This window comes from Oncorhynchus clarkii, chromosome 20, assembly GCF_045791955.1.
Source record: "Oncorhynchus clarkii lewisi isolate Uvic-CL-2024 chromosome 20, UVic_Ocla_1.0, whole genome shotgun sequence".
Lineage (NCBI taxonomy): Eukaryota > Metazoa > Chordata > Actinopteri > Salmoniformes > Salmonidae > Oncorhynchus > Oncorhynchus clarkii.
Window position 1 is genome coordinate 7,488,744 of NC_092166.1, and position 144,179 is coordinate 7,632,922.

General features: G+C 41.4%; 7 protein-coding genes across 10 annotated transcripts; 4 read left to right on the top strand and 3 right to left on the bottom strand.

The window, feature by feature from the left end:
• The first annotated feature begins 35,667 nt into the window (after positions 1 to 35,667).
• On the top strand, positions 35,668 to 42,900 carry LOC139375820 (zinc finger protein 2-like). Its single transcript, XM_071117714.1, has 2 exons — positions 35,668 to 35,930; positions 41,412 to 42,900. Exons 1-2 carry the CDS (start codon positions 35,765 to 35,767, stop codon positions 42,731 to 42,733), a joined length of 1,488 nt encoding a protein of 495 aa, XP_070973815.1. The 5' UTR covers positions 35,668 to 35,764; the 3' UTR covers positions 42,734 to 42,900.
• Positions 42,901 to 45,951: 3,051 nt separating this feature from the next.
• Positions 45,952 to 53,884, top strand: LOC139375818 (dnaJ homolog subfamily C member 1-like). Its single transcript, XM_071117709.1, has 12 exons — positions 45,952 to 46,260; positions 47,433 to 47,534; positions 48,721 to 48,767; positions 49,169 to 49,334; positions 49,961 to 50,058; positions 50,355 to 50,448; positions 50,663 to 50,762; positions 51,246 to 51,409; positions 51,804 to 51,923; positions 52,103 to 52,151; positions 52,554 to 53,041; positions 53,351 to 53,884. Exons 1-12 carry the CDS (start codon positions 46,105 to 46,107, stop codon positions 53,417 to 53,419), a joined length of 1,653 nt encoding a protein of 550 aa, XP_070973810.1. The 5' UTR covers positions 45,952 to 46,104; the 3' UTR covers positions 53,420 to 53,884.
• A 4,458-nt stretch (positions 53,885 to 58,342) lies between these two features.
• Positions 58,343 to 71,055, bottom strand: LOC139375817 (RIO kinase 1 (yeast)). Its single transcript, XM_071117708.1, has 17 exons — positions 70,902 to 71,055; positions 69,739 to 69,952; positions 69,401 to 69,491; positions 68,549 to 68,618; positions 68,392 to 68,434; positions 65,768 to 65,860; positions 65,298 to 65,410; positions 64,761 to 64,841; positions 62,177 to 62,263; positions 61,569 to 61,706; positions 61,171 to 61,274; positions 60,555 to 60,661; positions 60,261 to 60,326; positions 60,015 to 60,134; positions 59,738 to 59,791; positions 59,328 to 59,447; positions 58,343 to 58,979 (listed from the first exon to the last, which is right to left on the bottom strand). The coding sequence occupies exons 1-17, from the start codon at positions 70,955 to 70,957 to the stop codon at positions 58,869 to 58,871; spliced, it is 1,668 nt and encodes a 555-aa protein (XP_070973809.1). The 5' UTR covers positions 70,958 to 71,055; the 3' UTR covers positions 58,343 to 58,868.
• A 4,959-nt stretch (positions 71,056 to 76,014) lies between these two features.
• Positions 76,015 to 77,751, top strand: LOC139375824 (LYR motif containing 4). The gene is made up of 3 exons (XM_071117722.1): positions 76,015 to 76,131; positions 76,855 to 76,975; positions 77,380 to 77,751. Exons 1-3 carry the CDS (start codon positions 76,046 to 76,048, stop codon positions 77,449 to 77,451), a joined length of 279 nt encoding a protein of 92 aa, XP_070973823.1. The 5' UTR covers positions 76,015 to 76,045; the 3' UTR covers positions 77,452 to 77,751.
• Positions 77,752 to 80,848: 3,097 nt separating this feature from the next.
• Positions 80,849 to 89,376, top strand: LOC139375821 (ribonuclease P/MRP 40 subunit). 3 transcript variants are annotated; one of them, XM_071117716.1, is made up of 8 exons: positions 80,849 to 81,092; positions 81,330 to 81,474; positions 81,598 to 81,666; positions 83,485 to 83,580; positions 83,741 to 83,866; positions 84,077 to 84,284; positions 88,753 to 88,887; positions 88,992 to 89,376. In XM_071117716.1, the coding sequence occupies exons 1-8, from the start codon at positions 80,976 to 80,978 to the stop codon at positions 89,188 to 89,190; spliced, it is 1,095 nt and encodes a 364-aa protein (XP_070973817.1). In that variant the 5' UTR covers positions 80,849 to 80,975; the 3' UTR covers positions 89,191 to 89,376. The 3 variants fall into 3 exon arrangements, with proteins under 3 accessions (XP_070973817.1, XP_070973818.1, XP_070973816.1); XM_071117717.1 differs by having other exon boundaries at positions 84,086 to 84,284; XM_071117715.1 differs by having other exon boundaries at positions 80,865 to 81,092; positions 83,729 to 83,866.
• Positions 89,377 to 100,595: 11,219 nt separating this feature from the next.
• On the bottom strand, positions 100,596 to 111,031 carry LOC139375816 (chromodomain Y-like protein). 2 transcript variants are annotated; one of them, XM_071117707.1, is made up of 7 exons: positions 110,837 to 111,031; positions 105,207 to 106,026; positions 104,294 to 104,559; positions 103,741 to 103,913; positions 103,146 to 103,356; positions 101,607 to 101,750; positions 100,596 to 101,084 (listed from the first exon to the last, which is right to left on the bottom strand). In XM_071117707.1, exons 1-7 carry the CDS (start codon positions 110,858 to 110,860, stop codon positions 100,926 to 100,928), a joined length of 1,797 nt encoding a protein of 598 aa, XP_070973808.1. In that variant the 5' UTR covers positions 110,861 to 111,031; the 3' UTR covers positions 100,596 to 100,925. The 2 variants fall into 2 exon arrangements, with proteins under 2 accessions (XP_070973808.1, XP_070973807.1); XM_071117706.1 differs by having other exon boundaries at positions 100,596 to 101,750.
• A 10,678-nt stretch (positions 111,032 to 121,709) lies between these two features.
• On the bottom strand, positions 121,710 to 123,409 carry LOC139375823 (B-type lectin plumieribetin-like). The gene is made up of 3 exons (XM_071117721.1): positions 123,362 to 123,409; positions 122,368 to 122,461; positions 121,710 to 122,221 (listed from the first exon to the last, which is right to left on the bottom strand). Exons 2-3 carry the CDS (start codon positions 122,455 to 122,457, stop codon positions 121,955 to 121,957), a joined length of 357 nt encoding a protein of 118 aa, XP_070973822.1. The 5' UTR covers positions 122,458 to 122,461; positions 123,362 to 123,409; the 3' UTR covers positions 121,710 to 121,954.
• Between the last annotated feature and the right edge of the window lie 20,770 nt (positions 123,410 to 144,179).

The window sequence follows — 144,179 nt, forward strand, 5'->3', positions numbered from 1 at the left end:
TCTTCTTTGTCTGCTTCGAACAAAACACAACTATGTTTTACCAAGGTGTATTGCCCACTTAGTTTCAATGAAGAAACATACTGTAGTATTAATAACTAGCTTCTGCTGAGGCATGCATTATCGACCTCACATTATGAGACCTGGCTAGTTGTTTGTTTACATGTAGTAAAGCTAGACTATAATACAAATGCTAGTGCTGACACCTTGTAGTGATAATGTTGAACTGCATATCAATTACATCAGGAGGATAAATAACATGAAGCAAACAAATTGTAACTTTATTTCAATTTATATATACATATATCTTTAATTAATGCTTTCATCATACCCTCATGATCTCTCCTGTGCATGTCATGCTTAAGGCCTACCTTCATTACAAGGCTAGGGCTTGCACTAATCCATTTTAGAGGTCGACCGATTAATCGGAATGACCGATTAATTCGGGCCGATTTTAAGTTTTCAATCGGAAATCTGTGTTTTTGGACAACGATTTACACCTTTATTTGACTAGGCAAGTCAGTTAAGAACACATTCTTATTTTCAATGACGGCCTAGGTACGTTGGGTTAACTGCCTTGTTTAGGAGCAGAACGACAGATTTTTACCTTGTCAGCTCGGGGGATTCAATCTTGCAACCTTACAGTTAACTAGTCCAACGCTCTAACCACCTGATTACATTGCACTCCACGAGGAGACTGCCTGTTACGCGAATGCAGTGGAAGCCAAGGTAAGTTGCTAGCTATCATTAAACTTATCTTATAAAAAACAATCAATCATAATCACTAGTTAACTACACATGGTTGATGATATTACTAGTTTATCTAGCGTGTCCATGCAACATATAATCGACGCGGTGCGTATCGTTGCTCCAATGTGTATCTAACCATAAACATCAATGCCTTTCTTAAAATCAGTACACAGAAGTTTATATTTTTAAACCTGCATATTTAGCTAAAAGAAATCCAGGTTAGCAGGCATTATTAACCGGGCGAAATTGTGTCACTTCTCTTGCGTTCATTGCACGCAGAGTCAGTGTATATGCAACAGTTTGAGCTGCCTAATTTGACAGAATTTTACGTAATTGTGACATAACATTGAGGGTTGTGCAATGTAACAGGAATATTTAAACTTAGGGATGTCACCCGTTAGATAAAATACGGAACGGTTCCATATTTCACTGAAAGAATAACCGTCTTGTTTTCGAGATGATATTTTCCGGATTCGACCATATTAATGACCTAAAGCTCGTATTTCTGTGTGTTATTATGTTATAACTAAGTCTATGATTTGATAGAGCAGTCTGACGGAGCAATGGTAGGCACCAGCAGGCTCGTAAGCATTCATTCAAACAGCACTTTCGTGCGTTTTGCCAGCAGCTCTTCGTTGTGCTTCAAGCATTACGCTGTTTATGACTTCAAGCGTATCAACTCCCGAGATTAGGCTGATGTAACCGATGTGAAATGGCTAGCTAGTTAGTGGGGTGCACGCTAATAGCGTTTCAAACATCACCCGCTCTGAGAGTTGGAGTGGTTGTTCCCCTTGCTCTGCATGGGTAAGAGATTAGGCTGGTGTAACTGATGTGAAATGGCTAGCTAGTTAGCGAGGTGCGCGCTAATAGCGTTTCAAACATCACTCGCTCTGAGACTTGGAGTGGTTGTTCCCCTTGCTCTGCATGGGTAACGCTGCTTCGAGGGTGGCTGCTGTCAATGTGTTCCTGGTTCGAGCCCAGGTAGGAGCGAGGAGAGGAGACGGAAGCTATACTGTTACACTGGCAATACTAAAGTGCCTATAAGAACATCCAATAGTCAAAGGTATATGAAATACAAATGGTATAGAGAGAAATAGTCCTATAATTCCTATAATAACTACAACCTAAAACTTCTTACCTGGGAATATTGAAGACTCATGTTAAAAGGAACCACCAGCTTTCATATGTTCTCATGTTCTGAGCAAGGAACTTAAACTTTAGCTTTCTTACATGGCACATATTGCACTTTTACTTTCTTCTCCAACACTTTGTTTTTGCATTATTTAAACCAAATTGAACATGTTTCATTATTTATTTGAAGCTAAATTGATTTTATTGATGTATTATATTAAGTTAAAATAAGTGTTCATTCGGTATTGTTGTAATTGTCATTATTACAAATGTTTTTTTTTTAATCGTCCTATTAATCGGTGTCTACTTTTTTTTGTTCCTCCAATAATCGGTATCGGCGTTGAAAAATCATAATCGGTCGACCTCTAAGTCTAATCTGGTATCCTTCAACACGGTTAGCCTCATTGTCTAATGAAAAAGAAAAACCCACACTGATCTGGCCATGATCAGCCTTTTGTTTTCTTTCCTAGTTATTATCAAATGATTCCCACACATGAGTTATTTCTGACATGTGAATGTTTTTCCTATTACTAATAGTATAAGAGCACAGGGCTTGACCCAGATACAGGAGGCAGATGGTTCGAGTTTCTGATATTTATTAGTATCCAAGGGGTAGGCAAGAGAATAGTTGTGGACAGGCAAAAGATCATAACAAGGTCAGAGTCCAGGAGGTACAGAGTAGCAGGCAGGCTCACGGTCAGGGCAGGCAGTATGGTCAGGCAGACTCGAGGTCAGGGCAGGCAAGGGTCAAAACCGGGAGGACTAGCAAAAAAACTGAGCAAAAACAAGCGCATGGAGTAACATGTTTTGTCAAGTCAACCAGCAAGACAAACTGGCACAGACAGACTGAAAACACAGGTATAAATACCCAGGGGATAATGGGGAAGATGGGTGACACTTGGAGGGGGTGGAAACAAGCACAAGGACAGGTGAAACAGATCAGGGTGTAGTATCATTTCATTTCAAATGGAGAAAACATCTCAACAAAATATAAACAATGTGTGAGGAATTGATAATCGTGTTTCAGTACATTCTTAGAAAAAAAGGTACAAAAAAAAGTTTCTTTGCAGAGGGATAGGATTCTACCAAGAACCGTTTTGATCTGAAAAATCCCTTTTGGAAGACAAGGGTTCTTTATAAGGCATAGGGTTCTACCTAGAACCTTTAACATCATAGGAATCGGTTTTGGAAGAAAGGGTTCTTTGATGATTCTTTGGAAGGCATGAAGGGTTCTTTGGAAGGAAAGAAGGGTTCTACACAGAACAGTATCATATTTCCCAGCATGCTCTATTGGAGGGTGATTTTTCAGAATGTTTTGTTTTAATATATGTTTTGCATCTATACATTGATTGGTTGATACATTTTATGCTACACAAAGATAAATAGCATACATTTTTCTAAACTAATTCAATCTGTTAGTAGATGGACTTATTTGTACCCATAACAGAGATGGTTGTTCCAGTTTAACTGATTGAGATAGCCTCAATACTTAACCTCCTCTACCCTGGCAGTCATTATGAATGCAGGTTGCAGGTGATTAAGAAATCCACTTGTTGGAAATCTTAACTGGATTCCAATCTGCGTTAAACATCACTTTGCAAGCCAGCATAATGTAACTTGCAGGCCTGCTGTGTGTCTTAGACCCTCAAAGAAAGGCCTTATGATATACACTACCTGTCACAAGTTTTAGAACACAGACTCAAGGGTTTTTTCTTTATTTTTACTATTTTCTACATTGTAGAAAAATAGTGAAGACATCAAAACTATAAATACATATTACATTTATTTAACTAGGCAAGTCAGTTAAGAACAAATTCTTATTTACAATGACGGCCGACACCAACCAAACCCAAACGATCCTGGGCGCAAAACCTATGGGACTCCCAATCATGGCCAGTTGTGCTACAGCCTGGATTTGAACCAGGGTGTCTGTAGTGATGCCGCTAGCACTGGGATGCAGTGCCTTAGACCACTGCGCCACTCTGGAGCCCAAGTATGGAATCATGTAGTAACCAAAAAAGTGTTACACAAATCAAAATATATTTGAGATTCTTCAAAGTAGCCACCCTTTGCCTTGATGACAGCTTTGCACACGCTTGGCAATCTCTCAACCAACTTCACCTGGAATGCTTTTCAAACAGTCTTGAAGGAGTTCCCACATATGCTGAGCACTTGTTGACTGCTTTTCCTTCACTCTGCGGTCCAACTCATCCCAAACCGTCTTGAGGTCAGGTGGTTGTGGAGGCCAGGTCATCTGATGCAGCACTCCGTCACTCTCCTTCTTGGTCAAATAGCCCTTACGCAAGCCTGAAGGTCTTTTGGGTCATTGTTTTGTTGAAAAAAAAATGATAGTCCCACTAATGTCAAGAGTGTGCAAAGCTGTTATCAAGGCAAAGGGTGGCTACTTTGAAGAATCTCAAATATAAAATATATTTTGATTTGTTTAACACTTTTTTGGTTACTACAAATGTTTATTCCATATGTGTTATTTCATAGTTTTGATGTCTTCACTATTTGACTAGTACTGTAGTTCAATATCTTTTCTGCATGCTTTCTATCTGTTTTTAGTCGTTTAAGTTGACACTGAAACTGTTTTTCCATCCTGAAAATTACCACTTAGACTGCCCGCCTAAGAATTTTCTATACAGAAAAAACCCTGTAATTAGCTCCAATGACTGTAATTTCCTCCATATTAAAGGGATAGTTCGAGATTTTGGCTATGAAGCCCTTTCTCGACTTGCCCAGAGTCAGATGAACATGAACAGATAGAATGCTAACTGATGCCGTAGACTGGAAGTTAAAAGTCCCGTAGACTTTTAATTACGGACACACTGCAGTACCTCTGCAGACCCCAGTTTGAAAACCCCTACACTGTAGGATAAACACTTACCAAAGCCATGGCTTGTGGTGAACCACTCAAATATTTATTTGCCTTCCCATACAGGAACAGCAATCACAACCTGGCCCAAAGGATGTGGACATTTAGTGAACCGATAGTGTTTAACTAACGTCAACAATTGGGGAGGGGAAAGAAACAATACAATTAAATAAATTAGAGGCTGAGCCAAACAAAACCACAAGCCAAAAATGGGTTTTACCCAGCCAGCTGTATTTCTTACTGTGCCTTTTATGCTCTAAAATGGACATCCTGTTATTTGGGCCCTAAAATGCCATTTGCCATGCCAAGTGAACCATTCCACTTATTCATAAGGCTGCACAGAGATGTACTAGGCAAATCAATTAGAGGTAGTTCAATTTTGTGAGCATACATTGCCAACTTGCGATGTTTGTTTTGTGTGTTAGTTAGTGTTAGGGTACATGTTGACTGAGTTTGTTGGGGGTAAGGGGTTCAGTAAATCAAATCCTGTATTTCACTAAATCAGAAGTAAGTCTCCCTTTGTGAAAACTCCTATATTATGGGCTTTGCTGTTGTCTTGAGTTACAGGTTTCATAGACCTCTCATGCCACTCAAGGGCAAAGCAAGGACCACACTTGGAGCAAAAACAATACTAAACCTTGCAACTCTCATGGCATGTAATGGTAACATCATTTGAAACACATAAGCAGTAACTTCATGTTTTTGTGTGTGTTTCTTTTTGTTTGTTTCGTAACACATGTAAATTGTGTTCTGCTTCAACCTAGCCCCTGCTGCATAAACCAGCATATGCTCGTGCCTTCAGAAAGTATTCACACCCCTTGACTTTTTCCATATTTTGTGTTACAGCCTGAATTTAACATAGATTCAATTGCATCATCTTTTTTGTCACTGGCCTACACACAATACCCCATAATGTCAAACTGGAATTATGTTTTTTAATTTTAAACAAATTCATTAAAAATGAAAAGCTGAAATGGCTTGAGTCAAAAAGTATTCAAACCCTTTGTTATGGAAAGCCAAAATAAATTCAGGAGTAAAAATGTGCTTAACAACTTACATAATAAATTGCATCGACTATGTTTTCAATAATAGTGTTTAACATGATTTTTGAATGACTACCTCATCTCTGTACGGTTGCAATCCAGTATCTCATTAATTATGGACAAATTAGCACAATGTTTTTATGTACTAATAGCACAAACTCTTGGCGCATGGAACTCCATCAATGCCACGGCCCTTCTGAATCCCTTAACTTCTCTAGGCTAGGGGGCGGTATTTTCACGTCCGGATGAAAAGTGTGCCCAAAGTAAACTGCCTGCTACTCAGGCCCAGAAGCTAGGATATGCATATTATTAGTAGATTTAGATAGAAAACACTCTGAAGTTTCTAAAGCTGTTTGAATGATGTCTGTGAGTATAAAATAACATAACTTATTTGGCAGGCAAAACCCAGAGGACAAACCATCCAGGATTTTTTTTTGGAGGTCACTCTCTTTTCAATGGGATTTCTATGTGGATCTAGATTTTTAAGGCACATGCTTGCAGTTCCTCTCGCTTCCACTGGATGTCAACAGTCTTTAGAAATTGGTTGATGTTTTTCCTTTGAGAAATGAAGAAGTAGGGCTGTTCAGAACAAGGGTCGAGTCTAGTGTAATGTTTGTTAGGGGTGCGCGACCTGAAAGCTCGCTCCACTTTGTTTTTATTTTATTATTTATTTATTTATTGAACGCAGTTTATCCCGTCTTATATTTACGTAATAAAATATCTAAAGTTGTATTAGGAAAGTTGTTTGAAATGTTTGGACAAGGATTACAGGTAATTTATTAGATATTTTGTAGTCGTATTGCGCGAGTTGGAACCAGTGTTTTTCTGGATCAAACACGCCATATAAATGGACATTTTGGAGATATAACGGCGGAATTAATCTAACAAAAGGACCATTTGTGATGTTTATGGAACATATTGGACTGCCAACAGAAGACGCTCTTCAAAGGTAAGGCATGAATTATATCGTTATTTCTGAGTTTTGTGTCGCGCCTGGCTGGATGAAATATGATTGTCTGTGTTTGTTTGATGGGGTGCTGTCCTCAGTTAATCACATGGTTTGCTTTCTGACACCGTGGCTGGATTAATAAGAAGTTAAGCTTTATTTTGACATATTGCATGTGTATTTTCAAGAATGTTACATTTTTACAATTCTGTAGTTTGAATTTGGCGTCCTGCACTTTCACTTGATGTTGGTCAGGTAGGACGGTAGTGTCCCATCTAGCCTAGAGAGGCTAACAGGTGTTTGAAATTCTCCACGTATGAGCTCGCTGGTATTTAACTCGATGCTCTCTGAGTTTGTGCTATTAGTACAAATAAACATAACTGCTTATTTGGATGTAGCTAGTTATTTTAAAGTGAAAGCGAGGTAAAATATCGGATAAGAAATGACCAATAATCTAGTAGTTTCTGTATTTCGGCCCGCAGAATTCAAGGCTATTATTTTATTTTTATGTGTATTACTTTATCATCTTGAATACTGGAAGTGATCTTTATTCGCTCTGGCCAACATTGTTGTTGTAACCTAACTAACTTTATGTTACTAACTTTAACTCGCAGAGCACGTGATGCCGCGGAGCTGAGCAGATGTTGACAAACCGAGCTATTCAAAGTTATTCCATTATTACCAAAATAACAACGTTGAAACAATATTCTAACATCGGCTGATAAATTGTCAAGTACTTACCTTCCCAAAGAGCCATGGACCTCCGGCCCAGAGGCAAGAAGGACGACCAAAACGTTGTTGATTCCCAAGATAACATTAACGCTACAGCTAGCAAGATTAGCATTAGTGCTCATAACTCAGACGACAGTTCCAGACTGTTGCTCTCGGCAGCCTCTTGCAAGCCTGTCGACATGTTTGCTACTGTCCTCCAGGAAATTCAGGACGGTGACAAAGGTCTTTCTCTGAAAATTGACAAGAAATCGTCTGAACTCCATTCTTCCATTGATGACCTGAAATCCTCCATGAAGTATCTCCTTTTGAGAACGACTGAGGCTGAGTTGCACATTAGCACAGTTGAAGATACCATCGCTAGACATGACCAGGTTCTGATACAACTGCAAAAGGACAATGCCTACCTCAAAAACAAGGTAGACCAGATGGAGAACCAGAACAGACGTAGCAATATCAGTGCGCTGGGATTAAAAGAGGACAGCGAGGGCCGTGACCCGGTCCGTTTCTTCACTCAATGGATCCCGGACGTCCTAGGCATAATCAACTTCACCAAGCCGTTGGAAATTGAACACACCCACAGAACATCAGCACCGAAACCCAGGCCAGATGAGCCTCCAGGGGCCGTGCTGATTAGGTTCCTCTGTTTCCAGGATAGAGAGAAGATACTGCAACTCGCAAGAGCCAAAGGGGACATCACCATTGATGGCAAGAGGGTCAGCCTTTTCCCGGATATGAGCTCGGATCTCGCCAGACTTCGCAAGCAGTTCAGGCCAAAGCACTGAAGGAGAAGAACATCACCAGCTACCTCATCCACCCTGCGCACATGAAAGTTCAGTACAAAGGCCGAAGTCGTCTCTTCAACACACCGGGAGAAGTGTTCACTTTTCTCAAAGAACTGAATCGCGTCTGAACCAGGATGGTCTCTCTGGGTGATAAGATGCATTTTGTTTGTTTTTTCTTATCCGTGCTGTCCTGGGACTGAACTCTTCTTGGAATTTGGATGCGTTTACCCCGCTATCCAGTCGCTATAATTGATTTGTACATTTTCAACTAACCTTTTTTTTCCCAGGGAGAGTTGTATTACATTTACAGGAGAGTATATTTTGGTTTAGTCAATATGCACTGGGCAAAGCAAATTAGTGGGCTTAGGCCCACTGCTCCCCCCTATTTATGTTTCTCCTCTCCTGAAAAGAGACTTAAGCAGCCCTTACTGTGGGCAGTAGATATTCAGCCATAAATGTCTATTCACAACTTTTGTTTTCAACTTAGAGAGTTCACAGGTTTTAGTTTACGCAAAGGTTTAGCTAGTAAGAGCAAGATGGAAAGCGAGCAACAACGTATCTCTACAAGTGTATTCATGTTTGATTGTTGGGATTGTGGTTTTAGTCTGACAATCGGGGTGGGTGGGGTTTCTGTTTTTTTTTTTTTTCTTAAGAAATTAAATGCTGACTTTGTGTTTTTACAAGAAACACATCTTACAGCCAGTGGAACACAAGGAATTGAAGAGGGAATGGGTAGGACAAGTTTTTGCGTCCTCATTTAACTCCAAAGCAAGAGGAACTGCAATTTTGATAAGTAGACACATCCCCTTCTGTGTCAACAACACCATCTCTGATCCCTCGGGCAGGTTTGTTTGGTGCAGGGGCATATGTTTTCAGAGTCTTGGACCCTATTGAACATTTATGCTCCTAACTTCGATGACCATATGTTTATTCAGAATGTCTTCCTTCAGGTCGCTCAAGCACCACCAGGATGGCTATTGGCTGGAGGAGATTTACATTTTTGTTTAGATAGAGTTCTTGATAGGTCCTCTGATAAACCCTCACTTCTTACCAAAGCCGGCAAGCTCACCATGTCATTCATGAAATATCTTAATTTGCTACACATCTGGAGACAGTTGCACCCACAGGATAGGGACTACTCTTTTTATTCACACCCACACAACACACACACACGCATAGATCACTTTTTTACTATCAACCCAGTGTTAGATATCGAGTATCTCCCCAGATTGCTTAGTGACCATTCTCCTCTGGTATTATCAATCTTCATTCCTACCAAGGTAAATGGAGCATATAGATAGAGACTAAATTCCACACTCCTGAAGCAACCTGAATTTTGTGCATTCATCAAAGAGCAGATGAATATTTTTACTTTGACAAACAAACCCTCCGCTCCTGACAGTTTCATTCTTTGGGACATATTGAAAGCCTTCCTGAGGGGACAGATCATTTCCTATACTAAAGGGTTGTAGAGAAAACACGGTGCAGAACTGAATGTCCTTCAATCTGAAATCTCTGAGCTAGAGAGAACCTACCAAAGAGACCCGACTAAAGATCTATACAGGCTTTTGGTAAATAAAAAACTGAAATATAATACTCTGAACAAATATCAAGCTGAGAGGGCCATCACTAAATCAAAACAGCTTTACTACGAGCTTGGAGAGAAAGCACACAAAGTATTGGCATGGCAACTGAAAGCAGAGGGAGGTAAGAGGACAATTAATGCCATAGAAACTCTTTCTAATGAGATATCTTTCGACCCTACTGAAATTAATTTGAAACTTTTAAGAAATATTACAAAGACCTCTACACTTCCCAATCAAGTGGTGATCTATCAGAGATTGACTCCTTTCTCTCCTCTCTCAACCTCCCATGCCTGTCAAAGGAAGACAGAGAGCGCCTGATTGAACAGTTCTCAGTTCCTGAATTTTTGGAGGCCATTAAATCCTTACCTTCTAATAAATCTCCTGGGGACGATGGCTTCCCTCCAGAGTTCTATAAAGAATTTAAGGAGCGTTGATACCCTACCTTATGGAGGTACTTAAAAAAGCCAGGGAGGACAACTGCTTTCCAGAGTCTTTCTCTCAAGCAGTGATTACTGTAATTCACAAGAAAGGGAAAAACCCGCTAAAGTGCGCCTCCTATAGACCAATCTCTCTCCTTAACACAGATTTTAAACTGGTCACCAAGAAGCTATCTAAGAGACTGGAGTCATGTCTTCCCCTGTTGGTCAACCCAGATCATAATTAATAGATTGTCCTCTAATAATCTCAGAAGGTTCTTTGATATAATTCACCTTGCTAACAAAAACAAAATACCTAGTGTCGCAGTCTCCCTCGACGCTGAAAAGGCCTTTGATAGGGTTGAATGGCCATACCTCTTTCGCATCTTGGAAAAGTTTGGTTTAGGTACCGTGTTTGTAAATTTGGTAAAATCACTCTACAAATCTCCTAAAGCTAGGATTGCTACCAATTGGATTACTTCCTCCTCTTTCCCTCTCTATAGGGGGAACAGACAAGGTTGCCCAATTAGCCCCCACCTCTTTGCCCTCGCTATCGAACCTTTGGCTGAGGCTATTAGAACGTGCCCTGACATACATGCCAGCAGCATACCACCCTGCATACCACTGTTGGCTTGCTTCTGAAGCTAAGCAGGGTTGGTCCTGGTCAGTCCCTGGATGGGAGACCAGATGCTGCTGGAAGTGGTGTTGGAGGGCCAGTAGGAGGCACTCTTTCCTCTGGACTAAAAAAAATATCCCAATGCTCCAGGTCAGTGATTGGGGACACTACCCTGTGTAGGGTGCCGTCTTCGGTGTGTCCTGACTCTCTCAGGTCCTTAAAGATCCAATGGCACTTATTGTAAGAGTAGCGGTGTTAACCCTGGTGTCCTAGCTAAATTCCCAATCTGACCCTCAAACCATCACAGTCTCCTAATCATCCCCAGTTTACAATTGGTTCATTAATCCCCTGTAACTATTCCCCAGGTTGTTGCTGTGAATGAGAATGTGTTCTCTGTCAACTTACCTGGTAAGATAATAAATAAAATACATGGCTTTGAGGTGGGCCTCCATAAGTTATCACTCTTTGCGGATGACCTTATCTTATTTTTAACGAGCCCAGAACATTCCCTCTCTCACTTGCAGATAGTTCTTTCTCTGGATATAAGGTCTATTTTGATAAAAGTGAAATCTTACCGTTGTCTGTCTATGACCACCATACCATCAAGCACCTTTTAGATGGTCGCCTATGGGCTTCACATATTTGGGCATAATGGTGGATGGTAACCTGAACAACCTCTATAAACTCAATCTGGCCAGTTTGTGTAGAATCAATGTAATTCAAATGAATGTCCTGCCCAGATTTCTATATTTGTTTCAATCTCTCCCTATCCCTGCGCCCGCAGCATTCTTTTCCTCTCTCGAGAAGCTGACCAGACGGTTTATCTGGCACGGCAAAACCTCTAGGGTTGGCCTGGATAAACTGACCCTTGATTACGGTCAAGGGTGCTTAAACCTCCCCAATTTTAGAATGTACTACTGGGTTGCACTGTCTAGGTTTCTGGCTCAGAGGTTTGACAATGGTCCCTCTCCCAACATCCCAACATTCAACTCAACATTGAAAAGTTTGAGGTAAATGATGACACTGGGGCAGAATTGTTTTACAAATGGGACAGAAAATCTATAAAAACCATCACAGACAACCCTTTAATCATACATTCTGTCCTGGCATGGTGCAAACTGTATGAGCTGTTCAGACGAGGGGTATTTCTTTCCCCTAAAACCCCTTTATGGAACAACAGATTGATTACTATGTTGATAATATATTGATTCCGATAGATTGATTCCAATAGATTGATTCCTATGTTTTTCCAGAATAGTAACTTTAGACCATGGTCTGCTAAGGGGATCACTCTTCTGGAACATTGTTACGAGGAGGGAGTTCTTATGTCTTTTGATCAGCTGAAACAGAAATACCACTTGCCTAACAGGGACTTCTTTAGCTACCTACAACTACAAAACTTTATTAGGGTGACTCTCAAGATGGAGCCTACCTAAGATGTCACCTATTGAACAACTCTGCCAAGCAGACCAACCACTGTTCAAGACCATTTCCCGTGTATACGATGCTCTAATGTCAGGACTAACACTGCCTGGGCTAGATAAAACAAACCATTCATTTCAATCGTGTAAGCACATGGAAATACATTTTAGCTCACTTATTTATTTATTTCAGACAGATTTAAGTGGTGGGCTGTGAGTGACGGACTGTGAAACTCAATCTCCCATGATTCCGTACTACCGTAATTGACCATATAATTTATGTATAATTTATGTTGTATTCCGCACACAAACTTAAAAAATGTTTTTACTCTGCATGTAATATATAATAATAGAAGAAACACTTGTATTTTACATTTGAATTAGATCTGTGATAGTGTAGCTAGTTTATTTATAGACCTGCATGTGTCCAATAGAATAAAAAATGGGTATGTCCTGTCTGCACAACCATTAAAATGATCAGAGAGGAAAAAAATGAGAAAATCCTCTTGAGCCTTAGTAGTTACTCAGTGAAACATTGTTGACAGGATATTGAGATGTTTATTCACAGTACACTCTGCTTTGGGACACCATTTATGCTGTCATCAAGGCAGAATGTGGCTATTTGAAGAATCTTAAATATAAGTATATTTAGATTTGTTTAACACTTTTGTGGTTACTACATGATTCCATAGGTGTTATTTCATAGTTTTGATGTCTTCACTATTATTCTATAATGTAGAAAATAGTAAAAATAAAGAAAAAACCTTGAATGAGTAGGTGTTCTAAAATTTTTGACCGGTATTGTATGTGTGAATAAGGTGTAAGCAATACACATCTACACGTGCATTGCTTGCTGTTTGGGGTTTTAGGCTGGGTTTCTGTACAGCACTTTGAGATATCAGCTGATGTACGAAGGGCTATATAAAATAAATTTGATTTGATTCAATATGGTGTAAGCTTCACCACTTTCCTGATTATATCTATCCAGACCATTCAGAACAATCTAAGGGTTAGGTCAGGGCCAAAGAGGAGGGGTAGGGAGTGAATTTGGACAAGCAAATATTAGCCTATATGTATTTGAATCTATAGCTACACCTAGCCTAAATGTATTTGAAGCTATAGCTACACCTAGCCTATTATAGACCTATATGTATTATAATCTATATCTACACCTAGCCTATTATAGACCTATATGTATTATAATCTATATCTACACCTAGCCTATTATAGACCTATATGTATTATAATCTATATCTACACCTAGCCTATTATAGGCCTATATGTATTATAATCTATAGCTACACCTAGCCTATTATAGACCTATATGTATTATAATCCTATAGCCTATTATAGACCTATATGTATTATAATCTATATCTACACCTATGTATATGTATTATATCTATATCTCCACCTAGCCTATTATAGACCTATATGTATTATAATCTATAGCTACACCTAGCCTATTATGGCCTATATATAGGTGTATAGGTGGCTATATGGAGTATAAAATGGACCTATGCCTAACACTAAATGTACATAAACACACAAACATGGGTACCTATACAACAATCACACTACACTGACAATAAAACAATCTCTGACAAAGACATATTATAACAACAGGTAATGAATGGGATTGAAAACAGGTGTGTGGATGGAAAATGAAAAAAAGATCAATGATGGCACCGGTGAGCCTATTATATGTATTATAATCTATATCTACACCTAGCCTATGTATGTATTAATCTATAGCTATTATAGACATGTATTATAATCTATATATACACCTAGCCTATTATAGACCTGTATGTATTATAATCTATATCTACACCTAGCCTATTATAGACCTGTATGTATTATAATCTATAGCTACACCTAGCCTATTATAGGCCTATATGTATTATAATCTATATCTACACCTAGCCTATTATAGGCCTATATGTATTATAATCTATAGCTACACCTAGCCTATTATAGACCTGTATGTATTATAATCTATATCTACACCTAGCCTATTATAGGCCTATATGTATTATAATCTATAGCTACACCTAGCCTATTATAGACCTATAATAAACTCCTCTATGAAGATGCACTTATTGTTGCATATAGCCCTATATTAACCCTATATTAACTATTTGAAGGTTAGTTGGACATATAATAAGCTATAATAAGTTTTTCCCTTGTACAAATGGCAAGAGGAGCCCTGCGTGGCCTAAATAGTGTAACTCTGTATCATCCCCTTCAAAACACCCTAATTCTTCATAACACCACTCACGCATGTCCACTGATGTGGGAATTTGCCTACGTATTCAATCTAAGTATTTGATATTCCCATCACTTTTGCTGATTTTCTCATTCCTCACAATAAAATCACTAGACCTATATGTATTATAATCTATATCTCCACCTAGCCTATTATAGACCTGCTCAGTATGTCAATCAGCATTGTGCTGCCAGGTGCCTATCTTAGTATGCTATAGTTACGGAATTTTTATAATGTAAAATTCTATATATTTTTTTATACCATGAATATATCAATTGACATCAATTAATTTTGTTAAAACAACTATTAAATCATATGCTGTTGTAAATAGGCATACTATGTTATTATCCTTCATCAGGTAGGCCATCATTGTAAATTAGATTTTGTTATTTTACCTTTATTTAACTAGGCAAGTCAGTTAAGAACAAATTCTTATTTTCAATGACGGCCTAGGAACAGTGGGTAGGGGCAGAACGACAGAACGACAGATTTGTACCTTGTCAGCTCGGGGGGGGTTTGAACTTGAACTTGCAACCTTCCGGTTACTAGTCCAACAGCTCTAACCACTAGGCTATCCTGCTGCCCCGAGTCTTAACTGACTTGCCTAGTTAAATAAAGGTTAAATTAAATTAGCCAGTAAGCTTTAACAGGACACATGTCGTACCATTTGAAAGTATGGTGTAGGGTACAATGCCCTGCTGAAATATATAGGTTGGGAAACAGCACATTCCCCTCAACCACATTAGAAAGATGATGTTGTACTTACAATGTTGCAAGGGAAACTTTTTATTACATAAAAATAAGTAATTCAGACTATGTAATCGATTGAAACACACACACACTCAGAGCTGTTACTGCTTAACGCATTTAGTTAGTGAGAGCTTTATTTATTTAAGCAGTCCCCTTGAGACCAAGGAAGGACTCTTTCGCAACTCACTCAATTACAACGAGCAAAAGGAAATCCCAATCATGACATCATAGACAACACTTGAAGAAAATACAACAAAAAAACAATGATGAAGAACAAAACACATTCCTCGGTAAAGATGTCTTCAAGCAACAGTCTGAGTTGCTGATGACTTCGGACCGGAAAGAAACAGAGGAGCGGTGAGGGGAAGAAACATGGCAACAAATGCGCTGAAAAAGACACATTCCTTCTCCACTAGCGCGTCATCGGGCAAATTACATTTCCTTGGATGGGTTCAGAAGGTGAGGGGGTCAGGGGTCAACGTCAGGAGACCAGGCTGCTCCCAAGGGAGGTGGTGGCGACCTTCTCCCTCTCCTGCGGGAAACAGCGAGACCAAGAGAAAGAGGCAGGAGTGTTGTATGATTTCAGAAAGCATAGCAGAAGTCATCTGATCTCTCAGCAATAGGACTTCTATCTTCATCTGAGTTCTTGTCTTCATCAGAGTCATAAAAAAATATCCCCTCATCCCAGAATCAGCTTGTGGTAGGTGTTCCTGGTGTTGACTTGGTCTTGTGTCAGTTCACTCAATCTTCTCTTCAGGTGGCAGAGAAGGCCATTCCTTTCTCCCTCTGACAACTCCACTGAATTGCCTAAATGTCACATGTAAAGCAGTAAATTATTTACCCTTCCATTAAACAAAATAGTGTGGAGGGTATTTGTAAAGCAAGACAAAAAGTTCAGTCCAAAAACAGTATAAACCTCAACATACTCTGGTCTTGCAGCTGTAGGGACAGTACCTCCTGTAGGGACAGTACCTCCTGTAGGGACAGTACCTCCTGCGTTCCCGATGCTCTTTGTAGGCTCCCCCCAGTGCCTCTTCATCTCCTTCACCAGGATCCACTCTTCCTCCTGTAGTCTGTTCACCAACATCAGTCTGTCCAAGATTGCCTTTTTTGATGACAAGATGGCTGTTGCCTGTGTGATGTAAACTCACAGAGGTATATAACAGAACGGCAGCAATGATTGCAGCCTACGCTGAAGGTAAACATTCAATCCCAATAGATACCTTCTGCAGTCATGTTTCTTACTGGTGCCAAGTCTCTCCCATGGCCACACAAAGCTGTCAGTGTTGTGCAGCTCGTCCACTGTGGGGAGCCTAAACTCTGCCTTGCTGTTGGTGAAGTTGAACAATGGCAGCTGTCAAGGCCGCTTTGTCCTCAACCATTTTTCTCTGAATCCGATGTCTCCTTTTGTTGCCGTCTGAACAAAAAGGGGTGATTAGACAGACTGTATGTTCAGATATATTACATGACTATAAGTTACAGAACTACTGTAGAGGCACGAACAAAGAGAGAACAAAGAGAGAACAAAGAGAGAACAAAGAGAGAACAAAGAGAGAACAAAGAGAGAACAAAGAGAGAACAAAGCAATCAACTCATTTCTAAAGCATTTGCTGCCATGCGGTTATAACATTATACAAGGCCTACAGAGTTGTAGCTCACTCTGCTGTTTATGGTCATGCAATTTCTCAGTTTAATGAAATGTTTTGCATGAGATCAATTTAAAACATAGGTCATGGATACATTTTTTATCATAAACATGGACTGATGTGTATGACTAATGCATTTTATTTCACAAATCCGTTTCACTGCTTGATTAAAAAGGTGTTTGAGGTCATATTGTTGTTGGGGCTTACTTGTCTAATGGTAGAGGTAGTGTTTCCTCTGTTTCACACTGAGGTAAAGCCCCTCAGTCTTCTTCTGGAGATGCCCCGTCTACCCTGTTTGACTATCCTGAAGTGTGGAGATCAAACATTAGGGCAAGTTACAAACATGACTCCACTGACATCAATGCAATTATGAAGTTGAGAGACAGAGAAACATTCACTTTTCTACCTGTTGGATTCTGCCTTGAAATATACTTATTCCTGTCATCATATTAGAATGTATTGATTACTTTATATGTATAAGAAATGTACAGTACCAGTCAAAAGTGTTAAACAAATCAAAATATATGTTATGTTTTGAGTGCTGCATCAGATGACCTAGCCTCCACAATCACTCGAGCTCAACCCAATTGAGATAGTTTGGGTGAGTTGGACCGCTGAGTGAAGGAAAAGCAGCCAACAAGTGCTCAGCATGTGGGAACTCCTTCAAGACTGTTGGAAAAGCATTCCAGGTGAAGCTGGTTGAGAGAATGCCAAGAGTGTGCAAAGCTCTCATCAAGGCAAAGGGTGGCTACTTTGAAGAATATAAAATAGATTTGTTTAACACTTTTTTTGGTTACTACATATCTGTTATTTCATAGTTCTGATGTCTTCACTATTATTTTACAATTGAGAAAATAGTAAAAATAAAGAAAAACCCTGGAATGAGTATGTGTGTCCAAACTTTTGACAGGTAATGTATATGTTAGGGGTCAATGAAGGGTGTATAGGAACTTTGGGTATGGAAAGTTACTGAGTGAGACAAGGGGAATTGCAGAAAGTTCATATTCTGATCAAACATGTTATTGCTGAATATGAATATTTCTAAGAAAGGAGGCAAAGGCTAGCAGTTTAGTTTCAGTTCCTGATAAGGCAGGCAAGCTGCTGAGGAACCAGGACAATGAGGGATGTGGAACTCAACTCCAGAAAAGGTCAGTAGTTGAAGAGAGAAGACACTGCTGGGAGGGGGGCCATAGGGGCCCATCCCGAAGACCATCTGACTACAGACCTATCCCATACACGCACTGCTGGGAGGGGGCCATAGGGGCCCACCCTGAAAACCATCTCACTACAGTCCTATCCCATACACACACTGCTGGGAGGGGGGTAATAGGGGCCCACCCTGAAAACCGTCTGACTACAGTCCTATCTAATACACACACACTTCCACACCCGTGAGGGTTCTAGACTTAGGCAGGCCATGACAATACCAGTGAGAGGAACCTATTATGTTTCTGCCTAACAACAGATGAGTGTTTATCTTAGACATGCAAGGTGGCAACTCCACCTAGTCAGAAGGCTTGTGGGTAGAATAAACTTAGTTTGAGCTTTTTCTGATTGTCTGTTTCAGTTTCTGCTCTATTTGTTCAGAACCTGACATACCTTCAGGCCACTGCTGGACCTCAGAAACCCACTCCTGAAGCACAGAGTCGTTGATGTCCAGCTCTGCCCGCTTTTCTTCAAGGAGTCTGGTCTCCCCCTTCAGTCTTTTGACATTCTGAAAAAAATACAATTAAATTTAAGGAATAACATAGGTGAATGTTTTTCAAGTGAATCACACTAAAATATTTTACTTTAATGGAAACAGTCCTCTTGATGTTTTCCTACAAGTGTGCTGGAGCTGAAATATAAAGGACCATGTTGCAATCCTAAACCTTCTTCAGCATTAGTCATGACATCATAATACACTTACCAGCCTTGGACATGTGCTTTGTTGTGACAGCAGCTCTGGATATAAAATTATTCACCTGTTCGACTTCCTCTCTGGTTATGTTGCCGGCACCAGGCTGATTGCGGCCTCCCCATTTGAACTTTAATGCCTTAATGAACAAATACAACAAAAATGTAATAATGTATTATGGAACGATTATTTAACATTACAATATCCTTTCTTCATAACATTTAATTTAAATAAACAGTCAAGAAGGAAAACAATTACCTCACAAGACCATTCATGTGCCTTCGCATGAATAACAGAGAAGGAGAGGGTGCATTTTTAAGAAACTACTCCAACTCTGGGCACGCCTGCACAACTTTCTGACAATATGGACAGTATTTACATGCAACATCGTGCCAGCAGAAGACAGCTCCTTCTGCAAGTGCATTGTATAGGCATATATCTCTCCTCTGTACATGTTGAGGGCCTTGAGGAGTCCATTGCATAGGCATATATCTCTCCTCTGTACATGTGGTGTCAGCACTGTAGCCTTCCTCATCTACTTTGGCAGATCATTTTCCAGACGTCTCCTTGGCCGCTGTCCACTCTGACGTGCCACGCACTCCTTTGCCTGGCGTCTACAACATGAATATCACAGGGAAGTGCAGAGATGAACTTAAAATAAACAAGTTCTAAACTAGGTGACATTAAGTTATGTTATAGAAACTGTGAGAATAATTACATGATTGGTCTTTGTACGAACATGTTTGACGAAACATGACATATCGTTTGTCTTTTGCCAGGACGACACCATCACAGAAGCCCTTCTCAACACTAAATAGAAAGTCAGACTGCAAGATTACATCACAAAATTATCCATAAAACCAAACCGCCAAGGTGTGGCATGTAGCCTAGAGTGGTGGGTTGCTGGTTCAAATCCCAGACATCTGACAGTGTTGCTCCAACCTCTCTGTGTGTGCGTGTGTCTGAGTGTCTCTGTGTGTGTGTGTGTCTGTGTGTGTGTGTGTCTGTGTGTGTGTCTGTGTCTCTGTGTGTGTGTCTCTGTGTGTGTGTCTCTGTGTGTCTCTGTGTGTCTCTGTGTGTGTCTGTGTGTCTCTGTGTGTCTCTGTGTGTCTCTGTGTGTCTCTGTGTGTCTCTGTGTGTCTCTGTGTTTCTGTGTGTCTCTGTGTGTCTCTGTGTCTCTGTGTCTCTGTGTTTCTGTGTGTTTCTGTGTGTCTCTGTGTGTTTCTGTGTGTCTCTGTGTCTCTCTGTGTCTCTGTGTCTCTGTGTCTCTGTGTCTCTGTGTGTCTCTGTGTGTCTCTGTGTGTCTCTGTGTTTCTGTGTGTCTCTGTGTGTGTCTCTGTGTGTCTCTGTGTGTCTCTGTGTCTCTGTGTCTCTGTGTGTCTCTGTGTGTCTCTGTGTCTCTGTGTGTCTCTGTGTCTCTGTGTGTCTCTGTGTGTCTCTGTGTGTCTCTGTGTGTCTCTGTGTTTCTCTGTGTCTCTGTGTGTCTCTGTGTGTCTCTGTGTGTCTCAGAGGGATTTGGATGAAGCAAAAAGACAAATCCCTGTCCAACAATTGTTCTTCCTGGAAAAATGACCTTTGGTTGGTAATTAATCTTCTTCTAAAAGGAAAACCAACTGCAATGTACACAGCTACACAGCTACACAGCTGCACAGCTACACAGCTACACAGCTACACAGCTGTGGCACAGCTACACAGCTACACAGCTACACAGCTGTGGCACAGCTACACAGCTACACAGCTGTGGCACAGCTGTGGCACAGCTACACAGCTACACAGCTACACATCTGTGGCACAGCTACACAGCTACACAGCTACACAGCTGTGGCACAGCTACACAGCTACACAGCTGTGGCACAGCTACACAGCTACACAGCTACACAGCTGTGGCACAGCTACACAGCTACACAGCTGTGGCACAGCTGTGGCACAGCTACACAGCTACACAGCTACACAGCTGTGGCACAGCTACACAGCTACACAGCTACACAGCTACACAGCTCCACAGCTACACAGCTACACAGCTACACAGCTACACAGCTACACAGCTGCACAGCTACACAGCTACACAGCTACACAGCTACACAGCTGTGGCACAGCTACACAGCTACACAGCTACACAGCTGTGGCACAGCTACACAGCTACACAGCTACACAGCTACACAGCTACACAGCTACACAGCTACACAGCTGTGGCACAGCTACACAGCTACACAGCTACACAGCTGCACAGCTGTGGCACAGCTACACAGCTACACAGCTACACAGCTACACAGCTACACAGCTACACAGCTGTGGCACAGCTACACAGCTACACAGCTACACAGCTGTGGCACAGCTACACAGCTACACAGCTACACAGCTACACAGCTGTGGCACAGCTACACAGCTACACAGCTACACAGCTACACAGCTACACAGCTACACAGCTGTGGCACAGCTACACAGCTACACAGCTACACAGCTACACAGCTACACAGCTGTGGCACAGCTACACAGCTACACAGCTACACAGCTACACAGCTACACAGCTGTGGCACAGCTACACAGCTACACAGCTACACAGCTACACAGCCATGGGCAAAAGACAAACTAGAAACCAAAATGTGACACCAAAGTATCACAAATAAATTGTTCTATATATTTGGATTGTAAATACTGATGCATTGAAAATAGTGCAGCATGACTAAAAAAGTGTGTATTGCAGGAGGTGCTATCAGATTTAATTTGAAACACATAAACAATAAACACACAACTTTCTCCTGGAAGGTAAGGGATGGTTGGGGGACAATAAATAATATAAATCCCTTCAAACAGAGACTCCCTGTTATGCAAAACCTTGGTGCTATGGGTGGCTTTGTCACATGTGGCACAGAGAATATGCCTGGGCAGGCAATCTGCACTGCACAACAGCATCCTCACTGTTGCAATACTGACACTGTCCCAACACAGTACCTTCAGCAGCGAGCATGCTGTCCACCATTGCCTCTCCCCCTTTTGTGCACACAAGGCCTGCCACTCTGCCCAAGTCACCTTTGGGGTTACATGACAATCTGGCCCTGTGAAACTCCTCATCAGCTCCTGTAGGTACTGCATCAGGGAGTCTTGTGGAGATTAAAAAAACAAAAACATGACAGGATTCATGAAAAGAATAGCTGCTTGGCTATATTAAGAAATGTTAAGGTTGGCATGGTATTTGTTTGGCATTCTAGCATACTGTACCTTTATCTTGTGGGGATAGGTGCAGGAGCATGGGTACCGCAGGAGGATGGATACTGCAGGAGGATGGGTACTGCAGGAGGATGGGTACTGCAGGAGGATAGGTACTACAGGAGGATGGGTACTGCAGGAGGATGGGTACCGCAGGAGGATGGGTACTGCATGAGGATGGGTACCGCAGGAGGATGGGTACCGCAGGAGGATGGGTACCGCAGGAGGATGGGTACCGCAAGAGGATGGGTACTGCAGGAGGATGGGTACTGCAGGAGGATGGTACCCAGGAGGATGGTACCGCAGGAGGATGGGTACCGCAGGCGGATGGGTACTGCAGGAGGATGGGTACTGCAGGAGGATGGGTACCATAGGAGGATGGGTACCACAGGAGGATGGTACCACAGGAGGATAGTGGAGAGGGTTGAGAAACCCTGTTTAAGGGTCAGATGCCCCAGGGTCAAGCTCTATTTCAGTCAGTACTCACCCCCGCCATTAGCTGCTATATGGCCACCTGTTCCGGTAAGGTCCATGTCCTCCGCTCTGACTTTTGATGACAATATTATACAATTAACGTGAGGCAGCCAGGACTGGCATATGTTATCTATTCAGAAAAAAAAATGGCTACACTTTACATGCGTAAACAAACACACAACTAAATAGGTACATAACACTTACCATGTCTTTGAAGCCTTCTTAGACCTTTGAATCCAGGTCTTTTGTAAATGTTGTTTACCTCTGCTTCCCCTCTCTGTCCATTGGACAGGGGCAAGGCTAGTGGCAGGAGCAGGTGACTGTTGCTTTGCAGCTCGCTCCTTCTGATCCTAAAGTATTTATTCAAATCAAACAGAATTGGAATCTGTCTGTGATTTAAAATTACAACACAACAACATTGTGGTATGTACCCACAATTCAACTGCCCTAAAAATATACTGTGGAAATGGGAAGAAATGTCCCTTACATGCGATAGCTTTCTCAAATGCCACATGCTGCTCTTTGGCTCATTTCTCTACTTGGTTGAACATAAACATTATTGTATGTTAAAGTAGAAAGAAAAGCACTCAAATGTGTGATCATATACTGTGAGACACAGTCAAATATATATAGTAGATTCACACATGATAGCAGTAAATTGGTATACAATTGTGAATGGTTGATTTTCATTATTCGTGGGAACTGTGTTATATTGTGCAAAAAGCAAAGCCTCCACAGTTAATTAACAGTCCATGCTTTAATTCATTAACAGTCCATGCTTTAATTCATTAACAGTCCATGCTTTAATTCATTAACAGTCCATGCTTTAATTCATTAACAGTTCAGCTGCGAACAAAGCTGGTTATTATTATTTATGAGCTAGATTTGTGTATTCATATTTACACAATTGGTATACAGACAGCAAAAAGAGAGTTACAGTTTACAGTTTAAAATATGCAGACACCTGTGTCGCTATGTAATCATATTTCCATGGGACACACACAGGCCATAAATAAACTAGCTATGCCATCGAAGATCTAATGAAAAGGATAAATCATTTCTTCTGTTATATGTTATGTATTCTGTGCAGAGTAATTGTTTATTTTAGGTTGGATCTGGTGTTCAACACAACCATCGGTATAATAAGAACAAACACAACGGTCAGTACCTGGGTTCAAATGATAAAACATCCTATCTGGTAATACGTGAATCATGGGAGATTTGAGTTTTCACAGTCCGTAACTCACTGCCAGACACTATTAAATAATTAAATAAATTCATAAAAAAAGATATATAGAAATATATTTTTATGTACTTACACGATTTATATTATTGATTGTCTTTTTACATAATTAATCATGGAGAGCAGCGAGCTAAATAGACCCAATGTTCACTGGGTTTGCAACCGCCGGGAACCAAAAAGCTAACATTAGCATTCAAGATACTGTTGGCCAGAGCGAATAAATAGAACTTCCCGTCTACAAGATGAACCAATATACCTAACTGATTGAAATAAAAAAAAGTTTAGAACTATGCCGGCCGAAATACTGAAAATACTAGATTATATGTAATTTCTTGTCCAATAACTTACCTCGTTCTCACTATAAAATAGCTAGCTAGCTTCAACCAAATAAGCAGTTATGTTTATTTGTACTAACAGGACAAACTCAGGGCGCATCGAGTTTAAAGAGATTCAGCAGGGGCATCAGAGGTATCTGGTGTTATTGAGTTCGATGCCCCATAAATTTGTGTTATTAGCACATAAAAACATTGTGCTTATGTGTACATATAGTACATTCCTAATGAGAGACTGGGTTGTCTGTACAGCACATATACAATTATCTGTAAGGTCCCTCGGTCGAGCAGTGAATTTCAAACACAGATTCAACCACAAAGATCGGGGAGGTTTTCCAAAGCCTCGTAAAGACGGGCAACTATTGGTAGATGTGTAAAAAAAAATAAGAAAAGCAAACATTGAATATCCCTTTGAGCATGATAAAGTTATTAATTACACTTTGGATGGTGTACAAATACACCCAGTCACTACAAAGATACAGGCGTCCTTCCTAACTCAGTTGCCAGAGAGGAAGAAAACCGCCATGAGGCCAATGGTGACTTTAAAACAGTTACAGCGTTTTAATGGCTGTGATAGAAAACTGAGGATGGATCAACTACATTTGAGTTACTCCACTACTAACCTAATTTACAGAGTGAAAAGAAGGAACCCTGTACAGAATACAAATACTCCAAAACATGCATCCTGTTTGCATCAGTGCACTTAAGTAATACTGCAAAGCAATTCACTTTTTTGTCCTGAATACAAAGTGTTATGTTTAGGGCAAATCCAATCCAATACATGACTTAGTACCACTCTATATATTCAAGCATATTGGTGGCTGCATCTCGTTATGGGTATGCTTGTAGTCATTAAGGACTGGGGAGTTTTTCAGGATAAAAAAGAAACGTAATGGAGAAAAGCAGAATCCTAGATGAAAACCTGGTACAGTCTGCTTTCCACCAGACACTGGGAGATGAATTCACCTTTCAGCAGGACAATAACCTAAAACACAAGGCCAAATCTACACTGGAGTTGCTTACCAAGAAGACAGTGAATGTTTCTGAGTGGCCTAGTTACAGTTTTGACTTAAATCAACTTGAAAATCTATGGCAAGACCTGAAAACTGTTGTCTAGCAATGATCAACAACCAACTTGACAGAGCTTGAAGAATAATGTGCAAATGTTGCACAATCCAGGTGTGGAAAGCTGTTAGAGATTTACCCAGAAAGACTCACAGCTGTAATTGGTGCCAAAGGTGCTTCTACAAAGTATTGACTCAGGGGTGTGAATACTTATGTAAATAAGTATTCAAATAATCAATACATTTGAAAACATTTTTAAAAAACATGTTTTTTACTTTGTCATTGTTGGGTATTGTGTGTAGATGGGTGAAAAAAATATATATTTAATTCATTTTAAATTCAGGCTGTAACACAACAAAATGGGGAATAAGTCAAGGGGTTAGTTTCTGAAGCAGCTGTACTATTTGATGCTGGTGACCAGTTTATGATGGTGATGCTGGTGACCAGTTTATGATGGTGATGCTGGTGACCAGTTTATGATGGTGATGCTGGTGACCACCTCATGCTGGTGACACTGGTGACCAGTTTATGATGGTGATGCTGGTGACCAGTTTATGATGGTGATACTGGTGACCAGTTTATGATGGTGATGCTGGTGACCAGTTTATGATGGTGATACTGGTGACCAGTTTATGATGGTGATACTGGTGACCAGTTTATGATGGTGATGCTGGTGACCAGTTTATGATGGTGATACTGGTGACCAGTTTATGATGGTGATGCTGGTGACCAGTTTATGATGGTGACACTGGTGACCAGTTTATGATGGTGATGCTGGTGACCAGTTTATGATGGTGATGCTGGTGACCAGTTTATGATGGTGATACTGGTGACCAGTTTATGATGGTGATGCTGGTGACCAGTTTATGATGGTGATACTGGTGACCAGTTTATGATGGTGATACTGGTGACCAGTTTATGATGGTGATGCTGGTGACCACCTCATGCTGGTGACACTGGTGACCAGTTTATGATGGAGATGTTGGTGACCAGTTTATGATGGTGATGCTGGTGACCAGTTTATGATGGTGACACTGGTGACCAGTTTATGATGGTGATGCTGGTGACCAGCTCATGCTGGTGACACTGGTGACCAGATTATGATGGTGATGCTGGTGACCAGTTTATGATGGTGATGCTGGTGACCAGTTTATGATGGTGATGCTGGTGACCAGTTTATGATGGTGATGCTGGTGACCAGTTTATGATGGTGATGCTGGTGACCAGCTCATGCTGGTGACACTGGTGTGAAAAGTCATGTTTAATCCCTATTGGAATCTATCCAGAGTAGGGAGATCCCAACATGTTTACATTTATTCACCCACAACCTGCATTCAGAATGATTTCCAGGGTTGGAAAGATATATGAGACGACCTAAACCCTCTAAAAGGCAACAACCATTTCAGTCCAACTAACTCATTAATCAATGTACATGCGAAAATACAGATGTTGAAACAAACGATGCTAAAAAGTCGCTGTTTTCGAATACCTGAGCCGACAAGGTGAAAAATCTGTCTGCGCCTTTGAGCAAGGCACGTATTTATTTTATAAACAATTTACTTTAACCTTTATTTAACGAGGTCAGTTAAGATCAAATTCTTATTCCACAATGACGGCCTACCACGGCCAAACCAGGACGACGCTAGGCCAATTGTGCGCCGCCCAATAACCATCATTTTCTTCAGGGGTGTTCAGGGGTGTTGTACTACTATGGTTGACCCTGTAAAACAACACTTATCATACTACTATGGCTGACCCTGTAAAACAACACCGATCATACTACTATGGCTGACCCTGTAGAACAACACCTATCATACTACTATGACTGACCCTGTAAAACAACACCTATCATACTACTATGGCTGACCCTGTAAAACAACACCTATCATACTACTATGACTGACCCTGTAAAACAACACCTATCATACTACTATGACTGACCCTGTAAAACAACACCTATCATACTACTATGGCTGACCCTGTAAAACAACACCTATCATACTACTATGGCTGACCCTGTAAAACAACACCTATCATACTACTATGACTGACCCTGTAGAACAACACCTATCATACTACTATGACTGACCCTGTAAAACAACACCTATCATACTACTATGACTGACCCTGTACAACAACACCTATCATACTACTATGACTGACCCTGTAAAACAACACATTACACTGCACCTATCAGGTATATGTGACCAAAAAAACATATTAACTACTTATTAGTTTTGTATTTAATGTTGTGAATCGTGGTGAAAAGCCTTTAATCTCTGCTCTAACTCCTCTGCAGGATACAGTTGTGGCTACAACGCCAACACGTATCACCACTTACATCAGATCAATACACAGATGGAAATTCAATGCAAGGATTAAGAAACTTAAAGACCACCTGCCATAAATGAACAAAGACCAATTCATTATTTTCCTTTAACAACCCCCCCCCCCCCCCCTCCATATTTACCCAAACTTTTTTTTGTACATTTTATTCTCCACAGCATGTATCCCCACTTGTATCGAGTTAACACAGGTGGCAGAACAATTGGCAGAAAAAAAAGGATAACAACACTCGGATAAAGAAGCTCAAACACCACCTGCGCTTTAAAAAAATAAGTAAAGGAGCCATTTGGAAATGCAAACAGACAAAGTGCTAGTTAGGCATAAATATTGTTGCTTTCACCACCCCACCCCACCCCAACCCACCCCACCCCAACCCAACCCAACCCACCCCACCCCACCCCACCACACCCCAACCCAACCCAACCCAACCCACCCCACCCCACCCCACCCCACCCCAACCCATGCCATGCGAATAGTCAACAAAAGTGACTTCACCCTCTGCAATGAATGCACCTGGTCATAATTCAAAACAACCTAGTTTGACACTGCCATCTTGTGTTATTTTCTGGAACAGCATCTGAGCTCCCATGTATACAAAAAAAATTACCTAAATGGAAAGTGGTTTAGCAGTATGTACTGTATGAGACAAAGCAGGCAACAAATAAAGAGTTACATAATAAGAAAGTTGAATTCAAAAAACAAACATGATATAATAAGTTAAAAGTAATCTTGGGAGACGTTGCTCAAACACTTGCCATGTAAACATATCAACAAGGCTTAAAAGAGGAATCATAATGCACATTTACACTACAGCCATGCAGGTAACATTATCTTCTTTACATTACCATGAATAAATACAAATCTGTAAACATTCTGACATTGACATGTGGGAACCAAAACGACTCAAATTTCTTTCACTGCAAATACCTGAGTGCGGACCCTCGTCATTTTCTTCTTTATAATGGATCACTTTTTTTGGGTCGACGCATCACAATATGAAAATCTACAATTAGATGTCAGCTGTGTTTTCTTTTTTTGGAATATTTCCATTTCCATAGGCATCTCAGACTGAATTTACACTGAGAAGAGTTTTAGAGAGAATATCTGCTTCTACACATACTTCTAGGTCGTTCCTATGCTCCCTCAGTACCCACTGTGGAAAGGTCTTGTAAATTAAATTGAGGCTACACAAAGCATTTATAACCCTGTCATGCATCTTGTCAGAGCATTGCAATGCCAGGATAGTGGGTTCGATTCCTGGGACCACCCATTGTAAAAATATATTCACGTATGACTGTAACTTTGGATAAAAGTGTCTTAAAATGTTATATATAATATTATAAACTGGGTGGTTTGAGCCTTGAATGCTGATTGGCTGACAGCCGTGGTATAGCAGACCGTATACAACAGGTATGACAACAAAAACAAATTTACTGCCCTAATTTCGTTGGAAATCACTTTATAATAGCAATAAGGCACCTCGGGGGGTTTGTGATATATGGTGAATATACCACGGCTAAGGGCTGTATCCAGGCACTCTGGGTTGTGTCGTGCTTAAGAACAGCCCTTAGACGTGGTATATAGGCCATATACCACACCACCTCAGGCCTTATTGCTTAATTATATTACTCTAAAACATTTCTAGGATGGTCCAACCTCTTTCATTCTTGAGTGCATATTCAATATTAGTCCTGACCACAACCTTCCACAAAATGCTGACCTGCAGGATGACACACACACGCTAAAGTGCAGTCATGCACTGCAAAAAAACATTGGCAGAGCCTTTTACAAAAAATAATCTTCTGGAGTTTTTTCCGCCCAAATCGTGTTTTCTCTGTTTTTTGTTTTTTTCAGGTATTCATGAATATTCATCAATTTTCTTCTGGTTTTCCTCCAGTTTTTTCACACTTTGTTGTTTGGTTTGTTGTGTTTACAACAATGTTTAAACTACATCAGGGGATGACTATGGAACTTTTAATTTACAGTGATTCGCATTGGGGTCATTCACTTGACCTTAGAGCATGTTATAAAACCCAAATGTCTCTTAAATATCAACAAATATGAATAATTGTTAATGTTTAGACAATTATTTTTCATATATACACTGAACTAAAATATAAACGCAACATGAAAACAATTTCAAAGATTTCAGTTCATATGAGGAAACCAGTCAATTGAAATAAATAAATTAGGCCCTAATCTATGAATGCACCTGGTCATAATTCAAGTATTCACATGACTGGGAATACAGATATGCATCTGTTGGTCAAGTAGGGGTGTGGATCTGGTGTGACTACTGTTGGGTACTGAGAATATGACATATACTTATTCATGTCACTGAGGGAGAGAGGGTAATGTATAACGTTTACATTATGTTAGGATATGTTATCATCAGGGACCAGGCACAATGACAGCCTTGTGTTGAGTGCAGGGAAGCGGACACATGTGGCAGGCATTGATAAGGGGAGAGAGCCATGGATTAGCGATGAAGGGGGGGTCAAGATCAGGTCAATTAAGGGATTAAGGGAGAAATAAAAGTTTATGGCCCGTATCACTTAGCGTCCTGCCTAGCAGTAAAGAACAATGTTTGTACAGATGTATAGGAGGAGACTCAGCCTAGGAGGAACAGTTAAACATCAGTGCTAGTGTGAAAATGTATTTGTCTAATGCAGCTGTATTGATCCTCTGGGATGAATAAACTTGGTTTAAGCTTTCATGGTGTCCGTAGAGTTTTTTACTCTGATAATTAGAACCCAATACTACCATTTGCCTCATGCAGTGCGACACATATCCTTTGCGTAGAGTTGATCAGGCTGTTGATTGTGGCCTGTGGAATGTTGTCCCACTCCTCTTCAATGGCTGTGAGAAGTTGCTGGATATTGGCTGGAACTGGAACACGCGTACATGTCGATCCAGAGCATCCCAAACATGCTCAATGGCTGACATGTCTGGTGAGTATGCAGGCCATGGAATAACTGGGACATTTTCAGCTTCCAGAAATTGTGTACAGATAGATCCTTACGACATGGGGATTTGCATTATCATGAATGGCACTATGATGGGCCTCAAGATCTTGTCACAGTATCTCTGTGCATTCAAATTGCCATTCTTAAAATGTAATTGTGTTCGTTGTCCGTGCTTATGCCTGCCCATACCATAACCCCACCGCCACCATTGGGCACTCTGTTCACAACGTTGACGTCAGCAAACCACTCACCCACACGACACCATTCACATGGTCTGCGGTTGTGAGGTCGGTTGAATGTACTGCCAAAGTCTCTAAAACTACGCTGAAGGCGGCTTATGGTAGAGAAATTAACATTCAAATCTCTGGCAACAGCTCTGGTGGACATTCCTTAGTCAGCAGGCCAATTGCACGCTCCCTCAAAACTTGAGACATCTGTGGCATTGTGTTGTGTGACAAAACTGCACATTTTAGAGTGGCCTTTTATTGTCCCCAGCACAAGGTGCACCTGTGCAATGATTATGCTGCTAAATCAGCTTCTTGATATGCCACACCTGTCAGGTGGATGGATTATCTTGGCAAAGGAGAAATAAGATTTTGTGCATCTGGAACATTTCTGAGATCTTTTATTTCAGCTCATGAAACATGGGAACAACACTTTACATTATGTGTTTAATATTTTTGTTCAGTGTATCATGAATAAATACAGGTTATTGACACTTTTCTACTATTATGTAGGTGTCACTACTTCCACCGAAGTCGGTACCTCTCCTTGTTCGGGCGGCGTTCGGCGGTCGGTGTCACCGGTCTTCTAGCGACCACCGATCCACTTTTCATTTCCCATTTGTTCTGTCTTTGTCTTATCACACCTGGCTTCACTTAATCAATGACTTGTTTGTATGTTTGTATGTAAATAGGGTATTTCTGTTTTCAATTTTTTTTAAATGTGCCAACATTTCTAAAAACCTGTTTTTACTTTGTCATTATGGGGTATTGTGTGAAGATGAGGTGAAAAATTATCATATTTTTTAGTATTTAAAAAAAATGTTGTTTTTTTTACCCCTTTTCGTGGTATCCAATTGGTAGTTGCAGTCTTGTCCCATCGCTGCAACTCCCGTACGGAGAGAGGTGAAGGTCGAGAGCCGTGCGTCTTCCGAAACACAACCCAGCCTAGCCGCACTGCTTCTTGACACAATGCCCGCTTAACCCGGAAGCCAGCCGCACCAATGTGTTGGAGGAAACACCTGGCGACTGTGTCAGCGTGTCAGCGTGCATTGAACTTTTGAACTCCAAGAACAAAATCTCTCCTAGAAGTAAATTGTTCTGGAATGCATATACAATGCATTTGGGAAGTATTCAGACCCCTTGACTTTTTCCGCATTTTGTTATGTTACAGCCTTATTCTAAAAGTGATTAAATTATTTTCCCCTATCATCAATCTACACACAATGACAAAGCGAAAACAGGTTTTTCAAAAATGTTGTATGCATCTGAATACTTTCCGAATGCACTGTATTACTGACATTTAATGGAAGAAAGCTTGGTTGCTCCCCACAAATTCTGTATATCAAATAAAGTAAAATCTTGCACAAAATATACCCAATAACTTGTTGTCTAAATTCATGGACTTAGAGGTCGTATGCCTTTTCTGTGATAAAGAAGGGGAAACAGAGTGTGACTCTGAAGTTATTTTGGAGCGAGTTAAGTAATTACGTTTTTAATTTCATTAAGACCCATGTATTTACAATGAAATATGTAATATGTTATTATTCAAATGAAAACAAAACTACTGAATTAGTCATTAATTTCTTCATTCTCTTTGGTAAATTTAATATACACGAGAAAACAAATATTTGAAATCTGTCCCCAAATACAATTAATTTTTTACTTGTATTCTAACAACTCTATCATACAAAAGTCATTTACAACATTAACAATGTATACACATATTTCGGATCAATTTGATGTTATTTTAATGGACAAAAAAAATAGCTTTTCTCTCAAAAACAAGGACATTTCTAAGTGACCCCAAACTTTTGAACGGTAGTGTATATATTTTGTATATTTTTATTTGTTATTTTATGTTTCTTCAGAGAAAATATGTTTTTTTTGTTATTGTAATTTGAAATGTAATATATATATATATATATATACAGTACCAGTCAAAAGTTTGGCCACACCTACTCATTCTTTATTTGTACTATTTTATATACTATAGAATAATAGTGATGACATCAAAACTATGGAATAACACATATGGAATCATGCAGTAACCAAAAACAGTGTTATATTTTAGATTCTTCAAAGTAGCCACCCTTTGCCTTGACAGCTTTGCGCACTCTTGGCATTCTCTAAACCAGCTTCACCTGGAACCAGGGATTTGTCCCAAATACAATGCTTTTAGTTTTAGAAATATTTAGGGCTAACTTATTCCTTGCCACTCACCCTGAAACTAACTGCAAATCTTTGTTAAGTGTTGCAGTAATTTCAGTCAGCGTAGTAGTTGACTAGTGTATAGTGTTGAGTCATCCGCATTCATAGACACTCTGCCTTTACTCAAAGTCAGTGGCATGTCATTAGTAAAGATTGTAAAAAGCAAGGGGCCTAAACAGCTACCCTGGGAAATTCCTGATTATTACAGGTAACTCTTTATCCACATTATAGCAGGGGGTGTAAAGCCATAACACATGTTTTTCCAGCAGCAGACTATGATCGATAATGTCAAAAGCTGCACTGAAGTCTAACAAGACAGCTGTGAAATTGTTAGATATTACTTGTTAGATATTACTGCACTGTCGCAGCTAGAAACTTTCGCTAACTCCCGCAGTAATATCTGCTAAACACGTGTATGTGACCAATAAAATGTGATTTGATTTGAACACCTTTTTATTGGTGCTTTGGTCTGAAAATCACAACTCTCCACTTCAGATCCTAATCATTTAGAGCCAGGAAATCAAAACAAAACCACTCCTTGTCACTCTGACTCTACATTTCCTAATGCCTCAACTATCTTTGTGACCACTAATAGATCTCCCAGAAATACATAATTGTCGATGAATCTCTCTTACAAGAAACTGATGTTCGTTTACAACTTTCGCTCTTTTGGCTCCATTTCCCTTTTGTCAGTGTCTTCCATTCATTCTCACCAACTTCACTCAACCGCACGCCATCAACCAGCACTTTCACGTCCGACATCTCCCTCCTCCACCATGCTGCTATTGTTGCCAGCTAGCCAGCATAAACTAGCTTGCTGGGAAATGGGAAAGGCTCATCAGAGATGACTGACTGAACCAAATTTATTAGTCTCCACTTGACTCTGATCTGCGCGGCTAACGACACAACGTGACACAACGAAAATACGCCACCTGCTGGAGGGAGACAGATTTTCCCCCGAGTTGGGCCTCTCTTCCTCTCATTTCGCTGTGATATTCTCCGATTTAGAGCTCACAATATGGAAAAAAAAACTAAATCACTTTGTGTGTAAAGCTGAAGTTGTAAGGAGTCTGCAGACATTCGAATGGTGTCTCAGAATTGCTCAGAGAAGATTTGGCAGAAAATGGTCTTTTGTCAGTTATATTAAATGGGGCCAAATTTGTACTGTCATTAAATATAATCATTTTTATTTTACAGTTATAAGAAAGGTGAAGTCTTATAGTAAGTCGTTTATTTTATTGTAACTATATTTAGAAAGCATTAATATTATTATATTTGTATTATGTACTTGAGTTTGTGTCCTCAAAAGTGAGTACACCTCAGAAATGAATTCCTTCTTTTTTTTACCAGAAAGGTGCCTTCCAGACCTTTCTAGAACTATGCAGCATTACTAGTTATGGTTCTTGGCCATCTCATAAAAAATGATTACTTTTGGGTATGGCTATTTATGCGTAAAACTACATTTTGCCATGAAGTTACTAATAAGTTTAATAAAGTAGTTTTAGATTACTTTCTTGCCGAGTCCATTTCAAGTAAAAAATCAAACTCAAAAGTCAACAATCAGCGTTCAAAATATCTCAACATCCCAGGGATACATTTGTAAACATTTTTATAAAATGTAACTAGGCAAGTCACTTATTAAAAGAACAAATTCTTATTTACAATGATGGCCTACCCCAGACAATGCTGTGTCAATTGTGCACCCCCACCCTATGGGACTGTCAATCATAGCCAGATGTGAAACAGCCTGGATTTGAAACCAGGGTCTGTAGTGACAACTCTAGCACTGAAGTTCAGTGCCTTAGACTGCTGCACCACTCAGGAGCCATGCATATTATGGGCAGGTTATTAAAAACAATCAAACTTGAGCACCAAGCTGTGGAAACGTGGATATTGTATTTGCGCATTACAAATATATTTTATTTCGAAAACTGCTTTTCACTTATGTTAAATACATGTGATATGAACGTGTTTTGAATGGTACTGCAAACACTCATAATTAATAAGGTGATACTGTTATTAATGCCTCGTGTTATATACCCTTTGGAGTGAAAAGATGGCAGATTGTACTGAGAAAAACAATTTCAAATAATCCATCCTGTTTGAAACTAGGGACATAAATAAATAATAATAATAATAAACTGGCATGTTACAGCAGTGTGTAGAAGGGAGATCCCACAATGTGAGAAATTTGCAGGGGGGCACAGTTAGAGGGAGCGTCGAGTTGGGATAGAGAAGGCATCTTGTGTCAACTGGGGATCCGAAGTGCCCTGTGAGGAAGCGACAGGTTGAAATTGCGAGAGTTCGAGAGGGGCAGAAGGTTTAATATGCTGAGGCAGTGAAGAGAGTTTAAGATAGCCCAAGGGTGAGTGATTCGCCTGGGAGCCCCCCATTGAGTAGGCCTGAAGAGAGACCTACAGGGAGGATACGTTTTTAGTAAGGTTGAATTTCTTGCGTTTATAGCCATAACGATTAACTTTACTGCACTAATGGAGCGGAAATCACAGAAGAAAGCTTTGTTAGTTGCAGCAGCAGAAATATTTGGGTGTGAGAGATTTTAGTGCAGAACATCTACAGGGACTTTTGAGAAAAGGAATTCCAAAGTAGTTGGATGATGGGGTTAGATGTGCAATTTAAGATTTTCCCAATTTTTGTGACCAAATACTTCATCCGTACTCCAACCAACGAAAGGCAGCACCGGGTCTAAATCTGCCGGAAAAATCACACAAAGAAGAAGACAAACACAGGATTGTGGGAAATTTCGCACCTTGCGAAATGTAGGCTACATGCACAATTTGAAAGGATTATTACATATTTATCGACTTTCATTTCGATCAAAATGTCTAAACTGCAGTTGTTCAATGCGTATCTGACTGAACGATTAACAGCAGCTGCTGCAGAGATATCAGTGGCAGTAGAGAGAACGATAACAGATTACCAGGAAGAGAACGAACGTCTGCGACGACTACTTGATTTGTTAACCAAACCAAAGTTTCATAGAGCAGGTCTGTATTGTGTCAATGGGAGAGCTAACCAAGTGTGGCATCATAACATTTTAAATAAGGCACACTGCCTAGGTAAGCTAACGTTAGCTAGCTAGACCCAATGATGCGTATTAACCCTGGATTGTTGATGCTATGTATTGGACAATGACGGGCTTTGAAGGGTCATGGCTAGAAGGGATCCAGGTTTTGTTGAAGGGTCGCGGCTAGAAGGGTTACAGGTTTTGTTAAATTAACGTCAGATTTTCGTACCAGGTTAGGATAATTGGGTTAAGGTTAGCGATAGCCAAAATGCAAAAAATAATTCCACGTTTGACCTTAAATGGTCAAAAGCTGGATCCCTTCTAGCAAGCCATGCTGCTGGCTAGAAGGCCGTCCCTGCTGTTGTTATCCCAGAAGGAGCAGTTCTCGAATGAATGGAATTCTACAGTATATCAATAAATACATTACATGTTTTTAAGTATTTATTTGTTGTAGTGGGGACAGTAACATTACTACTCAAAAAAAATGTTTTAAAGAATAGGTATATAAATAAAACAAAACATTTTAATGTTTACTTCAATTAGGGCTCAGACACAACAATAGCATTTGCTGGCCGAAAGTACCTCGCACCTCTGAACGTAACTTGCGAACCGAGTGCACACTGATTTGACATCGTGTGGAAAATGTCGGCAGTCAGACATCTACATAGGCAGTCAGACATCTACATAGCCGGTGGTCCCTAAAACACAGCGCGCTGAACGATCAGCAGACGCCAGAATCACATTCGGTGCTATGTGTACTAGCCTTTAAAGGCGCCCACCAGAGGGCACAGCTCAAATCAAATGTTATTTGTCACATGCGCCGAATACAACAGGTGTTGGTTGACCTTACCGCGAAATGCTTACTTACAATCCCTTAACCAACAATGCAGTTTTAAGAAAAGTACAACCAAATAAAAGTCACCGATAATTAAAGAGCAGCAGTAAAATAACAATAACGAAGCTATATACAGGGGGTACCGGTACCATGTGGAGGCTATATACAGGGGGTACCGGTAGAGAGTCAACGTGGAGGCTATATTCAGGGGGTACCAGTACAGAGTCAATGTGGAGGCTATATACAGGGGGTACCGGGAGGCTACAGTCAATGTGGAGGCTATATGTGGAGGCTATATACAGGGTGTTACGGTACAGAGTCAACGTGCACCGGTTAGTCGAGGTAATTGAGAGAATAATATGTACATGTAGGTAGAGTTATTAAAGTGACTGCATAGATAATAAGAGTAGCAGCAGCAGTGTGAAGGGGGGGGGGGGGGCAATGCAAATAGTATGGGGGTAACTATTTGATTGGAGTCTTATGGCTTGGGGGTAGAAGCTGTATAGAAGCCTCTTGGACCTAGACTTGGTGCTCCGGTACCGCTTGCCGTGCGGTAGCAGAGAGAACAGTCTGACTAGGGTGGCTGGAGTTTGACAATTTTCAGGGCTTTCCTCTGCCTGGTATAGAGGTCCTGAATGGCTGGAAGCTTGACCCCAGTGATGTACTGGGCTGTACGCACTACCCTCTATAGCGCCTTGCTTGGAAGTGTACTTTGCCAGACTGCCAAGAACCTTGCCCTCATCCATGCCTTGTTGATCTCTGCACCAGACAGGATACTCTTGCCAGCGTACTTGGGGTCTAACATGTACGCTGCGGCGTGTATGGGCTTCAGGCAGAAGTCTTCACGCTTTTTGATGTATTTCAGAACTGCAGTTTCCTCTGCTTGTAGCAACAGGGAAGTGGGCAGGGCAGTACAGATTTATTCTCTTACATCTGCAAGCAGAGTCTGAACATCAGACTGGATGGCATTGTCTCCCTCAATCCGGGCAATGGCTACTTCTATAGGTTTCAGGCTGCTTACCACGCTCTCCTAAAATACATCTAGGAGGATCCTCTAGATGGGGCTGTAATATGCCCATTTCTTGGAGAAACTCCTTCCCCTCCAGGAGACTGTCAAACATGATGGCAACACCACCCCAACTGGTGTTGCTGGGCAGCTTCAATGTGGTGCTCTTATTCTTCTCACTTTGCTTAGTGAGGTAGATCGCTGCTATAACTTGATGACCCTTCACATACCTAACCATTTCCTTGGCTCTCTTGTAGAGTGCATCCATTGTTTTCAGTGCCATGATGTCCTTGAGGAGCAGATTCAATGCATGAGCAGCACAGCCAATGGGTGTGATGTGAGGGTAGGACTCCTCCACTTTAGACCAAGCAGCCTTCATGTTCCCAGCATTGTCTGTCACCAGTGCAAATACCTTCTGTGGTCCAAGGTCATTGATGACTGCCTTCAGCTCATCTGCAATGTAGACACCGGTGTGTCTGTTGTCCCTTGTGTCAGTGCTCTTGTAGAATACTAGTTGAGGGGTGGAGATGTAGTTAATTATTCCTTGCCCACGAACATTCAACCACCCATCAGAGATGATTGCAATACAGTTTGCTTTCTCTATGATTTGCTTGACCTTCACTTGAACTCTGTTGAACTCTGCATATAGCAAATTAGTAAATAAAGCATTCTGGTTGGAGGGGTGTATGCTGGGCGAAGAACATTCAGAAATCTCTTCCAATACACATTACCTGTGAGCATCAGAGGTGAACCAGTTGCATACACAGCTCGAGCAAGACATTCATCAGCATTTCTCTGACTACGTTCCTCCATTGAGTCAAAAAAACTTCTGATTCCAGAAGTTGCTATCGATAAGGTGTCTGATTCACCTCGAATAGAAGTGAGAGGGACTTTTGTCAGAGGTTGCTTGTTGTGAGCGATGAGGGAACTTTATGCACTTAGCCAGATGATTCTGAATCTTTGTTGCATTCTTCACATATGATTTTTGTCACAGTATTTGCAAATGTACACAGCTTTTCCTTCTACATGTGAAATGCAGTGAAATGTCTCCATACGTCAGATAGTGCCCGGGGCATTTTCCCGTAAAGATTAGAGAAAAAAACACAATTCCATGTACAGATAAATAGTTAAGCTTTTAGATTAAACAACTCCTTTGTAAGAAATGTTTTAAAATGAAACATGTATAGAAACGGGTGAATTAACACTCCTCAGTTAGCAGGCTCAAGCAAGCTAAAAACCCACATGGTAGCAAAAACTAACTAGCAGAAATTCTTAACAAGTTAGAAATGATTTAAACACACCTTGCTGTAGGCTACTAGTTACTAGTTAACAAAAAACAAAAATGTATGTTATATAAAATATATTCACCCCACCCATTATTGTAATCAAAACTTACCAGAAAACATGTAGTCCTTGCCTCAGACAGTGTAGAAGTGTGGGCTCAATAGCATCTCATTCCTGTGCAAGATCTTGAGAATCAGCTGCACATTTGGTGGAAGAATGCACTGCACATGCAGAGGGTTGAGCAATTCCATTGAATTGGGGATAGTTTAACCAAAATATGCCACAAGACCTAGAATTGCTTTATGTGTATCCCACACACAAAAAAGGTTCACTATTATAAGCTCTTTTGTTTTTAATGAATTTAAGCAAAATTCCCCAAATTCCCGGGCTTAACTTCCCATGGAAAAATTCTGGTAATTTACCGGAAAGTTTCGGAACCTTTGCAACCTTAGCTATGATCTCTTATTGATGTTACCTGTTAAATTCACTTCAAATCAGTGTATATGAAGGGGAGGAGACAGGTTAACCTCTTTGGGCTGAGATCCCGCGAACGGCATCGATATGACAACAGCCAGTGAAAGTGCAGGGCGCCAAATTCAAACAACAGAAATCTCATAATTAAAATACCTCAAACATACAAGTATTTTACACCATTTTAATGATACACTTCTTGTTAATCCCACCACAGTGTTCGATTTCAAAAAGGCTTTACAGCGAAAGCACACCAAACGATTATGTTAGCTCAGCACCTAGTCACAGAAAAACAGCCATTTTTCCAGCCAAAGAGAGGAGTCACGAAAAGCAGAAATAAAGAAATGAATCACTAACCTTTGATCTTCATTAGATGACACTCATAGGACTTCATGTTACACAATACATGTATGTTTTGTTCGATAAAGTTCATGTTCATTAGAGGTCGACCGATTTAATCGAAATGGCCAATTAATTAGGGACGATTTCAAGTTTTCATAACAATCGGAAATCGGTATTTTTGGGCGCCGATTTGCCGATATATATTTTTTTATTTTAAACGTTTTACACCTTTATTTAATCTTTATTTGACCTTTATTTAACTAGGCAAGACAGTTAAGAACACATTCTTATTTTCAATTACGGCCTCGTAACAGTGGGTTAACTGCCTTGTTCAGGGGCAGAACGACAGATTTTCACCTTGTCAGCTCGGGGGATCCAATCTTGCAACCTTAACTAGTCCAACGCAATAACGACCTGCTTCTTTCTCGTTGCACTCCACAAGGAGGCTGCCTGTTATGTGAATGCAGTAAGCCAAGGTAAGTTGCTAGCTAGCATTAAACTTATCTTATAAAAAACAATCAATCATCACTAGTTAACTACACCTGGTTGATGATATTACTATATATTATCTAGCGTGTCCTGCGTTGCATATAATCTGACTGAGCATACAAGTATCTGACTGAGCGGTGGTAGACAGAAGCAGGCGCGTAAACATTCATTCAAACCGCAGTTCCTTGCGTTTTGCCAGCAGCTCTTCGTTGTGCGTCAGGCATTGCACTGTTTATGACTTCAAGCCTATCAACTCCAGAGATGAGGCTTGTGTAACCGAAGTGAAATGACTAGCTAGTTAGCGCGCGCTAATTGTCGTTGTGTTGCTGGTTCGAGCCCAGGGAGGAGCGAGGAGAGGGACGGAAGCTATACTGTTACACTGGCAATACTAAAGTGCCTATAAGAACATCCAATAGTCAAAGGTTAATGAAATACAAATGGTATAGAGGGAAATAGTCCTATAATTCCTATAATAACTACAACCTAAAACTTCTTACCTGGGAATATTGAAGACTCATGTTAAAAGGAACCACCAGCTTTCATATGTTCTCATGTTCTGAGTAAGGAACTGAAATGTTAGCTTTCTTACATGGCACATATTTTACATGGAACACATTGCACTTTTACTTTCTTCTCCAACACTTTGTTTTTGCATTATTTAAACCAAATTGAACACGTTTCATTATTTACTTGAGGCTAAATTGATTTTATTGATGTATTATATTAAGTTAAAATAAGTGTTCATGCATTTTCAATAGCTTCCAAAATCTTTTTTTTTTTTTTACAATTGAGTACCTAAACAAATTATGAAAATGTATGCATTCAGTACTGCTAAATGAAATGGCTGCGAAATGATGGCTGTCAGGTTAACACATAGCATTGGCTACACAACTAGCTAGCTACAGCTAGCTACAGACTGTAGTGATGGCAGTAGTACATTTCGTCTGCAGGGCATAAGGAAACTGGATGATACACTTATTATATTTTAAAATGTGAAATTATACAGCAATATTTACCGTCTGTTTTCTTTTCAGACCCCCAGCAACTCACGCTCCTTGTATCTGAAGAGGAGGAACACTGTGAGCAGGAGTGGAGCCCAAGTCTGGGGCAGGAGGACCCGGAGGACCCAGAGCCCCCACACATTAAAGAGGAACACGAGGAGTTCAGGACCAGTCAGGAGGAAGAGCAGCTTCAAGGGCTGGAGTCTAACACCAAAGACTCAACATTCACTCCTGCTTGTGTGAAAAGTGACTGCAATGATCAGGGCCCACCTCAGCTCTCACATCTTTACCAAACTCAAACTGTGGAGAACAAGGAGAAGCACTCTATACCCACCAACACAATTGAAGAGATCAAAACAGAACCTAATGGACAGGACTATGGAGTACCAGAACCAACTAGTGACTCTCATCCCCTCTGTGCAGTAAATCCTGGTTGTTCTACAGCTCAGAGTGAAGACAATGGGATGGAAAGTGTAGAAACACTGCCAGGATCTACACTACTCGAATCAACTAGAACATGGGTAAAACAAGGACAAAGCTCCCATACTAGTACTGATGACAAGACAGCCAAACAGTTGCCCCAATTTAAATCCCCCAGTCAAAGAAATTCTGTTCCTTTTTCATGCAAGGTGTGTGGAGAGACTTTTGTTTTCATGGGCCATTTTGTCCATCATGTGCGAGAAACACACACAAAGAACCAAGACTACATGTGTGGTGTGTGTGGAGAAGACTTTGAGTCCACAGAATGTATGATCGATCACCTGCAAACTCACACTACAGAAATATATTATTGTGATGTTTGTAGCAAACGTTTCTCCTTTGAGTCTCATCTGAAACAACATATGTTGGTTCACACTGGGGAGAGGCAGTATCAATGCAAAGAATGTGGCAAATGCTTCATTCATAGTGGACAGCTGAATACGCATATGAAGATTCACACACGGGAGAAATTGTATCAGTGCAAAGAATGTGAAAAATGTTTCCCCAGTAAGCATAACTTGGACAGGCATATGGTGATTCACATATATTCTAATCTGAAAATGCACAAGACTCACACAGGAGAGAAACGATATCAGTGCAAAGAATGTGGGAAATGCTTCCTTCATAAGGGACACCTGAATACCCATATAAGAATTCACACAGGAGAGAAACCATACCAATGCAACGAATGTGAGAAATGTTTTGGCCGGAAGGAAAACCTAACTGCACATATGAGGGTTCACACAGGGGAGAAACCATACAAGTGCCCAGTGTGTGGAAAATGCTATAGCACTGCACAAGTTCTAAAATTGCATCAACTTCAAAGTCACTATCTAGGTTTCCATCCAATTGGTGATGGATTTTCATGCGAATAGTCCACATAGAAAGAACATGGCCATTTTATCATCAGGGGTGTGTTTCCAACAAACTGAATTTTTAGCAGATAAAATGCTGTGTGTGATGTAGTTAACTTAAGCGCAAAAGTGCTTTTATGTTTTCATATACCAAATAAATGTTTCCATTGCATTTTCAATTCTACAAATGGTTTTGTCACACACTGTTTGCGATAAATGGTATTACTTGCCCAATCTGGTTTTGGCACATGCTCTATAAACAACAAGTCTGCTGATAAAGTGGACGAGGTAGGTTATATGATGAGATATGGATAAAATCAATAGCCTTTTTAAAAATGTGTTATAATTGGCAGCTATCAAGTCAAAAGTCATTGGACATTTGCATGAAACTCATCACCGTGCACTTAACCACCATCACTTATTCCGTCTGCCAATAAACGGAATGCTTTTTTCCATGTCGCGGTGGTAGGCTACAACGTCATTGTGTGACTCGGAAGTTTAATGCGCGACATGGTGTTTTTTTTCACCGCAATTGTTGCGTGATATATTTTAATCGACCAACAAAAAAAAATCCCACCTTGTCTAGCGTATTTAGTTGACATTAAAACCTCTTACTTCTACCCCCTCCTTTTTTGAAAATTCTGTTAAAAATCGCGCAACTTTTCAGCGTCCTGCTACTCATGCCAGGAATATAGTATATGCATATGATTAGTATGTGTGGATAGAAAACACTCTGAAGTTTATAAAACTGGTTAAATCACGGCTGTGACTATAACAGATCGTGTGTTTCATTGAAAAACGCAAGAAAAACTGCTCTCTGAAAGCAAAAAATAATTTCCATAAGTCACTTCCACCAGTTGTTAAAAGAGAACAGAATTTAATGGGAATCTGCCTGCAATTCATACAAATTCCGCACGATGGCGCCATTGTCCTAATTTTCAATTGAATTAATTGTTGGAAAATCCTTCTGTCTGACCTCCATTTTCCCAGTCTTCACCCGGATGCAGTTGAGGGAGAGATCAGACGGCATTGTTTTTGAAGTGAAGACCTATTGAAGAGACATCGCCCTGTAATCATTTTGATAGATTATAAACGTTTACTAATACCTAAAGTTGGATTACAAAAGGATTTCGAAGTGTTTTGTGAAAGTTTATCGTCGACTTTTTTAATTTAAAAAAATTACGCAGCGTTTAAAAACAATGATTTTTTCTGAATGACACAACTTCCATACAAAGCTATTTTGGGTATATATGGACCGATTTAAACGAAAAAAAGACCCAATAGTGATGTTTATGGGGCATATAGGAGTGCCAAGAAAGAAGCTCGTCTAAGGTAATGAATGTTTTATATTTTATTTCTGCGTTTTGGGTAGCGCCGGCTATCGCAAAATCTGTTGTTTACGTGTCGAGCTGGCATTTTGGGGGGTGCATGCTATCAGATAATAGCTTCTGATGCTTTCGCCGAAAAGCATTTTAAAAATCTGACTTGCTGGCTAGGTTCACAACGAGTGTAGCTTTAATTCAATACCCTGCTTGTGAATTTTGATCAAAGATTGAGTTGTAACGAGTACATTTAGCATTTAGCGTAGCGCATTTGCATTTCCAGGGGCATACTTGGGACGTCTGCGTGTCAAGTATTCTCAAGAAGTTAAGAAGTTTTACAGACACATTAGCGGTTTTCAAAAGGCCTGTCGTGACTTTTTTTTTAAATGTATGCGTCAGGTCATGTCCTGTAGATCACTTCATTATTCCTTTTTGTTTACAAAGCTCTACTGTACGAGTTTCTGACTTACCCAACTTTTCTGTTTTAAAATATAAAAACATGAGAAACCAAACCTGTTCACAAGGTTGGTTAACTCTTGAGGTTCCTCGGGTCTCCACCGAACTAGGTGAATACGCTTTTAGTTATAAAGCACCTCGTTGCCCGAACCAACTACAAAATACATTACAATTGGATGTTCACTTATTGAGGAATGTAATGTTTTTTTTATTGAATATTTGTGTTGTGCTGTATTTTACTGGTTTTATATTGTATTTGATTTGTCTTATAAATTGTATATGCAGGGCTCCCTTTGGAAAAGAGACCCTGGTCTCAATGGTGACTCCCTGCTTAAATAAAGGTAAATAAGATTAATCTGCATGAAATGGTTGGATGAAACCTGGTTACTGTGAAGAGATGTTCACGTTCGTATGTAGTAGGACTGACTACACATACTAGTGCCTTTCTGAGTAGTGCTTTCATCCCAAATGGTGACAATCTAAAACCATCACACTTTTCCGGCCTTGTGGTTGGGAAGTGTTTTTCTTCGGTGGTGCTAAGCACATACAATCTATAATCTAAAAATGATATAGTCAATGTGGGGGGAGGGGGGCACTTCATGTATTAATTCGTGTTGCTTTATAGCAAAAAGTGACCGGCCCAAATGTTACGTCATGGTCCGTTCTTTAGCTTGGAGGCTGCTGAGGTGAGGCGGCTCATAATAATGGCTGCAATGGAGTGGATGAAATGGCACCAAACGCATGAAAATGTATTTGATACCATTCCACTGATTCCGCTTCAACCATTACCATGAGCCCACCCTCTCCAATTAAGGTGCCACCAACCTCCCGTGTTGTTGGAGTGTTTTTTCAATCAGAAGGAATGAATGGCCTTTTCCAAATGGACGCATCAGAAATGTGTCGATTCCTGTATATTTCATTTTTCCATAAGGACCTACTCTAGGTTTACTCCAAAGTAGATATTTTGAGGAGATACAAATAAAATCCATTATTCTTGTCATTACTTAAATGTCCCTCTGTTTTCCATAAGCCATCAAGATCCAGTATAACAGAATCACAGAAGTTCACATTCAAAAATTGAGTTTGAAGTGTTGCCTTTCTCTGGTTGCAAACTTCCTGGTTATTTAACAAAGTTCCACGATTTTTTTCATAAACTATGTTAATTAATGCGTACATTTGGGGAATTTATCATTTAATTATTACTTTATAAAAAAATATATATTTTTCAGATTATTTATATCTGTGTCTGGTGTTGTCCATGAGCTCTAGTGGACAGACCACATGGTTCCTGAGAAAATAGCCTATTATAAAAACATCTAATCAACAAAGTAATTTCACTGAGTTCAAATCGAGGATACGCTGGCTTGAAATCGGACTCGGGGGGGATATCATGCGCATCAATTGGTGCTTTTATGTTGAAGGCAAGAACTCTACAAACCGGTGTGACACGTGTGGAAACCGGAAGAGGTGACAAACAGGATTGTGGGAAATGTAGCAAATCTTTAGCGCAAGCAGCCTGCTGTAAGGGTAGTAGCCGCGCTAGGTGTATATCAGCAGGATTTTAAAAAAAAAATCGCGGTACAATATTACCGCCAACATTATCAAAGCCTGATAATGACCTCAGCTTCATGGAGCCTCTCGTTTATTGCCGCCGTCAGTATTCTTATTGCCTGCCCAAGACCCTCTCATTCCTGGGATTCAGACATTGAGCTCTACGATCTAGTGGAGGAAATTCAACAAAACTTTTACGAATTCCTGTCTGTTGAGCAGGTAAGTCATAACTCGTTTTTATTTTTTTATTTTTTTACCTGTAAACGTTTACTAACTAGCATTTTCTTTTTGAAGTCCTAAATAGAGATCTGTTCCCATGATGAGGCCTGTTGTAGTTTTTTTTTTTTTTACTAGCTACGTGTACCTAGACTACCGGGAGACGAGCAAACCATGACGTGTCAGGTTGCTTCCCGTTATTTTGTATTATAACCCCTGATGAAAGTTAAGGTAGGTAGTTAAATATCGTTAGCTAGTTCTTCATCTTGCAAGGAACACTGTTGCTTCACCAGCCAAAGTTTACTGGTCTGGGGCAGGCTTTTGCTCCAGCTCTACTCTAACACATACGATTTTTACTCATCTGATTCAGCAACGCATCAGGACCATGAGCAGCTGAATGAGGTGTGTTGAAATAGGGCTGGAACAAAAGCCTGCACGCCCGTCAGCTCTCCAGGAGGAGGGTTGGCCACCATATGGACAAACTGAGTACAGGATAGTGTTGAATACTGTGTTGTCCTGCAATGGAGTCATCAGAGTTAGTGTTGAATACTGTGTTGTCCTGGAATGGAGTCATCAGAGTTAGTGTTGAATACAGTGCCGTCCTGGAATGGAGTCATCAGAGTTAGTGTTGAATACAGTGCCGTCCTGGAATGGAGTCATCAGAGTTAGTGTTGAATACAGTGCCGTCCTGGAATGGAGTCATCAGAGTTAGTGTTGAATACAATGCCGTCCTGGAATGGAGTCATCCGAGTGCCATGTCTTTGTAGGACTCCGTTAACCTTGGAGGTGATTACTGTCCTCTGGATAGGATGGGGAACCATAGGCCCCGATTCCCTTGGTTTAGTTACTGTCCTCTGGATAGGATGGGGAACCATAGGCCCCGATTCCCTTGGGGTAGTTACTGTCCTCTGGATAGGATGGGAAAGCATAGGCCCCGATACCCTTGGGGTGGTTACTGTCCTCTGGATAGGATGGGAAAGCGTAGGCCCCCAAAACTGTGGGACATGTCAGGTAGAATGAGAGCGTACAGACTGATTTAGTGCCAGAGACTAGTTATTATGCTTGTGATAAACCATGTGTGTGATATCACCACACACAATACCCTCTGAAATGTGTCATGTACATGTCGTTTTCCTGCTCACCTCTCTCTCTCTCTCTCTCTCTCCTGAGTGCAGGATGCCTCGTCGACGGACATCAGAAAGGCCTATCGCAGGCTGTCGCTCACGCTGCATCCTGACAAGAACAAAGATGCAAATGCTGAAACACAATTCAGACAGGTCAGCCCACTCACTTTACATTTTGTATTTATTATGGATCCCCATTAGCTGCTGCCAACGCAGCAGCTACTCTTCCTGGGGTCCAGCAAAATGTATACAATTTTAAAACATTACAATACATTCACAGATTTCACAACACACTGTGCCCTCAGGCCCCTACTCCACCACTACCACATGTCTACAGTACTAAATACATGTGTGTGTGCATGTTTCTGCCAATGTGTGTGTTGCTTCACAGTCCCCGCTGTTCCATAAGGTGTTTTTTTAATCTGTTTAAAAATGATTTTTTAAATCAAATTTTACTGCATGCGTCAGTTACTTGATGTGGAATAGAATTCCATGTAGTCATGTCTCTATGTAGTACTGTGTGCCTACCATAGTCTGTTATGGACTTGGGGACTGTGAAGAGACCTCTTGTGGCATGTCTTGTGGGGTATGCATGGGTGTCAGGAGCTGTGTGCCAGTAGTTTAGACAGACAGCTCATTGCATTCAACATCTCATAAACATCTCATAAATAAAAGTAGTGATGAAGTCAATCTCTCCTCCACTTTCAGCCAGGAGAGATTGACATGCATTAATATTAGCTCTCTGTGTCCATCCAAGGGCCAGCCGTGCTGCCCTGTTCTGAGCCAATTGCAATTTTTCGAAGTCCTTTTTTGTGAAAACTGAGCACGACAGTAGTCAAGGTGCGACAAAGCTAGGGCCTGTAGGACCTGCCTTGTTGATAGTTTTAAGAAGGCAGAGCATCACTTTATTATAGACAGACTTCTCCCCATCTTAGCTACTACTGCATCAATATGTTTTGACCATGACAATCTAGTGTTACTCCAAGCAGTTTAGTCATCTCAATTTGATCAATTTCCACATTTAGTACAAGATTTAGTTGAGGTTTAGGGTTTAGTGAGTGTTTTGTTTCAAATACAATGCTTTTAGTTTTATAAATATTTAGGACTAACTTATTCCTTGCCACCCAATCTGAAACTAACTGCAGCTCTTTGTTGAGTGTTGCAGTCATTTCAGTCGCTGTAGTAGGTGATGCGTATAGTGTTGAGTCATCCGCATACATAGAAACTCTGGCTTTACTCAGTCAGTGGCATGTCGTAAGTAAAAATAAAAAAAAGCAAGGGGCCTAAACAGCTACCCTAATTCCTGATTCTACCTGTATCATTTTTCTCTCTCCCATAGCTGGTGGGCATCTATGAAGTACTGAAAGATGAAGAGAGGAGACAGAGGTCAGCCCCCCCCCCCCCCCACCTTCTCTCACTACTTTCTTCTGAAAGTGGGAGGAGTCTGTCACATTCACAATTTCTTACACAATTTTGTGGAGATTACAGTATTCTGTCATTATTAGGTATATTATATCCTCACCGTGTTATTCACCAGTGTATAATTTTAGTATGTATTTCCTATGTTACCCACCACAGCAGTGGAGGGAGAAAATGAGGAAAGCATTTTAAAAAAACAAATACCATTTTCACACTGCTGAGCCAAGCTGTTCTGCCCCTTATCACTGCTTGAAAAACTATCCATCACAGTATGGTTTGGGTAGACACGGTAGTGTGAACCACCCCTACAATTTGCCATTGGGGAAATCCTCAAACCACTTTTTCGTTTTGGTTCCTCTCAACTACAGGTACAATGATGTCCTGGTCAACGGGCTACCGGACTGGAGGCAGCCAGTGTTTTATTACAGGCGGGTGAGGAAGATGAGCAATGGGGAGCTGGGCTTCCTGCTCTTCCTCATCCTGACCGTGTGCCACTATGTAGTCATCTGGTCCGTCTACCTGGAGAAGCAGCTGGTGAGGGGACCGTGCATGACCTTTCACCTGTCTGGTTTTTTAACTGCCAAACTGTAATCCAAGATTGCTGTAATCCAAGTTTAAATTAGCTGTAATCCAAGTTTAAATTAGCTGTAATCCAAGTTTGCTGTAATCCAAATTTAAATTAGCTGTAATCCAAGTTTGCTGTAATCCAAGTTTGCTGTTATCCGTTCCACAGCTTCAATTCTATTAACTTAGCCCCCCCCCCCCCAATGGGCAGTTATTGCTGTGCTGAAAAAGTGGGATTAAAAAGCATTTTTCTGTGTTTGTATAAAGTATAAATACACTGGTGCAATTTAACACTGGGTTTCTCAGCCTCAGCATATTCCGGATTTTATAATAACCAATTACTTCCATTTAACAATGTTCAATTAAATAGTCCAAAACTTAACTTATTGAATTATTCAAACTAAATATGTAAGAGATGTCACATTTCTCCCTCTGTCATATAATAAATGTAATTGATTTGCAGTAAAATGTTTCCCCTTGAACCAAGTAAGATTCTGCAACTAAAAAGTTGTTTTGTGTGTGTGAGCAAAGTGAAGCCCATAGATTTCTAATAACCTGCGTGACGTCTTCCTTCCACATGGTGCTTCTCCTACTAGGATGAACTTCTGAGCAAGAAGAAAAAAGAGAAGAAGAAAAAGACGAGTAGCAAGAGCGCCGAAGAATCGCGTTTTATCGGACAGGAAAAAATAGAGAGGTGAGTGTCACAAGGTGTTCCTAATTTCACAAGTAAATATCATATTGAATTATAATAATACAGCACTTGCTTTTATTTTTTGGGGCAAAATGGCAAAATTTGACGCTTCATGCCCAACTTCTCAAGCGGTGGAACTGTTTATTAGTAGAACAGTTGAAGTGCTCGTTGCATGTGAAAAATGTCACGGAAAACGCATTGGAATGTTGCTCCTTTGTTTGTTTAGCATGTAGTGTGTAGTTTATTCATGTGTGTTGTATGTACACTTCAGCATGGTCACGTGTCCTTTTTCCTTTCAGGTCACATGACAAACCTCATTGGCAGGATATCCTGCCACTCAAGCTGAGCACTTGGCTTTATCTCTCTGTCAAGTCCCTCCCCCATGTCATACAGGTAGTTAGTTCTCTTACCTTCACAGTCTAGGAACAGCCCTTAGCTGTGGTATATTGACCAACATATACAGAGCCTGGTGAAAGTATTCCCTCTCATTGCACATTTTCTATCACAGTATTTGTGTACTATTATTATTTATTTAATGGCAATTGATAAGATCCTATCAGCATTCTCAGCGAGCGACAATTTATCTTTAATTTTGTCTGTGCTACAGGACGCCAAACAGTATTACAAAGATTATAAGGAGATGAAGATCAGAGAGAAAGAGGAAGTGGAAGCCATGGCACTGGCAGAACAGGATGCTACTACAATAAGTAAGGACTTGTAGAAGATTGAAGTAGACAACTTAATTATCTGCCTAATTATGACTGATTGTTCACTTTTGCCTGGTCTTTATTTAAAAGTAAGATTTTATTTTATTAACCTGCCTGGATAAATAAAGGTTAGCTGGATCAAACAAGAGAATAGGACATCATAATACATTTTATTTGTAGAGCAAAATCGTTTTTCTGAAATAATTCAGTAACTGAATGTAAAAAAAAAAAAAAAAAAACTAGGCAAGGCGGTTAAGAACAAATTCTTATTTACAATGACTGCTTACACTGGCCAAACCCGGATGACGCCGCTTTATGGGACTCCCAATCACGGCTGGTTGTGATACAGCCTGGATTCGAACCAGGGTGTCTGTAGTGACACCTCATGCATTGTGTCTTCGACCGCTGTGCCTCCCAGGAGCATCAGTTGTAATTGTCCCCAGCCGTGTGCTCTTGTCTCATCACGTTCCTCACTTCCCACAGAAGAGAAACGATCCAAAGTGAAGAAGCCGAAGTTTGAGTTCCCCGTTTATGAGCCTTCCCTTACAGTCGCAAACTCACTGGCGTACGACCAGGGAACGTCTATCGAGGAGATCGAAAACCAGCTGGATGACTGGCTCGAGGATAAGAAGTCTCAGAAGAAAAAGGTGGGTCCACAATATTTTCCCTCTGTGGAAAGGTTTGTTCCATGACGTTAGTAAAGCTCTGCTCTTTTAATACAGCCAAATATTGGATTATAAAGTTAGTTTTATTTGCCATTTGTAGGTATAGTTGGACAGTTACCAGAGTTTGATCTGTCTAATAGATCCTATTCTAGGATCAAGTAAGGTAAATTGCATGAATCTGAGGCAACAAGCAAGATGGAATAGATTTTGGATGGTCATTATATCGTTATGTTCACCAAAATACCTAAAATACCTGCTTTTTTTCCCAACAGGGATTTGCGTAAAACCTGGGAATTTTGGGAACGTTTCTGGAATTTTGCAGCCCTAAGCCAAAATGGCCTAGTCTTTGGTCTAATCTTGTTTGTCGTTTCTTCAGGCTCCGGAGTGGTCAGAAGAGGACATCACTCTTCTGACAAGGAGTATGGCCAAGTTCCCTGGGGGAACACCTGGACGTTGGGAGAAAATCGCCCACGAACTAGGAAGATCGGTGACCGATGTGAGTATACATTGGGAATGGGTGGTGCATGGAAAACTCTGGACTTAAATGGAAGGAATGTGCATTTTTTTTTTGTCAGTCTTAGAAAAATATACAGCAAAATTAACATTTTGTGTTTAGAAATTGAGGAGAATAATTGCTTGTCAAAGAACAATTTCAAATATTGTGATCCTTTGCAGGTTACTGCAAAAGTCAAACAAGTCAAAGATGGTCAAACCAACACATCAGGTAAGTCAGTTTTTTAAAAACTTTAACTTGTTTGACCTTTGCAGTAACCTGCGATGGACCACTTTATTGTTCAGTTGTTGCCTTATCAGGCATGGCACATTTTTAAAAATGTCTTCTACAATCATGCAATGTTTAATAGGAGATGAAAATGTAATGTATACAGCTGAATCCAGGATATTACTCCCAATACTGAAGCAGCATTTGTATTTAATGTCCGCGAGGACACTAGGGCCTATGATGTTTGGAATATAGCCATTCCAGTTTAAACTTGTTCTGAAATGAGTGCTGACAACTGCACCATTTTTGTTGTGTTTAGAAAACTGTCCCCTTTAATAAAAAAAAATGGAATACTTTATTCATCAGCAGAGAGACGGCATCTTAACTTGTACCTCTTTGATGCAGGGCTGGTGAAACTCTCTGAGCTCAAGGCCCAGGGCAGCAGCGCTTTCCCAGGAAAGGGCTCCATAGCTGGGGCCGGAGCCGTACCTGACAGCTTAATGACCCAGCGTGATGACCCCCAGCCTCCGGCAGCAGCCATGGCAGAGGGGACAGAATATAGGGGCGGAGGGGACGAAGAAGAGGGCATCCAATCCGGTGGTGTCAGGAGGAGAGGTAAAAAGACTGGGGGTGGAGGGGCGGGGGTCGAGGCTAAGGGACACAGACAGAGGGACTTTGACTACACAGCTGCAGCCGAGAAGGACAGCGGAGAGGAGCAGAGTCCGCCCCCCTCTTCAGTCCCACAACCGTCCAAGGAGAAGGCCACTGCGGAGACTGACGACGTCTGGACCCAGAACCAGCAGAAGCTTCTGGAGCTGGCCCTACAGCAGTACCCGCGAGGCACCACGGAACGCTGGGACTGGATTGCCAAGGTGGTCCCGGGGAAGAGAAAGGTGAGAGATTACCCCCCCCCCCCCCCCATCACAATGTAACATTGCAGAGTGTGTCAAAATGTTTGGCTGGCCCCAGTTTAAGTCGTGTGTACAGTTTGCCTAATCTATACTGTCTGTGGTAATTGACATGATCCGTCAACTTTTTTGTCCACTTATTTATAATTGAAATACTTTCCTGAAACAATTTCGATGAGTGTTAGATGTAGGTAGTTAGAATATGGAAATAACCTAACTTAAATTGTCATGAATAGCTGAGATGGTAAACCATGATTTAATTTTGAATGGTGATGGACCTATACTGTTTTTCAGGAGGAGTGTATGATCCGTTACAAACTTTTGGCTGAGCTGGTGCTGAAAAGGAAGCAGGCCAAGAGCTGACTTCCCCCCCAAAGACCGCCATCTTGAAATCAGTTTTCTTTTGGATCCCCCACAATGCAACATTGCAGGGTGTGTCAAAACATTTGGCAGACCCCAGTTTATTGCCTAATCTAGCCCCTTTTCCTGGCTACCCTTCAATGTGATCTAAAAGGATGGAAGGAAATATAATGAATAATACACATATGGTTGCTTCAACCTGTCTGGTTATTTTTATCTCTTAAAAGGACAGAAGAGGACCTGGGAGAAGGGACTAGGGCCCATCGTCTCATGTCTGTCATGTGCCTTAGCTCCGCCCAAAGCATGCCATCCAGCCTCCTCTCTATGGACTGCCATGTGAGGAGTGTTCAGCACGCCAACAAACAAAAGAAAATCAATACTTTTTTTTGCTGTGTCATTTTAAATCGCACATGTACTGAATATAACTTGTTTGAGAAGGAAATAAATGGTTTTATTTATTTACATGGATCCATTGGTGCACTGTTTTGACATTTCAATTTCAGCCCTAAAAATATATAAATAAACTAGCGGTCAAACAGGGAAATGGTTCCAATTGTTTCTAAAATTCCCTATGTTGGAAAATTTAAGGGCTGATTGTGTAGGTTTACCCTGGCATGACGTTTTGACAACCTTGTAATTCATCAATATTTACTCTGATGCTGAGTAGTATTTTCAAAGCAAAGTAGACATCATGCAAGACTACAAATCCCTGCAAGCTCCTGCACCTCGTCTCTAACTGACACCTTTGCTAACAGGTATTGTATCAATTCAAAAACTTTCACAAGACAGTTCACAGAATTATCAATATTTAAGAAATGTAGCCAATTTATTTATTACGACATTTAGGTAACGTTGCAAGAACTAGAGAGATTTACTTTTTCCTCTGTGGCAGTCTTGTCCAGGTTATCATGGCATTTGTATTTCTTTGCGATAGCCGTATTAGCGTTTAATAAACAATAAATATATATTAAGTCACCTTGTCCGGGAGAGATTTACAGGTATCAAAAACGTCACGCCAGGGTAAGCCTACACAACACAGTCCTTTATTTGAAGTGTTTGCCATTTTTCCCGGTGGGGGATATTAATGGTGGAAAAACGATTGGAACCATTTGTTTTATCGCTAGGCATTATGACTCATACTGTGGTACTCGTTCGGAGACAGAGCTGCATGTAACAGTGTTGAGAAACATTTTAGCCTCAGGTGCTGACGAACAGACCATTTTAATCAATAAGGTTGACTCAATTTTAAAGAGCTTTACTTACTTTTGTCTACATAAGGAAATCATAAAACAAATGTTTAGACAGTGTTCCCTTAAAACCCTGAATTAAAGTGCATATTTAGATCTGACTTTCATATTTAAAATAGTTTCAAATTATACATTTTCCAAATTCAATTAACCTTGATTAAAAGTTCTTTCCTCATATTGATAGGTGAAGGGGTCACACAGGATGTTGGTACGCCTTACCAACTACTCCCAAACAGGAAATACAGGGGACAAGTGTACATGGTGGAAGTGGCCTGGTGTCACCAGTACATAGTGGAGGTGGCCTAATGGGAGCTGTCGTCCAAAAAGTTATACTTTTTACTCGTCTGTCCCTAGAGTCTTGATGATTATCTACGTGCTTTAAGTCAACTTTTTGGATGAGATGGGTTCCATTATGTCCAGCGAAAACCAATTACTGCTTTCCACAGAAAGAACCTCGTACCATGGTGGTGAAAGTGTGATGGTTTGCTGGACCTGGATGACTTGCCTTAATAGAAGGAACCATGAATTCTGCATCAGAGAATTCTACAGGAGAATGTCAGGCCATTCGTCTGTGAGCTGAAGCGCAGCTGAGTCATGCAGCAAAACAAGTATACGTGAAAATTGTTAAAAAGCAACCAATTTGAAGTTTTGAGATGTGGCAGACCTTGAAAGGAGTGGTTCATGCTTGAAAACTCCCAAAATGTCACTGAGTTAAAGCAGTTCTGCATTGGAGAATGGGCCAAAATTCCTCCACAGCGATGTGAGAAACCAATCGACAACTACAGGAAGCTTTTGGTGGCAGTTAATGACGGCAGGTAGCCTAGTGGTTACAACGTTCGGCCAGTAACCGAAAGGTTGCTAGATCCAATCCTCGAGCTGACAAGGTAAAACATCTGTTGTTCTGCCCCTGAACAAGGCAGTTAACCCACTGTTTCTAGGCAGTCAGGGTAAGTAAGAATTTGTTAACTGACTTGCCTAGTTAAAAACGTTAAATAAATGTAAAAAAAAAAACTCAGTGTAAGGGGGCAATTACTTTTTCCACACAGGGGAATTGGGTGTTACATAACTTTAAGTTAGTATAATTGCTAAACTCAGCTTCCCTTTATCTAATAGCAGGTTTTACTTGAAGATCGGTTAACATTCAGTATCAAAAAGAGAAATCAGAAAAGGGGCAAATACATTTTCACAGCTCGAAACAAATACATTTTCACAGCTCGAAACAAATACATTTTCACAGCTCGAAACAAATACATTTTCACAGCTCGAAACAAATACATTTTCACAGCTCGAAACAAATACATTTTCACAGCTCGAAACAAATACATTTTCACAGCTCGAAACAAATAAATTTTGCACAACAGTTTGTCTGCGCAAAAGTAATTGCTCGAAGCATTGGCGACACCCCACAATGGTTAAGCATCGACTAGCCCCCGCGATATGCAACTTTTCAGGGAAGTTAGGAACCAATATACACAGGCAGTAGGAAAGCTAAGGCTAGCTTTTTCAAACAGAAATTTGCATCCTGCAGCACAAACTCCAAACAGTTCTGGGACACTGTAAAGTCCATGGAGAATAAGATCACCTCCTCCCAGCTGCCCACTGCACTGAGGCAAGGAAACACTGTCACCACCAATAAATCCACAATAGTTGAGAATTTCAAAAAGCATTTTTCTATGGCTGGCCATGCTTTCCACCTGGCCACCCCTACCCTGGTCAACAGCCCTGCACCCCCCACAGCTATTTGCCCAAGCCTCCCCCATTTCTCCTTCACCCAAATCCAGATAGCTGATGTTCTGAAGGAGCTGCAAAATCTGGACCCCTACAAACCCGCTGGGCTAGACAATCTGGACCCTCTCTAAAATTATCAGCCGAAATTGTTGCAACCCCTATTACTAGCCTGTTCAACTTCTCTTTCGTATCGTCTGAGATCCCCAAAGATTGGAAAACTGCTGCGGTCATCCCCGTCTTCAAAGGGGGAGACACTCTAGACCTAAACTACTACAGACCTATATCTATCCTACCCTGCCTTTCTAAGGTCTTTGAAAGCCAAGTTATAACAAACAGGTCACCGACCATTTCGAATCTCTCCGAGCTGGTCATGGGTGCACCTCAGCCACGCTCAAGGTCCTTAACGATATCATGACCTCCATCGATAAGAGATATTACTGTGCAGCCGTCTTCATCGACCTGGACAAGGCTTTCGACTCTGTCACTCACCACATTCTTATCGGCAGACTCAACAGCCTTGGTTTCTCAAATGACTGCCTCGCCTGGTTCACCAACTACTTTTCAGACAGAGTTCAGTGTGTCAAATCGGAGGGCCTGTTGTTCAGACCTCTGGCAGTCTCTATGGGGGTGCCACAGGGTTCAATTCTCGGGCTGACTCTTCTCTGTATACATCAATGATGTCGCTCTTGCTGCTGGTGCTTCTCTGATCCACCTCTATGCAGACGACACTATTCTGTATACTTCTGGCCCTTCTTTGGACACTGTGTTACCTAACCTCCAGACGAGCTTCAATGCCATACAACACTCTTTCCGTGGCCTCCAACTGCTCTTAAATGCAAGTAAAACTAAATGCATGCTCTTCAACCGATCGCTACCAGCACCTGCCCGTCCATCCAGCATCACTACTCTGGCGGTTCTGACTTAGAATATGTGGACAACTACAAATACCTGGGTGTCTGGCTAGACTTAACTCTCCTTCCAGACTCACATAAAACATCTCCAATCCAAAGTTAAATCTAGAATCGGCTTCCTATTTCGCAACAAAGCCTCCTTCACTCATGCTGCCAAACTTACCCTAGTAAAACTGACTATCCTACCGATCCTTGACTTCGGCGATGTCATTTACAAAATAGCCTCCAGCACTACTCAGCAAATTGGATGCAGTCTACCACAGTGCCATCCGTTTTGTCACCAAAGCCCCATATACTACCCACCACTGCAACCTGTATGCTCTCGATGGCTGGCCCTCGCTTCATATTCGTCGCCAAACCCACTGGCTCCAGGTCATCTATAAGTCTTTGCTAGGTAAAGCCCCGCCTTACCTCAGCTCACTGGTCACCATAGCAGCACGCGCTCCAGCAGGTATATTTCACTGGTCACACCCAAAGCCAATTCCTCTTTTGGCCGCCTTTCTTTCCAGTTCTCTGCTGCCAATGACTGGAACAAATTGCAAAAATCACTGAAGGTGGAGACTCATATCTCCCTCACTAGCTTTAAGTACCAGCTGTCAGAGCAGGTTACAGATCACTGCATCTGTAAATATCCCATCCAAATACCTCATCTCCATACTGTTATTTCTTTTTTTGCTCCTTTGCACCCCAGTATCTCTACTTGCACATTCATTCTGCACATCACTCCAGTGTTTAATTGCTAAATTGTCATTATTTTGCCACTATGGCCTATTTATTGCCTTACCTCATTTGCACACACTGTATATAGACTTTTCTTCTATTGTGGTATTGACTTTTTTATTTATTCCATGTGTAACTGTTGTTTGTGTCGCACTGCTTTGCTTTATCTTGGCCAAGTCGCAGTTGTAAATGAGAACTTGTTCTCAACCAGCCTACCTGGTTAAATAAAATAACGTCTTGGATTCAAATGCAGGCAATTGGTTTCCAGAAAAAATACATTTTCCCTATGGGGACAATAAAATCAGTAAAGTGAAATGAAGTATTTCATGGTAAATAATGTTTAATTATTTCCATCCCTATACAATGTGAGGACTGGCTGGCTGCAAGCCACAATTTTCATGTGGTTATTTTGGCTTCTAAATGACTAGCTTTAGTACAGACCATTAGGAGCACCTGCCCTGCAAGCTGTTGCAGTAACTGTACATAGAAGAGCCTTGAAACCTCTTTGGTAAAATGTTTCAAGGTAAAGTACAACTTCATTTAGATATTTGTTTTACATTTAATTGAACTGCTTTTCTATAGCGATTATCATAAAACACTAAAGCATTGTGCATAACACCTGACATGGTCAACAATATTTTGCCCACATACTTCTTATATAATAAACATGTCATATTTTTTCACTGTCTGTTAGTGTGGCCTAATACTGCACAACTGTTCACCAGTTTCACTACAGTGTTACTGAAGGCCTGTGTGTGTTGAGCACGGAGGTTTACATCAGTTCATGAAGTCACTGGGATAAAAGTTCATGTTTAGGTCTGGTGTATTCTTGATTACTGGGTCCACTCATTTGCCTTTCTTCATCTTTGAAACCCTCTCCTTTCTCTTCTTCACGTGTTTCGGTGTTTTGTTTTTTCTCTTTTCCCTCTGGGCCTCCTTGGCCAGTTTCTTCATCTCCTAAGAAATGCAGAAACAGGTTTGGGTATAGAATGTTAGATTAAAGCATTGATGTAATTTTAGGTGACTTGAAATTCAGACTGAAAGAAATCTAAATAGTTTGATATTTGCTCCAGATTTAGTTTTGTCTAGGCCATGTAATAACCTAAAAGTAGTGGGCACAGTTACAGGGTTACAATAACCACAAGGTGCTCACTCCCTCTGGTGGTCAATTGTGTCATTTCCTATTTTTTTTATTCATACCTCCAATGCAATAAGATGTTTGTTTTTTTAAATCTGCTGATAGCAGTTAAATATTGCAAGATTACTTGACAAATTCACCTTCACACAGTTTTAATAGAAACATACCTTCTTGTCAATCTGAGACTCCTCTCCCACAGACTCCTGTTTGCCACCATCCTCATCTTCATCTTCATCCTCTGAACTTGAGCTCTCCTCTACATCACAGTCCTGGAGCAGGGCAGGTACCTACAAATGGAGGGACGAAATAACAGTCAACAATTTAACATTTACAACAGTCAATAAACAATCATACTACTTACCATTCCTCAACTCATGCAGGGTCATGGTAAAAATATTCACAACCACACATGACTTTATTCTCAATTAGAAGCCATTATTAAAATCTTGTTTATTTCAGTTGACAGTCGCCACAGAAAGCCACACCTCTATAAAAAAAATATCAACCTCTCTTTAATTGACACGCAACCTTTGCTGCCAATTCACATAGGAAAAGGGTGGCATTGAGTTTGACTTACTGTCTGAACTCCAGACAGATCCTTCTTCAGGCCCGTCACTGTCTGGTAGAGGATCTATATCAAAGAGATCACAGGCATTAATACAGAAGAGCCAGATTAATAAATCCCAGTGTAGGGGTTGGCTCAATCACATTGCTACTGAAAAAAACTAACAAATATCAGGAAGTATAGAAACCTGTAAAGTGAACCATGAGTTAGGGGGTTGTTGACAAAGTCGACTACTTTGGTGTCAGAATGGTGTGTTTGAGCGGTGACGTCCGGGTTTTAGTCAACTCACGTTGTCATTCTGCATGTTGTGCGAGGACTCGTCGTCTTTCATGTTTGTCATGGCGTCCACGTCGCGTTCGTAGTGGCTCACTTCTGTAAGTGTGCGTGGGATGTACGCGTTCTTAAACACCTGTCACAGTTCAACAATAAACCAAAACAGAGAGAACGTTAGAATATCGTGGAGGAACCCAAAAAAAACATTTCACCTTCATGGTTATCAGATCTAAAAAAATTATTTAAAAAAAAAAGACTTGACCTCCTCATTCACACTATCCTGATTGGACCTCTCCTCTGCCGTCCTCTCGGAAGCAATGTCCATCGCCTACAAAGGAAAGAGAGCCACCATGAACACAGGCATATCAAACGGCCATGCTCGCTGAGTACTGAGCGTGTACAGAAACGCACGGAGCATCCCACAGTGCAACTTTTTCACTTGACAAAACAAATACAAAAAAAAAATACAAAAAAAACGGCATACGGTTATGATTCAATCGTGTAGATGCGTAAACTTCACATCAAATGAAACATCCCCCCCCCCCCACCTCCCTACCTTTTCCAAGTAGAGGTTGATGTTGCTGCTGGTGATGGAGGGATCGGTGACGAACTCAAAGAGCTCGCGCAAAGTCATCGCCGCTACCCCTCTCTTCAGGAAAAAGTCTGAGGGACACGGGACCAAATCTCATCGAGCCTTTTATCCAAACTCAGAGCCTCATACTTCCCAACAGAAACCATAGGCACGGGACACTCCTAGTATATGCACTGCCTCTTGTCCTATAACCTCTTGTCTACATTAACCTCTGTGTTTCACATATTACGTGCATGTCGGGTTGGAGTTACGGCAATCTCAGATGAAATGTAGCTACATTTGACGATATTAAACAAAACAGAACTTTCATACATGTTTTGTTTCGAAAAACCTTTTAGAATATTAGAACGCTTTGTCAAATAATAAAATAAACCATCTGCGCTTTAGAAATGCAATATTCTATTACCCACAAGCATTAAGGCTGTGGTTGGTTGACAACGTCACAGAGCGCTGATCTAGGATCAGGTCCCCCCCCCCCCCCCCTGGGTCATATGTATTATGATGGTGAAAGGCTAAACTTATCCGGTATCAGAACTCTTTCTCTAGCGACTGTGTGAATACGGGCCTGGGCCACACGTACCATTGACATTGGTACAGTCTTTGCGCAGGAACTCGAGAGCGTGGGGGTGGTCGTGCTCCACAGACTGGGACACGTCGATGATGTAGGCGTCACCGTCGTTGTACCTTGAAAGATAGGCAATAATTGAATATATAAATATATATATATAAACAATTGAATGCATCAATTTAGTCAACCCCAGTATCTTCCATAATTGCACCAATGGAAGTGTTTTTCCTTAAAGGCACAATCAGTAATATTTCCTGTTGTTCAATTCAAAATGGTAATTTCAATGTACAATACAACACCATTGATTCTCTATGAATATCTAACGAAGAAGAAACGCCTGATGAATATAACTATTAAGCGTAGTTCACACACACACACACACGTACATCAGATAACAAGAGGGAACTTACAGCATGTTGAACTCACTGAGGTCTGAATGGACCAGCCGGGCCTCCTGGTACATAACCCTCATGTTGTGTATCACCTGGAGATACAGCTCGCGTGCTTTGGACTCGGACAGGGAAGCGTTCTTCAACAGCGGAGCAGGCCTGGGACCAGAGATACAGATTAAAACAGATCTTCAAAGCCAGGAGAAGCATCCACGTTCATCAGTTTGCTATATAGTAAACGTAGATGTGTGTGCAGACCTGCGTAGAATGCATCTCAAACACCACACACACTGCGATAACACAGCAGCAAAAACAACAGCGTTCAACATTGACATAGTTAAAGTATAGAAAAACATAACAGCCTTAACAGTAGTTACCAGAAGTTACAGAACAAAACCCCCTATGAAACTTGTTTGCTCTCAAATCATCACATTAGCAATGACTACTGTTGAATGAGTGAATTGTTTGTCCTTTTTGAGAGAATTTATTTGGACCACAGCTTCACTACATACAGGCTAGATAAAACCAGAACTTACACATAGAACTAGGAAACAACCTTTAAGCCAGACATAGTAACTGGTATATAATATTGACATGTCAAAACAGAAACGAAGCCTGATCATACTTACATGTCATCCTTGCCGATGAAACTCATGAGGAGCACGTGGCTACGCAGCATGATTGGCTCCGGACTCGGGATGCCTGCCGTCTGCAACCTGGAGGCAGGCAGTACGAAGAGACAAGCAAAAACGCAGGGTCGTATTCTTTCGGGCACACCAAGTGAAACGGAAAACCAGCGTTTCTTATTGGACAAGTCCAAGTAGTCCCTCCCCTTTTCAGTCAGTTTTCAAAACCAATTAAAACTAGTGAATTTAGGGTCAAAGGTGATTCATTGACCCAACGGTGCCAGGTAGTCTACCCAACGGTGCCAGGTAGTCTACCCAACGGTGCCAGGTAGTCTACCCAACGGTGCCAGGTAGTCTACCCAACGGTGCCAGGTAGTCTACCCAACGGTGCCAGGTAGTCTACCCAACGGTGCCAGGTAGTCTACCCAACGGTGCCAGGTAGTCAACCCAACGGTGCCAGGTAGTCTACCCAACGGTGCCAGGTAGTCTACCCAACGGTGCCAGGTAGTCTACCCAACGGTGCCAGGTAGTCTACCCAACGGTGCCAGGTAGTCTACCCAACGGTGCCAGGTAGTCTACCCAACGGTGCCAGGTAGTCTACCCAACGGTGCCAGGTAGTCTACCCAACGGTGCCAGGTGGTCTACCCAACGGTGCCAGGTGGTCTACCCAACGGTGCCAGGTAGTCTACCCAACGGTGCCAGGTGGTCTACCCAACGGTGCCAGGTGGTCTACCCAACGGTGCCAGGTAGTCAACCCAACGGTGCCAGGTAGTCTACCCAACGGTGCCAGGTAGTCTACCCAACGGTGCCAGGTAGTCTACCCAACGGTGCCAGGTAGTCTACCCAACGGTGCCAGGTAGTCTACCCAACGGTGCCAGGTAGTCTACCCAACGGTGCCAGGTAGTCAACCCAACGGTGCCAGGTAGTCTACCCAACGGTGCCAGGTGGTCTACCCAACGGTGCCAGGTGGTCTACCCAACGGTGCCAGGTGGTCTACCCAACGGTGCCAGGTGGTCTACCCAACGGTGCCAGGTAGTCTACCCAACGGTGCCAGGTAGTCTACCCAACGGTGCCAGGTGTCTACCCAACGGTGCCAGGTGGTCTACCCAACGGTGCCAGGTGGTCTACCCAACGGTGCCAGGTAGTCTACCCAACGGTGCCAGGTAGTCTACCCAACGGTGCCAGGTAGTCTACCCAACGGTGCCAGGTAGTCTACCCAACGGTGCCAGGTAGTCTACCCAACGGTGCCAGGTAGTCTACCCAACGGTGCCAGGTAGTCTACCCAACGGTGCCAGGTAGTCTACCCAACGGTGCCAGGTAGTCTACCCAACGGTGCCAGGTAGTCTACCCAACGGTGCCAGGTAGTCTACCCAACGGTGCCAGGTAGTCAACCCAACGGTGCCAGGTAGTCTACCCAACGGTGCCAGGTAGTCTACCCAACGGTGCCAGGTAGTCTACCCAACGGTGCCAGGTGGTCTACCCAACGGTGCCAGGTAGTCTACCCAACGGTGCCAGGTAGTCTACCCAACGGTGCCAGGTAGTCTACCCAACGGTGCCAGGTAGTCTACCCAACGGTGCCAGGTAGTCTACCCAACGGTGCCAGGTAGTCTACCCAACGGTGCCAGGTAGTCTACCCAACGGTGCCAGGTAGTCTACCCAACGGTGCCAGGTAGTTTACCCAATAATGTTGAATTATTTGACGTTCCAGAAGGTATCTGGTATAGGTTCTTAACCATTTACACTAACTTGAAATGTTTCTTACAGAAGGAATATGAAAAGTACATGCATAAGCACGGTAGCAATTGAAACAGTTTGGAGATTATGGGAAAATTATTAGACCAAATTTGAGGACAACAGTTCACCTGACGAGACTGAATCCAAACATTACACTGTTGATTTGATCTGTATTTTACATTTACTGCCACATTAACGACATCTGAAAATCCTCTGGATACTTTGAGTAACATGATGACAATATTCCTGGACAATGTGTTGTAGGTGCAACATAAGAGAATGACAAGAGGTTGAGGCAGAGGACTAACTGGTGTCTCCAAGTGGACACACACACACACACCTCTCCAAAGTGTGCATTTTTCCTAAGTATATTGAACAACAATATAGAATCAACATGTAAAAATAAAATAAGTGTTGATCCCATGTTTCATGAGCTGGAATAAAAGATGACAGAAAGTCCATATGCATAAAAATAAAATAATCTTTCAAAATACATAAAGTTCTCTTAATTTACAGCATTTCTCTCACTCAGACAAACCATTTGCAAAAGTTGCCCAATTATTACGGGAGGGACGGGCGCAACTTCTTGTCGCGTGCAATGCTCATGTTCAGATCGTCTCGTCAGTCAAAACCCATACAGAGCTGTGAAGAGCAGTCTGAGCTATGACGTCATGTATTGCATGTTACTGTACAGCCACTGCGTTCCGATTTAGGCGCTTATCATTGCCCGAATCTGCAATTTGCAACCAGTATACGGGTATGAGTGTAAAGGGGTAAATACCACCTTAAACCGGGAGTAAAATAAAGCGTAACCAAGGTTACCTTTTCCATGGCTCATCTTGGGGATGCTCACCTGATGAGGTTTCTCATCTCCTTCTCGGCCCAGGTTCGCACCATCTTCCTGGGGTTTCCTTTACAGTAGCCATGGCGGAACCTGGAGGGCAGACGACAGACTTCATCAGCTTTAAACATGGCTGACGCAATCCAAGTCTACTGTACGCTAGGGATGGGCGTGAGTACTCGATTAGTTTATATTGGATTAATAATCGCATGCAGGTACTCAATATAAAATTGCAATTATTTAGCAGGTTACATTTCTAAGCACTGACAAAATCAACTAATATGCTTTGTTTCTAGAGTAGGTAAAGTGCAGTAAAAAAATGTTTTTAATTTCAGCCCTATTTATCATTTAAAAAACACTAACATGCGAGTACTCAAATATTTTTCAATGCGAGTATATCCAACACAGAATCTTTCAAAAGCCCATTCCTACGGTACACAACAGACTGCACCAAATAGTTAGTTCCACATCAACCCCTTCTGAAATACGGTTACTTAAAGGTCTTGGTTTTATAACACCATCTTAGACAAGCCAGGAAATGCTGTTCACCTGAATTCTCCACTAACATATTTGTCACGGTCCTTGAACAGTAAGATGGAGGTCTTGTAGATCTTGATGGCTCTGCTCTCACCATTGGCAGTGGTTGCGTGGTAAACATTTGCCTGTTGGTAAAAAGCACTTTGAAATAATGAAACTGAATATGCCATTCGTAGGACGATAAGTTGCCCACAATTGTTTTTTTAAATATAACAACTAGGCAAGTCAGTTAAGAACAAATTCTTATTTACAATGACGGCCTACCCCGGCCAAACCCTGACGACACTGGGCCAATTGTGCGCCGCCCTATGGGGACTCCTGATCACGGCCGGGTTGTGATACAGCCCGGGATCGAACCAGGGTCTGTAGTGATGCCTCAGGCAATGAGATGCAGTGCCTTAGACTGCGGCGCTACTCGGGGAGGCCCAAGTGTTCCACAGTGGTGGATACATTTGCCTCATGACGTTGTGGGATCAACTTGCCTCTTTGCCTGTGCTGATACATCCATTGATCTCTGAAATGACACCCCGGCTGAGCATCTTAAACAGAATCATTCGCGTCCGCGGGTCCAACACCTTTCAAACAAACAACATAAGGAAATCAATTCACTGTTGATTTTCTGTTACTCAGGCTTACGCTTACACTGACATCAGGTATGAAATCCAAACAGAATGCCATCACCACATAAAATAACTGTCATTTTCATCTCTGATTTAGTACTATTGATTCAATTGTTTTTTTCCCCCGCATCAATCTACACACAATACCCCATAATTACAAAACAAAAACAGGTTAAGAAATGTTTACTAATTTAATTTTAAAAACCCCCCAGAAATATCACATTTACATAAGTATTCAGAACCTTTACTCAGGACTTTGTTGAAGCACCGTTGGCAGCAAATACAATCTTAAGTCTTCTTGGGTATGCCGCTACAAGCTCGACATGCATTTGGAGAGTTTCTACCATTCTTCTTTGCAGATCCTCTCAAGCTGTGTCAGGTTGGATAGGGAGCGTTGCTGCACAGCTATTTTCAGGTCTCTCCAGAGATATTAGATCGTGTTCAAGTCCAGGTTCTGGCTGGGCCACACAAGGACATTCAGAGACCTGTCCCGAAGCCACTCCTGTGTTGTCTTGGCTGTGTGCTTAGGGTCATTGTCCTGTTTGAAGGTGAACCTTCACCCCAGTCTGAGGTCCTGAGCTCTCTGGAGCAGGTTTTCATCAAGGATCTCTCTGTACTTGGCTCCATTCATCTTTGCCTCGATCCTGACTAATCTCCCAGTCCCTACCGCTGAAGAACACTCCCACAGCATGGTTTCTGCCACCACCATGCTTCACCGTAGGGATGGTGACAGGTTTCTTCCATATGTGACGCTTGGCATTCAGGTCAAAGAGTTCAATCTTGGTTTCATCAGACCAGAGAATCTTGTTTCTCATTGTCTGAGTCCTTTAGGTGCCTTTTGGCAAACTCCAAGCGGGCTGTCATGTGCCTTTTACTCAGGAGTGACTTCCGTCTGGCCACTCTACCATTAAGCCCTGATTGGTGGAGTCCTGCAGAGATGGTTGTCCTTCTGGAAGGTTCTCCCATCTCCACAGAGGAACTCTAGAGCTCTGTCAAAAGTGACCATCGGCTTCTTGGTCACCTCCCTGACCAAGACCCTTCTCACCAGATTGCTCAGTTTGGCTGGGTGGCCAGCTCTAAGAGTCTTGGTGGTTCCAAAATTATTCCATTTAATAATGGAGGTCACTGTGTTCTTGGGGACCTTCAATGCTGCAGAAATGTTTTGGTACCCTTCCCCAGATCTGTGCCTCGACACAATCGTGTCTTGGAGCTCTACGAACAATTCCTTCGTCCTCATGGCTTAGTTTCTGCACTGACATGCACTGTCAGCTGTGGGACCTTAGACAGGCGTGTGCCTTTCCAAATCGTGTCCAATCAATTGAATTTACTACAGGTGGACTCCAATCAAGTTGAATAAACAGCTCAAGGATGATCAATGGAAACAGGATGCTCCTGAGCTTAAGTTCGAGTCTCATAACAAAGGTTCTGAATACCTTATATAAGGTATCTGTTAATTTTAATACATTTGAAAAAAATTCAAAATATTTGTTTTCACTTTGTCATTATGGGGTATTTTGTGTAGATTGATGAGGGGGAAAATTATTTTATCCATTTTTGAATAAGACTAGCGTAACAAAAATGTGGAAAAAGTCAATGGGTCAGAATACTTCCCAAAGGCACTGTATGCATTTATGTATGCATGTGTAAAATAAATAAATATTTACAATAATCTGTGTGTAATATATATATATATATATATATATATAAATAAATACAATAATCTGTGTGTAATATATATATATATAAATAAATATATACAATAATCTGTGTGTAATATATATATATATATAAATAAATATATACAATAATCTGTGATATATATATATAAATAAATACAATAATCTGTGTGTAATATATATATATATAAATAAATAAATACAATAATCTGTGTGTAATATATATATATATAAATAAATATATACAATAATCTGTGTGTAATATATATATATATAAATAAATATATACAATAATCTGTGTGATATATATATATAAATAAATACAATAATCTGTGTGTAATATATATATATATATAAATAAATATATACAATAATCTGTGTGTAATATATATATATATAAATAAATATATACAATAATCTGTGTGTAATATATATATATATATAAATAAATATATACAATAATCTGTGTGATATATATATATATATATATATAAATAAATATATACAATAATCTGTGTGATATATATATATAAATAAATACAATAATCTGTGTGTAATATATATATATATAAATATATACAATAATCTGTGTGTAATATATATATATATATAAATAAATATATACAATAATCTGTGTGATATATATATATAAATACAATAATCTGTGTGTAATATATACAATAATCTGTGTGATATATATATATATATATATATATATATAAATAAATAAATACAATAATCTGTGTGTAATATATATATATATAAAACTATAAAACTCCAACAGGAATAAAACTATTTTTAAAAGCACACCTGCTCAACTGTAGCCCGATCAGATTTGTCTTTCACTCGAAACCTAGCGGAAGTAACCACAACAGCCAACAAAATTATTTTTTATACAATAACAGAAATAAAAAGGTACTCTTTACTCCAAGCAGTGCATTGTCATGTTCAGTGACAGGTTACATACGTGTCAGCATTTTGTTGTTTCTGCATCACGGTCACTTTGTTGATCACAGAGTCAGCATAGTTGAGCTTATCTACAGTAAAACAAACACATTCAGCGCTCTATACAGTTACTTCTCACATTGTATTATCCATCTACACAGCTAAAATACTTAGTGCTGAGCGATTGGTGCTTTGAGGTCGGTTCGGTTCCTGTTCGATTATCAAAAAAATACCAGTTTGCGATTATTTGAGTTGAATGCTGTACCCCAAATAAAACAATGAATAAAAGTCCCATGACAGTATTAACCATAATTTATCCACATTACTTTAATAAAATATTTCAGTTCTTGTTTATATTACTTGATTGCTTTGATTATTTTACTCCAAGTCATCTCCATAGAGCTACTGCCTATGCTGTCTGACAAAAATCACTATTTTGTAGTAAACAAGGCATGCTGAACACCATCAATCCCTTTCATAATTTCAGGTAGAGATGTTGCTAAGCAACTGCTGCTCTCTATATATGACCTCACAATCACACAAGCTTGTCTCTTCAGTAGCAGGCGTAAAAGAAACAGACTGTACAAGTAGATGTGCAATGGATTATGGACATTGTAGTTAATTACCACGTTTTATGCACTAAAATATGTAGAATATTGGCCTGTTGGAAACTACAAATCCCTACTACGGCACAGTTCAGGGTGGATCTTGATTCATCTCTAGAGAAACTGAAATGTGCTCATTGAGCTCAGAAAGAAAACAGAACGAAATTGAATTAAAATAATTGAACAGTAGTCAATTAGTTGTTTTAAAAATGAAAAATTGCCAAAATTTCAGTTAATCGCTCAGCACTAAAAATTCTACTTGAACTCACCTAAATTAATTTTGTGTTCAAACTTCCTCAGAGCCTTGTCAGTGGGGGTTGACAGTTTCTGTGATTTGTTAGTAAGATTTTGTTTATTTGCCTGCAAAAAAAACAAAAACAGATGACATCAATTTGCTTCATTGTCTCATATACCCAATATTGGCTCCTGCTATGGGAGCAGATTATTATCAAACTCCACTAGTACATGTACATTTTGAAATTATGATTTATTTGCTGATAGTCTATAAAGTTCAGTTTTGGACTGTCTGGGACTCAACTCCACATCAGCCTGGGACATGGCCCAGAATAAGACGATGTGGAGATCCATGTCGAGGTTCTGAACTTACCTGGTGATTCATTCCTGTTCTATTAGCCATGTAGCGTTTTGTCAAGTCCCCAGTCTCATTCCAGTCCCAATCATCATCCTCCTCTTCTTCTTCCTCCTCCTCCTCCTCCTCATCATCATATTCACGCAAATCATGATATGGTGTTTCCAGACTAACTCCACTGACCTGGCCCTCTATTGCAAGCATCTCCTCAGCTGGTTGGGTGATGGCAACACTATTTAAAAGAAACATAGCTAGTGGTCAGGCTCTGTACATTGAAACACTGACAGAAAGAAAACAAATAATTGACTTAGCTAGCTACATGAACAAAGGGAGAGGGGCAATACATGACATGCAGTGTGCTGTTTGTCTTGAGTCATTACATACGTTCCTTGATTAATCTTTGCTAGATTTGCAATGCTAAATGCAATGTAAAGAGACATGGGCTACCTTGTTTTATAGATAACGTTTCATACTAGCTAGCCAGCCTAAAGACCGGCAGATGGCGATATTCTGGCGCATGATTGTGTGAAATTGTGTTTCATATGGAAAGTATACATATTTTCCCAGTTTTCTCACCATTAAATTGAGTTAGGGAGGAAATCAACGCAATTTGTAACCTGAATGGAGAATGTTATGTCAGAACCGGTCCACCGGTGGATATGAATGTATAAACAAGGCTGCGTACAACAATATCGCCATCTGCCGGCCTTTTGGATACGAGCTAACACTTGAGTAGGCACAGGACACGTACACAACTCTCCTAGAGTTTTAATTAATTTATTTAACTAAGCAAGTCAGTTAAGAACAAATTCGCCAACCTCGCCCTAACCCGGCCAACCCCTGTCTAACCCGGCCAATTATGCGCCGGCCTGTGGGACTCCTAATCACGGCCGGCTGTGATAGTTAGTTGGTTAAAGTAGCTAGCTAGATCATTTAGTCAAAACTCATGTTGTGAAATATAAATTCAACACGCTTTTCTTTTATTTTTTAAACGTATCCAATAAGTTGTTCAAACAATGAAATAGCTAAATACTTAGCTATAACTAGTTATATGCCTGTGGTTGGTCGCTAACGCTAGCTAGATAACGTTAATGCCAATGCCACGCATGCTAGCAACAACAAACAAGGATATAAGTACGACTAGCAGTAAAAGGCTACAAATAAAGGATACTTGTCGACACCTGTTTGATTCGTCCGCATCATCAAACTGTCCTGGTACAATCTGGGCCATGGACATTTCAATGCTGTATTTCACTCCAATGTGAGTTACAACTCGTGTAAGAAGCTCGTCTGTTTCTACACACTTCCGTCTATTTTTCTTCTTCTTCGACGAGGTTTAACAGCGGGTTGGCATCCAATAAATGCTGCATTACCGCCACCTGCTAGACTGGAGTATAACTACCTTATACTTTGCTTGAATGTTTTTTTTTTAAACTACCCCTACCGTCTCTTCACTCACACACACACAAAAATAACACCACCCTACTCCACTATTCAAATATTTTAGTCCTACCTCAATCCAACAACCTGAAAGGATGGGACACCACCCCTTAACACACCCTGTGACTCTTCTGATGTCAAGTCTCGCACACCCAAAATGCTTCTCTGCAGCTGCCACCACAACCTCAATACTCTGCAACTATTTTCGGAACTCTGACATTTCTGACTTGCTAACTCATTGAAAGTGGAAGGCATTATGCATATAACTACAACCAGTTAGCAAGTCGGACATGTAGACATTTAAATCCAACTGAAGGAGTACAGGTTTTTTAGAGGGAATTTTGGTCAGTGTTTCTTGTTTTTGGTAATTAGTATGAATATTTTCAACCAAAACAGCTTTTGTTTTTTTGGGATGTTTGTTTTTTTACTACCTCATACAGTAGGTGGTGGCAATACACCTTATGAGTGTAGTCTGCCTACAAACCTAATTATTATTATTTTTTATTTTTTTAAATATGTCCAAAATGTCAGTTTCCTAGTTCGGACTAGCACGTGAATGTGGCATTACCCATGGTTGAATGCAGGGTGCAACATCAGGAAGTAGCATTAGCCACCGTAGCATGGTGGTGGAAAATTGTGTTTTATTAAGACAGTGTGCATATTTTTTCATTTTTTTGTAGTTGGGCGGCACGCCATTAAAGCTAGTTAAGGAGGAAAGCGATGGCTTTGCAGCCTGAATGGAGGATGTTTTATGTAAGAACCGGTCACTGGGGGACACTAGTGTATTACTGACTAGGCACAAGCCCAGACGGTAGTGAGGACCCATAGCACCCACAATGACCCGACACACCTCAAAGCTGTGTAAGGGTTATTTGAACAAGAAGGAGAGTGATGGAGTGCTGCATCAGATGACCTGGCCTCCACAATCACCTGACCTCAACCCAATTGAGATGGGTTGGGATGAGTTGGACCGCAGAGTGAAGGAAAAGCAGCCAACAAGTGCTCAGCATATGTGTGAACTCCTTCAAGACTGTTGGAAAAGCATTCCAGGTGAAGCTGGTTGAGTGAATGCCAAGCGTGTGCAAAGCTGTCATCAAGGCAAAGGTGGCTACTTAACACTTTTTTGGTTACTACATGATTCCATATGTGTTATTTCGTAGTTTTGATGTCTTCACTATTATTTTACAATGTAGAAAATATTTTTAAAAATAAAGAAAAACCAATGAATGGCCGCTCCCATCAATGGGTGCTCTGGTTAGTGGGTGCTCTGATCAGTGGGTGCTCTGGGCAGTAGTAATTCCATCCAATAACCAAGTTCCTCCTGACGCCCGGGCAGGCATGGAAGCGAGCGCACCTATAACTACCAGGATCAGCACACACATTGCTTACAGCACGAACCCAAACCACAAATAACGAAACGCAAAACATAAAATAATCCCAGCCTCACCCCTGATTGGAGGACCTGGAACATTTATACTATACATCTGTGTATATAATTATTCCAACGCTCATCAATTCCACCCTTCAGACAGCCACAGATCAACCCATCTTTCCCAATGATGTCACGGTCGTCCTCCTCTTCATCTGAAGAGGAGAGGCGAAAAGGATCTGAGGACCAATACGCGGCGTGGTAAGTGTCCATGGTAAATCTTTAATAAAGAAAGACTGAACACTATACAAACGAGTAACAAAAACAATAAACCAAATTCGACCGTGACGCTACAAAATGAGACCTGTGCTGAAACAAGCCATCGACATAGACAATCACCCACAAACAAACAGTGCAACCCAGGCTACCTAAGTATGATTCTCAATCAGAGACAACTAATGACACCTGCCTCTGATTGAGAACCATACTAGGCCGAAAACATAGAAATGCCCTAAAACATAGAAAAACAAACAGACTGCCCACCCAACTCACGCCCTGACCATACTAAATAAATACAAAACAACGGAAATGAAGGTCAGAACGTGACAAATGAATCATGATTTTTATTTTATTTTATTTAACCTTTATTTAACTAGGCAAGTCAGTTAAGAACAAATTCTTATTTACAATGACGGCCTACCGAAAGGCTCCTGCGGGGACGGAGGCTGGGATTAAAATAAATAAATAACATAAATATAGGACAAAACACACATCATGACAAGAGAGACAACACAACACCACATAAAGAGAGACGTAAGACATCAACATAGCAAGGCAGCAACACATGACAACACAGCATGGTAGTAACACAACATAACAACAACATGGTAGCAACACAACATGGTAGCAGCACAAAACATGGTACAAACATTATTGGGCACAGACAACAGCACAAAGGGCAAGAAGGTAGAGACAACAATACATCATGCAAAGCAGCCACAACTCAGTAAGAGTGTCCATGATTGAGTCTTTTATTGAAGAGATTGAGATTAAACTGTCCAGTTTGAGTGTTTGTTGCAGCTCGTTCCAGTCGCTAGCTGCAGCGAACTGAAAAGACGAGCGACCCAGGGATGTGTGTGCTTTGGGGACCTTTAACAGAATGTGACTGGCAGAACAGGTGTTGTATGTGGAGGATGAGGGCTGCAGTAGATATCTCAGATAGGGGGGAGTGAGGCCTAAGAGGGTTTTATAAATAAGCATCAACCAGTGGGTCTTGCTATGGGTATACAGAGATGACCAGTTTACAGAGGAGTATAGAGTGCAGTGATGTGTCCTATAAGGAGCATTGGTGGCAAATCTGATGGCCGAATGGTAAAGAACATCTAGCCGCTCGAGAGCACCCTAACCTGCCGATCTATAAATTACCACTCTGTAATCTAGCATGGGTCGGATGGTCATCTGAATCAGGGTTAGTTTGGCAGCTGGGGTGAAAGAGGAGTGATTACGATAGAGGAAACCAAGTCTAGATTTAACTTTATCCTGTAGCTTTGATATGTGCTGAGAGAAGGACAGTGTACCGTCTAGCCATACTCCCAAGTACTTGTATGAGGTGACTACCTCAAGCTCTAAACCCTCAGAGGTAGTAATAACACCTGTGGGAGGAAGGGCATTCTTCTAATAATAATAATATTTATAATTATATTTATAATTATATTTATAATCCTTTAATGTAGGAAGCCTTTCAAGTAATTCCATCCAAAATCAAGTTGTAGGTTTGGAGTTTCGATTGGGAGTGAAGGTTATGTTGTTTAGGGTAGAATCCTGTAAATGTCTTGGTGACACAGTGAAGGTTGTGTTTTGTAGAGAGATTTTGCTGAGGTCATTGCATTGTTTGTGATAGAGTTTTTGCCTGTATATGTATGTTCTGTGAGTTTGTTGCATCACAGCTCATGATGAGGGGCGAACTTCATCAACATTAGATATGATGGTTATTTGATGTCCTCTGTTTCTCAAAAATTGTTTAATATTCTGTTTCATTTGTTCCCAGGGGGGAAGGGGAAGGCACCTTGGGAGTGCTTAGGCAAGAGGCCCGCGGGCATACATATACCCGTAGTATATTCACTGTCTAGGCACACTAGGTAAGACCTGGGTTGACCACTCCCTGTATTTTGGTTAGGGCACCAGGTGGTGCTAAATTAGGTAAGTAGTGGGTAGGCAGGTAAGATAGGAGAGGGGGGCTTTGAGATTTACTTTCTTTGCTTTGGTTCCGTCCAGCCCTTTTCCCCATATTACCGTGTACAGGAATAAAGTCCTTGTAAAACGGTACCACATTCTGCCTGTTGTCATCCTTACTCGCACCTACAGTCCATACCTTTTTCACTTCACAGAGAGTTTAGTTGTAGCAGGGAGTTGCGTTCCCTCTTCATAGAGGCGTGCGTAACACCCCCAAAAATCTATGTTTGTCTAACTCTAAATCTATCTATTTTTAAAAACATGCTGAAAAATGTGGGAGCTCATCTGCTCATGACCTCTCTCTCTCTCGCACATGTTATCATTCTACAATTACCTATCGCAATTCATCCCTCCATTCTCCCATGGTGTCTCACTAGGGACTTGAACCTCTCCCAATTCATCCCTCCATTCTCCCATGGTGTCACACTAGGGACTTGAACCTCTCCCAATTCATCCCTCCATTCTCCCATGGTGTCTCACTAGGGACTTGAACCTCTCCCAATTCATCCCTCCATTCTCCCATGGTGTCACACTAGGGACTTGAACCTCTCCCAATTCATCCCTCCATTATCCCATGGTGTCACACTAGGGACTTGAACCTACCCATCTGCAACATTTTACCCAAGAGCACAATGATATGTCCTATTGACTGACTGTGGTCCTTCAAATCCCCCAGCAATACAGTTTGCAGGTGCAACAGCACCCTGACATTATGGACCATTCCTGGACTCCAAAAACAAGCCACCGATGGACAGCACCAAAAGAGATGCTCTATTGATTCTGTTTCTGTATTCTCCAGAGACTGCACTGGTCTGACTGTTGAAGACCCCGTATACTGAGCATTCTTTTTGTAGTGAGAATGTTATTTAATAGCATAAAATAAAACGAACGAATTAATGCATCAATTGTATAAAAAACAAATATATATATCAGTTCATAAACCCGATGCCATGGTATTAGGACATCAAAAATCTGTTTTCAACTATCTCGAATTTGATGTGGCATAGTTGTCACTCCTCTTCACCGTAAGTGAAACTGATACGATACATTTTGCGATTTATATGAGTCGTTTTAAGCCTTTTATAATTTTTGAATTGGTGAAAGACAAACTAATTCATTAATTTCTCTGTTGAGAAACAGCCTGTCGGGCTGTGTCACTGCATGGTACTTCTCAAAACCGATTGGAGGAGAAGGTCAGAGGGGCAGGACATCTGACTTTCTTATCCAATGGGGTTTTTGAGAAGGAGGCAAGGAAACGCGATCATCGTGTTTACATGAACCAACATGGCGTCATGCAGCAGATCGCAGGTGATCTCCTTGTACAGGATGCTTATAAAAGAGAGCAAAAAATTCCCCTCCTACAATTATAGGTAAGGGATTTAATGTAGCTACACTGGTTGGAATTATATACGTGTTCAATCTAATGTTGATATAACTAGCTTTACAGTAAGTTCAACCTGTATTTCACAACGTCGTTAGACAGTCGATAACGTTTCCATTGCTAGAAGTTGTGGAAAGCACAACTTCTTAGTGTGAGTTTCTAGGACCATATTTTTATATAATATATTTACTTTAAAAAAAGATGTATTGCGCTGTAACGTTACAGGTAGCTTAGCTAACTAGGTTTTTTTTATGAGGTGTATCGTTGCTAGCTAGCTCACGCTGGCGAAAGTAGTGAACGTATTCACACAAAACACTTTGGGCTTTGCAAAGATCTGACACCAATGATATGATAGTTAACTATCTAGTGGTTACCTTGACAGGATCTAGCTACGTGGACGAAGCAATTAAACTCACCTCGATAAACTGCTAGTGGTAGCAGTTTTTCCTATATTTTCCACTTGCCTAAGTCAAGACAGGAACAACAGCGTCCGCTAGCGCCCTCTCTAGGCTACAAACAAATGTAGGTATGATTCGCATTATTTTTTTTTAATACTGCACAATAACAAGCCTGCAAGGCGAGCATACAGTAGGCTTTTTTTTTTTATTACGTCTGAAATGTTTGTTGAATGACAATGCAAGTAACGCAACTTATATAAAAACATTTATCCACCAGATTTAAGATGTATTTACTTTTTGCTCCTGCCTTTCAGAACATATGCCCTGCGCAGGGTAAAGGATAGCTTCAGGGAGAATCTCCATGTTGACAACCCAAAAACTCTGGACATGCTGCTCAACCAGGCCAGAGAGAATCTTGCTGTCATCAAGAGACAGGTGAGTGACTCTTCAGTAGTGTTGATTTAGATGTGCATATTATGGATGTTAATTGTTAGTAGAATAGCCTATTCAAATATTCAGTGAGACTTTGTACATGAGTTAAGCAATGCCTTGTGAATTGTGAAATAAATAGTAGCTTATCAATATTCAGAAATATTTGTCTCAAACGCAAGGGTTCAGTGAGTACAAACACACCTGACGATGGCCCAACGGCCAAGTGTTGCTCTTGTTGCCTCTAAAACAAATAGCATAACAAAACTTTGAAAGTCAAATTTTTGAGGGCAGACCTTATACAAATCCATCTACTCCAGTCCATACAACCTATTATAGGCTATAAAAAGTCAGAAAACATCTGTGCATTGTCATGTAAACACTTATTGATTGTTCTCTTTCCATTGCAGGTGTCCATTGGCCAGATGTACACTGCTCAGAGGACCATTGTGGAGGAAACTGGAGTGCACAGGGACCTCTGAGTTTGTAGTGGTGGTGGTGGTGGTGTTGTTGTGATTGTTGTTATCATAGGATGTCTTGGACCACATTTTGGACAGTTAAAGTCATGTTTTGCTATGGTAACAGCACTGAGGAAAGGCTTTAGTCCCAGAAAGCACTTACACCAGACAACATTTCTCTCTGATGTATTGAAATGTATGATCTCTTTTTAAAACTCTTTACTCATGTTATCATTTATATGTATTTGTAACAGCTTGTAAGTGATATGTAATACCCTTTTGTTGCAATGACTGCAGCATCTCAATTAAACAGTAATATGTGCAGTATGTGGTTTTAGAGTTTGGCTGGATGTTTTTATAATACTATTTAATATTTCACATGATTTACACTCAATGTTTAAATTTCACTACTTCTGGTGTCTAAGCCACAGATTATTATAAATTCATGCTCTGCTTGTTGAGTCACGCCTTGTGACGATCACAGAAGACACCGTTTGTGTATGTACTATGGCAGATGTTTAACTTGTGCTTGCTGTTTGTTGAAGCTCAGATTAGAGAAACTAATTCACGACTGAACATGTGATAAACATGAGCGCAATCTGGCCAAATTGCCATAAATTAAGCGGATATCAATGAATATAAAATGTATTATTAGCTTTGTCTCTAATGAAATACAGTAACTAAAGCTTAAAGGGGTAATCTACATTTCAAACACTGATGCAGCACACCGCCACATTTTTTTTTTTTTAGATAAACAGCTGAGGGATGGGGCTGGAGAAATATAACAACTCTCAAATTCATAGACGGGGCTATGGAGGCAAGGACTGACCATTCATAAGATGAAAGTTTGTAAACAGACACGGTATAGCTTCAAAACATGATGTGGTAAGACAGTTGAACTATACTCATTGGGCATTTATTTATAAATATTCTCCATTAATCAATGGCAACAGTAAGTCAATTGATGCAGCACTCGCTGATTGCTCCTTTAATAATACATTTTAACGTGACAAATGATAAATATGGAACTGATAGACTCTGACAAGAACTGCCGTAAAGTGCTCTATTCTTAACACTGCTCAACCTTGCAGTATTCGTCTGTCTGTTATTGTTTTGTTCTCACAGAAATGACCACAATCTAATACAAATAAATGGGAGAGTGCTCTGGTGAGATATTCAGGTAAGGCACATAATGCATGTGAACCTCCTCTCCTACCAGATACTTTTTCCCGATCCGTCACAAGCAGTGGGGGCTGCTGAGGGGAGGACAGCACGAATTGAATGGCATTGTTACCTTTCCACTTATACCACTCCAGCCATTACCACACGCCCATCCTCCCCAATTAAGGTGCCACCAACCTCCTGTGATTTACATGTACATCTTGTGTATCTGGAAATGTCTGCTATAAATGACTACTCGTGGCTTCATCAGCATGCAGTACTAATTTCCATTTCATACGTCATGATCTTTCAGCAGATATACCAGGCAGTGGAAATTCAAGCTTATATCATGTCGAACACGAGGGTCACGAGGGTCTTCCCTAAAGGTGCAATCTGTAAGATTTTCTGCTGCTCGTTGGTCATTTCAACTATGCTGAGCAAAAATATAAATGGAACATTGAACAATTTCATTGATTTTACTAAGTTACAGTTCATATGAGGAAATCAGTCAATTGAAATAAATTCATCAGGCCATAATCTATGGATTTCACATGACTGGGAATACACATATGCATCTTTTGGTCACAGATACCTTAAAAAAATGGGCCTCAAGTATTTTTGTGCATTCAAATTGCCATCGATAAAATGCAATTGTGTTCGCAACGTTGACATCAGCAAACTGCAAACCCACACAACGCCATACACGTGGTCTGCGGCTTTGAAGACGGTTGGACGTGGTGCCAAATTCTCTATAATGACGTTGAATGCGGCTTATGATAGAGAAATTAACATTCAATTATTTGGCAACAGCTCTGGTGGACATTACTGCAGTCAGCATGCCGATTACATGCTCCCTCAAAACTTGAGACATCTGTGGCATTGTGTTGAGTGACCAAACAGCACATTTTATAGTGGCCTTTTATTTCCCCCAGCACAAGGTGCACCTGTGTAATGATCATGCTGTTTGATCAGCTGTGGCACCTATCAGGTAGATGAATTATCTTGGCAAATGAGAAATGCTCACTAATAAGGATGTAAACAAATTTGTGCACAACATTTGAGAGAAATAAGCCATTTGTGTGTATGGAACATTTCTGGGATCTTTTATTTCAGCTCATGAAACATGGGACCAACACAACATGTGTTTAGATTTATTTCTCAATGTAATTGAAGCTCCTTCATATTTTATGAATGTGGATACATTGATTGGTATTTTTTTATGTGTATTTTTACCAGTGCAAGAGGCGTCACTACAGCCACTCAGGTTTCGATTTCAGGCTGTATCACATCTGGCCATGATTGGGAGTCCCATAGGGCAGCGCACAATTGACCAAGCATCGTCCGGGGTTGGCAGGGGTAGGCCATCATTGTAAATAAGAATATGTTATTAACTGACTTGCCTAGTTTAATTTAAAAAATAAAATAAAATTTAAAGAAGCTTTTAAACAAATGTGTAACTTCAACTGCACAGTCTCCACACCTAGAACACATGCACTCACTCACACACACACACACACACACACACACACACACACACACACACACACACACACACACATCACAACTGCTGCTGCAAAACTCTTATTTATTATTGCTAAATACTGCACAATTTAAAAACTTGCCCCCCAATCCCCCCTTCCACAAAATATGTAAATATTGGACTATAAATTGTGCCTTCCTGTATTATACTTATGCTTAAATGTGTATTCTATTCTACTGAGCCATTTACTTTACGTTCGTATTCTTATCTTTTATTATTTGTTATTGTTGTTGCATTGTCGAGAAGGAACCTGCAAGTAAGCATTTGGTTGGACAGCCATGCGTATTTTGTACATACGACTAATAAAACTTGAAACTGATGTTTCAAAATAAATGTAATGAAATGTAATTCCTTGACCACTACAGATCTTACGTATGGGACATCTCATCTAATGCACATTTCTGTTGGCAGGCCAGGGCCACGTTTGGTTGCCTAACATTCTCGAACGTTGCAGATAGAAATGCTGTCAATAGAGATTATGTGATTCCTTATACTACATGTAAGAGAGGTATGTTTGTTCTACATAGCATATTTCTATCTGAACGATCCAACACGTCGCGTCCTTCTGAACGAGCAAAAGGCATATTTGATGGTTTGGACAAAGACTACAGGTTTCTAAACTGTGGTTTAGAGTTTTGCTATGGTCACTATTGGCTACTTTAAACACGCGATTGGCTACTTTAAACACGTGACAAGCAAGCACGCTGGCTCTCTAGCCGGAAGTAGTTTACACGTTCAGATAGGAACATACTGTATTTCACATGTTTGATTCACAAGTGTGTGTATAGCTAAATGTCTTTGGTTTAAATGTGTTTAGATTTGTTGTTTTTGATACAAGTCTAACAAAATGTACCCGGAGCTAGACAAGTGTCCAAGAAGTTTACTTGTTTGCGAGAAATCGAACTTTGAGCATGAAAAGTCTAGACACGACACTCACGTGTCAAAACATTATTTTAACCACAAGGTAAGCAATTTTATGGTTCTGTGGTAGCTAACGTTAGATGGTTTAGATTATCTGCACGGAACCTGCTGCCACTTCGTTTGCTTTGCCACTTGTTTCACCTACGTGTTAAATCTAAACAACACTGTTTGCTAACTAGCCAGTCTGTGGATTAAGCAAATTACCAATGTAATAATGTGTGACACTATAGATGCATGTGATGTGAACTAAAAACATTAGGTAATTAATTCATCCTCTCAGGTGTCGGTTGTAATACCGGGATGTGGTGCCCTTTCTTCCCGGCTGGCCACTGTCATAAACAATTTCAGCAAGTATTTTCTGGTGAAAAATGTACCAGTCTATGAGTTTTTGGATAAAGACTTCTTGAAGAATGTTGTGTGGAATGGTAAGTGAACAGAAGTGCACTATTGCATACACTATTAAATTGGGTAAATGAAACAACTACCTTTCAGTAAAAAAAAAGTGTTATTTTCATGCTAGTTTAAAGTATGCCTATTTGTTTTCCCAGGCGCTCTCTATGCTCTTTCCTACAAGACAAGCATTGACCAGGATAACACCATTGCACTTCTCCCTAGCGGTGAGTTCCCTTACCACTGTGTTCTACCTATTATCATCTTATTACAGGACATGACTCACACTGTAGTCCTACCGCTGTAGTCTTAATAAAAGACCACTGGCAATTTTAAGCCTGTGTGTAGAGTAGTAGCCATGGTCTAAAACAGGCTAGAAAGTACACTACCGGTCAAACGTTTTAGAACACCTACTCATTCAAGGGTTTTAATTTAGTATTTTTGACTGTTTTCTACATTGTAGAATAATAGTTAAGACATAAAACTATTAAATAATACATGTCGTAACCAAAAAAGTGTTAAACATATCAAAATATATTTTATATTTGAGATTCTTCAAATAGCCACCCTTTGCCTTGATGTCAGCTCTGCACACTCTTGGCATTCTCTCAACCAGCTTCATGAGGAAGGCTTTTCCAGCAGTCTTGAAGGAGTTCCCGTATATGCTGAGCACTTGTTGGCTGCTTGTTGGCTCCAACTCATCCCAAACCATCTCAATTTGGTTGAGGTTGGGGGATTGTGGAGGCCAGGTCATCTGATGCAGCACTCCATCACTCTCCTTCTTTGTAAAATAGCCCTTACACAGCCTGGAGGTGTATTGGGTCTTTGTCCTGTTGAAAAACAAATGATAGTCCCATTAAGCGCAAACCAGATGAGATGGCATATCATGGCAAAATGCTGTGGTAGCCATGCTGATTAAGCATGTCTTGAATTCTAAATAAATCAGACAGTGTCACCAGAAAAGCACCATAACACCACCTCCTCCATGCTTCACAGTGGGAACCACACATGCGGAGATCATCTGTTCACCCACATCGTGTGTCAGTTGGAACCAAAAATCTCAAATTTGTCCATTGTCCATGTTTCTTAGCCCAAGCAAGTCTCTTCTCATTGGTGTCCTTTAGTAGTGGTTTCTTTGCAGAAATTTGACCACGAAGGCCTGATTCACACGGTCTCCTCTGAGCAGTTGATGTTGAGATGCGTCTGTTACTTGAACTCTGAAGCATTTATTTGGGCTGCAATTTCTTAACTTTTAAGAAGACACACCTGTTAATTGAAATGCATTCCAGGTGACTACCTCATGAAGCTGGTTGAGAGAATGCCAATAGTGTGCAAAGCTGTCATCAAGGCAAAGGGTGGCTACTTTGAAGAATCTCAAATATAACACATTTTTGGTTACTACATGATTCCATGTGTTATTTAATAGTTATGTCTTCACTATTATTCTAATGTAGAAAATAGTAAAAAATAAAGAAAAACCCCTGAATGAGTAGGTGTTATAAAACCTTTAACCGGTAGTGTATAATATTGGGACTAGAAGACATCACAAAATTGCAGTCATGTTGTCCTGGGCAATAGAACCAATGGAATTTGCCAGGCATGTATTCACTAGGAAGCAAATGGGGCGGGACTAACCTAAATTTGTCCAATAAGAAACGCTAATTTTTTTTGTTGCAAAAGTTTTGCTTCAGTGTGCACTAATGAATACAACCCAGAGCTCCCTGGCCAGGCTGCCACATGGGTCAGTGGAGATTATTTATTTTATTTAACCTTTAACTAGGCAAGTCAGTTAACAAATTCTTATTTACAATGACGGCCAACCCCGGACGACGCTGGGCCAATTGTGCGCCGCCCTATGGGACTCTCAATCACGGTCGGTTGTGATACAGCTTGGAGTCAATGCTAGTTCTATTAAACTAACTCCAATACCATCAAAACTGGTTGTATTTTGACTTTCAATACTAGCACAATGTACTACAAGAAAGGAGGCCCGATGTTACATTGACTGGTCCTGTAAATAAACCTCTGCTCTGTCTGAATCCAAGGTCAGCTGATCCTCTCTGTGGATAAGGACACGTATGAAAAGCTGGGTCTGGAAGGAAAGCCGTCACAGTACAATCACAGACAGCCCATGAGATATGGTGAGAAAGGATAATGTATCTTTTCATATTATGTATTGACATTTAATTGATATTTCTTTGCGCCACACCTCACCTGGTTTCTTACTCGCAATTTGTTGTTGTGATGTTCGAAATTACATCTAACCTGGTTGAATTTAATAACAACGAGGATGTTCTGCAGTCGTGACCATTGACCTGACGGACAAATCCATGGCGCCGGAAGGGAAGCGCTACCAGCGAGTTCTCTCCAGCCTTAAAGAAAGGGTGCCTCTGAAAAGCGACTTCCTGCTAGGACGGCACAATTCGGGTAGGAGAACCTTTTGTGTTTGTTTGCACTGTTGAGTCTGAGGCATGTCATGTCTAGTCTGTCCAAGTCCAGGGTTGTTTTCACTAGACTAAATGGAATAAAACAGAGGAAACAGAGAGGGGACCACCGGAATTTGTCCAATAAGAAACTCTCGTTTTTTGTTGGCTACAGTATGCTCTTATGAATATGACCCTGAACTTGTCCAATAAGAAACTCAAGGGGCGGATGGGGATAGAGCGCTGCAGAGTCTCCTGTCCCGTTACCAGTGGAAAGAGCACAGACCAGTGGTCAGTAGCCACACCCTGAAGGATCTGCCATGTCCATCCCTGAACGCTTTGGACCTGCGCGGGGACCAGCGGTCTTGTGACCCCCACAGCTTCCTGGAGTGGCTTGGAGCAGTGAGCGCTGGTGTCAGTTGGTACGTACACAACCATATAGTTCTAATGGATATAAATACAGTGCTTTCAGGAAGTATTCTCACATCCTTTGAGCCTGAATTTAAAATGAGTTAAATAATAGGTGGCATGCACTCACTGTGTGCAATAAGTGTTTAACATGATTTTTGAATGACTACCTTAAATCGCTGTACCCCACACATACATCTGTAAGGTCCCTCAAACGGACACTCAACTTCAAACACAGATTCAACCACAAAGACCAGGGAGGTTTTCCAATGCCTCTCAAATATGGGCACCTATTGGTAGATGGGTAAAAAATAAAAGAAGCTAACATTGAATATCCCTTTGAGCATGGTGAAGTTATTAATTACACTATGGATGGTGTATCAATACACCCAGTGACTACAAAGATCCAAGCGTCCTTCCTAACTCAGTTGCCAGAGAGGAAGAAAACCGCTCAGGGATTTCACCATGAGACCAATGGTGACTTTAAAACAGTTTGATTTTAATGGCTGTGATAGGAGGAAACGGAGGATGGATCAACAACATTGTAGTTACTCCACAATACTAACCTAATTGACAGAATGAAAATAAAGAACAGAAATATTCCAAAACATGCATCCTGTTTGCAAAATGGCACTAAAGTAATACTGCAAAAAATGTGGCAAAGTAACTTTTTGTCCTGAATACAAAGTGTCATGTTTGGGGCAAATACAACACATTACTGAGAACCACTCTCCATATTTTCAAGCATAGTGGTGGCTGCATCATGTTATGGGTATGCTTGTAATTGTTAAGGACTGAGGAGTTTTTCAGGATAAAAATTAATTAATTAAATGGCGCTAAGCACAGGCAAAATCCTAGAGAAAAACATGGTGAAGTCTGCTTTCCCCACACACTGGGATATGAATTCACCTTTCAGCAGGACAATAACCTAAAACACAAGACCAATCTACACTGCGATTGCGTTCCAAGAAGACAGTGAATGTTCCCGAGTTACAGATTTGACTTAAATCTACTTGAAAATCTATAGCAAGACCTGAAAATGGTTTTCTAGCAATGATCAACCAATTTGAATTATTTTTTAAAGAATAATGGGCAAATGTTGCACAATCCACGTGTGGAAAGTTCTTAGAGAGACTTACCCAGAAAGACTCAAATCAATCGCTGTCAAAGGTGCTTCTACAAAGTATTGACTCAAGGGTGGGAATACTTATGTAAATTCGATTTTTCTTGTAGAAGAAAAAGAGGAGGAAGGGAAGCACTGCTAAGGTACACAATAGTAGATTTTGGTAGACAGAAGGGGCTCTTTGGTAAAAGGGGTAAATTGGTCATCAAAAAGAAAGGAGGACCAAGGCACTAGTCATATAATACATTAAAATGCCTTTATTTGTATGGCATGTTGAACATGCCATACAAATGACTAATAACAACAAATCATGAAGAGTCCTCCTTTCTTTTTGAAATGAGATTTTTCTATTTAATTTTCAATAAATGTACAAAAAATGTCTAAACATTTTCACTGTCATTATCAAATCAAACTTTATTTGTTACATGCGCCGAATACAACAAGTATAGACTTTACCATGAAATGCTAACTTACAAGCCCTTAACCAACAGTGCAGTTCAAGAAGAGTTAAGAAAAATATTTACTAAATAAACGAAAGTAAAAAGTAACACAATAACATAACAATAACGAGGCTATATACAGGGGGTACCTGTACCGAGTCAGTGTGCAGGAATACAGGTTAGAGGTAATTTGTACATGTAGGTAGGGGTGAAGTGACTATGCATAGATAATAAACAGGGAGTAGCAGCAGTGTACAAAACAAATGGGGTCAATGTAATAGTCCAGTGGCCATTTGATTAATTGTTCAGCAGTCTTATATCTTGGGGGTAGAAGCTGTTGAGGAGCCTCTTGGTCCTAGACTTGGCGCTCCGGTACTGCTTGCCTTGCGGTAGCAGAGAAAACAGTCGAGGACTTGGGTGACTGGAGTCTCTGACAATTTTATGGGCTTCCCTCTAACACTGCCTATTATATAGGTCCTGGATTGCAGGAAGCTTTGCCCCAGTGACGTACTGGGCCGTACGCACTACTCTCTGTAGCGCCTTACGGTCAGATGCCGAGCAGTTGCCATACCAGGTGGTGATGCAACCGGTCAGGATGCTCTCGATGGTGCAGCTGTAGAACGTTTTGAGGATCTGGGGACCCATGACAAATCTTTTCAGTCTCCTGAGGGGGAAAATGTTTTGTTGTGCCCTCTTCATGACTGTCTTGGTGTGTTTGGAACATGATATATAGTTGATGTTGAGACCAAGGAACTTGAAGCTCTCAACCCACAACACTACAGCCCCGTTGATGTTAATGGGGGCCTGTTCGGCTCGCCTCTTCCTGTAGTCCACGATCAGCTCCTTTGTCTTGCTCACATTGAGGTAGAGGTTGTTGTCCTGGCACCACACTGACAGTTCTCTGACCTCCTCCCTATTGGCTGTCTCATTGTTGTCGGTGATCAGGCCTACCACTGTTGTCGCCAGCAAACTTAATGATGGTGTTGGAGTCGTGTTTGGCCACGCAATCGTGGGTGAACAGGTAGTACAGGAGGGGACTAAGTACACACCCCTGAGGGGCCCCAGTGTTGAGGATCAGTGTGGCAGACATGTTTTTGCATACCTTTACCACCTGGGGGTGGCCCATCAGGAAGTCCAGGATCCAGTTGCAGAGGGAGGTGTTTAGTCCCAGGGTCCTTAGCTTAGTGAGGAGCTACGTGGGCACTATGGTGTTGAACGCTGAGCTGTAGTCAATAAATAGCATTCTCACATAGGTGTTCCTTTTGTCCAGGTGGGACAGGGCAGTGTGGAGTGCGATTGAGATTGCGTCATCTGTGGATCTGTTGGGGCGGTATGTGAATTGGAGTGGGTCTAGGGTATTTGGGAGGATGCTGTTGATGTGAGCAATGACCAGCCTTTCAATGCACTTCATGGCTACCGACGTGAGTGCTACAGGGTGGTAATCTTTTAGGCAGGTTACCTTCGCTTTCTTGGGCACAGGGACTATGGTGACCAGCTTGAAACATGTAGGTATTACAGACTCAGTCAGGGAGAGGTTGAAAATGTCAGTGAAGACACTTGCCTGCTTTGAGTACACGTCCTGGTAATCCATCTGGCCCTGCGGCTTTGTGAATGTTGACCTGTTTAAAGGTTTTACATCGGCTACGGAGAGCGTTATCACACTGTCATCCAGAACAGCTGGTGCTCTCATGCATACTTCAGTGTTGCTTGCCTCGACGTGAGCATAAAAGGCATTTAGCTTGTCTGGTAGGCTCGCGTCACTGGTCAGCTCGTGTCTGGGTTTCCCTTTCTAGTCCGTAATAGTTTTCAAGCCCTGCCACCTCCGACAAATGTCAGAGCCAGTGTAGTAGGATTCAATCTTAATCCTGTATTGACGCTTTGCTTGTTTGATGGTTCGTCGGAGGGCATTGCGGGATTTCTTATAGGCTTCCGGATTAGTGTCCTGCTCCTTGAAAGCGGCAGTTCTAGCCTTTAGCTCGATGCGGATGTTGCCTGTAATCCATGGCTTCTGGTAGGGGTATGTATGTACGGTCACTGTGGGGACTACGTCGTTGATACACTTATTGATGAAGCCAGTGACTGATGTTCTCCTCAATGCCATTGGATGAATCCTGGAACAAATTCCAGTCAGCTAGCAAAACAGCCCTGTAGCGTAGCATCCGCACCATCTGACCACTTTCGTATTGAGCAAGTCACTGGTACTTCCTGCTTTAGTTTTTGCTTGTAAGCAGGAATCAGGAGGATAGAATTATGGCCAGATTTGCCAAAATGGAGGGCGGGGGAGAGCTTTGTATGCATCTCTGTGTGTGGAGTAAAGGTGGTCTCAAGTTTTTTTTTCTCCTCTGGTTGCACATGTGACATGCTGGTAAAAAATGTGGTAAAACTGATTTAAGTTTGCCTGCATTAAAGTCCCCGGCCACTAGGAGTGCCACTTCTGGGTGAGCATTTTCTTGTTTGCTTATAGACTTAGAGTTGGTTGAGTGCGCTCTTAGTGCCAGCATTGTTCTGTGGTGGTAAATAGACGGCTACGAATAATATAGATAAGAACGCTCTTGGTAGATAGTGTGGTCTACAGCTTATCATAAGGTACTGTACCTCAGGCGAGCAATAACTCTAGACTTTTTTAATATTAGACATGGCGCATCAGCTGTTATGGGGTATTGTGTGTAGCTGGGTGAGAAAAAAACCCTATTTAATATTTATTTTTTATCAGGCTGTAACACAACAAAATGTGGAACAAGTCAAGGGGTATGAATACTTTCTGAAGGCACTGTATATGGCACTGAGTACTTGTGTAAGAGAGAGGGAAATCTGTCATGGTATTATTAACTTCTCCCTTGTGGCTAATCTCTCTCTCTCTCTCTCATAACACAAACACACTCATGCAGAAAGCTAGTGAATATGTTGTTCGTTGTTTAGTGACAATACAGCAGCCAGCTTCCTTTCAACATACGTCTGTCCAGAGCCCCAAACACTGGTGAGCCAAGCCCTGCATTGTACAGTGTCCGGCCTGCTGCTGCCCGAAGACATCTACTCTCTGCTGCAGGAACTGCAGTAAGTTCACCTTCTGCAACACATGACTGTATCGGTTCACTCATGAAATAAGTTCAAGTCTTAAATATATACTAATTTACTATGTGGTCTTCTCTTAAAACCAGGCGGTTCTTTGACGAACCCAAAATCACGTCCTGGCTGTCACTGACTGTACACGGCTTCATGGACAGTCCCGTTTCCTGGGGAGATGCAGAACACGGGTTTCACAAGGGTGGTGAAAACTTCTACAACCTCGTCCTCTTCAAGAACCAGGACTACTGGTTGCACATGGGCACTGGCTCCCATGATAGATGTCCCCCATGATGACCACAAAACAAGTTTATTTTTTTATTTTTTCAGCTTGTTTTTTTTTAGGAAAATAAGGTATTGTGTACAAAGCTGTTCACAAAATGTACTGCTTATCAATTGTGATGTTTCTAAAGAAATCTACTAATTTGCTCAATCTTAATTTTTGTCTTTGCCATCTTCAATAAAAATAATTGAGTCCAACTGAAGTGCTCATAGTAAGTTGTTCTTGGTTGTTTTTATACATTTCAGGAAACATGAAATTAATTTCATCCCGTCATTTCAAGTGAAGGTGCTACACAGGATACATTTTTTAATTTTTTTTAATCTGGATAAAAAAAAAAATGTGCATTGTCATTTTAAAACATTTCCATAATTTATATACACTGAACATAAATATAAATGCAACGTGTCAAATGTTGGTCTCATGTTTCATGAGCTGAAATAAAAGATCCCAGAAATATAACATAAAAAGCTTATTTCTCAAACATGTTTTGTTTACATCCTTGCTAGTCAGCATTTCTCCTTTGCCAAGATAATCCATCCACTTGACAGGTGTGGCATATCAAGAAGCTGATTAACAGCATGATCATTGCACAGGTGCACCGTGTGCTGGGGACAATAAAAGACCACTCAAGAGTGTGTAATTTTGTCTGACAACACAATGCCACAGATGTCTCAAGTTTTGAGGGAGCTTGCAATTGGCATGCTGACTGCAAGAATGTCCACCAGAACTGTTGCCAGAGAATTGAATGTTACTTTCTCTACCATAAGCCGCCTCCATTGTTTTAGAGAATTTGGCAGTACGTCCTACAGACCTCACAACCGAGGACCACGTGTATGATGTCATGCTGTGTTAGCCGTTTGCTGATGTCAACATTGTGAACAGAGTGCCCCATGGTGGCGGTTATGGTATGGGCAGGCTTAAGCTACGGACAACAAACACAATTGCATTTTATCAATGGCCATTTTAATGCACAGAAATACCGTGACGAGATCTTGAGGCCCATTTCTTAAGGTATCTGTATTCCCAGTTATGTGAAATCCATAGATTAGGGCCTAATGAATTTATTTAAATTGACTGATTTACTCATGAACTGTAACTCAGTAAAATATTACGAATTATTGCATTTATTTTTGTTTAGCATACAGTACCATTCAAAAGTTTGGAGACTTACTCATTCAAGGGTTTTTCTTTATTTGTACTATTTTCTACATTGTAGAATAATGGTGAAGACAATGAAATAACACACATGGAATCATGTAGTAACCAAAAAAGTGTTAAAAAATCTAAATCTATTTGAGATGCTTCAAAGTAGCCACCCTTTTCCTTGATGACAGCTTTGCACACTCTTGGTATTCTCTCAACCAGATTCATGAGGTAGTCACCTGGAATGCATTTCAATTAACAAGTGTGCCTTGTTAAAAGTACATTTCTGGATATTTTCTTAATGCGTTTGAGCCAATCAGTTGTTGTGACAAGGTAGGGGGGGGGGGGGGGGGGGGGGGGTATACAGAAGATAGCTCTATTTGGTAAAAGACAAAGTCCAAATTATGCCAACAGCTCAAATAAGCAAAGAGAAAATAGAGTCCATCATTACTTTAAAAGACATGAAGGTCAGTCAATAAGGAAAATTTAAAGAACTTTCAAAACCTTAGCTAGCAGTCATCATGAATCAAGTCGACTATCTACTGGCAAGTCCTTGTCATATGAAGAGAAATAATAGATCACATGTATTTGGTGCTCATCGGCCATTGGACATAAACATTACACAAGTTGGAAATCACAAATTATTCACAAAGTGGTTTGGAAGGAATCAGTGGCTAACTGCAAGCATTGCACTAGCCTGCTCTTCAGTGGAGTGGATGTGTGGTCCCAAGACTGAATTTAAGGGTCTCTTTTCCAAGCTTAAAAAGATAAACATTCAACATTGGCCATGGTGTCAATCCAGTAGCTAAGAAAGTAATACTAAGTGTATGTTGTGTAGTAAGCTGTTAGTGGCCCATGTGCCTCACCCTAATAATTTGCTCCTGTTTCCCCTCCTAATTTCACCTACAGTTCTGACTTGGTGGTGCACACCTATAGCCTGTTTAAGAGAAATGTAATAATTGAATATTGTAAGAGCTTTCATTGTCTGCTTATACCCCCCCTTTAATTTATCCTACGGTTCTGACTTGGTGTACAGGGAGAATACTGTAAGAACGGTCCATGTTCTGAATTGTCGCTGTACAATTAAAAATTGCTGAACAAATATATTATATAATATATTGATAATATAATATATATAATATATATATATAATATATTAATAATATATTGACTATGTCTGTCCTAGCTCGCTCATAATGTCTTAATCAAAATTATGGATTGCCTCTTATCCGCTCGTTGTCCCCTTATGCCATAGTTTGAACATCTCAAATGACATTATAAAAAACACATTTCTGCAGTGCACCAAATCAGGCCTTTATGGTAGAATGGCCAGATGGAAACCCCTCCTCAGTAAAAGGCATATGACAGCCCACTTGAAGTTTGCCAAAAGGCACTTAAAGGACTCTCAAGAGTCAAGACCATGAAAAACAAGATTCTCTGGTCTGATGAAACCATGTGGGAGGAAACCTGGCACCATCCCTACGATGAAGCATGGTGGTGGTGGCAGCATCATCATGCTGTGGGGATGTTTTTCAGTGGCAGGGAGACTAGTCAGGAACAGAGAAAAATATAGAGATCCTTAATGAAAACCTGCTCCAGAGCACTCAGGACCTCAGACTGGGGCGAAGGTTCACCTTCCAACAGGACAACGACCCTAAGCACACAGCCAAGACAATGCAAAGAATGGCTTCGGTACAAGTCTCTAAATGTCCTTGAGTGGCCCAGCCAGAGCCCGGACTTGAACCCGAATGAACATCTCTGGAGAGACCTAAAAATAGCTGTGCAGCAACGCTCTCCCATCCAACCTGACAGAGCTTGAGAGGATCTGCAGAGAAGAATGGGAGAAACTCCCCAAATACAGGTGTGCCAAGAAGACTCTGTAATCGCTGCTAAAGGTGCTTCTACAATGTACTGAGTAAAGGGTCTGAATACTTATGTAAATGTAAGTTTATTTTTTATAAATGTGCAAACATAAAAAATAAAAAAAACTTTACCTTTTCATTAGTTTAAAAAAAAAAAAAAAAAAAAAAAAAATATTTGTATTTTTACAGGGACAGTGCACATTAATCAACGTTTCAGTAAAAGTGCCGGTTTTAGCCAGCCGGCTAATTTTCAACCGCAGTCCCTGGGCAGGTTATTAAAAAAAAAATACAATATAGACAATAGCAGCATAGAACAAGCAAGACATAGCATACAGAGCAACATAGGACAAGCAAGACGTAGCATACAGAGCAACATAGGACAAGCAAGACGTAGCATACATACAGAGCAACATAGGACAAGCAAGACATAGCATACAGAGCAACATAGGACAAGCAAGACATAGCATACAGACAGAGCAACATAAAACAAAAAGCAGCAAGACAAAATTCATAAAAGCAACAAAGTGTTTCCACACCTCACAAGCTACAGACAACAGACAACATGGAAAGCGGCAACACACAGCTAGGGACCATGCTCACAAATCTGATTGACCTTTAGCCATGTCTTCAAGCATTTTGTGAAAGTGTGATATGTGGTGCAGTTATGTGTGTCTGATGGCAGTGTATTCCAGACATGGGAAGCTCTCACAGAGAATGCAGATTTACTAAAGGTGCTTTTCCTTAGGGGAACTATACAGTCACCTCTCATGGCAGACCTTGTGGATCTGCTGCCATATGTCTGGGTTTTCTGTTTAACAAAAATATTGAGTGGAGGGGGAGCCAGGCCATTAAGGATCTTGAATACAAGACATGCGTCGGTGTATTGCACAAGATTTTCCCAACTCAAGAGCTCATGCTTTCTAAGAATGTGACAATGATGATGGCTATTGGGCTTCCTATCAAGCACTTTGAGAGCCTGTTTGTAGACAGACTGAATAGGTTTTAATGTTGTACAGCAAGCTTGGGCCCAACTAGTCAAGCAGTATGTTAAGTGGGGGAGTATCATAGTTTCGAAGTACAGTTTTGCTACCTCTGTAGTCAAACAATTTCGTATAAATCGGAAATTAGCTAGGTTGAATTTGGTTATTTGAATTACTTTTTTCACATGCTTTTTAAAAGAGGTTGGAATCAAGTATGATGCCAAGGTACTTAAAATCGGATACCACCTGGAGCTTCTCCCCTGACACATAGACATCTGGCTCAGTAGCATCTGTTGCCCTCTTTGTGAAGAACATGCAAACAGTTTTTTTCACATTGAGATGCAAACACGAGTCACTGAGCCACTTTGTAACCTGGACCATTACAGTAGTGAGTTCTTGTGCAGCTTGTTGTTTGCTCTTTGCATGCACATATATCACTGTATCATCTGCATACATTTGAACTTCAGACCCAGTACAGACAGAAGGCAGATCATTAATGTACAGGCTGAACAGGAGGGGCCCCAGTATTGACCCTTGGGGCACGCCCACATCATAGCTACGAGTGGGCGACAGCTCATTGCTCACTCTGACACACTGAGTTCTGCCTTCAAGGTATGATTTCATCCATCTCAAGGCATCAGGGGAAAAGTTGAACTTGGACAATTTTGTGATGAGAATCTCATGGTTAACAGTATCAAAAGCCTTCCTTAGGTCCAGAAACACAGCCCCCACAACACCCCCTTTGTCCATCTTGGACTTCACATTTTCCAGAAGAAAGCAGTTGGCCGTTTCTGTGGAGTGTTTCGCTCTGAAGCCAAACTGCATGGAGTGTAATGTGAAGGGGCTGTTGTTGAGGTGGGCAATCAGTTGTTCTGCTACACACTTTTCAACAACCTTTGACACCACAGGTAGTATACTAATGGGCCTGTAGTTACTCACGTCAGCAGGGTCGCCTGATTTAAAGATGGCCGTTATTATGGCCGACTTCCATACCCTTGGAAACACACCGAGACCAATAGATGTGTTGGTGACCTTAGTAATGGGGCCAATGAGTGACTCTTTGTAGTTTTTAAGAAAGGTAGAGTCCATCCCAAACAGATCTTTGGCTTTAGAGTTCTTTAGTGAGCTAATCACCTTGTTCACCTTTGACTCAGAGACCTCCCTTATGATGAAGACAGGTTGAGTGTCATTCACTAGCACTGGGCCCAGGAAACAAGTGGAGGGGTTCTGTGTCAGTGCCCTGACAGAGTCAATAAAGTAGGAATTGAAGGCTATTGCTATTTCGACTGCATCCTGTGTTAGATTGTTATTCACCATGATTTCTAGTCTTTTTGCAGTGTTACTATGGTCTTTCCCTGTTAACTTTTTTAGATTCTCCCATATCAATTTAGAATTTCCCTTTGCTTCACCAATTATGTTAATAAAGAAGTTTGCCTTGGCCTGTCTAATTTCTTTCATCACCTTATTTCTCAACATGGTAAACCTACATCTGTCATGCTCTAATTTAGATTTTAGGGCTATTTTTAGAGCATAATCTCGTTCTTTCATCAATTTCCAGATTTCTCCATTTAGCCAAGGAAGAGTGCTCTTTTGGCCAGGTTTGGATTTGATTTTCTTTAGGAAGCCATTTATTGTAGTCTGGATTGTGGATAGAACAACCTGACTATCAGCTTCCACGTCTGTACAGGACAAGAGATCATTCCAGTTTATTCCCTTAATTGCCTTTTCAAAATAGTTTAATTCACTCTTAGGTATTCTGAGTTGATCCGGCTTTCTAACAGTAGAGAGGTTAAACCTGCTCTTAGACAGCTTTTCTGGCTAGAAGTGTCAGATTATGATCAGACAGCCCAGTAACCATATTGAATGATTTAGTCACTCTCTCTGGTTTATTACTGAACACCAAATCAATCTGTGTTTTAGAGCAACAAGTCACCCTGGTTGGCCCTTTAACTAGCTGTGTAAGGTCAAAGGTATTAGTGATCCGTTTGAGGGTTTTCCTACAACACTTGTCTTCATAATTAATGTTAAAATCTCCCATTAAGATGACCTCTTTCCCAAAATCACATTCCCTAAGCATGGTATTAAACTGATCAAAAAACACACTTTTGGTGGAAGGTGGCCTATACATTCCAATGAGGGTAAAAGACATTTGGGGAGACAGTGTAACGTTCAGGCCGATACATTCTAGTTCATTATCACATGACCACTCAATTTGTTTACATCGGATATGTTCTTTAATGTAAATCATCACACCCCCTCCTCTTCCTTCAATCCTGTCTCTCCTGAAAACATTGTAGCCAGGCACAATCAAAGCAGCATATGGAGAGTGTTTATGGAGCCATGTCTCTGAGAGGCAGAGAAAGTCAAGGTTGGAGTCCGTGAGTAGATGTTGAATTTGATCACTTTTTGGAATGACACTACGAATGTTCAAGTGCCCCCCTAATAGTCCCTTGGGCTTAGCTCGTGGGTCCCAGATGACTCGAGTGATTGACACATTGAAAAAAGTTAAATTTTCTGTGTTTTCTGACGGCTGGGTTTAGGCCGTTTTGTTTCGTTTTGATTAGGGGCAGTTCGGTAGCGCAATTAACAATCCCTCCCGCCTGCACTGGATGCGGGGAACTAATTAAAATAGCTTGCGTACCAGAAACAGAGTCAGAGATCGCATATAACGACTCTGGTATGTTTGAAGAGTCAAAATCTATCCTGGAGCCGGGTGAGTCGAGAGAAACCATAGGATCATAGCACTCACCCACCTCCACAGCGGCGACGACCAGTGGACGAGGCCATCCACCGCTCTCCACTCCGGTGCGTATCACTGGCTCGGTGATATTGGGCCCAGGATTGAGTTGTACATCCCCGGAGAGCAGGAGGGTAGTGAACAGGTAGTTTAACAGTTTCCGATAAATGTTGGACTTGTTTGTTACGCCTAAGCGGTTCAGTAGAATAAGGAGCGAGGTAGACTTGGCCATTATTCAGAACATTATGGTATGCTGTGTACTGTCCGCTCCCGTGGAACGGTGAACCAATGTGTTTGGTGTTGATATTCTCCGGTAGTAGACTGATTGTGTCATCCCAGCAAGGACGCACTGAGATTATCAGTAGAGCAGCTACATAACTGACAATCATGGCAGAGTACTGGAGATAAAACACAATTGCGCTTTAACTCTTTGCATGAGTTACTTAGCTGGGATCGGCGTACACCTGATGGTTTAGATAAAATTACAGCATTCGAATGAGAAGCGGCACCTGCCGCACCACCCTGTCTTCCGTCCGCCATTTTTTTTTTTATGGGGTATTGTGTGTAGATTGATGAGGGGAGGGGGGGGGGGGGGGGGGACGATTTAATACATTTTAGAATAATGCTGTAACCTAACAAAATGTTGAAAAAGTCAAGGGGTCTGAACTTTCTGAATGCACTGTATAACCTAACCAACACAATATTACTTTAACAGGTTCAGACCATTTATTTTCACAGCGAGTATAGATTTCATTAATCTATATTAAAAAAAAACACACGTTCGGATTGTACAGCATGTATATTTATATAAGTTCAACTACAAAATAGGTCACATGTATGCAAAAATGCTGTACCAGGATTTGAGTCAAGGCAGTTCACACAGTTCACTTCAGAAGGGTGAGGATTATGGGATTTCGTACTTTTAAATTATTTCGTTGCTGTACAAAAATGCAGTCAATTTCAACAACGCTTCTTGGACTCTTTCAACAGAATGAGTGAATTCTGTGTACACTAGACAAGCCTCATCCTCATGCATCACTACAAATTATATTTTTTAAATACAGTACATTTCTTCAATGAGAAAAACGTGGAGGACATTACATTAACTAAGCTGTGGTCCAAGTGTTGAAGGCGCCTGCTAATATTTCTAAATCAGCATTCAGTGAAACATGAAGTACGCTTAAAAAAATAAAAAAAAACATCTTTATTTAACTAGGCAAGTCAGTTAAGAACAAATTCTTATTTACAATGACAGCCTAACCCGGCCAAACCCGGACGACGCTGGGCCAATTCTGCGCCGCCCTATGGGACTCCCAATCATGGCCGGTTGTGATACAGCCTGGAATCAAACCAGGGTCTGTAGTGACGCCTCCAGCACTGAGATGCAGTGCCTTAGACCCGCTGCGCCACTCTGGAGCACTCAAGGTATGACATGCTTCTCAGGCATAATTTGGGAAAACTAAGCAAAAAGGACATGTTTTTACAAAGAGCGTCGCCTTATTGATACGCAATACCTCTTCACCTTTGCTTACAGAAAACCCCAACCGAAATACTGACTTCTATCCCTTCTAGAAAAAAAAAATATGCTAATAAAACAAGCCGACTGGTGCAGTTGCGGCGTTAACAATTTTATACATCTATGCGCGAAGGCCAAAACTGAAAGTGATAACTAAAAATCATACTATGTCCACGAGTAGACTGCCCCGAGAAGATACTTCACTTTTCAATAAAATAAAATCAAACTGTGAAACAAACCCATGAGCAATGACTCAAAAACAGACACTACTTTTGTCCAAACCATCTCCACTTTAAATATTTAAATATTCATAGACAATATAAATAATTACATTTTCCATAATTCTTTATCGAAATAGGTTGAAGGTAACAGCAGTTGTCCAGATATCGGGATATTGCGATGACATCTGTTACCCCGAGCTCTGCTACTTTTATAAATCCAGTGAAACAAGGAATATGGCCAAATGATTGGTGAGGCCACAAAACATTGGCCAAGTCAGAATTCATATATAAAAAGACAAACAAACTGTAGGCGAATAACGGTTTTGTTTTACAAACTCAAAAAGCTGTACATCTTTTTTTCCCCCCAGGGCTATGACTAATGTAAATAGAATGCCTCCACAGCATTTTAGAAGTACCCTTTGCTCAATGCAACAACAAAAAAACAAGGTGAGATATGCTGAAGCTGCAAAAGTCCTATATCCATGGTACTGAGTGGTGAGATTAAAGGCTATTCTCACTGATAATCGCTTCAGATCAGAACACACATTTTGACATTAGAAAATGGAGTAAAGAACAAGGCACTGCTTTTAGCTAGTACCCTAGCCTAGCCTCGTCACAACTAAGCCTTGAACCGCGTACCCTAGCCTCGTCACAACTGAGCCTTGAACCGCGTACCCTAGCCTCGTCACAACTGAGCCTTGAACCGTGTACCCTAGCCTCGTCACAACTGAGCCTTGAACCGTGTACGCTAGCCTCGTCACAACAGCCTTGAACCGTGTACCTTAGCCTCGTCACAACAGCCTTGAACCGTGTACCCTAGCCTCGTCACAACTGAGCCTTGAACCGTGTACGCTAGCCTCGTCACAACTGAGCCTTGAACCGTGTACCCTAGCCTCGTCACAACTGAGCCTTGAACCGTGTACCCTAGCCTCGTCACAACTGAGCCTTGAACCGTGTACCCTAGCCTCAAACTGTGTACCCTAGCCTCGTCACAACTGAGCCTTGAACCGTGTACCCTAGCCTCAAACTGTGTACCCTAGCCTCGTCACAACTGAGCCTTGAACCGTGTACCCTAGCCTCGTCACAACTGAGCCTTGAACCGTGTACCCTAGCCTCGTCACAACTGAGCCTTGAACCGTGTACCCTAGCCTCGTCACAACTGAGCCTTGAACCGTGTACCTTAGCCTCGTCACAACTGAGCCTTGAACCGTGTACCCTAGCCTCGTCACAACTGAGCCTTGAACCGTGTACCTTAGCCTCGTCACAACTGAGCCTCGAACTGTGTACCCTAGCCTCGTCACAACTGCATTCATTGTATCAGAATCTTGTAATTGTCTCTCCTTTGCGTGTATGTTTCATGGATGGAATAAATCAGGAGTTGCAGAATATTAAATTAAATTGTAATAAAGTCTTAACTTAAAACAAAAACAATTCTGTTTACTATAGAAACTGTTTGGTGGAAAATCCAGTCCCCCAAGCCAAATAAAACAACAAAAAGATGACCTGGGTGAAATATCATCTACAGATGATATCAGTTAGACAAAAAGTAAAAATACAGTGTTAAAAATTAATCTGACATACTCTGTTCTGGATTCAATCAAAGGCGTGCTGTTCATAAGGCACTGCACTGTTGACAATGAGTCTTTTAAAAGGCCGTTACCCTGACGTTCGAAGATGGCATTCATGGTGAACGCTACAGATGACGGCTCATGACCTTTTAAAGTTAAGTGCAGTACACTTCTCGACAACGCACCTTTTCAATTTAATCCCGGCCTCCATTCAGTTCAAATAGCAATAGGTCCTGTTTTGAATGGAAAGCTTGACAGGGGTCAATGTGGAGAATCCAATAAGCCTCTCATCCACTGGGCGGCGCTGTTTTCCCAAGAGTTCAGAGAGTTACATCTTATTGCAGGCTCCACAATGGAAAGTCGCCTAGGTTTTTGTCAAAGTTTTCAATGTGAACTTTTGTTGTGTCATAAATTCTGATCCATGTTGATACAACATCCCATCCAAATCAATCCTGAGGTGAGTAGGACAAACACCCCACTATGCAAGAAACTTTGTGTATTCATCAATGTCTTCACCTCCTCCAATCCCTCCATCCCTTTCAATCTAGGCCACGTTTAGTTGAACCTGTAATGTGGAATGGTATTTCGGGCGGGCCAGGGCTATTGGGTAGAGCAGTGTTTCCTAACCCTGGTCCTCCAGTACCTTCAACAGCCCAACCCTGGTCCTCCAGTACCCCCCTACATTGTTGCCCAACCCTGGTTCTCCAGTAGCCCCAACAGCCCAACCCTGGTTCTCCAGTAGCCCCAACAGCCCAACCCTGGTCCTCCAGTACCCCCCAACATTGTTACCCAACCCTGGTTCTCCAGTAGCCCCAACAGCCCAACCCTGGTTTTCCAGTAGCCCCAACAGCCCAACTCTGGTTCTCCAGTAGCCCCAACAGCCCAACCCTGGTTCTCCAGTAGCCCCAACAGCCCAACCCTGGTTCTCCAGTAGCCCCAACAGCCCAACCCTGGTTCTCCAGTACCCCCCAACATTGTAGCCCAAACCTGGTCCTCCAGTACCCCCCAACATTGTTGCCCATCCCTGGTCCTCCAGTACCCCCCAACAGTGTTTCCTAACCCTGGTCCTCCAGTACCTTCAACAGCCCAACCCTGGTCCTCCAGTACCCCCCAACATTGTTGCCCATCCCTGGTTCTCCAGTAGCCCCAACAGCCCAACCCTGGTCCTCCAGTACCCCCCAACATTGTTGACCAACCCTGGTCCTCCAGTACCTTCAACAGTATAGTTTTGTTGTAGTCCTTGACAAGCATACCTCATTCAACTCATTGAGGGCTTGATGATTTGTTTACAAGTTGAATCAAGTGTGCTTGTCTAGGGTTACAATAAAAACGTGTACTGTTGGGGGTACTGGAGGACCAGGGTTGGGCAACAATGTTGGGGGGTACTGGAGGACCAGGGTTGGGCTGTTGGGGCTACTGGAGAACCAGGGTTGGGCTGTTGGGGCTACTGGAGAACCAGGGTTGGGCTGTTGGGGCTACTGGAGAACCAGGGTTGGGAAACACTGGGTTAAAAGGGTCGAAGGCCGGGGGTTATTGGGTAAAGGGTCAACATATGGTCACCAGGATGCTAGGAAGATTTAAAGGTCCAGCATCAACGTCTCAATGGGCACCCACACACATAAAATTAATCACACAGATTGAACCGGTTGCACTCCCAGTGCTGTTTGTCTGGTTCCCCCACTGAATGGGGCTCGGGAACATGGGGGACACATGCTTTCCTTAAAACTCATCTATCTTCTTCTGCAGATATTGGAGGATGGAGTCCATCCCCTGCGAGGAGCCCCAAACTCTCTTCAGCGCCTCACACTCGCGTTCGTTGGCCTGCTCCAGGGCGGCCCGGTTTGCATTTCGGACCAGTGCTTTGGACTCCCGCAGGACCTACAGTGCAGCAGAGGCCCCCACCCCACCCGGCGGAAAAACAGGAAAGGAAAATGACTGATGGATATGGATGCATTGGAAGGTTATTGGCATAGACTCGCTTAACCATTCCTTGTGGGACATGAGGTCACTCTTATGTCAACAATGTCTGCACAGACGATTCATGAGAAATTTTGCAACATCCAGATAGTGTGACTTGATCTCAATTCAATGTATTCCTAAAAGCATTATATACTTATTATTATTTATTTTTAAACACACTCTTGGTTCCATTTTGTTTTGGGAGACATTGAAAAGCTAACAATTCAAGTGGCCACTGTTGTGGCTAGGAGAGAGTGTATGTGTATGCATACATATGAGTGTCAGTGACGTGATGTTTATGGTTTTGATGAGACAAAAACGTGAACAAAAAGAGGAAGGACAACGAGGGCTGGGGAGGGGCCGTGGCCGTACTGTGACTGTGTAGAAATATATATTTTTTTTTAAATCTTCAAAAAAATCAAATGAAAGAGGATGACTTACAACTGAATTACAAGAGACTAGCTCCCTAATGCGAACCATCACCTCCTGAGTGAAAGTCCCGGGCCACAGCACCTGGGAGACAAGCCCTTTAGCACAGGCCTCCTGGGCCGTCAGCTTCCTCCCACTCAGCAGCATCTCATTGGCCTGAGAGACGAGGGGAAAGGGAGAGAGAGAGAGAGAGAGAGAGAGAGAGAGAGAGAGGGAGGTTAACGAGCCACTGAACACGACGATTGTCAAATGAGTAACAGAAAAACTCTTGCCAAACTAGATTTCAGTCTTGGAGGTGTGTTTCCTGACCGATTCAGTTTGGTTAATGATGATTGTCCCCTATGAGACACTGTAGGAAGCCTATTTCACTTCCTCAAAATCCCCAGAATGAATCTAAGATAAAGAAAATCTGTAATAAAAATGTTCACATTTTTTGCCGAGGATGTTTTAGTTAAGCAATTTGACATCTAGCTAAGGTGTTTGGTGCGGTATTTCTGAAGTAAAGACAGTAAGATGATGACATCACCCAGGATGTGTGGAGCAGGAGCCATGATTAATACTAGTATGGATGTGTAGACTCTGGAGCAGGAGCCATGATTAATACTGGTATGGATGTGTAGACTCTGGAGCAGGAGCCATGATTAATACTAGTATGGATGTGTAGACTCTGGAGCAGGATCCATGATTAATACTGGTATGGATGTGTAGACTCTGGAGCAGTAGCCATGATTAATACTGGTATGGATGTGTAGACTCTGGAGCAGGAGCCATGATTACTACTGGTATGGATGTGTAGACTCTGGAGCAGGAGCCATGATTAATACTAGTATGGATGTGTAGACTCTGGAGCAGGAGCCATGATTAATACTAGTATGAGTCTGTACTTGCCTTTAACCAAAGTGTCAAATCGGTACAGCTCTGATATTCACAAGAAATGTTATTCAATTCAAAATGCTAGGGCTAGATATTTCAACTCTGTAATGGCAAGCGTGAATGTCTCTGACTGAAAACGTTTACGAGACTGCTTTGGAGCCACAGATCGTTCTAGCTACATTTAACAACCTAAATCACAACATTGTTTTCACGAGACAGCTTTGGTATGGAGAATGAGGAATCTTGTAGTCTGAGCCGGACCGGTTTAGTGTGCACACCACTACGTTCGGGAAAGACAAAACAATACAAGATAGACGGTCGTTTAACGTGCGAGGCTCAGCGATGTTTAGAATTTTTGAAAGTGGTGTACTGTACCACCTGGCATTAGTGCGGGGAAAATGGACATCCTCAAATCAAAACTCAACCTTCATTTACCCGTTGTGAAGCACGGATACTTTGATTCAAACCCACGACCGCAGCAGTACAATGTGATCTAGAAACCGCTAGCCCACCCCCAAATCACTGACACAGATTAAACCTAGTCCCTGGAGCAAAAAGCAGCTAAAAAAATGCTAAAAGTGCTACACTTAAAAACCAGTTCCCCTAAATGATATCTGTATTGCTGTGCAAAACAACTCCCTGCTCTGAGAATGTGGAGGATTTTCAGCATCAACTCACCGAGGCCACGCCCATGATGCGAGGGAAGGTGACGGAGGCGCAGGCGTCGGGTGTCTGTCCGTAGGTGGTGTACGGCGTCTGGAACCAGGCTCTCTCGTTGGCCCAGACCACGTCACACAGCGGGAGGATGGAGGCTCCGAGGCCCACCGCCGGTCCGTTCAAGGCTACGATGATAGGCTTCTTGAATTGGATGAAAGTGTTCACGAATGTCCTGAGAGGATGAGAACAACAGACTGGGCCTGAATCACCATCTTCTGTGGCATTATTACAACGACTGACACTACAACACAGCATTCTACTCATCTTTATCACCAGTTTCAAAAATAACAGATGATATCTAGACAATCTGTAATTTGCACTGACCAGAGATGAAAAGACAGCCTAATGATGAGCTTCCACCATTTTGTTTTCTTTAATCAGTGCAGATGAAGATAAGGGAGACAAGGAGGATGAGGACAGATTTTTGGACAATCGAGAAATGAGGAAGTTGAGTTATCCTGCCGACCTTTAAAAAAATATATATCTATTTTTCTCCCTTTTTGAAAAATCATCCACATAAAAAAAAATAGAAACAGAGGTAAGCCTTCTGACCTACCTAATGGTCTCGGCCATCTTGATGCTCTCTTTCTTACGGTCGTCGGTGAGCCGCCTGATGAAGTAGATGAAGTCCAGGCCGAAGCAAAAGAAGCTGCCTACGGCGCTCAGTAGGACCAGCTTACTGTCGTCTGATGCCGCTGTGGCCATGGCACTCTGTATCTCCTTCATCACCTGAGGCAGCCAAGAGAGGGAGAGGAATTCAAAAATATGATCCATTTTTATGGGCCAGTTTCCCAGACACAGATGAAGCCTAATCTTGGACTAAGAAGCCCTTTCGATGGAGAATGATCACTGGAAATACTTTTTTTAGTCTAAGGCTTCATCTCTATGTCCAGGAAACCATCCCAATATATTTTTGAAGGACCAGTATTTGACTTTCTTTAAAGAAATGTTGCTTACATTCATCAATTATATTTGACTACCAAATGTTTTGGAAATGTTGGCATAACAAAACTATAAAACTATTAAAAAAAAAACTGTCACGTTGTAAAACAATTGTTTTGTCAGGGCAAAGACAGGCAGGCAGAAAGACAAGCAGGCGTATGACTCACGTTGGGGTTGAGTGAGTTGTTCTCCGAGGTCTTGGTGGAGAGCAGGATGTGGGTGAAGCCGTCCTGCTTCTTGACGACGAGGTCCCTGTAGCGATAGGCACTCTCCGTCTGCCGTACGCTGAACCGAAGGCGCTTGTCGAAGACCGAGCGCTGCTCTTCGAAGCGCCGTTTCCCCGCCACTCCGGAGACAGCGGTTACTCGCGCCACGGCGCTCTGCAGGTTAGCCGTCCCATTGGCTGCCAGAGCCTCCATGAGTGTCGATGTACCTGGTGGTTAAAAAACCCCACATAAGATACAGGGGGATGGAAATGGGAAGCATTTCTGCCTTTCTTAATATTGTCTATTGTAATAATCAGCTAGATTGACTATCTGGAACAGGCTGAATAGTTTACTGCATGTCATGAGTAGGTCTCAGTGCTTTTCTGGGCTTCCCTTCTGTTCTACTCAACAGTAGATGAACAGTGCACCAAATTTGAGTTCATTGATAACGAATGAGTGAACACTGAGACGAAAGGGGAGAAACGGAATTGGCCTGGAGTAAAGATTTGCATGGTAGTGTCCCCAATCACTCCCCTCGGGCATTGTGGTCTACATGGACCAGAATGAGAAGTCTGTACCTTCATAAGTCCTCCAACGCTACTTCCAGCAGCATCTGGTCCTCCAATGATAAAACAGGTACAATCAGAGGCAACACAACAATGGCTTCTGCCATTTACTGCTGCTCTAAAATAAAATGTTTACTTTTATTTCTTAACTGCATTGTTGGTTAAGGGCTTGTAAGTAAGCATTTCACTAAGGTCTACACCGGTTTGTATTCGGCGCATTTGACATAACATTTGAACGTACAACTACAAGACCTGGGTTCAGTAAACAGCACAACAACAGTTATTGCAGTCTATTGAAAAAGCCTTACCTTTCCCATTGAGGGTGCGTATGGATGCGGGTGTTACGGGGACTGGCTGAGGGATCAATGGGATTTGGCTTTGAGTCCTGGGCCGAGTCCCCATGCGTGCCCTTTCTTCCCCGGGCCCCAGCAGCAACCCCAGAGGCTTTTCCAACAGGGCCACCTCTGGGGGCACAGAGTCCTGCTCCTGACCCCCCTGTTCCAGACTGTGGGCCGCCTCGCTGGGCGACTCTTCAGAGTCCACCCAGCTGCTCATGGGGCTTTTGGGAACCAGGATTTTGATCCCGGACTTGGCCAGGTCCATACTCCGACGCGCCGTGCCCACTGGAGAAGCAGTGGGTCCACTTGTGAAGCTTAGACTAGAAATGGCACAGGTAGTGCAATCACTGTACTTTTGGCCCAAGATAAGCTGCTGTGTGTCCGTTTTGGAATTTGCCAGGCTAGAGTCAAGTGGTGGCAACTGTGGTTGCTGCGGCCGTTTGGAGACGGCCGTAGCTGCTGTGGTGGGCGAAGAGGTGGGTTTCACTAGAGCGTGGCCTCCTGCTCCACTATTGCCGCAGAGTGGCTGAGGCCTGCAGATCTGTTTGCGGGCGTTGTTGCTCGAACTGTGGCTGTGGGCCGTGCTGGGAGAGCTTTGAGTGGAGCGCAGTAAACTGCCGTCTCTCGGTCTTTCGCCGCGTGACTGATTAAAATGGTGAATGAACTCCATGCAGGCGGAGAGGTGCGACTCGGGCTCCCAGGTGTCCCCCTCGTATCCGTACCCCCTCCAGCGGACCAGGTACTCCATCTTTCCCTTCTTGTTCTTCCGTTTGTCCACAATTTTCTCAACCTGTGACGGAATTAAAAACAAAATAGTTGGCAGTGACTAGTCACTAAGTCACGATCAATGAGACTGAAACGTCTAGGCTTATATAGCCCACACTGGACAAATGTTTCTTCGGTCTAATGGCGTCAGCAACAATTTATATGTGCATTCCGCTACCTACTAAAAAGGAAAGAAATGCAGGGGTATTTAAAAAAAAAAAACATACAAACTATCAATAACGAAATGTTAAGCTAAAATCTGCCTGCTTTTCTGTTTTTAAAATCAGGTCCCTACACAGGCTCAGTATCCTGCGATGGTGGGACATTTCCTGGCGACAGTAGTCAATGTAGTGCTACTGCCGTAACTCTTGGGAGACGCTGCTGTGGTGGGCAAAAAAACAACCTTCCAACTGCAGATATAAGGGATGTCCAGCTTCTTGGACTTCTTGTGCAGTACAATTACCAACTGCTATAAAAATGTCACAAGATCCACCTTCTTCACAATAAGCGTATCCAGATCACTTGATTGACGTAGAACATTTGCAACTGGTTGAGATGCATCTACTGCCATATCTTCTTCAGCACGGTGGCTTTTTCCCACCTTCAACTCTCCTCACCCACCTCCACTATAGGTGAGTTGCTGTACAAACGTGATCCTTGACACCTCAACCTTTATCACACTAACAGGGCACTTCTGGGTATTCGGGAAAATAAGATCCCTACCACAGTTGGAACATTTTTACATTCACAGACTCTCCAAAACATATTCCTTCCGTCTGCAAACACTTGACACAAACTTTTTACACTTCTTGAGTTGCATCGGGTTTTGCACGAACGCTCTTACTATCTTCTATATATCCCAAACATTACATAAGGTGGTAAATACTCAACATCAATAATACGGATTAATTTAGCTCCTTTTTCCTATTCTCTGTACAGAATATTTTTTGGGGGATTATCAAAATGTCCAAACGGGACACCAGAGAACAACTTTTACCGGTGCCATGCGTCGAAAATAAAAGCTGTCCACTTCATGTGTCAATCATTTCACGAGCCACAATGAACGCTCCTTTAACTCTTTAGATACACAGGATACCAACACCATACCACTCCTGGTTCACACTGGGCTACATGTGAAACATCAGATGTATTCAGTAAAACACTGGGTTCATTAAAAGGCAGTTACTCTACCCAACAGGCAAGTAGTGTGACTCCTGAATAGATGACTTCATGGCTGATTGGGCCTGTTTATTGCATTAGCCTACTTTTTGATATTCCTCCTATCGTGTGTGTGTAACCTTTATTTAACTAGACAATTGCAACAGCTTTGATAAAAAAAATATATATATACACACACACACACACCCCCCCATTCAAAAGTTTGGGGTCACTTAGAAATGTCCTTGTTTTCCATGACAACATACATGAAATTAGTTACAAAATGAATAGGAAATATAGTCAAGACGTCGACAAGGTTATAAATAATGACTTAATTGAAATAATTGTGTCCTTCAAACTTTGCTTTCGTCAAATCCTCCATTTGCAGCAATTACAGCCCTTTGGCATTCTAGTTGTCAATTTGTTGAAGTAATCTGAAGAGATTTCACCCCATGCTTCCTGAAGCACCTCCCACAAGTTGGATTGGCTTGATGGGCACTTCTTACGTACCATACGGTCAATCTGCTCCCACAACAACTCAATAGTGTTGAGATAAGGTGACTGTGCTGGCCACTCCATTATAGACAGAATACCAGCTGACTGACATTTTACTAAATAGTTATTGCATAGTTTGGAGCTGTGCTTTGGGTCATTGTCCTGTTGTAGGAGGAAATTGGCTCCAATTCAGCGCCGTCCACAGGGTATGGCATGGCGTTGCAAAATGGATTGATTGCCTTCCTTCTTCAAGATCCCTTTAACCCTGTACAAATCTCCCAATTTACCATCGCCAAAGCGCCCCCAGATCATCACATTGCCTTCACCATGCTTGACAGATGGCGTCAAGCACTCCTCCAGCATCTTAATTTCTTCTGCGTCTCACGAATGTTCTTCTTTGTGATCCGAACACCTCAAACTTAGATGTGTCTGTCCATAACACTTCTTCCTCTGCCCAGTGTGTGTACTTTTGCCCATCTTAATATTTTTATTGGCCAGTCTGAGATATGGTTTTTTCTTTGCAACTTTCTTTGCCAGCATCCCAGAGTCGCCTCTTCACGGTTGACATTGAGACTGGTGTTTTGCGGGTACTATTTAATGAAGCTGCCAGTTGAGGACTTGTTTCTCAAACTAGACACTAATGTACTTGACATCTTGCTCAGTTGTGCACCGGGGCCTCCCACTCCTCTTTCTATTCTGGTTAGAACCAGTTTGCGCTGAGATCTTCAGTTTCTTGGCAATTTCTCACATTTATTGCTTCTTTAAATCCAACAGTTTTCAGCTGTGCTAACATCATTGCAAAAGGGTTTTCTAATGATCAATTAGCATTTTAAAATTATAAACTTGAATTAGCTAACACAACATGCCATTGGAACACAGGTGTGATGGTTGCTGATAATGGGTCTTTGTACTCCTATGTAGATATTCCATAAAAAATCAGCTACAGTAGTTATTTACAACATTAACAATGTCTACACTGTATTTCTGATCAATTTGATGTTATTTTAATAGACAAAATGTTTTGCTTTTCTTTCAAAAACAAGGACATTTCTAAGTGACCCCAAACTTTTAAACAGTAGTGTGTATATATACACACACAGTACCGTCAAAAGCTTGGACACCAACACATTACAGGGATTCTTTATTTATTTATTTTTACTATTTTCTACATTGTAGAATAATAGTGAAGACATTAAAACTGTGGAATCATGTAGTAACCAAAAAAAAGCGTTTAACAAATCAAAATATATTTGAGATTCTTCAAAGTAGCCACCATTTGCCTTGACAGCTTGCACACTGTTGGCATTCTCTCAACCAGCTTCCAACAGTCTTGAAGGATTTCCCACATATGCTGAGCACTTGACACGGCGGTTGGAACCAAAAATCTAGAATTTGGACTCATCACACCAAAGGACAGATTTCCACCAGTCTAATGTCCATTGCTCGTGTTTATTGGCCCAAGCAAGTCTCTTCTTCTTATTAGTGTCCTTTAGTAGTGGTTTCTTAGCGGCAATTCGAACACGAAAGCCTTGAAGTTACTTCAACTCTGAAGCATTTATTTGGGCTGCAATTTCTTAGGCTGGTAATGTAACAGTATAAATTTAGACCGTCCCCTCGCCCATACCCGGGCGCGAACCAGGGACCTTCTGCACACATCAACAACAGTCACCCACGAAGCATCGTTACCCATCGCTCCACAAAAGCCGCGGCCCTTGCAGAGCAAGGGGAACTACTACTTCAAGGTCTCAGAGCAAGTGACGTCACTGATTGAAACGCTATTTAGCGCCCACGCTAACTAAGCTAGCCGTTTCACATCCGTTACAGTAACACTAATGAACGTATCCTCTGCAGCAGAGATAACCCTGGATCTTCCTATCCTGTGGTGGTCCTCATGAGAGCCAGTTTCATCATAGCGCTTGATGGTTTTTGCGTCTGCACTTGAAGAAACAGAAGTTCTTGAAATGTTCCGTATTGACTGATGTCTTAAATGTCTTAAAGTAATGATGGACTGTCGTTTCTCTTTGCTTATTTGAACTGTTCTTGCCATAATATGGACTTGGTCTGTCTTCTGTATACCACCCCTACCTTTTCACAACAACTGATTAGCTCTGATTGGCTCAAACGCATTAAGAAGGAAAGAAATTTCACAAATGACATTTTAACAAGGCACACCTGTTAATTGAAATGCATTCCAGGTGACTACCTCATGAAGCTGTTTGAGAGAATACCAAGAGTGTGCAAAGCTGTCATCAAGGCAAAGGGTGGCTACTTTGAAGAATCTCAAATATAGAATATATTTTGATATGTTTAACACTTTTTTGGTTACTACATGATTCCATATGTGTTGTTTAATAATGTTGATGTCTTCACTATTATTATACAATGTAGAAAATAAAAAATAAATAAAACCCTTGAGTAGGTGTGTCAACTTTTGATGGTACTAATATCTATATCAGATTTCTATGGCTGTGTGTCAGCCTATGTTAACTGTCTTGCTGTTTCTAATGTGAGAGCTCTGTGGGTAAGATTTCCAATGTAGGCAATTTAACTACCAGTATATGGCAAACCTGAACGTGATAGAAAGACAATAAACATGTTGAGTTTGAAACTTTAAGCCATTATATCACACGGTCTAGATAAAGGATAGGGCTAGACTTGGCTACCTATAATAATTAGCCTACTAACTAAAGATGGAAAGCATTCACAGAATTGCATATAGAATTGTATGTCTGAAAGAATACGCCTAAAAATGTTGGATTGGCATGTAAAAACAAAAAACCTGGCCACAATTGTATGTGAATCATTATTAGGAGTAAGTTACACCTGGAAAGTGATGCACAATCTGGGTGCAACTTGTAACAGAGTGGAAAGTACAAAAAGCTCACTAGTTAACTTAAAACTGGCCAAGAAGACAACAGACTATTGCTGCCCGCATCTAATCACAACAACAACAACAACATATCTAGCTAATCACACAGCAGCTCCTCATGCTAATAAAATATGGACTTCGACCTACAGTACTACTCTAAGTAGGCAACGAGTTTCTGGGCTGACATTTTATATGAAGCTAATGTTAAGTGGCTTTCAAGGCAAGTAGCTTACTAGCTAAATACACACACCAACAAAAAACAAAACATTTCAGATAACGCTAGCTAGCAGTCGATAGTAGCTAGCTAACTCACCTCATAAAGCTCTTCCGAGGCCATTATGAGCAATTTATCTCGCCGTTTGGCTATCAAAACCTATTTTTGGTTTGAAGGCACCTTCTTCTCCTCAAGATGTAATGAAGCCCAATTTAGGTGTCTTTGGACTACGCCCAATCCTCGTAACGTTATAGCTATCTTGGTCCTCCGTGTGCTGTGCTGTCCAGCCCAGCATGTGAACTTTTTTGTCTGGGGGTCTGTGTCCCCGAACTAGTTATTTTTGCGCTCTCACAGCTGCGCATATTTTGCGCATAAGGATGCGTTTTTTTTGGGAACCTAGTCAGACTGATACATAGACAGACTGCTGGTTGCTCACTGATGCACAATATATATACATGTTTTTTTCTCTTTCGCTTCGGTGTATATATGGGAGTCAATGTTCAAAACATTAGCCTTCCTAATCGACTGTTTGATATTGCCCTTTACAATTGTTGGGGGATCACACATGACATCCTTTCCCTTCTTGCTTTTTCATATGCTCTGCACTGTATCAGTGATGTCTTTGACTGTATAGACTTATGCATTAAAGCCATTTTCATTACTTGACTTAAACCTTTCATGTTGTAGTTACACAGGCCTATATACATTACATTATTACATTACACGTACACATCTTACATGTAGGCTTTGTGACCTGAAATCCTTCATACAAAAGACACATACAGTGGGGCAAAAAAAGTATTTAGTCAGTCACCAATTGTGCAAGTTCTCCCACTTAAAAATATGAGAGATGCCTGTAATTTTCATCATAGGTACAACTATGACAGACAAAATGAGAAGAAAAAAATCCAGAAAATCACATTGTAGGATTTTTAATTAATTTATTTGCAAATGATGGTGGAAAATAAGTATTTGGTCACCTACAAACAAGCAAGATTTCTGGCTCTCACAGACCTGTAACTTCTTCTTTAAGAGGCTCCTCTGTCCTCCACTCGTTACCTGTATTAATGGCACCTGTTTGAACTTGTTATCAGTATAAAAGACACCTGTCCACAACCTCAAACAGTCACATTACAAACTCCACTATGGCCAAGACCAAAGAGCTGTCAAAGGACACCAGAAACAAAATTGTAGACCTGCACCAGGCTGGGAAGACTGAATCTGAAATAGGTAAGCAGCTTGATTTGAAGAAATCAACTGTGGGAGCAATTATTAGGAAATGGAAGACATACAAGACCACTGATAATTACCCTCGATCTGGGGCTCCATGCAAGATCTCAGAACCACATGGGGGGACCTAGTAACAAAGCCTACCATCAGTAACACACTACGCCGTCAGGGACTCAAATCCTGCAGTGCAAGACGTGCTTAAGCCAGTACATGTCCAGGCCCGTCTGAAGTTTCCTAGAGAGCATTTGGATGATCCAGAAGAAGATTGGGAGAATGTCATATGGTCAGATGAAACCAAAATATAACTTTTTGGTAAAAACTCAACTTGTCGTGTTTGGATTACAAAGAATGCTGAGTTGCATCCAAAGAACACCATACCTACTGTGAAGCATGGGGGTGGAAATATCATGCTTTGGGGCTGTTTTTCTGCAAAGGGACCAGGACGACTGATCCGTGTAAAGGAAAGAATGAATGGGGCCATGCATCGTGAGATTTTGAGTGAAAACCTCCTTCCATCAGCAAGGGCATTGAAGATGAAACGTGGCTGGGTCTTTCAGCATGACAATGATCCCAAACACATCGCCCGGGACAATGAAGGAGTGGCTTCGTAAGACGCATTTCAAGGTCCTGGAGTGGCCTAGCCAGTCCCCAGATCTCAACCCCATAGAAAATCTTTGGAGGGAGTTGAAAGTCTGTGTTGCCCAGCAACAGCCCCAAAACATCTGCTCTAGAGGAGATCTGCATGGAGGAATGGGCCAAAATACCAGCAACAGTGTGTGAAAACCTTGTGAAGACTTACAGAAAACGTTTGACCTCTGTCATTGCCAACAAAGGGTAAAAACTAAGTATTGAGATAAACTTTTGTTATTGACCAAATACTTATTTTCCACTATAATTTGCAAATAAATTCATTCAAAATCCTACAATGTGATTTTCTGGATTTTTTTCCTCATTTTGTCTGTCATAGTTGAAGTGTACCTATGATGAAAATTACAGGCCTCTCTCATCTTTTTAAGTGGGAGAACTTGCACAATTGGTGGCTGACTAAATACTTTTTGGCCCCACTTACCGCCTGGTAAGGCAACTGAACCTCCCTCAACCGCAAGGCTCTCCAGAGGGTAGTGTGGTCTGCAAAACGCATCACCGGGGGCAAACTACCTGCCCTCCAGGACATCTACAGCACCCGATGTCACAGGAAGGCCAAAAAGATAATCAAGGACAACAACCACCCGAGCCACTGCCTGTTCTCCCCGCTATCATCCAGAAGGCGAGGTCAGTACAGGTGCTTCAAAGCTGGGACAGAGAGACTGAAAAGCAGCTTCAATCTCAAGGCCATCAGACTGGTAAACAGCCATCACTAACATAGAGAGGCTGCTGTCAACATACAGACTCAAATCACTGGCCACTTTAATAAATTGACTTAATAAAGGTATCACTAGTCACCTTAAATAACGCCACTTTAAGAATGTTTACATATTACTCATCTCATATGTATATACTGTTCTATACCATCTACTGCATCTTGGCTATGCCTATCATTAGTCACTTTAAATAACTGCACTTTAATAATGTTTACACCTCATATGTATATACTGCTATATACCATCTACTGCCACTTGCCTATGCTGCACGGTCCTCACTCATCCATATATTTATATGAACATATTCCTATTAATCCCTTTACATGTGTGTGTATTTGTGTGAATAAGGTAGTTGTTGTGAATTTGTTAGATTACTTGTTAGATATTACTGCATTGTCGGAACTAGAAGCACAAGCATTTCGCTACACTCGCATTAGCATCTGCTAACCATGTGTATTTTTTTATTTTTTTATTTTTTTTTTTTATTTTTATTTTACCTTTATTTAACCAGGCAAGTCAGTTAAGAACAAATTCTTATTTTCAATGACGGCCTGGGAACAGTGGGTTAACTGCCTGTTCAGGGGCAGAACGACAGATTTGTACCTTGTCAGCTCGGGGGTTTGAACTCGCAACCTTCGGGTTCCTAGTCCAACGCTCTAACCACTAGGCTACCCTGCCGCCCCGGCCGGGTGAGAGAGGGCAGTGTGGATCTGTTGGGGTGCAATAGAGATTGCGTCATCTGTGGATCTGTTGGGGTGGTGTGCAAATTGGAGTGGATCCAGGGTGTCTGGGATGATGATGTTGATGATGTTGATGTGAGCCATGACCAGCCTTTCAACGCATTTCCTGGCTACAGATCTGAGTGCTCCATTTGGCAAATCTGACTATAACTCTAACTTCCTGATTCCTGCTTACGAGCAAAAACAGGAAGTACCAGTGATAGTTCAAACAGAAGTGGTTTGATGAAGCGGATGCTAAGCTACAGAATGGAATATGTTTTCCGGGATTCGTCCAATGGCATAGACAGGTTACCTTGGCATTCTTGGGCACAGGGACTATGGTGGTCTGCTTGAAACATGTAGGTATTACAGACGGGGTCAGGGAGAGGTTAAAAATATCAATGAAGACACTTGCCAGCTGGTCAGCCAATGCTCTGAGTATGCGTCCTGGTAATCCACCTGTTAACCTGTTTAAAGGTCTTACATCAGCTACGAAGAGCGTGATCACACATTCGTCTGGAACAGCTGGTGCTGTCATGCATGGTTCAGTGTCGCTTGCCTCAAAGCAAGCATAGAAGGCATTTAGCTCATTTGGTAGGCTCATGTCACTGGGCAGCTTGCGGCAGGGTTTCCCTTGGTAAATCCATGATAGTTTGCAAGCCCAGCCACATCTGACGAGCGTCAAAGCCAGGGTAGTAGGATTCGATCTTAGTGGCGCTTTGCCTGTTTGATGGCTTGTCAGAAGTCATAGCGGGATTTGTGTCCAGATTAGTGTTGCACTCCTTGAAAGTGGCAGCTCTAGCCTTTAGATCAGTGTAGAAGTTGCCTGTAATCCATGGCTTCTGGTTGGGATATGTACATACGGCCGCTGTGGGGATGATGTCGTTGATGCACTTATTAAATGAAGCTGATGTGGTAAAATCCTCAATGCCATTGGACGAATCCCGGAAAACATATTCCATTCTGTAGCTTAGCATCCGCTTCATCAAACCACTTCTGTTTGAACTATCACTGGTACTTCCTGTTTTTGCTCGTAAGCAGGAATCAGGAAGTTAGAGTTATAGTCAGATTTGCCAAATGGAGGGCGAGGGAGAGATTTATATGAGCTTCTGTGTAGATTAATGGTGATCTCGTAATGAGATAAAACAGATTTCAGTTTCCCTGAATTAAAATTACCAGCCACTAGGAGCACTGCCTCTGGATGAGCATTTTCTTGTTTGCTTATGGCTCTATAAAGAATTTTAAGTGCGGTCTTAGTACCAACATCATTTTGTGCTGGTAAATAGACAGCTACAAAAAAATATAGATGAAACCTGTCTTGGTAAAAAAAAAAAAGTATGGTCTACACTAGCTTATCATGAGGTATTCTACCTCAGGTGAGCAGAGCCTCGAGACTTCCTTTAATATCAGAGATCATGCACCAGCTGTTGTTAATAAAATACACATCTCCCCCTATTGAGTTTACCCGAGGCTGCCGTTCAATATTTCACTTTCTCTTGTCATTGTATAAAACACAAATTGGTGCATGAAGTTTCGCCATTAGCTGGAAGACCATGTCCTCCTTTCTCAGCGGTGGGAGGGAGAGGGGAATGACAGTGAGATGGGTGAGAGGCCACCTTACCACTGCTTCCTCCCCACAGACTTGACCATCAGATGCAGACCATAGTCCAGTAAAAAAAGCAAATGATTACGCTCACTCAGCTGTGCCTCACAAGTAATACAACAAATGATCTATTACCTGTGTGATCGTATACCTAACATGTTGAAATATAATTTCAAAATGGTCTCAGAACAACACTGGCAGGGCAATTCAAGCGTAGTGATAATGTGTTGGGCCTATAGCCTACTGCAAAAACCTGATTGCTACATAACTGTTTTTAATTGGTTAATGTTGCATAGACTTATGTTAATTAAGCCATGTTCATTTAAAAAAAAATCTGAGCTGTACATCTCGGCTTGCATATTAACTCATTGTGATCTACATTCAGAAATGGTTGGTGACCACTGTACTAGGCTATTCAAAATCAAATACACATTCACTATAATTTCAGGCTAACTCTGTAGCCGCCCTGCACAATCAATGAACCAACAGCATCTACTAGACTCTCTAGCAGACTCGTGGATAGAAAGTAGTGCTATCAATAAAATTACATTGACGCCAATGGCAAAATCAGAAAACCATTAACATGACGTCAATAGAATAATTTCTTTAAAAATCTAGGGGTTATTTAGGAGCGATTTGGGGGTGTAAAGGGGCAAGATTTGCATACATATGAACGAACGTTCATTCATTTTAGGGTATTATTATGGAGCAGGACCATTCAGAGAAATCAAAGAGTTGGTTGGTGAATCGGTGGTGGTCAAACCTGCCTCCCCCGACCCACGCTCAATGACCCAGCCTCCCTAGACCCGGGATCCATGACCCAGCCTCCCTAGACCCGGCCTCCCTCGACCCAGGCTCCATGACCCACCAGCTGCCACCCCCCCCCCCCCGGGCCAAATATGATTGGACCAGACGTCAAATTGGCGACGTTGGTTGGTTCGAGTTAATCGAGACACATTTGCATCCCGTTGGTGGCTTTTGGTAGCTTTTAGGTATTCTAGACAAGCTAGTCATCGGATTGGCTGACAGTGTCAGTGATAGAGTCTAGCGCTAAAGCCAATGGATGCAATAGTGCTGTATGGTATTGGAACAAAATTAACAAGAAGTCAAAGGAAGAATTTAAAAAATTATATCTAGGGATTATTTTGGATATATTTTTGGGAAAATATGGGCAAAAAATACAGATAAACTGCCATTATGATGCAATTTCCTCAACAACTGACTTGATATTGAAGTCAATGGGATTTAAAAAAACACATTTTTTTTATGGGTAATATTAGCGGGAAAATAGATGTACCCCCCAAAAAAAACATTACATAGAGGGGCAAAAAGGGTCAGGAACGCTTCACGAATTTTGCGTGTCATCCTCTGTTATACGTTTCTTAAAGGCCCAGTGTCCTTATTTAACATGTTTTGACATTAATATGAACATGTTTACATCAAGTTCATTTCAGCCATCTTTGGGGGCCCTGTAAAGTCTGTTAAGGTGCTCCACGAGCCCTGTGGAGCCCCCAGGGGCCCGTACAAGATGGCCGCTCTGAGCCAGGGAATCTTCGTTGCTATCTGTTGCTTTTTTTGTTGCAATCTTTGGCTCACCTCATTGGCTAGTTAACTTTGTCGCATTTTTGGGGTGCAGAGACGGATTGGTCATGTTGCAAATTATGCCACCAATGAGATTCTTATCTGTCGTTCATGTCCCGCCTCCCCCCAAAATCCACAGAGAAATTCTGGACAGTTCTCAATCATTCCAAGTAGTTGTGAGAAAGATAGTTGTAAAGGTAACATTAGCTATATTTCATCCCCGGTTTTCGGAAAACACAGTTGTGTATTTAGTTGAATTAAGGTGAGTTTCATTCGTTGAGTTACTTGAAAAATGATTATTGTCGCTAGCTAATAACGTGTAATAAATGGCAGTAATAATCGATAGCTGGCTGGCTAACTAGTTAACGTTATTATATATTTAGATATTCAGCCAATGTAGTTCACTTACAGTGTACTATATATACAACGCACACTTGTCAGCTAGCTAATGTTATATGTAGAATAAAATTGTCCTTTAACGTTGTATGGTCTCTACTGTAAGCAGCGTAGCTATGTGGTCCACTGTGTATTGCTGTCAACAAATAACAACCTATGTGTATATGTGTGAATAACCGCTCTTAATGAAAGGAAGAATGGATTATGATCACACCCCTGCTTTCCGCTTGGAGCCCTCACCCTGAGGGCATCTGAAGAGGCTGCCAGGGTTGCCAGGACCATCCAGGAGAAAGAGTGTACAGGTGTCGTCTGGGTGCTGAAGCCACGACAAGTGAAAGTGAAGGCAAAGGCTAGTGTGGTCGCCAGAGGGGGTGACCCGTATGATAGCCGACTGGTGGACAAGTGAGAGTGCCATGAAGTTCGGCAAATACCGTGGTCAAACCTTCAAGTGGCTGCTATGCCACAATGTCGGCTACGCCGTCATGGTCTTGGCTTCTCACCAGCAAGAGAGGGAGATGGGGGACACAGACACGTCACCTGAAATGGCCAACAAGGCCAACAAGTTTGATTGGTACTCTTTTCCTTAAATAGTTGTACAGTCGTGACCAAAAGTTTTGAGAATGACACAAATATGAATTTTCACAAAGTCTGCTGCCTCAGTTTGTATGATGGCAATTTGCATATACTCCATAATGTTATGAAGAGTGATCAGATTAATTGCAACTAATTGCAAAGTCCCTATTTGCCATGCAAATGAACTGAATTCCAAAAAAACATTTCCACTGCATTTCAGCCCTGCCACAAAAGGACCAGCTACATGTCAGTGATTCTCTCGTTAACACAGGTGTGAGTGTTGACGAGGACAAGGCTGGAGATCACTCTGTCATGCTGGTTGAGTTCAAATGACAGACTGGAAGGTTCAAAAGGAGGGTGGTGCTTGGAATCACTGTTCAACGTGCCGTCATCATTGCTTTGCACAAAAAGGGCTTCACAGGCAAGGATATTGCTGCCAGTAAGATTGCATCTAAATCAAACATTTATTGGATCATCAAGAACTTCAAAGAGAGAGGTTGAATTGTTGTGATGGCTTCAGGGCGCCCAAGAAAGTCCAGCAAGCGCCAGGACCGTCAACTGCGTAGTCTGCCACAAAATCAACAGCATAGTCTGCCACACTACTGGAGTTTTGACATAATTCAAGAAGTTTACTGGCCGCTTCTCTCCCGGATACCGGAGAATCAAATACCTTCCTAACTTCTGCCATGAAATCCTCCAGGTAGTGGGAATGGAAACAGAGCCACAATAGCAAGACAGACTGCCCATTCTCTGGGGGCTAGTCCCAAGAATATGTCCATTTCCAGGAGGACAATCAAGGCTCCAACGTGAGAAATGCCACCCCCCTTACTAAAGGATTTTGTAGGAACATTGCCTAGAGTTGGCAGAGGCCTTGAGCTTTTTAAAGAGATTTTATTAATCCTAATTGCACAAATACATGTTATGTGAAACTCTAATCAAGAGGAAAGGCATTTCATATTATACAAATTAAAAGACATTTAATAATTGTTAATTTCTTGAGCTTGTGTGCTAGATCATGCTAATTCTGTGTGTTTCAAAAAGAAAACCTGAGGTGTGACTGGATATCACTTTGTTTACTATCCTGCAATGTAATCACCCCACAGTAAAATGATTTACATACTGTAGATTGCCTTGTGTTACACCTTGATTAAAAGCAGATGTTAGTCAATCACATCCATTGATAAATAACATACAATTTGGCAGGTAGACCATTAGGGCCAGGAGACTTTCCACGTTAGGTTGCTTAATAATTGCATGAAAAACCTCTCTGGTAATTTCACCCAAAATATAATTTATTTTCCCCCTAATGGCTGAAGAGTTTTTTTTTTAGATATTCATTAATTTTTGTTTCATCAGACCATTTTATTATACATGTTAGAGCATGTTTGTTTTACAGCTTTTCTTTTCCCTTTCTCATCACTTCACATCTTATTTTCATTATCTTCTCTTGTTATACATTGTTATGGCATCCGGTGCATGTATTCTGGCAAAACCTGCTTAAATGTGAATGTTGAAAAGAGATTAGTCATTAAAAGCATCTTTCATTTTTCAATTCATATAATTCATCTTCAAAGTTGTTTATGCTTTATTTCTGTTGTTCTGGATAAACTCTGTCAGATTTTGTTAATATTTTCAGTTCACATATTTTTTGTCTTTCAAACTTCAATTCATTTAAATCTTTGTTTTCCAGACATTTCACATGAAGTTTCCAAAACTCTTATCCTTTTTAACCATAGTAATTACTGACTTGACAAAGGAATGTCAACCATTCAGTCTTCCAGAGATTATACCTCTTCTTTGAATAGTGACATTGCAGAGAATATTGAAATGTGTTTTGTAATAAATAATTCAGTTGACTTGTTTTCACACTTTTTCTACGATGGGAATGCTGGTGGTCTGGTCATCATTGGGAGGTAGGGGTGGGAGGGGACGTAATCAGGGAAGGGCAGGGTCATCTTCTTCCGACTTGCAGTTGGACTGTGGGGAGTGGTCGGTGTACTCGCTGTCTGCACTTTTTCGTAGGTGTCGTCTTCATCTCTCATCTTCACTGTCAGTCTCGCTGTAACTTTCTTTCATATCGCAGCTCCAGGGCTGGTGGGAGACATCTGCTTTGGAGCTCTGGTGGTCGACATTCCTGGTTCCATCTCTCTGTGCTGGGATCACTCTCTCACAGTCCCTTGACCAGCAGCTGTGACATCACGGTAGTGGTCTTGCTGACTGTCTGGGGTGCTGGGTTAAATGCTGTGGGCTCTCTCTTCGTCAGGCTTTGGGTTAGATGCTGGATCTCTTCTTGCTATGTAAGACACTTGACAATGGAAGAAGGTGAGGCCTTCACCTCCACACAGGCTGCACATGCCTCCAGTCTCTTGGCATTCGGGATGGACAGTCCAATCTAGGTAATGTGTGGGTGGTGTAAACTTTTTCCACTTCACAATAATGTCCCTGACAGTGCCCAAATGAATATTAAATGAGTAATACATTTCCTTGTAGCCTTCTCCTAATCTTTGCCTTTCAACAACCTTATCTGAGTTATTTTGGCAGTTTCTTCCTCATATTTTGATCTTTGCTGGAAATTCACTTAATGAAATGGGGACCATAGAGAAGTTCTCCCTATGGTCCCCATTTCATGAAGTGAATTTCCAGCAAAGATCTTCTCATTGGTGTATTTAAATATTTTGAACCACTGTGATTGGACAGCTGCAATATGTAACTTTTTGGGTGACCCGTCAAAATTCACGTAGAAATTTACGTTATAGATCTGTCATTCTTATTGAAAGCAAGTCTAAGAAGCGGTAGATTATTTCTATGCTTCCCATTCTTACGTTTTTTTAAACTTTCGGTTTGGTACACCAGCTGAAAATACAGTATTTTTGGTAATGGGAAATATATATTTCACAGCGGTTTAGATGGTACAATGATTCTCTACCGTATCCTTGCTTGTTTTGTCACAAACTGAAATTAGGGGAACTATTTGTGCTTTTGCAAACAGGAAATGGCAGCGCAATTCCTGCACAGTGCATCTTTAAAGAAATGTTGTGTAAGTGACTCGTTTAGGTTTGCCATGACAAAGGGTATGAAGACAAGTCCAGATTTCTCAGCAAAAAAAACCTATTCTTCCACTTTGAAAGTGTGGAGTAGGTTGTGTCGATCAGTGAAACAAAATCCCAATTTAATGCATTTTTTTTTATTTTAAGATAGGAAAAATATGAACTGCAGGGGTGAGTAGACTTTCTCTGGTGACTGTATTTGTGACTATCCAAAATGTAAGTTTTATAGCCCTAACATTAACCGTTACCCTAGCAGGCTATTATATACATATATATATCTCAACATGTTGATAGTATCTGTAGATCATCTGTAGAGAACTATCAAAATAAAGTATAACAAAGTTAACCTAATGCTTTCCTCTTGCCAACTTTATGAGATCAGTAATTGCTTCATGGAAAGGATGCATTTCTCATCGGGCCCATCAAATCAAACAGACCACCATCAGAAACTAAAAAACATGCTTCACAAGACAGTTTTGGGGAATTTTTAAAAGGTTTATTGTATAATAATTTCACTGTGAATCAGATACATTAAGGCTATGTTTTAATAACCACACTAGCATAACACTTACACAAAGCATGCAAAGCACATCGCTTGATTTCTAAGTGGTATATTCATGTGGATATTTGAACACAGGCATTTGACTGACGGTACAGATGTACAGAGGTCATCTTCTTTGATGCCCGTTTGGACCGAGTCAAGACGTTTACTGCTTGTGACCCTTGGAGGAAGAAGAGTTCCACATTTCTTCTCCGTCCTTCTCAACGACCAGGTTGCCGTCGTTACGCAGGTACACGCGGCACATCTTGAACCCTTGAGCCTGGCTCTTGGTTTGCCACATCATCTTGTTATCCCTCTTGTACATGACAAAGTTGCTGTCATCTTGCATGCACAGGCGGTAGGCGTCGCGCTGTCCCGCGGTGTCAGAGGACCACATCTGCCTCCAGCCATAGATGACGAAGTTACCGTCCTCCTGTGCAGATGACATAAAGGGTTGTGGTAAGGATGGTGTATGCGAATAACCATTAAAAAAATAAGAAGTTTTACCACACAGTTTGGGAGCCACTGTCCTGGTTCAGCAATAGCTGACTTCAGATTACATACTGTAAATGTACCTACCTGGAAAACTGCCTTGTATTCCTTGTTATTGGACCACATGTAGTCTCCCTTACGCATCTCATCATACTTGGACATGTAGTTCCTGCTCATGATTCTGAAATAAAGAAGAAATAAATAAAACTCTGCTTAGCAAAAAAAAATACATACAGCTAACCTTTTCTAAATTCCTAAAGCAAATATTCCCATGGCAAAAATCTGTAATATAATCACTTTTGAAATAGTAATATAATGGCCTATTCACCTATCAAATGGTGAATGGCACTCTTTATTTCCTCCCCAATTTCATGTCATCCAATTGGTAGTTAATCTTGTCTACACATCGCTGCAACTCCCGTATGGACTCGGGAGAGGTGGAGGTCGAGAACCATGCGTCCTCTGAAACACAACCCAGCCAAGCCGCACTGCTTCTTGACACAATGCCCATTTAACCAGGAAGCCAGCCACACCAGTGTGTCTGAGGAAACCCTGTACACCTGGCGACCATGTCAGCGTGCACTGCGCCCGGCCTGCCACAGGAGTGCATGATGGGTCAAAGACATCCCTGGCGGCCAAACCCTCCCCTAACCCAGACAACGCTGGGCCAATTGTGAGCCGCCCCATGGGTCTCCCGGTCGCAGCCAGGACTCGAACCCAGAATCTCGAGTGGCACAGCCTTAGACCACTGCGCCACTCGGGAGGCCTGACTAGCACTTCCACTCAGTTGAGGCATCCTGACTGTTGGCAAGAGTTTAAGTGGCCACCAAAAGACATTTACGTTTTTAGCAAATTCAAAATCACTACTTGGCGTTATCACCTGTAACACAAAATATAACTTAACGTAGCAGGCGTAATAGTTCCCACATCTGTTTTCAGCGTAAAAGGAAGCTAGGTTTAATAAAATGGCTGTATCCCTGAACACCAGACAATTTGGTTGTTGCCAAGGCTACACAACATACAGCAGGTGACATGCTATACCCAGAAACTCAAGTTGCTAAACTCCTGCTTTGATACTCACAGTCCGTGTGGTTCAGTAGTTCAGTGGATCAGATTGATGAGGCTGGAGGTTCCAAATGAAGTGAAGCTGGTAAATAAACGTCCTCTTTTATACCCACTGAGGAGAGGGTAAAGACGGGGGGTGTGATTGGAGGAGGAGACTGGGGCTGAATGGACACTGAGATGCACAAGACAACCTTAAAACACGTGCTAGTTAATTTGACTGGAATCTTGAAAGATAAAATGCTTTTACAGTTTGGATTAGATTGCCTAGATTAGAGTTAACTTTCATCTGGTGTATCTGGCTGGACACATTGACGGTGCTAAATACTGATCTGGCCTTGTGATCATTTTAAAGTTCAAAGAGTTTAAAGTTACACATTTTTGATGGTTAAGTGTTCCTCTGCATTGCGTACGTATTAACGACTAATTAGCCCTTAAATTCATTGTAAATGATTTAGCCAATGGAAACGAGTTAGCTGTTAAGCATAGCTTTTAAGAAGCATTCTACATAGATAAGTATTGAATCTTGATTGAAAATCATTGTTTCAACACCATCTACCTTTTTTAAGGCAATCATTATATTGTTACTTTGAAGTGATCTATATAGGTTTTCCAAGAACCTTGCATAAGATTGGACTACAACCTTTCCGTCGTTTCGGATAAATTGTTCTTGTTAAATTGCTCTCTCCCAAGTCCGTACGGGAGCTGAAGCGATGAGACAAGACTAAATACCAATTTGGATACCACGAAATTGGGGAGAAAAATCGAAATACACATTTTTTTTGGTTTGTTGAATTTTACACCTTTTTTATCTCCCCAATTTCGTGGTATCCAAGTGTTTAGTAGCTACTATCTTGTCTCATCGCTACAACTCCCGTACGGGCTCGGGAGAGACAAAGGTTGAAAGTCATGCGTCCTCCGATGCACAACCCAACCAAGCCGCACTGCTTCTTAACACAGCGCCACCCAACCCGGAAGCCAGCTGCACCAATGTGTCGGAGGGAACACCGTGCACCTGGCAACCTTGGTTAGCGTGCACTGCGCCCGACCCGCCACAGGAGTCGCTGGTGCGTGATGAGACAAGGATTCCCTACCGGCCAAACCCTCCCTAACCCGGACGACGCTAGGCCAATTGTGCGTCGCCCCACGGACCTCCCGGTCACGGCCGGTTACAACAGAGCCTGGGCGCGAACCCAGAGTCTCTGGTGGCGCAGCTGGCGCTGCAGCACAGCACCCTTAACCACTGCGCCACCCGGGAGGCCCTAAATCTAAATACAATTTAATAAAAAATATTGAAAACACGATTTCCCATCTAGAGGTTAAATAAAGAAATGACTATAGTAAGTGCCAAATAATCAAATGAAATGTAATTAATCGTTTGCAGATATTATTGCGAGTGTCGAGAAAAGCTTGTGGAATGTAACAGGGTTGATGATTTCTTGTTAAATCAGCCATGAACCCCCTTGTGACGGGGAATGGAAGCTTGTTGTGTGCAACAGAGTGGCAATTGCATGCAAGCTTCTGAGTAACAGGGTTGACGTATATTGCTCGACCCCCTCCCCTCGTTTTCCCACCACAAAATGGCCAAAAAGAGAAGAACCGGCTCACCTGCTTTTACTCTATGATTTGACTATTAGCTAGCTGTTCAATGTTTCTTTTGACAAAAAAATATTTTAAAAGGATTAGTTTCAGAGATATATATATATATATATTATATATATATATATATATATATACATATATATATATATATATAAAGAGTTAAGTTCACGTAACAGGGTTGGCTTTAAAATGAGGGACAGACGTAAATGAATCACTAATCACATTTTAAATAAATAATAACCTTCAGAAATGACTGTCAAAGAAAAAAAAATAACTAGGACTTTATTTACAATAAATGTAAAACTTGGGAGACATGTTGGGATTAAGTGGGTTAAAATCTTCCTAGAAGTGACATGGCTGACAGAGGGGCATGTCCAAATGCTGAATTTTGGCACTGTAGCAAGCCTTTATTCATAATAAAAATGTGAGCTATTCAATTATCCATGTCGGTCTATATTAAAGGACACGTCATTAATATAAGAAGCTTTTTAAAATTCAATATTGTTGCACAATTTTGACTTAAAATATCAAAGGGATGCAAAAGGCACTCTTCGTGGAACAACCCCATTTTTAGTATGAATTCCTTTCACGTCTCTTCTTCGAAAAAATAACAATGTGTGGAATGATCACCAAACTAATAAGAGCACACATTTTCAATTACCGATAAACTCTAAATTGAGGGTCAGATTTGAAAGCATAGGCTACTGTAATATTATTATGATTTTTAAAAAATTAGAACAAAATAGATGAAATTGTTCAAATTCTTTTCTTCTGAGTAAGGATTTAACCATTAACATCAATACAATTATTTACTTCTATGTACCACATGAAATCATGACTCTAGCTCTCCTTTTACTTAAGAAATTCAGGTGTTTTTTCTGCCGAAGTCAGCAGTCCTTCGGGGCCAACAGACAAGCTTCTTTCAGGGTGTAATTTGAGATAATCTGATTAGATTTATGAGAGGCATCTGACTTGTTTGTGAACATGGATGATTAGATCCAAACACGCACAAGGTTTTTTATCTGTGAAATGTTTTTACCGGTTCTCTGCTCCTAAAATAACACGAACAGAGAACAGCTACCCATTGATCTAAAAGCATGCTTTGAGATCCAGCTTGAGATAGACATTTTTTTTGCCCAATTTGCCAAAGTTCTTTAAAGTGGAGTGTATATTAAAGAGATACTTGCTTGTACTATATAAGTACACATGAATTACATTACCCATCCAGACAACTTGCCCCTCCCTATATGTATGTACAGTTGAAGTCAGAAGTTTACATACACCTTAGACAAATACATTTAAACTCAGTTTTTCACAATTCCTGACATTTAATCCTCGTAAAAAAAGTCCCTGTCTTTGGTCAGTTAGGATCGCCACTTTATTTCAAAAATGTGAAATGTCAGAATAATAGTAGAGAATGATTTATTTAAGCTATTTCAACAAAGTCAAGGTGTTGGAGTGGCCATCAGAAAGTCCTGACCTCAATCCTATAGAGCATTTGCGGGCAGAACTGAAAAAGTGTGTGTGAGCAAGGAGGCCTACAAACCTGACTCAGTTGCACCAGCTCTGTCAGGAGGAATGGGCCAAAATTCACCCAACTTACTGTGGGAAGCTTGTGGAAGGGTACCCGAAACGTTTGACCCAAGTTAAACAATGTAAAGGCAATGCTACCAAATACTAATTGAGTGTACAGTGGGGAGAACAAGTATTTGATACACTGCCGATTTTGCAGGTTTTCCTACTTACAAAGCATGTATAGGTCTGACATTTCTATCATAGGTATACTTCAACTGTGAGAGGAGGAATCTAAAACAAAAATCCAGAAAATCACATTGTATGATTTGCATTTTAATGCATGACATAAGTATTTGATCACCTACCAACCAGTAAGAATTCCGGCTCTCACAGACCTGTTAGTTTTTCTTTAAGAAGCCCTCTTGTTCTCGACTCATTACCTGTATTAACTGCACCTGTTTGAACTTGTTACCTGTATAAAAGACACCTGTCCACACACTCAATCAAACAGACTCCAACCTCTCCTCAATGACCAAGACCAGACAGTTGTGTAAGGACATCATAGATTTGTAGACCTGCACAGGGCTGGGATGTGCTACAGGACAATAGGCAAGCAGCTTGGTGAGAAGGCAACAACTGTTAGCGAAATTATTAGAAAATGGATGAAGTTCAAGATGACGGTCAATCACCCTCGGTCTGGGGCTCCATGCAAGATCTCACCTCGTGGGGCATTAATGATCATGAGGAAGGTGAGGGATCAGCCCAGAACTACACGGCAGGACCTGGTCAATGACCTGATGACAGCTGGGACCACAGTCTCAAAGAAAACCATTAGTAACACACTACGCCGTCATGGATTAAAATCCTGCAGCGCACGCAAGGTCCCCCTGCTCAAGCCAGCGCATGTCCAGGCCCATCTGAAGTTTGCCAATAACCATCTGGATGATCCAGAGGAGGAATGGGAGAAGGTCATGTGGTCTGATGAGACAAAGATAGAGCTTTTTGGTCTAAACTCCACTCGCTGTGTTTGGAGGAAGAAGAAGGATGAGTACAACCCCAATAACACCATCCCAACCGTGAAGCATGGAGGTGGAAACATCATTCTTTGGGGATGCTTTCCTGCAAAGGGGACAGGATGACTGCACCGTATTGAGGGGAGGATGGATGGGGCCATGTATCGCGAGATCTTGGCCAACAACCTCCTTCCCTCAGTAAGAGCATTGAAGATGGGTCGTGGCTGGGTCTTCCAGCATGACAAAGACCCGAAACACACAGCCAGGGCTACTAAGGAGTGGCTCCGTAAGAAGCATCTCAAGGTCCTGGAGTGGCCTAGCCGGTCTCCAGACCTGAACCCAACAGAAAATCTTTGGAGGGAGCTGAAAGTCCGTATTGCCCAGCGACAGCCCCGAAACCTGAAGGATCTGGAGAAGGACTGTATGGAGGGGTGGGCCAAAATCCCTGCTGCAGTTTGTGCAAACCTGGTCAAGAACTACAGGAAACATATGATCTCTGTAATTGCAAACAAAGGTTTCTGTACCAATATTAAGTTCTGCTTTTCTGATGTATCAAATACTTATGTCATGCAATAAAATGCTAATTAATTACTTAAAAATCATACAATGTGATTTTCTGTATGTTTTCTGTATGTTTTAGATTCTGTCTCTCACAGTTGAAGTGTACCTATGATAAAAATTACAGACCTCTCTACATGCTTTGTAAGTTGGAAAACCTGCAAAATCGGAGGGTATCAAATACTTGTTCTCCCCACTGTATGTAAACTTCTGACACACTGGGAATGTGATGAAATGAAATAAAAGCTGAAATAAAACTTTCTCTCTACTATTATTCTGACATTTCACATTCTTAAAATAAAGTGGTGATCTTAACTGACCTAAGACAGGGAATTTTTACGAGTATTAAATATCAGGATTTGTGAAAATGTATAAATGGATTTCGCTAAGGTGTATGTAAACTTCCAGCCACCCTGTTGCTCCACAATCCACAACACAGTGCTCACATAAAAAAACCGCAGGGTACTTATTATAGCTGCCAACCAGTAGTGACGAACCCTGTCCTAAAGTGGTAGAGGTATGCTATGGTCTCTGGTCTCAAGATAGAAATGTGAGTGTGAATACAACTTTCTACAGGAACACTTTTAACACAAGATTACCCCCTCTCCAATCAATACATTTTGAAATGTTTATATATATTTTTTTACGAGGTTTTGGTGCTTACTGTAGGTGCCAAACTGGGTCATCTATCCCCAAAAAATTAAGTAATATTCAACAGTTTTCCTCTTCCCTCAATGTTTTTTTTTATTTTTTTTTATCTCAAAGCTGAGGAACTCAAAGACCCACTTGCAATTAAGTTTCTCCTTAGGTTTGTAATCCAGGGAGCTTTTAAAGTGCTTCGGGTTCAACGATCAACACTTAAACAAGAGGAACAGAGGGCCAGTGTAACAATAGTAAAAGTTATAGGACTAAAGGGTGAGGTCTATACTCACTGCATCACACTTTACATCTCCTCTTTATTTAGTGGATCAGATGTCCAAAGATGCCTCCTTGTGTCTTTCCCCAACCAGGAAGTCCACTCAAATTTCAAATGGTTTAACATGATTCATTTTTTAAAACTAAAAAATTAATCAAATCAAATCAAATGTATTTATATAGCCCTTCGTACATCAGCTGATATCTCAAAGTGCTGTACAGAAACCCAGCCTAAAACCCCAAACAGCAAGCAATGCAGGTGTAGAAGCACGGTGGCTAGGAAAAACTCCCTAGAAAGGCCAAAACCTAGGAAGAAACCTTGAGAGGAACCAGGCTATGTGGGGTGGCCAGTCCTCTTCTGGCTGTGCCGCGTGGAGATTATAACAGAACATGGCCAAGATGTTCAAATGTTCATAAATGATCAGCATGGTCCAATAATAAAAATTGCTTTCAAAAGTCTTATTCCCGCGATTGCGTTCAGAATTGTTGTGCAATTGACTGCTTCAGGCCTGGGATTTTGCAGTCAACCAGCCTACTGAGTAAGCATAGAAGAGGACATTAGATTGCCACGCCACTTTGCCAGTGACTCATTCAGGAGACTATAGAATGGAATAGGGTGCATAGTCCCTCGATATTGCACATTCAAGAAAAGAACAGTCAGTAGCTATAGTAATTCCACAATTATCAATATATTGTATAGGGTCAAGATGTGCATTGTACAAATGCAGCACTGCATTTGTCAATATAGCTAACGAACTAGCCAGTATCAAAGCTACCCAGCTAGCAATGAGGAAGCGGCCCTCTTCCTGGGGGCCAGAACTGATTGAATTGGCCCGGAATCGGCATGAATGACTGCCCAGAATCGGCCCAAGTAGGCCGTTTCCGTGTACCAGAATCCCCCCCAGAAGTGGCCCAATGCCGGTTTTAAAATAAATGTATACAAAATGAATCATTTTAAATACAACTATTATATATTTTATACATACTTTGTGGATGGGTATGATTTGTATCAAAATACTACTTAAACAGGAAAGACTGAAATCATTTAATTTCAATGTTAATTTTTATTTTTTTCATCACAGAAACAATGAAAAGTAGTTTGATTTTGTCTATTTAAGCTTTCTTTCAATTTAAGCTCTGGTATGCATTCAGTTTTCTCCATCACTTCTCCAAGGTCTGGTCACTTTTCACTCACTCTCTCCCTTTTCTCCCTCCATCTCTGTCAGGGGCTAGCTGCATCCATCGTTTTGTGTATCCATCAGGAACTTCAGAATGGCTGTGACGCACAGTACCTTTGTAAATATCAGAAAGAGAGTAAATGGAACACTTACTGAAATACTTCCAGAAATGACTCATAGTTTATGCAACTCCCCTATCCCTACAAAATTGTTTAAATCAATGGCTTTTTGTGAAATATTTCCAGTTTATTATATTCTTCCTGCCTTGAACTGTGTTGTAATAATGAACTTCCCAGCTGACAATCAAATTGTCATGCTGCCCTGTTATATTTAATTAATCACTTTATGCCTCTCTGCCCCATGCAGTGGCCATGAAAGCAAACTTACCCATAACAACACTTTTTAAGGCAAGAGGTTCAAAAGCTTGTTTCCCATTGGCCCCTCTCCAATTAATTTTCATTACCAGGCCATTTGTAAGGAGTTTTGAGAGGATTCTCCACACATTCTCCTTGGTGGTCATCCCTCCAGACAGTCCCAAATATATCGTCTTAAAAACAAAAATGCGTATATGATGAATATAATACTAATTTGAAGGAAGCTGGAATGGTACTCTGTGTCAGATAGTGGCTTGGTTGATTACTTTTCAGCAATACATGTAATTATAGAATATCTTGTCATACCAGGTTATTGTTTTAAGTCTTAATCTGAAAGTTGGCCCTCGACTCTCCTCAAGTCTTACAGCGAGGACATTGGAAGTCGAAGGTCTGTCAAATCTGGAAACTCATCCAGGGTTGATCTGTTCGCCTGGAATTTTTGCAGTGTACTGCTTAATCATTTCTATGAAGGTTAAGATCTCACGAAGAATTTCTGTAAAAATACAAAACAGAACACAGTTGTGTTTTATCCTTCACATTCTTTCAGTAGTTTAAAGTTTTATAAAGGATAATAAAGATAAATATAAACAACGCAATCACATTATAGATCAGGGGTGGGCAACTTTGATGTTGGTGGTGGCCACAATATGTACCTGACATGTAACACTTACGATCGATCACACATTGGCTGCTGCTGTTGAATGATTGGCTCAAACCTTGTTGGCCTATCAGAATTCCCAGGTGTCTCTCTTCTGCCCTCTGGAGGTCTGATAACTGGTGCAGGTGGCAAACCCTTAGAGGTGTTTTACTGGCCCTTGTGTGAGAACTTTTCCATTGGCTCCTCATCCTCCTGAGCCTGCAGGAAGGGTACCACATGAGTGAGGGGAATGTCTTCCCTGTAACGTACAGATCGCCTACAACACTTAGCAATTATTTTAGTAATAATATTATGTTACTAAATACCATTATAGTACTAAATAGCATTTATTATTTTAATCAAACCTATAAGTATCTGCTGTTTTTCTTTAAAATACTTTATGGTATTTATTATTGCAAGGCAGAACACATCTAATAAACACGTTTGAACTGGGACCTAGTAACCTCTGTGTAAAAGTTCAGCAATTGGCATGGAGCAGGTTTGAGACATCTCTGGAATTAACAAGATAAATATACTTTTATTTATCAGCTGCCTCTCCCGATGTCTTGAAAGTCTGCTGTGAATTAATAACTTTTCAATATTCACAGGTCCTGACAGCAGGAAGCAAACAGCTCAGCAGAGGCCAAGGCTTTTTTGAGAGCCTCCATATTTATTAAAAACAACTTTTTTCCTGTGTCTGTGTGTTTTATACTGTATGTTTAAAGCTAGAATCCTTAGTTGATACATCCATTTTTGGACTTATAAATGAATGACGAATCCCCATTGTTTCTTGAATAATATAACTTGTACCCTATAAGAACCCAAAATACAAGCTTGTTTTACGCCAATGTTTGTAAACGAAAACATGGTTAAATATATATGACTAATATAATGTTGATATCATGCATGGTCAGTCCTTGCATCATTGGCTCTTGTCTACGGATTTGAGTGGATACATTACCCCAGGCCCATTATTCAGCTTTTTACCAAACCACAGGTGGCGTGCCTGCTTCGTTTTGTTTACAGTAGGGTAGCAGTCGGCTTTACACTTCAACCCTCCCAACGACAGTAAAAGCATGAACATGCATGAACATGCAAGAGCAAAGATACACCGCGCACGTCCCTATGGCCTTTAGAGAGGCTTGGCCCTGCCGCTTCACTTTGAGGTGCAAGTTTGTAGCCTAATATTTGTTCTATAAAATCTCAACCTGGTCGAACTCTGTTCCTTGTGAATTACTTTGTTTTTCCCAACAGGACTTAATGTTCGTGTCCTCACAGACTCCATGCTTAAAGACGTGGAGCATGCGTTGCCTGATGTACATTGTTGATGCACCCTGGCACACGTCTGGAGCAAGAAACATACCAGCAGTTTTATTATTTGCGTACCGCAAGTGGTCCACTGCTATTGATAACATAATAAATAACGTAGTTAAAGGGGATGCTGGAACGGATCATCAGCGTTAGGGAGTATCAGTATGAGGTAAGGTTTGCAGTTTGCTCTATTCTGCCCCCTGGCCAAAGGACGATGCTACCACTAAACATGTAGTTAAGGAAACAAATCGGCTTCTGGAGCATCTGTCAAATGAAAACGATGATGTTATTTATTTTAGGACTAGTAGATTATTAATGATGCCCTCACAACCCAGTCACACACTATATAGCAGTGACCCGGCTTCATTTAATTGTCACGGCAGCATAGGTTTTATTGTGATGTCCTGTGTTTATGTTCCTTGTTGTTTTTCCAATTATTAAAATGCACCAAATCTCCTTGTTCATGTGCTGCCATTCACTTTGAATAAGAGCATTGGTTTATAGTGTCTTAGACAGGCCTATACGTGTAATGTCTAACTTAATTTTACCCAACAGGTGCAGGTGTTCAACGCGCAAGCATGCTATATATATATTTCCCACTCCCCATATGATTATAAAATATCCTCCCAACCATGAAAATGAATAAATATGCCTGTATAGACTGTGTAAAAAACATTAGGAACACCTTCCTAATATTTAGTTACACCTCCTTTAGCCCTCAGAACAGCCTCAATTCATCGAGGCATGGACTCTACAAGGTGTCAAGCTTTCCACAGGGATGCTGACCCATGTTGACTCCAGTGCTTCCTAAAGTTGTGTCAAGTTGGCTAGATGTGCTTTGGGTCGTGGACCATTCTTGATACACAGGGGAAACTGTTGAGCATGAAAAATGCCAGCAGTGTTGCAGTTCTTCACACACAAACCAGTGAGCCTGACACCTACTACCATACCCTGTTCAAATCCACTTCAATCTTTTGTCAAGTGCGAGTGTTGGGAGTGCCTCACTTGCATGTGTGCAATATGAGTGGGCCTTTGCTCAAGGAGAGAGACAGTCAGACATTGCAGCAGCAGGCAGAAGAACTAGCCTATAAAATATGATCGAGAACAGACTAATAACTAGGTAGCCGATTCAAAACATATGTTGTACCCTCTTAGTTAACTGTTAAGCTATTATTAGCATTTAATAATGTTTGCATCATGTCCCAAAAAACTTTACATCGACACTCAAGACGGACAAAGTTTATTTACTTTTTCAAACGATTCATGTGATACATTTCAATTAGATTATTTTTGACTAAATGAACAATTCACTTTGCCATTGTATAAATTGGGATTTGGCTCAATTGCGACGAATTGAATCAAAATGATTTGTGAGTAAGTTTAGGAAAAAATATGAATGTTGTTTTTCTTTTGGATTATGTGGCTTCAAAACTTGTTTTGTTGATACTTCCAGTTGATTTAGACATCCAATGTGTGGGACATTGCAACTCAATAGATGCTAGTCAGACTGCAAAGAAAAGGTACATTTCCTGAAGAAAATACAGTGCATTTGGAAAGTATTCAGACCCCTTGACCTTTTCCACATTTTGTTACGTTACAGCCTTATTCTAAAATTGATACAATTGTTTTCCCCCCTCAGCAATCTAAACACAATACCCCATAATCACAAAGCAAAAACTTGTTTTTATACATTTCCCCCCCAAAAAAACTGAAATATGACATTTACTTAAGTATTCAGACCCTTTTACTCAGTACTTTGTTAAAGCACCTTTGGCTACGATTACAGCCTTGAGTCTTCTTGGGTATGAAGCTACAAGCTTGGCAAACCTGTATTTGGGGAGTTTCTCCCATTCTTCTCTGCAGATATACTCAAGCTCTGTCAGGTTGGATGGGGAGCGTTGCTGAACAGCTATTTTCAGGTCTCTCCAGAGATGTTCGATTGGGTTCAAGACCGGGCTCTGGCTGGGCCACACTCAAGGACATTCAGAGACTTGTCCCTTGTTGTCTTGACTGTGTGCTTATGGTCATTGTCCTGTTGGAAGGTGAACCTTCGCTCCAGACAGGTCCTGAGCGCTCTGGATCAGGTTTTCAACATGGATCTCTCTGTACTTCGCTCCATTAATCTTTGCCTCAATTCTGACTGGACATGATTGATGGTTGTCTTTCTGGAAGGTTCTCCCATCTCTGCAGAGGAACTCTGGAGCTCTGTCCGAGTGACCATCGGGTTCTTGATCTGTGCCTCGACACAATCCTGTTTCAGAGCTCTACGGACAATTCCTTCAACCTCATGGTTTGGTTTTTGCTCTGACATGCACTGTCAACTGTGGGACCTTTCCAAATCATGTCCAATCAATTGAATTTACCACAGGTGGACTCCAATCAAGTTGTAGAAACATCAAGGACGATCAATGGAAACAGGATGTATCTGAGCTTAATTTCAAGCCTCATAATTAACCAATTGAGATGGATTTGGGATGAGTTGAACCGCAGAGTGAAGGAAAAGCATTCAACAAGTGCTCCGCATATGTGGGAACTCCAAGACTGTTGGAAAAGCATTCCCCATGAAGCTGGTTGAGAGAATGCCAAGAGTGTGCAACGCTTTCAAAGGCAAAGGGTGGCTACTTTGAATAATTTTTGGTTACTACATGATTCCATATGTGTTATTTCATAGGATTTTATGTATTTACTATTATTCTACAATGTAGAAAATAGTACAAATAAAAACCCTGGAATGAGTAGGTGTGTCCAAACCTTTGACTGGTACGAAACAGAGGTTACAGGCTTCGCATTCACGCACAGCACCTGGTTGGATTCTCATTCCGAATCCTGCCTTCCACTGGTTATACTAAGCGATCTAACTCCCCCGGGCTGAAATGAGCACTGCATACAGTAGATGTGCACGTGGTTCCCTTTAATCCAATCCGCTTGCTTCAACCGGACAAACGGGTCCCACTTTGAAGCTAGCGACTCCATCCTTGTCGGTATTACTGCACTAGCTACGGACTACAGAAAACTACTACAACACTAGCTCGCTCGACTACCACTACCAAACACACTGGGGAAGAGGCGATGCAGTTTTTCTCATGCATTTATATAATTTATTTTTCATGGATGTACATAGTAGCTCACCAATGCCAACACTTGGTGTTGAATGCAATTACATGCTAGCACGGCTAGTAGCTAACGTTCGCCAGCTGCATGCTAGCTAGGTAGGACCAGTTCTCCATATGACATTGACAATAGTACATTGTGGATAGTTCCGTAGATATCCGAAAGTATGTTTTGAAATATTTATAAACGTAACTATTTTTTGAGTTTTAGGTAACCACATCGTGACTACAACTAAGTTACTAAGTCTTTGACCACTATACGTTCTTTCTTTGGTGAGTAAAAACTCCTGCTTCCTACCCTTTAAGGCGATGACTGCACTTTCCATCTCAACACAATACCACAATAAATGAAAGTCCACGTCAAAGGAAAAATGATGACCCCCACAGGGAATTTGAACTTGTGTGTCAAGTGGTGAAGTGTCAGGAACTAGGCATTGTACATTGTGAGCTACAGTGGTTCCTCCTTTAAAATTTGCATCATACTGCGGCTCACCTTGCATGCTGTGGCAGCCATTTTTCTGTTACTGCACGTTATTTCTAGTTTGACCACCAGAGAGCATCTTTGAGAAGCATTTGATACTATTCCATATTGGCATTACCAGAGAATTGAAAATCTTTTTTGTAAGTATATGGGATTGATTAAGAAATTTGGCTTAATTAATTTGATTAATATTATGGTGCTTCTATTCAGAGAAAAATGAAACCCTTAGGGTTTCCGTTTGGATGGAATGGAAAATATGGCGCTGTACAACGTGACGGTCGGGAGTAGGCTACAGGATTGGAGGATTCTAAATTGTTTGCCTTCATTAGACAACTTTGTTCCAATATTTCTGTAAATCAGTGATATTTATTCCCATAGTCATTCGTTATGGATCCATAACTAAATCAACATCTGCATTTTGAAAGTGTTTTTTATCATTATTTTATTAACGAAATGTGTTTTAGGCTACTGTGCAGTCTACAATACATACTGTAGTAAATGTGGGAAAGTGCCTAATTCCTTACATAAGGGGGAGCAGGCCATGTCTGTACTACAGAATGCGGTTGACTGGGGTTCAAATTCTTGTTGGGGAGGAAGGAGTAGACTGTCCTTGTAAATAGGAATTTGTTCTTAACTGATTCTATACATGTTATTTCATAGTTGTGATGTCTTCACTATTATTCTACAATATACTATTTGGAGAAATGTCCACTGGTCTGATGAAACAAAAATAGAACTGTTTGGCCATAATGACCATTGTCATGTTTGGAGGAAAAAGGGGGAGGCATGCAAGCCGAAGAACACCATCCCAACCCTGAAGCACGGGGGTGGCAGCATCATGTTGTGGGGGTGCTTTGCTGCAGGAGGGACTGGTGCACTTCACAAAATAGATGGCATCATGAGGGAGGACAATTATGTGGATATATTGAAGCAACATCTCAAGACACCAGTCAGGAAGTTAAAGCTTGGTCACAAATGGGTCTTCCAAATGGACAATGACCCCAAGCATACTTCCAAAGTTGAGGCAAAACGGCTTAAGGAAAACAAAGTCCAGGTATTAGAGTGGCCATCACAAAGCCCTGACCTCAAGCCTATGTAACATTTGTGGGCAGAACTGAAAAAGCGTGTGCGAGCAAGGATGCCTACAAACCTGACTCAGTTACACCAGCTCTGTCAGGAGGAATGGGCCAAAATTCACCCAACTTATTGTGGGAAGCTTGCGGAAGGCTACCTGAAACGTTTGACCCAAGTTAAACAAATTAAAGGCAATGCTACCAAATACTAATTGAGTGTATGTAAACTTCTGACCCACTGGGAATGTGATGAATGAAGTAAAAGCTGAAATAAATCATTCTCTCTACTATTATTCTGACATTTCACATTCTTAAAATAGTGGTGATCCTAACTGACCTAAGACAGGGAATTTTTACTAGGATTAAATGTCTGGAATTGTGAAAAACTGAGTTTAAATGTATTTTGCTAAGGTGTATGTAAACTTTCAACTTCAACTGTAAAAACTTTGGGACTCAAATGCATAATAAGAGCTCTAACTCCCCCTTGTGGAAGGGGACGAACTACAAAAATCTCTGAAACTGGAAACACTTATCTCCCTCACTAGCTTTAAACACCAGCTGTCAGAGCAGCTCACAGATTACTGCACCTGTACATAGCCCATCTATAATTTAGCCCAAACAACTACCTCTTTCCCTACTGTATTTATTTTATTTATTTATTTAGCTCCTTTGCACCCCTATTTTTTATTTCTACTTGCACATTCTTCCACTGCAAATCTACCATTCCAGTGTTTTACTTGCTATATTGTATTTACTTCGCCACCATGTCCTTTTTTTGCCTTTACCTCCCTTATCTCACCTCATTTGCTCACATCGTATAGACTTGTTTCTACTGTATTATTGACTGTATGTTTGTTTTACTCCATGTGTAACTCTGTGTTGTTGTATGTGTCGAACTGCTTTGTTTTATCTTGGCCAGGTCGCAATTGTAAATGAGAACTTGTTCTCAACTTGCCTACCTGTTTAAATAAAGATTAAATAAAAAAATACAATTGTGGTGGTCTGGACAGTGTTGCCAACTTAGCGATTTAGTCACTATTTTTAGCGAGTATTCAGATCTCTCTTATCGACACATTTTCAAAAAATTGACTAGCGAGAAATCTAGCGACTTTTTCTGGTGTTATTGGAGATTGATGTGAAGGCACGTGTCATTGTTACTCTTCTCAACGAGCACTGCCGGGGCCCCACCCCCATCCCAAAGCACTCACAGGCGGCCCAGTCCTCACGCAGCAGTCCCTCCCAGCTGCAGTCAGCGCAGGAGATGTTCACCCCTCCACGTCCAGACTGCAAATGAATCGCGCATGCGGGAAGCCGCTGCTGACTGTAAATGTAAAATGTTCTTTGTCTAAAATAAATCACCTCACAAAAACAAATCACTGCATTTGACTCACACAGCCTCCCTCAGTCACTTACTCACCTTGTCCACTGTGTGTGTGCCTTTCTGAGACATAAGCTAAACATCTAGCTGGCTAGCATGTCTCAGTCTAAACTGTACACTCAAAAATACAGAAAAGAGTGGGAATCAAACACTGAATTCAAAGGCTGGTTGAAGCCGTTTATTGGAGATGATGTAAAAAAACACATGACGACTCAAAAACATGCGCGCCAACGATCGTCTGCGTTGCCAAGGGCTAAAATAGAAGTCATTCCTATTTCTGACGCAGATCGCACTGCAAGTCCTGCCTCTCCCATCTCCTCATTGGTTTATAGAAGCAGGTACCCACGTGCCATCTCCTCATTGGTTTTACCCACGTGGGTGAATGAAAGACTAAATGTTTTGCCGGTTGTCGTGGTAAAAGTGTAGATGCCGATCACCATATAAATTCAAAGATGAAAAAGCCTGGAAGGAGGAGAGATGTCTAGAAACGATTCGGTTGGCCGTTTTATGTGGATTAATTGTTGGAGTAGAAGAAAGACCTTGTGCATTTCAGGTAAAAGAACAACTCAATGTTTATATCCCAGGGCAAATTAGCTAGCAAGTGCAAGCTAACTAGCTAAATTGCCATTCATGTTTAATGCTTTTCGACCTGTCCCCAAATTAAGGTAATTGGTTCAGAGTTTGTTTTGATATTTTAACCTGCGTGTCGTGATCGCGTTTGGTGTAGGGGGACAAAATACATTTATGCACGATAGCGCACGATGGCGCATGTGCGTAGCCAGTTTGGGTTCCGTGTGAGGATGAAAACAATGTTCGAAAGCGGTGTGTAGCCTTCACCATCTAATGAGTTGAGGGTGAGACTGCCGGACAACATCAAAGCATTGCAGTACATGTCAGTTTTCAATGTGGAGGAAACTCTAAAGCACAATAGGAGCCCTGGAGAAATCGGGGAAAAAAAATGCCAAGCTCCTTGGCTACTCCCTGCTGAGATAGACAAGATTGTCTAGCAATGGCGTGCCATCCATCTTAGTAAATGGAATGAGACAAAAAAGACACTGGGCTTCTGGAGTGAGATTTGGATGTTCAGGGATGCAGCTGATATCAACCCGTTTCAAGAACTTGCCATGGCTGCTGTGTTCTGTGTTGTCCTCGCCACACAAGGATGTCCTTGCAGACCCTTAACTCCATCCTGTACATTCGATATGGGCTGATGAGACTTGCTATGAGCACCAGCTGGCTGATAATGTTTTGCAGCTTTTTGGCACATCAGCTGCTTACTCATTTAAGTCGGCTCCCTCAGTTGCTGAACCTGCCATAGAGAGCCTTGACCAAAATGACGATGATCCACTCTTTCTGTGAGTGTTATATAAATATTCATACACATAGCTCATATAAACAAAGACATTCCGTCGTAAGAACACATACACCCAGCCAGAAGACTGACCCCCTCTTCCTTATATAAACACACATCTCATCTCCCTCTAACTGGCCGGTCCCAAGAGCAAAGAACTTTTGCTGTGCACCAATGGGGCCCGCTCTGGCTAGAGCAAGGCCCGCCTCCAACCCTCCGACCAGTCAAGAAGACCGAAACGACAAGACTCCACCTACTCATTATTCTATGTATAAAAATGTATGTAACCATTGTATAGGTCTCTTTTTCACCTGGCTCCTTGCCGAGTTATGTGAACTAGGTCCGTGCACGTAAAACTGCGGGACAAGATATCTCTGACTCATTAAAACTGTCTTTCGTTACAACTGAAATCCACTCTGTCCAGCGTCCGTGATTTGGTCTCAACTCTCCAGTATTTGAACACTAACAGAATTGGTAGCAGAGTTTGGTTGTTCTTGAATTCGATCTATTATAAGTTAGTGTGAGAGGACGAGACTGATCACGGCTAAAAAATCAGATGGAAGAGTGACTTCCCCAGCCATTCATCTTGCCTCAGGAAATCTGATCGGAGCGCTCTATATAAAGGTGAGCAGAGCCCGTTATATCGAAATCTGCATATTGTATTATAGCCTAAACCAAATTTTGATCAGAAAGTACTGGGCGTGAGTATGAATCGGTGCCCAAATTTTTTACATAAGAACCTAAGACATTGATCGGGGAGATCTTGTTTTTCTCGTTTTTATTTTTTATTTGTATTTTTATTTTTTATCAATTGGCCTATTATTAGAAGTGTAGTATGCATGTAAAAGTTCCTATTAAATAAGTGCTTACTGTTTAATTGGTTTTGTTTAGAAGTGTAGTATGCACGTAAAAGTTCCTATTGAATAAGTTCTAAACTGTTTAATTGGTTGTGTTTAGAGATTTAGTTAATTAATAGATCGACTGAATCTGCATGTAAAAGATCCTATTGAATGAGTTGTAAACTGTTTAATTGGTTATGTTAGAGGTGTAGTCGAGTAGATACAGGATATGTAAGTTTGGCGTTCCACAAGACAGAGATCGGGAATGATGTGGCTATTGCACATCAAACAATAAACATAATATGAACCAGAGTTGACATTCCATGATTTGGAGATGGGGGAAATTAAATTGAAAGAAACGTTTGTCGCGGAGTAGGTTGGGATACGTAACTGGGCTATTAGGCACACGTGCTGAAAGACAAAGCCACCTTAGTATCGAATGGCCGTGCAACTTTGACAGCAGCCGGCCCGGAATACTGATTTTCGTTTTTTTCATTCCTGTTGATATTGCCTAAAGTTTAAAATTATTCTGACAATTGCTATAGAATCGCTGGAATTTACTGATATAAGTTCATAAAGGAACTTACTGAATTGTTTCTAGAAAGTATTTAAATAAGCCGCCGAGCTTAGTACAGACTTTGTTTGACAGACGCTAAAAGCTACACACTGATTTTTGGGTTTTTCTATTCTATCCATATTTCCTAAAGATATATAATTATTCTGACAATTGCTATAGAATCGCTCGAATTAACTGATATAAGTTCATAAAGGAATTTACTGAATTGTTTACAGAAAGTATTTAAATAATTCACTGAACAACTCTTAGTTGTCTAGACATTCTATCTATATTTCCTAAAGAGCTAGAATTACTCTGAAAATTGTTATAGAACCGCATATATTCACTGATATATTGTTCCAAAAGGAAATCGCAGAATCATTTATAGAAAATACCTAAACGAATCGCTGAACAAATTCAAATAAAATACCGGTGAAATACACACGTGGCGGGCGTCACATACTGATAACCCCCTTTGTCTCGACCAGGGACAGGCTACGCATACAACGATAGAAATAAACACCACATAGTAAGGATTGAATATACCTAAATAACGCATTATACACATTATCAGACGAACTAGATAAAATGTCTGCAGCTACCACGCCCAAACTAAAATTCAATGAATATTTAGATCAGAGTATGATTGATAGAGCGGGAGGTAAAAAACAGTATGGGAAAGTGGAGAAAGTGTGGAAAGGATTACGGATAAGATGGACACAAGCAGGTTATTTTAGCGGAGGACCACCTACAGGGGGGAAACTCCAAGATATGCAGACAGAATTAGAGGACGCAGTAGAGCATGCAAAAGCGAGTGAGGCGGAGAGAAACAACATACACAGGTTCAAAAAAGTAGGTACAGGAGAGCAGAGGGGGAGCTCAAGATAGGTACATGGGCCATACAGGAGAGTAGGAGGGTGCTGCCCAAAAACACACCAGACATGATGGGCGTGGCTATTGTGGCGTCGGGGGATGTTAAAGCTCCGCCTGAGAACTTGCCCACGGCTCCCCCTGTGGCCGTTTCTCCCTCACTATATCCACAATTGACAATGGAGGCAGTTCAGCCCCAGCCATACTCAAAGGGACAAAATCACCGGAGCCCGTCACACAACCCATTCCTGCCCAGGGCACCTCCCACAATACAGGCTCCAGTTCTGAGAATAGACCAAGGGGAGTTAAAAGGGGAAATTACCCTGGGGATAACGGCTGGCCATATGGTATGTGAACAGTTCGAAACTGGGATTCCAGGAGCAGGAGACCTCCCCCAGGAACGGAGGCCGCAATGCTCCTCTGTGAACTCTCTCACCTCTGAAACCAGAGGACACTTACAAACAAGATTAGATTCAAACCACTTCTATCAGACGGATAGGGAGGACTGTCATCAGAACATGGATATCGAAAACGAAGAAGAAATTGACATGGTGCTCACCCCAGCTCCGATGGGAGCTCCAAACGTGACTAAGATGCAGGAGCTGCTGAAATCATCAATAGCTCGAGCTAAGGAACTCAGGGAGCTAATAGCTAACCAAGATAACAACAGAGAGGGAGCCTACCGTGTGGAAGGCATAATGAGAGGAACAGTAACCAAAGTTACCGAATCAATGGGGTCCGAAACACTCCGTCGGTCCTCCAGAATTGCTGATAGAAGAGAGCGAGAGCAGGAGATGGCAGGACAGTACCCCCTGCGACCGACACCAGGTGATGCACACACTGTGGAGTACCAGCCCTGGAAAATGACTGATTTAACAACACTGATGGGACAGATGCCTAGCCTACATGGAGGAGCTTCAGCGTGGCTACTTCAACTGCAGACACTTACGTCAGGCCTGCAACTCTGCCTAGGAGATATGAAAGCACTTCTAGCAAGAGCCACCGACCACGGAACCATGGAGGCCCTCATGACAGCAGCTGACCTTGGATGGCGGGCCCCAACACTGCCCATAGACCACTTCCGTACCAGATTATGGGAAGTTCTACGGAGAGCATACCCTACAGAAAGAAACCATGCCACCTTATCCTCCTTTACAATCAACCCAGGTGAGCAACCTGCAGCATACCTGGACAGGGCTAAGACCACATGGAGATCGGTCCACGAAGAACCATTCGATCACACTGATACCACACTCAGCATGTGGAAGGAAATGGTGGTCAACGGGTGTCCCGGAGATGTTAAAACCAAACTCAGAGGAACGGTAGGGTTGTTTGCACTTCCTCTGACCCAATTCAACACTCATGTGCACCACCATGTGACCCAGCACAACAAGGAAAGAGGGGGTGCTGAGAGCCAGGTGCAGTCCCTCCAGGTACAACTCCTGAAACTCCAATTGAAGGAAGCACAACAAGGAGAAAAACCTAAGAAACAGATGGTGGCGGAAGAAACGAAGGAGACGGGCACCAAAACAGACATCTCTCAAATAGTGGCCCAGACTATCTCCCAGATGATTCAACAGCAGGCCGGTCCTCAACCAGCCAACCCGGGGCCTTGGTATCCCCCGCAACCACAATTTGCATACCAGCCGCAATGGATACCAGGCCATCCAAAAAGAGGGGTTTGTTTCAACTGTAGAACTCCAGGGCACTACTCACGAGAGTGTCCATACCCACTCACACCACAACAACGCCAGTGGAACTCTACGAGAGGTCCATATGAGAAGGAAAGGGGTGGAAATAGACCTCAACAGTACGAACATCAGCAACCAGGACCCACACCCATGCATCAGCAACCCGCATACAACCAACCGCAGTTCCAGGGAATGACTGGGAGCACCATCCCCTGGTCATAGAAATGCCAACCACCCACGGCAGAAGAAGGAAACAGCAACTCCCAGACGGTTCACATGTCACCCTTCAATCAGCCATCAACCCTCAACCAGCATCGGCCAAATTAGCTGAAATCATCGGATTGACGCAGGTCCTCATCAGAGGAAAAGGAAAGACTGAATATCT

Coding starts and splice junctions, on each gene's coding strand:
- LOC139375820 (XM_071117714.1), top strand. CDS start 35,765: ATGTCTAAACTGCAGTTGTTCAATGCGTATCTGACTGAACGATTAACA. Junction 35,931..41,411: donor ACCAAAGTTTCATAGAGCAG/GTCTGTATTGTG, acceptor TTTTCTTTTCAG/ACCCCCAGCAACTCACGCTC.
- LOC139375818 (XM_071117709.1), top strand. CDS start 46,105: ATGACCTCAGCTTCATGGAGCCTCTCGTTTATTGCCGCCGTCAGTATT. Junction 52,152..52,553: donor TGGTCAAACCAACACATCAG/GTAAGTCAGTTT, acceptor TCTTTGATGCAG/GGCTGGTGAAACTCTCTGAG. Junction 53,042..53,350: donor TGGTCCCGGGGAAGAGAAAG/GTGAGAGATTAC, acceptor ACTGTTTTTCAG/GAGGAGTGTATGATCCGTTA.
- LOC139375817 (XM_071117708.1), bottom strand. CDS start 70,957: ATGTCCATGGCCCAGATTGTACCAGGACAGTTTGATGATGCGGACGAA. Junction 69,953..70,901: donor GATGCGGACGAATCAAACAG/GTGTCGACAAGT, acceptor TCTTTTAAATAG/TGTTGCCATCACCCAACCAG. Junction 61,275..61,568: donor CTCAGTGAGTTCAACATGCT/GTAAGTTCCCTC, acceptor CTATCTTTCAAG/GTACAACGACGGTGACGCCT.
- LOC139375824 (XM_071117722.1), top strand. CDS start 76,046: ATGGCGTCATGCAGCAGATCGCAGGTGATCTCCTTGTACAGGATGCTT. Junction 76,132..76,854: donor TTCCCCTCCTACAATTATAG/GTAAGGGATTTA, acceptor CCTGCCTTTCAG/AACATATGCCCTGCGCAGGG. Junction 76,976..77,379: donor TTGCTGTCATCAAGAGACAG/GTGAGTGACTCT, acceptor TTTCCATTGCAG/GTGTCCATTGGCCAGATGTA.
- LOC139375821 (XM_071117715.1), top strand. CDS start 80,976: ATGTACCCGGAGCTAGACAAGTGTCCAAGAAGTTTACTTGTTTGCGAG. Junction 81,475..81,597: donor GAAGAATGTTGTGTGGAATG/GTAAGTGAACAG, acceptor TTGTTTTCCCAG/GCGCTCTCTATGCTCTTTCC. Junction 83,867..84,076: donor GCTAGGACGGCACAATTCGG/GTAGGAGAACCT, acceptor TTGTCCAATAAG/AAACTCAAGGGGCGGATGGG.
- LOC139375816 (XM_071117706.1), bottom strand. CDS start 110,860: ATGGCCTCGGAAGAGCTTTATGAG. Junction 103,357..103,740: donor AAGATGGCCGAGACCATTAG/GTAGGTCAGAAG, acceptor TCATCCTCTCAG/GACATTCGTGAACACTTTCA. Junction 101,751..103,145: donor GCATCATGGGCGTGGCCTCG/GTGAGTTGATGC, acceptor CTCGTCTCTCAG/GCCAATGAGATGCTGCTGAG.
- LOC139375823 (XM_071117721.1), bottom strand. CDS start 122,457: ATGAGCAGGAACTACATGTCCAAGTATGATGAGATGCGTAAGGGAGAC. Junction 122,222..122,367: donor AATACAAGGCAGTTTTCCAG/GTAGGTACATTT, acceptor TCATCTGCACAG/GAGGACGGTAACTTCGTCAT.